Source organism: Rattus rattus, chromosome 4, assembly GCF_011064425.1.
Source record: "Rattus rattus isolate New Zealand chromosome 4, Rrattus_CSIRO_v1, whole genome shotgun sequence".
NCBI classification, from domain to species: Eukaryota; Metazoa; Chordata; class Mammalia; order Rodentia; family Muridae; genus Rattus; species Rattus rattus.
In genome coordinates this window covers 70,387,460-70,531,638 of record NC_046157.1, presented here as the reverse complement: position 1 = coordinate 70,531,638, position 144,179 = coordinate 70,387,460, and positions in this window count along the sequence as shown.

Genomic DNA, 144,179 nt, shown 5'->3' with positions numbered 1-144,179 from the left:
AGTGAGTACCACATTTGTCTTTCTGGGTCTGGGTTACCTCACTTCAATTGATTCTTTTTCCTAGTTCCATCCACTTGTCTGCAAATTTCATGATGCATTTTTTAAAATTTAGTTTCGATTTTGGATTTTATTTCTATATTTCTGTTTCTGCTTTTTTTTTTTTAAACAAGGTATCATCTTGCAGCTCAGGTTGGTGTCAAACACATTTGGATCCCAATTCAGCTCCCAGATGTGAATCACCAAGATATACTGTAGCTTTTCTTTATTACCTATCTCAAGTCTAAATCTCTAAAGTGACTATCTCACAATGTAACAGTCATTTAAGATTGTCAATAATATGAAAATATTCAATGATTGTTATTTACTAGGAAATTTAAATCTCTCTTAATAGATTCTAATTTTACAGTAATTTACTCATAGGGTTTTTTGTTTGTTTGTTTGCACTAATGCTTAGCTTTGAGCTGTAGATAGACATAGGAAGCACCAACATGAAAGAAGTGTAATGTGTTATAATATTGATACTGAAGGAGTGTCCATTAGAGTGTTCAGCAAGATTTGCATAATGACTTTCACTTTACTGTTCAAGCCAGGAAAATTTCATTTCTGCTCTGACTGAATTTATTTTCTTCCTTTTATTAGATGAGAAGAAACGTTTTAACTTATTTCTTCTCCATTTCTATTTCAACTCATAAGAAGTCTTAATGATATCTACCATTTCAAGTTATGTTCCTAGATTTCATCTCTAACTCTATAATATTATTGTCAGATAACAAGATTCAAAGCAATAAGCTAATTATATTACATGTAAGAGAATGCATTCCAAATTCTTTATTAATTCGGGACATGCTTATAAGCTTGGGTGAAAAGACTTCAAGTAAATTTATTACTGTGATCTGGAGCAGTTTGGAAAAAAATTAGAAGTTTCTCCATTTTAAAGCTGAAAGAGATAAATGGTGGTTGGGAATACAAAGCCGATGTGTATGAGAATCTAAAGGGCATGTTTAGAAGACAGCGAGAAAAGTTTCATCCTGATAATTGGAAAACTTAAGAAACATGCAGGATACATACATACATACATACACACACACACACACACACACACACACACACACACACACACACACATATTCCACATTCCATTCCTCCTTCGCACATCCTTGCACTCATTCCCACTGGTCTCAACAAGAATGTTCCCACCCCACCACCTACCCCACCAGACCTCTAAGCTTCCTGGGACCTCCAATCTCTTGAGGGTTAGGTACATCTTCTCTGACTGAACCCAGACTAGGGAGTCCTCTCCTGTACATGTTTTGGAGGCCTCATCTGAACTAGAGTATGCTGCCCAGTTGGTTTTCCAGTGTCTAAGAGCTCTCAGGAGTCCATGTTAATTGGGACTGCTGGTTCTCCTCCTTAGCTTCCTCCAGCTTTTCCCCAATTCAGTCAGAGGGCTCAGCAGCTTCTGTTCATTGGTTGGGTGCACTTATCTGAATCTGACCCTTTCTGCTGCTTTTTGGGTCTTTTGGAGAGCAGTCATAGTAGTTCTCCTTTAGTGAATGCCCCATGCCTTCAGTAATGGTGTCAGGTCTTGGGTACACCCCTTGAGTTGAATCCCACTTTGGGTCTGTCACTGGATGTTTCTTTCCTCAGGCTCTTCTCCATTTCCATCCCTGCAATTTTTTTTTCAGACAGGAAGAATTATAAGTCAGAGCTTTGGCTGTGGGATAGCAATCCCATCCCTCTCTTGATGCCCTGTCTTTCTGTTGGAGGTGAATTCAATAAGTTCTATCTACCCACTGTAGGGTTTTTCATTTAGGGCCCCCTCTTTTGAGTCCTGAGAGTCTCTCACTTCCCAGGTTTCTGGTACATTCTAGAAGGTCCTCCCAAACCTCTTTCCTCCCGAGGTTGACTGTTTCCATTCTTTCTGCTAGCCCTCTGGGCTTCAGTCCTTTCCCCCCACCAAATACCAGATCATGTTCCCCTCTCCCCCCACACACCATCCCATTTCCTTCCCCTGTTGCTCCCTCCTCCCACCGTTGTGGTTGCTTTCTTCTTCTTTCCAAATGGAACTGTGGCTTCCTCACTTGGGCCCTACACCTTGTTGAACTTCTTGAGTTCTGTAGACTGTATCTTGGGTATTCTGTACATTTTTTTTTTTGCTAATATCTACTTATTTGTGAGAGCATACCACAAATGTCCTTTTGGGTCTGAGTTACCTCACTTAAGATTACATTTTCTAGTTCTATCCATTTGCCTACAAAACTCAGGATGTCCTTGTTCTTAATGGTTCTTTCTTAATAGCTGTGTCCACTGTGCCACATTTTCTGTATCCATTCTTCTGTTGTGGGACATCTAGGTTGTGTTTAGCTTCTGGCTGTCACAAATAAGGCCTCTATGAACATAGTAGAATATGTGCCTCTATGGCATGGTGGGGCATCTTTTGGGTATATTACCAAGAATGGTATTTCTGGGTCTTTAGGTAGGTCTATTTCCAATTTTCTGAGAAACCTCCAATTTGATTTCCAGAGTGGTTGTACCAGTAAGCAATACGACTAGCAATGGAGGAGTGTTCCTCTTTCTCCACATCCTCACCAGCATCTGTTGTCACCTGAGGTTTTGATCTTAGCCATTCTGACTGGTGTGAGGTAGAAACCCAGGGTTGTTGTGATTTTCATTTCTCGGATCACTAAGGACTTTGAACATTTCCTTAGGTGATCCCTCAACCATTTGAGATTCCTCTATTGTGAATTCTCAGTTTAGTTCTGTGCCCCATTTTTGATTGGGTTGTTTGGTTTTTTGGTGGTAAGCTTCTTGGCTTCTTTATATATTTTGGATATTAGCTGCCTATCAGATGTGGGATTAGTGAAAATTTTTTCCGAATCTGTAGGATGCCGATTTGTCCTAAGACATTTTATCACTATTGCTCTGCAGTAGAGTTTGAGGTCAAGGATGGTGATTCCACCAGCCCTTCTTTTATTGTTAAGAATTGTTTTCGCTATTCTTTTTTTTCCTTTTCAGATTGAATTTGAATTTTGAAGAATTGTGCTGATATTATGATGGGGATTGCATTGAATCCCCATTTGTAGATTGCCTTTGGTAGGATGCCCATTTTTACTATGTTAATTCTGCCAATCCATGAGCATGGGAGATCTCTCCATTTTCTGAGATATTCTTCATTTTCTTTCTTGAGAGACTTGAAGTTCTAATCATAAAGATCTTTCACTTGTTTGGTCAGAGTTACCCCAACATATTTTATATTATCTGTGGCTTATTGTGAAAGAAATTGTTTCCCTAACTTTTCTCAGCCAGTTTATCATTTGTATAAAGGAAGGCTACTGATTTATTTGAGTTAATTTTATATCCAGCCACTTTGCTGAAGTTGTTCATTAGCTGTAGGAGTTCCTCTGGTGGAATTTTTGGGGTCAATTAAGTATATTATGATATCATCTGCAAATAGTGATACCTTTAATTCTTTGCCAATTTCCATCAACTTGATCTCATTTTGCTCTCTTATTGTTCTAGCTAGCACTTAGAGAACTATTTTGAGTAGATATGGGGATAGTGGGCATCCTTCTCTTGTCCCAGATTTTAGTGGAAGTGCTTCAAGTATCTCCATTTAATTTGATATTGGCTGTTGGTTTTCAGTGGACTGCTTTTATTATGTTTAGCTATGGGCCTTGAGTTCCTGATCTCTCCAATACTTTTAAAATGAAGGGGTGTTGTATTTTGTCAAATGCTTTTCCTGCATCTAAGGAGATGATCATGTGATTTTTTTCTGTTGAGATTGTTTATATAGTGGATTATGCTAATTATCTTACACTGAACCAACCTTGCATCCCTGAGATGAAGCCTATTTGATCATGGTGAATGATGGTTTTGATGTGCTCTTGGATTAGGTTTGCAAGAATTTTATTCAGTATCCCTGAACTCAAGCAGTATTACAAAGCAAAGATGATAAAAACTGAATGGTATTGTTACAGAGACAGTCAGATTGACCAAAGAAATAGAATTGAAGACACAGAAATGAACCCACACACCTATTGTCACTTGATTTTTGACAAAGGAGCCCAAACCATCCAATGGAAAAAAGATAGCATTTTCAGCAAATGGTGCTGGTTCAACTGGAGGTCAACATGTAGAAGAATGCAGATCGATCCATGCTTATCACTCTGTACAAAGCTTAAGTCCAAGTGGATAAAGGACCTCCACATCAAACCAGACACACTCAAACTAATAGAAAAAACTAGGAAGCATCTGGAACACATGGGCACTGGAAAAAATTTCCTGAACAAAACACCAATGGCTTATGCTCTAAGATCAAGAATCGACAAATGGGATCTCATAAAACTGCAAAGCTTCTGTAAGGCAAAGGACACTGTGGTTAGGACAAAACGGCAACCAACAGATTGGGAAAAGATCTTTACCAATCCTACAACAGATAGAGGCCTTATATCCAAAATATACAAAGAACTCAAAAAGACCGCAGGGAGACAAATAACCCTATTAAAAATGGGGTTCAGAGCTAAACAAAAGAATTCACAGCTGAGGAATGCCGAATGGCTGAGAAACACCTAAAGAAATGTTCAACATCTTTAGTCATAAGGGAAATGTAAATCAAAACAACCTGAGATTTCACCTCACACCAGTGAGAATGGCTAAGATCAAAAACTCAGGTGACAGCAAATGCTGGCGAGGATGCAGAGAAAGAGGAACACTCCTCCATTGTTGGTGGGGTTGCAGACTGGTACAAGCATTCTGGAAATCAGTCTGGAGGTTCCTCAGAAATTGGACATTGAACTGCCTGAGGATCCAGCTATACCTCTCTTGGGCATATACCCAAAAGATGCCCCAACATATAAAAAAGACACGTTCTCCACTATGTTCATCGCAGCCTTATTTATAATAGCCAGAAGCTGGAAAGAACCCAGATGCCCTTCAACAGAGGAATGGATACAGAAAATGTGGTACATCTACACAATGGAATATTACTCAGCTATCAAAACAACGAGTTTATGAAATTGTGTAGGCAAATGGTTGGAACTGGAAAATATCATCCTGAGGAGCTAACCCAATCACAGAAAGACATACATGGTATGCACTCACTGATAAGTGGCTATTAGCCCAAATGCTTGAATTACCCTAGATGCCTAGAACAAATGAAACTCAAGACGGATGATCAAAATGTGAAGGCTTCACTCCTTCTTTAAAAGGGGAACAAGAATACCCTTGGCAGGGAAGAGAGAGGCAAAGATTAAAACAGAGACTGAAGGAACACCCATTCAGAGCCTGCCCCACATGTGGCCCATACATATACAGCCACCCAATTAGACAAGATGGATGAAGCAAAGAAGTGCAGACCGACAAGGAGCCGGATGTAGATCGATCCTGAGAGACACAGCCAGAATACAGCAAATACAGAGGCGAATGCCAGCAGCAAACCACTGAACTGAGAACGGGACCCCCGTTGAAGGAATCAGAGAAAGAACTGAAAGAGCTTGAAGGGGCTTGAGACCCCATATGTACAACAATGCCAAGCAACCAGAGCTTCCAGGGACTAAGCCACTACCTAAAGACTATACATGGACTGACCCTGGACTCTGACCTCATAGGTAGCAATGAATATCCTAGTAAGAGCACCAGTGGAAGGGGAAGCCCTGGGTCCTGCTAAGACTGAACCCCCAGTGAACTAGACTGTTCGGGGAGGGCGGCAATGGGGGAGGGTGGGGAGGGGAACACCCATAAGGAAGGGGGGAGGGAAGGGGATGTTTGCCTGAAACCGGGAAAGGAATAACACTTGAAATGTACATAAGAAATACTCAAGTTAATAATAATAAAAAAAAGAATTTTATTCAGTGTTTTTACACCAATTTTCATAAGGGATATTGGTCTGAAGTTCTCTTGTTTGGTAGGGTCCTTGTGAGCTTTAGTTAGCAGAGTAGTTGTGACTTCACAGAATGAATTACTTGCTTTCCTCTTGCTTTCTTCCAGAGGAATTATGGGGAATGACCAGGTGTTACCATTGTGTATATAAGTCAAGTATCCCCACGGGAAGTAGAAGAATAAGAAATGTATTTAGAAAGCAAGAAAGACAGTTTTTTAAAATTGCATGGTAGATTCAGTGGAATGACACTCTCCAAAAACACATTCATAAGTACAAACAATGAAATCATGTAACTCTTTTAAGCAGCCAAGACAAAAGCCATACATTATCTTTATCTAGACATCATAAGTTTTAGACTAAATTATGGATCCAAGTAACAGTAGTAGATCAGAAGTCAGATGTGGTCTTGCCTTTGCTATTTCTCTATAGAAATGACCTTAATGTTATTCCTGCTTTTAAATGAGACAATGATATTATGTAAACACTCTGAGAAACATACCACAATTAACCGGTACAATTCTTTAATTGCATTTTTCCTATCAAAAAGAAAGTTACAAATGTATTGTGTTATATCCGTCATTAAAGCAAAAACAAACCAAAGAAGCAGACAGTAATGAGAGAGAAAGTTATTGGCTTCCTAACATCTGGGCAAAGAAAATTCCCAACATCCATAGGTTCTTGTTGCTTCCTCCAGGCACGTGCTTTAATACTATGTCCATGCTTTATTCATTTTGTGTCCCCAGTGCTACCAGACTTCAGGACACATGAGTGCGAATGTCAGCTTAGGTCTATGTGAATGCTAAATAGTTTACCCAAAGTCATGAAGCTGAGAGACAGACAGACAGAGAGAGAGAGAGAGAGAGAGAGAGAGAGAGAGAGAGAGAGAGAGAGAGAGATCTGCATGCTCCCTCTTCCAGAGTAATATGCTTCTTTAGAGGTCCATAATGTATCTCTATATGCTCTTCCAGCTGCACTGGAACCAGTCAATGCCCGGTTTTGCGAGCACTGAGAGAAGCTCTAGAATATGCAGAGACAACCTGGAATGATATTCTGTCCCAGTGTGGCCTATGGCAATTCAGTTAATTTCTCCTGTCTACTTTTTGCCTCATGTAACTCAGACATCAGTTATATCCCAGTGCATACAAAGTTTAAGTAACATTTGCAGTTATAGTTATGAAGGCTTTGTGGGTACTCATATGTGTGTTCTTTCAGTTGTTTGCCCTGTGCAGCTGGTATTTTCTCATGATATCATGGAGCCCCCCTCCCCCGTTTTTAACTGTACTTCTCTCAGTATCATTCAATGAATATGGTTGGCTTATTTCCCTAAAAGGCATTCTGTTTCTGCCTCAGAAATGGAATATCTATTTTTAAGCATATATAAGTATATCATCTATAAGTATATAAGATTATACATATGTTTCTGTGACAATTAAAGCTATAAATAAAAGTTTTGTTTAGTTATTTTTGATTTTTTCGTTGTCATTGTTGGTTTTTTTGTTTTTGTTTTTGTTTTGTTGGGTTTTTTTGTTGTTTTTTTTTTTACAAAGGAACTCATTCTGAAAAAGCCCCAAACAATATAATTTCATTTATCCTAATTGTGTAGTGCTTCATCAAATCTAAGTGAGTAGTCGATGACATTCCTTAGCCCATCAATAAATGGTAACTTGCCTCTCTGTAGAATGCTTCCTTTTTCTCTGAGTTCTAAGCCCTGCACATGGTTTTGGATCTGTTTTTGTTTGAGGTTGCTAATTAACACCTGCTGAGATCTCTGAACTGATAATTCAAATAGAAATTAATGGTGCCTGCAAGTGTGACTCATCCAGGGATAATTGCATTTAGAAGTAAACACTACATTTTAATAGACAAAGTTAAGGGAATAGGTCTCTAAATAAGTAGGCTGTAAAATTAACAAGAGAGAATCTTTCCCAACACTTTTGCTTCCACCATTGTAACAGGAAGGAAAAATAATATGCACCCTCTAGCTTATACAAACTTTTAGAAAATAGCTAAAGTCGTCATCTAGGAATGCAGTCTGAAAACTGTCACAAGATTATAATAATGAATCTTTTATTATTTTATTATTATAACAGTAATTATTTAATTATTAGCTGATATTTTATGTTGGCTCAACCAAAAGTCTTAACACTTCAGAGGATAGCAATTTTTTTTATTTAAGATATGGACATGTTTAATCAATGCTTTCATGTGTGAAATCTTGGGGATGATATAAATTTCTTGCATTTTCATGGAGAGCATGATGTTTTAAACCGATACTATATATCTTTATTTAACATGAAGATCTTGATTACTGGTCATAAAGTTCCAAACAAATAAATATAAGATTCATTAGTTGTCTCTCATATTCTATTGAGAATTCTTTCAACAAAATTATTTTTCTTTACAGTAATGTTTCATTTATTATTCCTTTTGGATTAAGTTCTCCAAAGCATGGCACCATTTAGTTATAATTCATATTTTCTAGTCACATCTATTTTATGTAAGCCACCCTGAAATCTTTCCATGTTCATTTTCAATGTACACTTTCAAACATTTTCATTTTTTCTTCAATGTTTAAATCTAAGTCCATGTCAGAAATGAACATTGATGAAGTGAGTCTTATCTAGTGAAGAGGTTAATGATGTAATCCAAGACTGCGCAATGGGTTACTAATCCCCATGTTCTTGAAGACTTAATACGTCATTCTGCATGCAATGACCGAAATTTTAACGAATGAGTCTTTCACAGCAGAGTCAACATACTTTATCACTTAGCCTTTTGTTGTTGAGAACATTCATTTTACACCTCTATCACTTACTACATTAATTGAATGCTTTTATTAAATATTAGCGATTGAGTTCTCAATTGTGCATGTATTTTAAAATGTAGTTCCAAAGGTTTAGGTGGTGAGTCAACAGTTAGCAGTATTTGCTGATATTGTGAAAGACATAGTTTCAGTTCCCAACACTACCGGAGAGTTCACAATCATCTGTAACTACAGTACCAAGGGATATGAGAAGTTCTTTTTCTTTTTTTCAGAATTAAGCACGTGCATAGTGCACAGAAAACACATAGGTCTAATAGCCATATATAGTAGAAAAAAAAAGTTAAAAATCAGTGTAATTATCCTTGTATTTGTTGTGAGATTAACTCACTGATAATTAATAAACATTAGCTATAATTTAGTTGTTTGAAGAAAATGTTCTTTCTGAAATTTTAAGAATCATAGAATTAAAAGAAATAATTCAAGATTGATATGAATTTATACACTTTTAACATTTACTTTAGAAAGTAGTATTAATGATAGTTGCTTAAAAATCCTAAAATATGAATTTGATTTTTTTTAAATCTTAAAGGATAGTGAGTTTTTGGCCAAAGTCTAACTTTATTAATCTTTGTACCTGACTTTTACATTGAGGTATGAATAGTCTAAGATTATGCAGATATATTTCTCCCTTAGGACTTTAATTTGATATTTGTGTGATGAATTGTTTTAGGAGTTAATCAGCATGTTTAAAGATATCTTCCTTCTATGTTTAATTAGCACAGTTGCAGCAACTTATAATAATTTGATATTTCTTGTGACCTTTGTGAATGTAAAACATATGGTCACCGTATTTTAAAAAGCTTAATGCACTCAAAAATGGCACCAAATAGCTCCTTAATTTATTTTTTATAATATAAATGTACAACTGAGATTATTTACAGTTTTTACTTCTTTAAATTTTATTTAATTGTTTTTAAACTCCAGATTTTGTCACCCTCCTGTCTATCCTCTGATTGTTTCACATCCCATACCTCTCACTGCCCCAGCAGATGGCTCCAAGAGGGTGTCCCCATCCCCCAACCCACCAGACTGCCCCACTCCCTGGGGCCTCCAGTCTCTTCAGGGTTTGGTGCATTTTCTTTTTTCTGACTGAGTCCAGACCCAGCATGTAGGCCTGTGTATTGGAGGCTTTCCACGGAGATCTCTGGCTCGGCCAGGGGCAAGGTTTCAGTTCTTTATACATCCATTATCTGAAGCAATATTTCTGAAATATTTGATCACATGGGTTTATTTGAAAGATCTTGATTGTATAATTTATAATATGCAAATGTGAAATGTCAAATTCTTTTTAACAAGTAAAAATCATGAGTAAACTTAACTCACGGTGATAATTCACACACTCAAGAGCCTTGTTTTGAATAATTGCTTCCCAGATGTTATATGAAATTTGAGAAATTTCTGTATTGAAAATTTATGGAGTTGAGACGTGTATAGTGAAGAATAACAGTAGGGGAATAGCAAATGAAATGTGTCTTTCAGAAGTTACTCTACACATGCTCTATGACAGCTTTTATTTTATTTTCACAGTCTGGAATCTAAAAATGAACTTTTTTCCTGGAATTCCACTGATATAATTATCCCTAAACAGCAGAACAATTAAAATATGGTATATAATTTCCTTATTTAAGAATTAAATCAGCAGCTCTTTTTCCATTAGAACAATGTCTGATTTTTCATCAGAACATGTGAGTAATAATAAAGAATAAAATTTTATTGTCATTAAATTTCTTTATCTTTCACACATACTCATTTAAATTACATTGCTGTTATTTCAAGAATATCGATATTTATAGATATTATTTCTTATCTAAATAAATGTTGAAATCAATGCTCAGTAAATTAGAAAGGTTGAGATGTTGGCAGTGTATGAGTTTCATTTAACTCAGAAAAGCATAATTCTAAAAATGATTAAATTATGAATAATGTCACATATCAGCTCAGTTTTTAAAGTCTAGTCTCCCAGATCTGAAGCTTTTGATTTGATCTTCAGCATTACATAAATGGACATGGTGCCACATACCTGTAATCCTAGTACAAAGGGGTTAAGAGGGACAGAAATTAAAGGTTATTTTTAGTTTTGGGGACCAGCTCACACCATGTCTAGGACAAAAAAGCAACAACAACAATAACGACCTGACTGATGCCCATTCTTGCAATATGCATAAGATAGGACATGATTGACAATTTAAGGAAGATACTCTCTAGCTCAAACTAGAAAAGGCCAGATAATCCACTGTTCATTATGACCCAAAATAAGAATATATCTTTCTATCCAATAATAGCTTAAAACTAATAATGTCATTAGGTACAGAAGGTATATCAAACCATAGGGTGATGGATATTTGGCCTGACCCATAAGAATTTATAGATGTCTGAACACTGTGTTTCTAAAGAGGTTTTTCTAGACCATGACCAAGAAAATTTCAAAGGAGTCAATTGAGGAGCAGAAACTGTTTTGGAGTTTGTATATAGTATGAGACCTAAGATAATTTTTAAATTCTAAGTGTTTTTAAGAGAGAGAGAGAGAGAGAGAGAGAGAGAGAGAGAGAGAGAGAGAGAGAGAGAGAGAGAGAGAGAGAGAGAGAGAGAGAAGAGAAGAAAGGAGAGAGGGATGACAAATATGAAGACAAGATGTGCTCCATGTTCTAAGATGTTTAGTGTGCGGCCATTTGAAGATGCCTTTCTGGCCGGTGCTGTCCACAGCAATACCTATTTTTTCTTTTTTTTTCCATTTTTTTAAGTTGGGTATTTCTTATTTACATTTCTTTTTTTTATATATAATGTATTTACTGAAGTTCCAATTGAAATATAAAGAGATTTTTTTATTCCCCTCCCCATCCTTCCCCCAACAATCACATTCTCTGGGGGTTCAGTCTTGGCAGGACCAAGGGCTTCCCCTTGCACTGGTGCTCTTACTAGGATATTCATTGCTACCTGTAAGGTTAGAGACCAGGGTCAGTCCATGTATAGCCTTTGGGTAGTGGCTTAGTCCCTGGGAGCTCCGGTTGCTTGGCATTGTTGCTCATATGGGGTCTCGAGCCCCTTCAAGCTCTTTCAGTCCTTTCTCTGATTCCTTCGACGGGGGTCCCGTTCTCAGTTCAGTGGTTTGCTGCTGGCATTCGCCTATGTATTTGCTGTATTCTGGCTGTGTCTCTCAGGAGAGATCCCATTTGTCGATTCTTGATCTTAGAGCATAAGCCATTGGTGTTTTGTTCAGGAAATTTTCTCCAGTGCCCAATTGTTCGAGATGCTTCCCTAGTTTTTCTTCTATTAGTTAGAATGTATCTGGTTTGATTTGGAGGTCCTTGATCCACTTGGACTTAAGGTTTGTACAGGGTGATAAGCATGGATCGATCTGCATTCTTCTACATGCTGACCTCCAGTTGAAACAGCACCATTTGCTGAAAATGCTATCTTTTTTCCATTGGATGGTTTTGGCTCTTTTGTCAAAACTTAAGTGACCATAGGTATGTGGGTTCATTTCTGGGTCTTCAATTCTATTTCTGTAATACTGCTTGAGTTCAGGGATAGTGATTCCTCCAGAAGTCCTTTTATCGTTTAGGATAGTTTTAGCTATCCTGGGTTTTTTGTTATTCCAGATGAATTTGCAAATTGTTCTGTCTAACACTTTGAAGAATTGGATTGGTATTTTGATGGGGATTGCATTGAATCTGTAGATCGCTTTTGGTAAAATGGACATTTTTGCTATATTAATCCTTCCAATCCATGAGCATGGGAGATCTTTCCATCTTCTGAGGTCTTCAATTTCTTTCTTCAGAGTCTTGAAGTTCTTATTGTACAGATCTTTGACTTGCTTGGTTAAAGTCACACCGAGGTACTTTATATTATTTGGGTCTATTATGAAGGGTGTCGTTTCCCTAATTTCTTTCTCGGCTTGTTTCTCTTTGGTGTAGAGGAAGGCTACTGATTTATTTGAGTTAATTTTATACCCAGCCACTTTGCTGAAGTTGTTTATCAGCTTTAGTAGTTCTCTGGTGGAACTTTTGGTATCACTTAAATATACTATCATATCATCTGCAAATAGTGATATTTGACTTCTTCTTTTCCAATCTGTATCCCCTTTATCTCTTTTTGTTGTCTGCTCTGGCTAGAACTTCAAGAACTATATTGAATAAGTAGGGAGAGAGTGGGCGGCCTTGTCTAGTCCCTGATTTTAGTGGGATTGCTTCAATTTTCTCTCCATTTAGTTTAATGTTAGCGACTCATTTGCTGTATATGGCTTTTACTATATAGGTATGGGACTTGAATTCCTATTCTTGGCAGAACTTTTATAATGAACGGGTGTTGAATTTTGTCAAATGCTTTCTCAGCATCTAATGAAATGATCATGTGGTTTTGTTCTTTCAGTTTGTTTATATAATGGATCACGTTGATGGTTTTCCGTATATTAAACCATCCCTGCATGCCTGCGATGAAGCCTACTTGATCATGGTGGATGATTGTTTTGATGTGTTCTTGGATTTGGTTTGCCAGAATTTTATTGAGTATTTTTGCGTCAATATTCTTAAGGGAAATTGGTCTGACATTCTCTTTCTTTGTTGGGTCTTTGTGTGGTTTAGGTATAAGTGTAATTGTGGCTTCATAGAAGGAATTCGGTAGTGCTCCATCTGTTTCAATTTTGTAGAATAGTTTGGATAGTATTGGTATGAAGTCTTCTATGAAGGTCTGATAAAATTCTGCACTAAACCTGTCTGGACCTGGGCTCTTTTTGGTTGGGAGACCTTTAATGAGTGCTTCTATTTCGTTAGGAGTTATGGGGTTGTTTAACTGGTTTATCTGTTCCTGATTTAACTTGGTACCTGGTATCTGTCTAGGAAATTGTCCATTTCCTGCAGATTTTCAAGTTTTATTTGAATATAGGCTTTTGTAGTAGGATCTGATGTTTTTGAATTTCCTCTGATTCTGTAGTTATGTCTCCCTTTTCATTTCTGATTTTATTAATTTGTACACACTCTCTGTGTCCTCACGTTAGTCTGGCTAACTGTTTATCTATCTTGTTGATTTTCTCAAAGAACCAACTTTGGTTCTGTTGATTCTTTCTATGGTCTTTTTGTTTCTACTTCGTTGATTTTAGCTCTGAGTTTGATTATTTCCTGCCTTCTACTCCTCCTGGGTGTATTTTCTTCTTTTTCTTTTAGAGCTTTTAGGTGTGCTGTCAAGCTGGTGACATATGCTCTCTCTTGTTTCTTTCTGCAGACACGCAGAACTATGAGTTTTCCTCTTAGCACAGCTTTCGTTGTGTCCCATAAGTTTGGGTATGTGGTGGTCTGATAGGACGCATGGGATTATTTCTATCTTTCTGTATCTGTTGAGGCCTGTTTTATGACCAATTATATGGTCAATTTTGGAGAAAGTATCATGAGGTGGTGAGAATAATGTATATCCTTTCGTTTGAGGATAGAATGTTCTATAAATATTTGTTAAGTCCATTTGGTTCATGACGTCTCTTAGTCTGTCTATGTCTCTGTTTAATTTCTGTTTCCATGATCTGTCCATTGATGAGAGTGGAGTGTTGAAATTTCCTCCTATTTTTGTGTGAGGTGCAATCTGTACTTTGAGCTTTAGTAAGGTTTCTTTTATGTATGTAGGTGCCCTTGTATTTGGAGCAAAGATATTTGGGATTGAGAGTTCATCTTGGTGGATTTTTCCTTTGATGAATATGAAGTGTCCTTCCTTATCTTTTTTGATGATTTTTAGTTGAAAATCGATTTTATTCGATATTAGAATGGCTACTTCAGCTTGCTTCTTCTGACCATTTGCTTGGAAAGTTGTTTTCCAGCCTTTCACTCTGAGGTAGTGTCTGTCTTTGCCTCTGAGGTGTGTTTCCTGTAGGCAGCAGAATACAGGGTCCTCATTGCGTATCCAGTTTGTTAATCTATGTCTTTTTATTGGGGAGTTGAGTCCGTTGATGTTGAGAGATATTAAGTAATAGTGAGTATTGCTTCCTGTTATATTTATATTTGGATGTGAGATTATGTTTGTGTGCTTTTCTTCTCTTTGTTTTGTTGCCAAGACGATTAGTTTCTTCCTTTATCTAGGGTGTAGCTTGCTTCCTTATGTTGGGCTTTACCATTTATTATCCTCTGTAGTGCTGGATTTGTAGAAAGATATTGTGTAAATTTCGTTTTTCCATGAAATATCTTGATTTCTCCATCTATGTTAATTGAGAGTTTTGCACGATACAGTAACCTGGGATGACATTTGTGTTCTCTTAGGGTCTGTATGACATCTGTCCAGGATCTTCTGGCTTTCATAGTCTCTGGCGAGGAGTCTGGTTTGATTATGATATATCTGCCTTTATATGTTACTTGACCTTTTTCCCTTACTACTTTTAATACTCTTTCTTTATTTTGTGCATTTGCTGTTTTGACTATTATGTGATGGGAGGAGTTTCTTTTCTGGTCCAATCTATTTGGAGTTCTGTAGGCTTCTTGTATGTTTATGGGCATCTCTTTCTTTAGGTTAGGGAAGTTTTCTTCTATGATTTTGTTGAAGATATTTACTGGTCGTTTGAGCTTGGAATCTTTACTCTCTTTTATACCCATTATCCTGAGGTTTGATCTACTCATTGAGTCCTGGATTTCTTGTATGTTTTGGACCCGTAGCTTTTTCCATTTTACATTATCTTTGACAGTTGTGTCGATGATTTCTGTGGGATCTTCTGCTCCTGAGATTCTCTCTTCTATCTCTTGTATTCTGTTATTGATGCTTGTATCTAAGGCTCCTTGTCTCTTCCTTTGGTTTTCTGTATCCAGGGTTGTTTCCCTGTGTCCTTTCTTGATTGCTTCTATTTCCATTTTTAATTCTTTCAACTGTTTGTGTTTTCCAGGGATTTTTGTGATTACTCTCTATAGGCTTCCATTTGTTTACTTATGTTTTCCTGTGTTTCTCTAAGGGAGCTCACGATCAAATATGATTTTAAATCTAGATCTTGCTTTTCTGGTGTGTTTGGATATACCGTGTTTGCTTTGGTGGGAGAATTGGGCTCTGATGATGCCATGTAGTCTTGATTTCTGTTGCTTGGGTTCCTGTGCTTGCCTCTCGCCATCAGGTTTTCTCTGGTGTTACCTTGTTCTGCTATTTCTGACAGTGGCTAGACAATCCTATAGGCCTGTGTGTCAGGAGTGCTGCAGACCTGTTTTTCTGTTTTCTTTCAGCCATTTATGGGAACAGAATGTTCTGTTTTCAGGCATGTAGTATTTCCTGTCTACTGGTCTTCAGTTCCTGTGGGACTGTCTCCTGAGTCCACCAGGCAGGTCGGTTGCTGCAGAAAAGTTGGTCTTATCTGTTGTCCAGCAGCTCATGTTGCTTGTGGGGGGCTGCTTTTGAGTTCTCTGTGAGGGAGGCAACCATGAGGGCCTGTGTTGCCTTTTCCGGGAGCCCCTGTGCACCGGGGTCACAGATGGCGTTAGGTGTTTTCCTCTGGATTCAGAAATGTGGACAGAGTGTAGTCTCTTCTGGCTTCCCAGGCGTGTCTGCCCCTCTGAAGGTTTAGCTCTCCCTCCCACGGGATTCTGGTGCAGAGAACTGTTGATCCAGTCCCTTTATGTCCTGGTGGTGTCTGGAGCACAGGGGACCTGCAGCTTAAGTGCCCCCATCTTCAGGTTCCCAGAGTCCGTATACAGTTTCCTCTTGGGCCAGGGATGTGGGCTGGGGTGGTACAGTATTGGTGGTCTCTCCTGCTCTGCAGTCTCAGGAGTGCCCACCTATCCAGTTGGTGAGCTCTCTCTCCCAAGGGGTTTGGGAGCAGTGAGCTGAGGGCAGGGATCAGCCTCTTATTTACATTGCAAATGTTATTCCCTTTCCTGGTTTCCAGGCCAACATCCCCTTAACCCCTTCCCCTCTCCTTCTATATGGGTGTTCCCCTCCCCATCCTACCCCCATTACCACCCTCCCCCCACGAATTCCATTCACTGGGGATCCTAAATGCTTAAATGTCATAGAAATTGAAGCCAAGAGAGTTTCAACTGAAGAAATATGGTTTCAGCAAAAATTCAAAATAAAAACTTTGTTTACACTCAATAAGTCATGAGAAATTTCATTCAAGAGCATGTGTAGCTCCTCACAATATAAACTTCAGTGTTCGTGATCCCCTCATCTTATCAATTCCTGTACGTTTCCACGTAATGTGAGGGAAGCATTTTCTGAGAATGCATCAAGGTCAGTTACTCTTAGGGTCATGATTAAAATTATAAATTTTCTAAAACTTTATGGTTATAATGTGATGATTCATGGCATCTCCAAGACTTGTCAAACACCAATTGAATGTTGTATATTTTTTGAGAAAAAGATGGTATTACTTCTTTGAAGCAGTTATTTTTAATCTAACTTAGGTTGTTATGTCCTGTTTAAGTATAAAATTATGCTTATGTATTTATGACTTGAAAACTAAACAATGTACATTTGTAAAAGATTGATTTTAAAATGTATTATACTAAAATGGAATTAACAGAAGAATATATTCCTTAATTATTTTGTTAGGCATGCTTTGCACACAGTAAACAACAACAAAAATGAATCCTTGCTCATTCATTTACATAGTCATAATTATGAATATCCTCTCAGATTCTGGCCTGCAGAATTTAGCTGCTTCCATTTCTTGGGGAGGAAATTTTAACTATAATTAAATTCTATCCCAAGCATAACTGTTATGGCATGTAATAAGTAGAATTTTTCAGACAATTGAGTTAATACAGATAGTTATTTCTTTTTTTGTGAGTTAAATCTATTTATTTAATTATTTTTACACTCCAGATTTTATTTCTCTCCTGATTCACCTCCTCCCTGCACCCCTACACTACCCCCTTTTCTCCACAAGTATGTCCCCACCCCACCCACCCTACCTGACCTCTCAATTTCCTGGGGCCTCCAGTCTCTCGAAAGTTAGGCACATCTTCTCTGACTGAACCCAGACCCTGGAGTCCTCTGCTGTGTATGTGTTGGAGGCCTCATCTCAGCTAGTATATGCTGCCACATTGGTGATCCACTGTCTGAGAGATCTCAGGATTCCGGGTTAATTGAGATTGCTGGTCATCCTACAGGGTTGCCTCCTCCTTAGATTTCCCCCCAGCTTTTCCCTAATTCAACCAGAGGGGTCAGCAACTTCTGTTCATTGATTGAGTGCATATATATCTGCATCTGGCTCATTTTATCTGCTTGTTGAGTCTTTTGGAGGGCAGTCATGATAGATTCATTTTTGTGAATGCACTATAACTTTAGTAGTATTCCCAATAGATATTTCTTTGATGCAACTAGCTTCATCTGTTAAGTACTTAAGAACAGCTAGACCAGCTCTGAAGAAGAAAGAAGAGAAGAGAAGAGAAGAGAAGAGAAGAGAAGAGAAGAGAAGAGAAGAGAAGAGAAGAGAAGAGAAGAGAGAACAGAACAGAGAAAGATGCAGGGTGTGGGGGTAGAGAGAAATAATGAATAGGAAAGGTCAAGTACCAGGGAACTATGGGTAGGATTTCTTTGCATAAGCAAGAGAATTGGAGCACTGCATCTGTAACTACAAGTAACTAAAAGAAAATGGGCTGGAATAAGCACAGTGGTAAAATATCCCCCAATCTCCAAAAGAGGATACTAAATGGCTATCAATTCAGTTGCTATTTTAAAGATCAAACTCTGATTCCTTACGCACAAGAACTAACAAGTGTGTGCTGTATAACCTTTATGAACATCAGAGAGCATATGCCCTGCATTTGGCTATTTTTGTTCTCAAGTTTCTCAACAAGAATGTGAACATGAGCAAGATGTATCAGGGCTGAATTCGCTGTGTTTCTGTTATTTGAGTGTCACTCTAAACTGTTAAAAAAAGAAACAAACCCAACTGCTACCATCAAATAAAGAAGTTGTTTTCATGCTCTTCTCCTAAGGAGAGCTGGTTGATCTGTGGTCATTTAAAAAACAAAATAATGATGTAAACACTTAAGCCAATTTCTTAGGACTTCCATTGCCATAGAAACCAGTTTCAGAGAACTACATCATTTTTAAGTGTGCAGTCCGTACACTGAACTTTCTTGAGGACTGCTGTGAGGCACATATTGGCACTGAGCTCACCATTACTAGGTGTCAATAATGTAAGACTGCACACTGATAGCTCCATGTATCTTAACCAGTAATGAGCAACATATCCCACTTCCCTCATATAATTGTTCTGGGGACAGGAGTTGTTTAATTTTCTAAAGTTGGGGTTTTTGTTATCTGGTTTATGTACATTTCCGTTGATGTTTACCCATGACGACAGCCTGCACAAGTACATCAGAATAGAGGGCAAGACTCACATAGGTAAACTACCAAGAAATAATGGAATTATGCAAATAATAGTGATTATATTTAGCTCTGAGCCTTTGGTTGTATATACATGTAGTTGGATACTTGTAGAAATTTATTGATGCACATTTTGGTGATGGATAGATAATGAATACGTTACAAATGAGTAATCATAGATTAGAATACATTTACATTATTTCCTTGTTTACTCAGTCACAGAAAGCACACTTGATACTTACTTCACTATCTAAATATGCATGTCTAAAAGGCACAACACAGCCTATATAGATGAATGACATTCTTCTGAGATATAATTAAAACAAGATAATTTTGGTGCTTCTTTTTCTTCAAGGAAATAGAAATAAAGGCAAATTAAATATGAGAGAGAAAGCAAACTTTCCAAGACACTTTGAGCCCCAACATTGTCAAAAATTAATATGTATTCAACAAAATTAATGAAATACTCTTAGAGTTTAAGCTAAAGTACAAATATAGCTCCATGGAGCCATTATAACATAATTCTAGTTGTCCCAAGAGAACTTGGTTTAGCTTCAGACAGTCAGCATGGACAGGAACCATCAACTTCTCCCAAATCTCAGTGGAATCTTCTGAGGATTTTTGGCTGTCTATAATGTTGCAAATGACCTCTACTTCCCTATGCTCATAGCCGACAGTAAGTATGTAAGTAGCAGAGACATATTCTGGACCATCCAGGGAATACTTCTAGCCAGTTATTGTAAGTCATTTACCATTTCTAATTCCATGTGTAGCTGACTATGGATCTCATCAAGACATGAAGCTAAAAGGAAGCAATTGAAAAGGACAGGTAAAGTTCTTGTACCATTGAAAAAATATAATTTGAGAATGGTGTTGACAAGTAGTATGTAGGCATGTAAAGAAATCACCAAGAGCAAGACAGATAAAAATACAAAGCAAAAACAATCAAACGTCATTGGCAGAGAGTTTATTTGACACAGGCAGTATATCTGCAGCAAGACATAAAATAAAGACAAACTGTCTCCCCAAAGACAAACTCCTTTAGAGAGATGCTTTACAGAGCAATCGTGAGGATGGCCAGGCAGTGTTATGATACAGAATGATTGTATCAGGTTCTTCTTGAATCTAGAAAATGCATAGTCTTGATGAAATGGTATTCCTTCCCTGAATCAGAAATGTTGTAGCATGGCTCCAAATTTTATACTTTTGACCACATTAGGTCTATGAGAAAACAATGAATTTAATCCCAAGCAAGGTCTGAAATAATGTGGGATCAAAAAATAAAATCTAACCCAGTGCTCACTGTACATAAGATGAAATATATAAACTATTTCATATTAGTTCCTCCCCACTTATACAATACAGACTACTTATGTTTCAGATGTAAATTGCCCCCACCAGGGTCATTTGAATATTTGGTCTGCATGATTGGCACTGTCCTGAAAGATTGTAGAACCTTTAGGAGTTCTTTGCAGCTGGAAGAATAGGTTATCTCAGAATGGGACCATGGCTCTCATAACTCAATTCTATCCTCAGACATGTTTCTTTCTGTTTGCTGATTTATACTGGTCTGATCAAACCTGTATATTTTTCTGTTAGCATCACTATCCTGATGCCTGCAGCAATGCTCTTCCAACCATGATGGAATCTGTCTCTTAAGACTCTGAGTCAGACAGGAAGCGGATGTAGATCTCTCCTGAGAGACACAGCCAGAATATGGCAAATACATAGACGAATGCCAGCAGCAAACCACTGAACTGAGAACAGGACCCCTGTTGAAGGACTGAAAGAGCTTGAAGGGGCTTAAGACCTCATATGAAAAACAATGCCAAACCAACCAGAGCCTCCAGGGACTAAGCCACTATCCAAAGACTATACATGGACTGACCCTGGGCTCCAACCTCATAGGTAGCAATGAATAGCCTAGTAAGGGCACCAGTGGAAGGGGAAGCCCTTGGTCTTGACAGAACTGAACCCCCAGTGAACAGGATTAATGGGGGAAGGATGGGGAGGGGAACACCCAGGTAGAAGGGGAGGGGGAGGAGTTAGGGGGATGTTGGCCTGAAAACCAGGAAAGGAAATAACAATTGAAATGTAAATAAGAAATACCCAATTTAATAAAGATGGAGAAAAAAGTAATAGACTATGAGTCAGAATAAATCCTTCCTTTAACAGATTGGCTCTTGCCATGTGATTGGTAACAGTGCCTAGAAAAGTAACTAATACTGTAATGAATGTGATATACAAATAAAACCCTAAGGCAACGATAGTAGTTTTGGAAGGCAAACTCTTTTTGATCATTTCTTCTGTCCCATAATGTTCTGGATCGGTTTCAACAAGGAAAGTTATGTGGAAGAAAGAATCTGTAATGTTAAGGAATCCAACATATCATTGGGCAAAGATTTCACCTTTTAGCAATACAAGGTATATCTATTGACTATATAGAATAGTCACCACTGCTCTAAAGCCAGTTTGTGTACATTTGTTTCATCATAGATTACTCTCTAATCTTCCCATTGTACACAGCCATTGAAAGAATACAAATGCTATTCCAAGTGTTATCCTATAAATTATGAATGCTAACAGAGCATAATACAGATAGAATGATTGCTAATTGAAAATAGGTAATGGCTGTTGCTTTGATAAAACACTTGGACTGAATGCTACTTTTGGGAAACAGAGTTTACTTGATTCATTCCAGGTCAAAGACCATAACTGATAAAAGTCAAAAAAGGAATTCACACAGGATTTGAGTAAAATCAATGGAGGTATGCCACTTGCTGGCCTATGTGTGCGCTCGTGCTTAACTATATATACATTTTTTTATGGCCATGACCAAATGAATAGTAATGGAGCCATTCATAGTAGGCTGTGCCTTTGTACACCAACTAAGAATCCCACTTAGACATGTCCACTGGCCATTCTTATCTAGCTAATTTATCAAGGCAAATTTCCTTCTCAGGTTATATGCTGTGTTGACAGTCAAGGTGTAAAAGTACAATAGTTTACAGTGGATAGAGAATTGTAATGTAACTGTCATTGTCAAAATAAAGGATTATGAGGCCAGAATTTAGGCTCTACAAATGGTGAGGGATAGCTACATGTAAAAATCCTACATAATGAGCTGTGACAAATTTAATGAACATTTTAACAATAAGTTAAATAATAAAATGTCTAACTTCAATCAATAAGTGAAAAGTCATTAAGAAAAAATTTCATAAGACAAAACTTACTTTTAAAATTCAGGTTACCAAAGACATTCATGTGATGTATAACTAACTTACTACTACTTTCTTAAATCTACTTATCACTTCTCTGTATGAAGTAAATCTGATTCTGTATCTTCTCTAGGCTACATCTATTTGTTCAAAGGAAATGGCCAGTAACAGCACCAATCACAAGTATTCAAGAAAAAGAAATCTCATAATCATATTATATAAAGTTTATGCACTCCAAGATAGAGAAATAACCCTTTTTAGTCAACAAATTAATGAATCTAGAATCTAAACTATCAGTAAATGTACAAGAAAGTAGACAAAATAATTAACAGAAGAATATGTAACATATATGTGTATATGTATAATATGCAGCAAAGGTATTTCTCATTCTCTAGATTTAAATGTGAAGTAAAATGGTAGATGGCTATGATCCTCTTTTGACATCTCTTCATATGAACAACAGATTTTCATAGACCAAATCATCCTCAAATAACTGAGAGAGGGTTGGTGAGCACAACATTTTAAAAGTAAAGAAAACAAGAAGAAAAACTTGTGCTTAGGTAATATATATAATACAGAGAGTAATTATAGTAAATTCTCTATAGAGAATTTTTTACATGCAAAAATCCCTAAGTCTTCAAATTTGAATCATTTTCTCCAAATGTCTTTCTTAAATAATCTTAACTAGCAATTCAAATTACATTCTTCATTTTATCTGATTTTTCAGTAACCAACTTATAAAGATCAAATATTGAATGCATTTTGTAAGAGAATGGACAAAAAGAAAAGGAGAAAAGGGATCATTTCATTGGAAATCTTTAAAATAAAATAATCATTTCATTAAAAATATTCAGGTAATCACAAGCATTGAAATATGGATAATGACTTATGCAAGCTATTGAAATGATCATCTGTCCCCAATTAATACTGATATATTGCAGTTGGGAGGTCTTTTAATGATCACATTACTGGGAAATTATTGCTACTCATATAATTTGTCCTTATAATCATGTATTTATCAAAGATACAAAAGACATGTCTCCCAGGAGGCTTATTAAATTCCTTATTCTCTTGATTTTTTAATTGGTGAAGACAGTGGTTTTTAAATTTTTTTTTCAGATACACCAACTGGGTTTTCATCAGCAGAAGTATCATTTAAAACTATGTCATTACCATATACATAAATCTCCATATTTAAAAGACAAAATAACAAGCAAAAGTGAAGAACTACTTCACAGCCTTCTACAAAGTCGTAATCAAATAATAATGTATTACTTATTAAACATCTTTAGATATGAGGCATTTTTAATCACGGAACTTAAATGGCAGTAGAACAATAAGTAATACAGCAGATAAAGTATGAGTATCTCCTCCATTTGACTGAATACCATTTAAATTTCTAAATAGCTTTCTGTATTTTTTTAGTTACAAGATTTTAGAAAACATTTTAATCCTTCACAGTGATACACACACACACACACACACACACACACATATATGTATACACACACATACATACATACTGTCCTCACTGCTGTTCATTCATTTTAAAGCCAACATCTTCTCTCCTTACTTCCTCTCTGCTTTGGTGATTTTTACTATGTCATAACCCCCAATTATTTGGAATACTTCATTAAGGAATTATTTAATCTTTATAATTCTTTATGCTACTTAATAATTTACAAACGAATGGACCCATAATATCTAGCTTAATCTTTTGCTTATACCATTTTAATATTGTTTGAATTATTTCTTCTTGGCTAATACTCAAGGCTCATTTAGTGAGCTCGTTCCTCTGTTACTGTGACTCACATCCCCTGGAAGAACAGTATGCACGGTCTCAACACTATGAGCTGTTGAGCTATCTCTGCAGCCCTGATAGCCCGTTTTTAAAAATTGAGTTATTTTCTTTTTTTAATTGAATATTTTTTATTTACATTTCAAATGTTATCCCCTTTTCTGGATTCCCATCCATAAAGCCCCTATCCCATCTCCCCTCCCTCTGCTTGTATGAGGGTGTTCCACCACCCACCCACCTACCCACCCATCCATTCCTACCTGTCTTCCCTCCCTGACATTCCCCTGCACTGGGTCATCGAGCCTTGGCAGGACTAAGGGTTTCTCCTCCCATTGATGCCCAACAAGGCCATTCTCTGCTACATATGCAGCTGTAGCCATGAGTCTGTCATGTATACTCAATGGATGGTGGTTTAGTCCCTCGGCGCTCTAGTTGATTGGCATTGTTGTTCTTATGGGGTTGCAAACCCCTTCCGCTCCTTTAATCCTTTCTCTAGCTCCTCCAATGGGGACCCCGTTTTCAGCCCATGCTTGGCTGCAAGCATCCTCCTCTGTACTTGTCACATTCTGGCAAAGCCTCTCAGAAGACAGCTGTATCAGGTCCTGTCAGCTTGTATTTCTTGGCATCAGCAATATTGTCTGGGTTTGGTGGCTGTATGTGTATGGGCTGGCACCCCAGGTGGGGCAGTCTCTGGATGACCTTTCCTTCAGCCTCTGCTCCAAACTTTGTCTCTATATTTCCTCCTGTCAATATTATTGTTCCCCCTTCTAAGAAGGACTGAAGCATATACACTTTGAGGAAAAGGAGTTGGAAGGAAGATGGAGCTGAAGAACGTGGCCTGGAGAAACCACAAGTTATAAGGAATCTCATTCCTGAGGAATAGCGTAGTGTAGTGGTAGATCTGTCCAATCTAGGCACCAGCTTGAATTCATATTAACTGAGTTGTGTTTTCTTTGCACGGGCTTATTTGGTTATCTAATTTACCAGAATAAATTAATGTCTAACTTTTGAGTTCTCTGAGTATATTGTAGACATGAATGCTTTGTCTCTCATTCTGTGGCCTCTCTACTTTTATGTGTATATATTGCTTTTCAGAAGCTTTTTACTTTATAAAGTTACTATTTGTTGACTGTAGGTCTTCTTCTAGCAGTTTTATTCTGAAAGTGCTTACCTGAGCCAATAAGTTGAATGATGCTCCCTATTTTTTCCACTAGGAATTTTAGGTTGTCAGTTCCCGTGCTGAGGTATTTGATACACTTGCTGTTGAGAGCTGTGAATCATAAAAGGTAAAGATATGGGTTTATGTTTCTGCCTCTGGAAATAACATAGACCAAAGAAAAAAATCTCTACACAAAAATATCTAAATTATTTGCTTTCTTATTTGGATTAGAAATATAATTACACCAGTTCTACCTTTCCCTTTCTTCTTTCAAACTCACTTTGCTCTTTTTAAAATTCATGGCCTTTTATTTCATTAATCAATGAGTGCATTATTATAACCTGCTCATTCTGTAAAATGCTAATTATGTGAATGTTTTTTAGGGCCGATTATTTGGCATTAGTGAGCAGTTGTTTTTTTTCTGATGTTGTTTCTTTCTTTTTTTTTTTTTAATTAACTTGAGTATTTCTTATATACATTTCGAGTGTTATTCCCTTTTCCGGTTTCTTGTTAGATAAGTTGTCTTGCTCTTTCTTGGAGATGTTTACAAATTTTAAGACACCAAAAAAAAAAAAAAAAAAAAAAAAAAAAAAAACTGGAGAAGATATCAAAGATCTCTAGACATCCTGTGCTAGTTGTAGTAATTGATATTATAAAAAGGAACACTGTAAAGATATCTATGGCGGCCTGCAGCAGCTCTCTGCTCCCAGAACCCGTGGGAGAGAGACCTCACCGCCTGGTCAGGTGGGCACGCCTGAGGCTGCAGAGCGGAAGAGACCACCAACACTGCCCACCCCTGCCCACATCCCTGGCCCAAGAGGAAACAGTATAAGGCCTCTGGGCTGCCCGTGGGAGAGGGCCCAGGAGCGGCAGGACCCCTGCCTGAGACACCGCCGGAACCTGAAGGAAACAGGCCGGATAAACAGTTCTCTGCACCCAAATCCCCTGGGAGGGAGAGCTAAACCTTCAGAGAGGCAGACACGCCTGGGAAACCAGAAGAGACTGCTCTCTGCACACACATCTCGGACGTCAGAGGAAAACACCGGAGGCCATCTGGAACCCTGGTGCACGGAGGCTCCCAGAAGGAACCTGACCTGCCTGGTGCACTCAAGACCAGGCCCACAGGAACAGCTGAAGACCTGTAGAGGGAAAAACTACACGCACGAAAAGCAGAACACTCTGTCCCCATAACTGGCTGAAAGAAAACAGTAAAACAGGTCTACAGCACTCCTGACACACAGGCTTATAGGACAGTCTAGCCACTGTCAGAAATAGCAGAACAAAGTAACACTAGAGATAATCTGATGGCGAGAGGCAAAGCGCAGGAACCCAAGCAACAGAAACCAAGACTACGACATGACATCGAGCCCAATTCTCCCACCAAAACAAACATGGAGCATCCAAACACACCAGAAAAGCAAGATCTAGTTTCAAAATCATATTTGATCATGATGCTGGAGGACTTCAAGAAAGACGTGAAGAACTCCCTTAGAGAAACACAGGAAAACATTAATAAACAAGAAGCCTACAGAGAGGAATAACAAAAATCCCTAAAAGAATTCCAGGAAAACACAATCAAACAGTTGAAGGAATTAAAAATGGAAATAGAAGCAATCAAGAAAGAACACATGGAAATAACCCTGGATATAGAAAACCAAAAGAAGAGACAAGGAGCTGTAGATACAAGCTTCACCAACAGAATACAAGAGATGGAAGAGAGAATCTCAGGAGCAGAAGATTCCATAGAAATCATTGACTCAACTGTCAAAGATAATGTAAAGCAGAAAAAGCTACTGGTCCAAAACATACAGGAAATCCAGGACTCAATGAGAAGATCAAACCTAAGGATAATAGGTATAGAAGAGAGTGAAGACTCCCAGCTCAAAGGACCAGTAAATATATTCAACAAAATCATAGAAGAAAACTTCCCTAACCTAAAAAAAAAGAGATACCCATAGGCATACAAGAAGCCTACAGAACTCCAAATAGATTGGACCAGAAAAGAAACACCTCCCGTCACATAATAGTCAAAACATCAAACACAAAATAAAAAGAAAGAATATTAAAAGCAGTAAGGAAAAAGGTCAAGTAACATATAAAGGCAGACCTATCAGAATCACACCAGACTTTTCTCCAGAAACTATGAAGGCCAGAAGATCCTGGACTGATGTCATACAGACCCTAAGAGAACACAAATGCCAGCCCAGGCTACTGTATCCTGCAAAACTCTCAATTAACATAGATGGAGAAACCAAGATATTCCATGACAAAACCAAATTTACACAATATCTTTCTACAAATCCAGCACTACAAAGGATAATAAATGGTAAAGCCCAACATAAGGAGGCAACCTATACCCTAGAAGAGGCAAGAAACTAATCATCTTGGCAACAAAACAAAGAGAAGAATAGCACACAAACATAACCTCACATCCAAATATGAATATAACAGGAAGCAATAATCACTATTCCTTAATATCTCTCAACATCAATGGCCTCAACTCCCAATAAAAGACATAGATTAACAAACTGGATATAGCGAGGACCCTGCATTCTGCTGCCTACAGGAAACACACCTCAGAGACAAAAAGACAGACACTACCTCAGAGTGAAAGGCTGGGAAACAACTTTCAAGCAAATGGTCAGAAGAAGCAAGCTGGAGTAGCCATTCTAATATCAAATAAAATCAATTTTCAACTAAAAGTCATCAAAAAAAAGATAAGGAAGGACACTTTATATTCATCAAAGGAAAAATCCACCAAGATGAACTCTCAATCCTAAATATCTATGCCCCCAAATACAAGGGCACCTACATACGTAAAAGAAACCTTACTAAAGCTCAAAACACACATTGCACCTCACACAATAATAGTAGGAGATTTCAACACCCCTCTCATCAATGGACAGATCATGGAAACAGAAATTAAACAGAGACGTAGACAGACTAAGAGAAGTCATGAGCCAAATGGACTTAACGGATATTTATAGAATGTTCTACCCTAAAGCAAAAGGATATACCTTCTTCTCAGCTCCTCATGGTACTTTCTCCAAAATTGACCATATAATTGGTCAAAAAAACAGGCCTCAACAGGTACAGAAAGATAGAAATAATCCCATGCGTGCTATCGGACCACCACGGCCTAAAGCTGGTCTTCAATAACAATAAGGAAGAATGCTTACATATACGTGGAAATTGAACAATGCTCTACTCAATGATAACCTGGTCAAGGAAGAAATAAAGAAAAAATTAAAAACTTTTTAGAATTTAATGAAAATGAAGGTACAACATACCCAAACTTATGGGACACAATGAAAGCTGTGCTAAGAGGAAAACTCATAGCGCTGAGTGCCTCACCAGAAAAGAAACAGGAAAGAGCATATGTCAGCAGCTTGACAGCACACCTAAAAGCTCTAGAACAAAAAGAAGCAAATACACCCAGGAGGGTAGAAGGCAGGAAATAATCAAACTCAGAGCTGAAATCAACCAAGTAGAAACAAAAGGACCATAGAAAGAATCAACAGAACCAAAAGTTGGTTCTTTGAGAAAATCAACAAGATAGATAAACCCTTAGCCAGACTAACGAGAGGACACAGAGAGTGTGTCCAAATTAACAAAATCAGAAATGAAAAGGAGACATAACTACAGATTCAGAGGAAATTCAAAAATCATCAGATCTTACTATAAAAGCCTATATTCAACAAAACTTGAAAATCTACAGGAAATGGACAATTTCCTAGACAGATACCAGAAAACCGAAGTTAAATCAGGAACAGATAAACCAGTTAAACAACCCCATAACTCCTAAGGAAATAGAAGCAGTCATTAAAGGTCTCCCAACCAAAAAGAGCCCAGGTCCAGACGGGTTTAGTGCAGAATTCTATCAGACCTTCATTATTATCCAAACTATTCCACAAAATTGAAACAGATGGAGCACTACCGAATTCCTTCTATGAAGCCACAATTACTCTTATACCTAAACCACACAAAGACCCAACAAAGAAAGAGAACTTCAGACCAATTTCCTTATGAACATCGACTAAAAAATACTCAACAAAATTCTGGCAAACCGAATCCAAGAGCACATCAAAACAATCATCCACCATGATCAAGTAGGCTTCATCCAGGCATGCAGGGATGGTTTAATATCTGGAAAACCATCAACGTGATCCATTATATAAACAAACTGAAAGAACAAAACCACATGATCATTTCATTAGATGCTGAGAAAGCATTTGACAAAATTCAACACCCCTTCATGATAAAAAGTCCTGGAAAGAATAGAATTCAAGGCCCATACCTAAACATAGTAAAAAGCCATATACAGCAAACCAGTGGCTAACATTAAACTAAATGGAGAGAAACTTGAAGCAATCCCACTAAAATCAGGGACTAGACAAGGCTGCCCACTCTCTCCCTACTTATTCAATATAGTTCTTGAAGTTCTAGCCAGAGCAATCAGACAACAAAAGGAGGTCAAGGGGATACTGATTGGAAAAGAAGAAGTCAAAATATCACTATTTGCAGATGATATGATAGTATATTTAAGTGATCCCAAAAGTTCCACCAGAGAACTACTAAAGCTGATAAACAACTTCAGCAAAGTGGCTGGGTATAAAATTAACTCAAATAAATCAGTAGCCTTCCTCTACACAAAAGAGAAACAAGCCGAGAAAGAAATTAGGGAAACGACACCCTTCATAATAGACCCAAATAACATAAAGTACCTTGGTGTGACTTTAACCAAGCAAGTAAAAGATCTGTACAATAAGAACTTCAAGACACTGAAAGAAATTGAAGAAGACCTCAGAAGATGGAAAGATCTCCCATGCTCATGGATTGGCAGGATTAATATAGTAAAATGGCCATTTTACCAAAAGCGATCTACAGATTCAATGCAATCCCCATCAAAATACCAATCCAATTCTTCAAAGAGTTAGACAGAACAATTTGCAAATTCATCTGGAATAACAAAAAACCCAGGATAGCTAAAACTATCCTCAACAATAAAAGGACTTCAGGGGGAATCACTATCCCTGAACTCAAGCAGTATTACAGAGCAATAGTGATAAAAACTGCATGGTATTGGTACAGAGACAGACAGATAGACCAATGGAACAGAATTGAAGACCCAGAAATGAACCCACACACCTATGGTCACTTGATTTTTGACAAAGGAGCCAAATCCATCCAATGGAAAAAGATAGCATTTTCAGCAAATGGTGCTGGTTCAACTGGAGGTCAACATGTAGAAGAATGCAGATCGATCCATGCTTATCACCCTGTACAAAGCTTAAGTCCAAGTGGATCAAAGGACCTCCACATCAAACCAGACACACTCAAACTAATAGAAGAAAAAACTAGGGAAGCATCTGGAACACATGGGCACTGGAAAAAATTTCTGAACAAAACACCAATGGCGTATGCTCTAAGATCAAGAATCGACAAATGGGATCTCATAAAACTGCAAAGCTTCTGTAAGGCAAAGGACACTGTGGTTGGGACAAACGGCAACCAACAGATTGGGAAAAGATCTTTACCAATCCTACAACAGATAGAGGCCTTATATCCAAAATATACAAAGAACTCAAAAAAGTTAGACCAAAGGAGACAAAATAACCCTATTAAAAATGGGGTTCAGAGCTAAACAAAGAATTCACAGCTGAGGAATGCCGAATGGCTGAGAAACACCTAAAGAAATGTTCAACATCTTTAGTCATCAGGAAATGCAAATCAAAACAACCCTGAGATTTCACCTCACACCAGTGAGAATGGCTAAGATCAAAAACTCAGGTGACAGCAAATGCTGGCGAGGATGCGGAGAAAGAGGAACATTCCTCCATTGTTGGTGGGGTTGCAGACTGGTACAACCATTCTGGAAATCAGTCTGGAGGTTCCTCAGAATATTGGACATTGAACTGCCTGAGGATCCAGCTATACCTCTCTTGGGCATATACCCAAAAGATGCCCCAACGTATAAAAAAGACACGTGCTCCACTATGTTCATCGCAGCCTTATTTATAATAGCCAGAAGCTGGAAAGAACCCAGATGCCCTTCAACAGAGGAATGGATACAGAAAATGTGGTACATCTACACAATGGAATATTACTCAGCTATCAAAAACAACGACTTTATGAAATTCAGAGGCAAATGGATGGAACTAGAAAATATCATCCTGAGTGAGCTAACCTAATCACAGAAAGACATACATGGTATGCACTCATTGATAAGTGGCTATTAGCCCAAATGCTTGAATTACCCTAGATGCCTAGAACAAATGAAACTCAAGACGGATGATCAAAATGTGAATGCTTCACTCCTTCTTAAAAAGGGGAACAAGAATACCCTTGGCAGGGAAGAGAGAGGCAAAGATTAAAACAGAGATGAAGGGACACCCATTCAGAGCCTGCCCCACATGTGGCCCATATACATACAGCCACCCAATTAGACAAGATGGATGAAGCAAAGAAGTGCAGACCGACAGGAGCCGGATGTAGATCGCTCCTGAGAGACACAGCCAGAATACAGCAAATACAGAGGCGAATGCCAGCAGCAAACCACCGAACTGAGAATAGGACCCCCGTTGAAGGAATCAGAGAAAGAACTGGAAGAGCTTGAAGGGGCTCGAGACCCCATATGTACAACAATGCCAAGCAACCAGAGCTTCCAGGGACTAAGCCACTACCTAAAGACTATACATGGACTGACCCTGGACTCTGACCTCATAGGTAGCAATGAATATCCTAGTAAGAGCACGAGTGGAAGGGGAAGCCCTGGGTCCTGCTAAGACTGAACCCCCAGTGAACTAGACTGTTGGGGTGAGGGCGGCAATGTGGGGAGGGTGAGGGGAACACCCATAAGGGAAGGGGAGGGAGGGGATGTTGCCCGGAAACCAGGAAAGGGAATAACACTCAAATGTATATAAAAATATTCAAGTTAATAAAAAAAAAAAAAAAAAAAAAAAAAAAAAGATATGGATTCAATTTTTTAAAATATCCCAATGCAAGGGCAAACATTCTTCACAGGCATAAAAAACAACTTTATGGAATCATATAATAGTAGGAGGGTCCAAAGCAATATTGAATCAAAACAATACTTTGATAAAAGTGTTGCAATTTCTGATTTTAAATTATACTATAGAACGACTCTAAATATAGTTTAATACTGGCATTAACTCAATCACAGAACAGATAGACACAATTGAGGATGAAAATTAGAATTCTACTAGTAGACTTATGGATTTGTGACAAAGGTTCTAGAAATACATCTTGAAAAAAATAATATGTTCTACAAATGGCACAGGGAAAACTGGATATTTAACCTATTGGAATCTTCACAAATATTTTGAGGAAGATAATATTTTTCAAATATTAAAATGTTACATATATTTTTGATATATGATCCTTAACTGACACAATTGATATTCCTCTGGGTATCAAATAACAATTTTTACAATTCTTTTAAGTCTTCCTACATCTTTCTTCTGAAAAACATAATTATTTATCTTTGAACTTGTAATTTTATCATTTTTTCATTTGTGTCCTCATTTTAATCAGCTTGTTTTAGATGTTTACTTAATTTATTTGAAAATAAATGTAACTTGTTTTGGCCAGTGGGAAGCCTTTATGTTGATGTCCAGGTTTCTCTCAGGATGTCCACATTTTGTAGAACAAGGTACATTGGACGCATATCTAAAACCACTTGATTTAGACTTGGTACTCACTGTTTGCTGTTTCAAGAAGAGATCCATTTCTGCTTTGGCACAGAATTATGTGCATATCTCAAACTTTAGTCAACAGCTATGTTCAAAACTTAGCAAAGGTCATTGTTTCTAAGCTGCCTCCGCAGGTGTCAAATTGTCCTCTATCCTGAAAAGAGATACATTTCTACACAAGCGGGCACACACACACACACACACACACACACGTATTTTTAATAAGTTTAAATCGACATGACTGTTCTGAATATATTCATTTATTAACCACCACTCTGTATAAGAACAATCTCAATTTTCTGGCATCACGTAATTCCTAAAATTTTCTAAGGAATAATGTGCATATGGATATTTTCATTGCCAGGTGTACTCCGCCATTAGTTTCTAGAAGATGAACCTTTGAAATGCAAAATAAATGCATATGCTGTTGAATTAGACAATCAAATTCTTCATAAATTTAGTACTAATTGGTATCAATTGGGATGCTTGAGAGCTTATTCTCAAACAGCAAGTGCATTGATCACTTCATAGAATTGTGAATTTTAAAAGTTTAACTCATTTATTCTGTCTGTTTAGCTATGCTTGTTATAGTTTGTATCAAGGTCACATACATGATAAGCAAGCAAACTACCATTGAGCTATAACCAAGAAAAGTATAAAATCTTAAAATTAGAAAAAATGTAAACATGTTTTCTTTTTAAAGAATACGCAATGCAACATATCTTGTTGTCTATAATAATATCAAATTGTACAAGATGTTTCTTGAAAAAACAAAGATTAAAATTATTAAAGAAAGAAAAAAAAGGTTGTAGTGTCCCCTAGATCTCCAGTACTTCTGTCTATGATACAATGTGACTTTCCTTTATCTCTCTGAATGAATGATTCTCTTGTTGATTTGGAAAACTGCAGGATACACGACATTGTGAAGGATCATAGATGGTTACAAAACTAGTCTCAGAAAGTTTCCAAAGTCAAGTGATAATAACCCTGGTTATATTTCCCTGATATATACTGTCCAAAAGAAATTTCTGCCTTAATCAAAGTGTTTTTAAGACACTTATACTCTGCTCAATAAAATAGCTACCCAGCACATGAGGCTAAGATATGCAAGAAATATGTAACTGGTGATTGGAAACATAAATTTTTCTAAGTATTGACATGTGCTGGTTACATTATTTGACTGTACAACTTTGTGTAAGAACTAGAATTATCCCTCTGTCAGAAGGAGTATGAAGACCTAATAATTTTTACAGATAGAATCACAAGTACCTTATGGCCTGTTTTTCTTCTCTTTGTGAAGATAACAAAAATAATAAAATGGTTAAGATTGGGTCATTCATACTTAATCTTTACTTTCAAATGTGTTGTATTTTAGAGAGATAAGATATGACATAGTGAGTTCAGAGTTCTAAAACTTAGTTCTGTCTCTGTTAGGTTGCTGTACACAGTAAAAGATTCCATATCTGGCATATTCAATAATACAGTAGTATCTGTAAGCTAATGACACTCTAGCTTCAGTTTTCGTAGCAGAGAGTGTGAAAGTAAAAAGAAAAAAATAACAGCTATAAACCACACCTAACCTCTTTACATATAACAATTCACCAAAGGAGTATTTTATTTAAAACTAATTTTCTTACATTCTCAAACTATATCGATTGAAAATATTTATATGATTTCAAAAACTGCCATTTTAAAAATAACTTCTAAAATATACTACAAAGAATAGAGAATAATACATTTCCTTTTTTGATAAATGAAATAAAGTATTAGCTCCCCTAGATTATGTGTACAGCTCTGTATTCCATAATTCTATTAACTCCAAAAAACATCCCATCAAAACCCAGTGTTCAATTTTTCCTCATAGATTTATAGGCTCACGTAGACATGATCTACAATCTGTGAACATAATTAGTGAATCCTGTTCTCTTTTTTAAAAAGTGCCTACGTGTCTGATTTTTCTCCCTGAGTGCCTCTGCAAACACATTATGGCCTGTCTCACACTATACATCACTATTAGTAAATGAAATATTGATGTTGTTTGGGGGAACTCATTACTATAGTCCACATTCCGGATTTATCCCATAATATGCATATAAGTCAGTTGGGTAAACATACTCACCTAATTTATTTAGCTACTTGGGAGCACATGCTCAAAAGAATTCAAAGCTTTACTGTTCCCCCATGAATGTGATTCAAATTTGACACTTAATTGTGTATATTATTTTAGGCTAATGTTTGAACATCTCTTGATAGAAGGTTTTCTGCAAATATGATTTGTATATTTGATTGTGAATATACTTCTGACAAAGTTATTAAGTTAAATGAAATCAGTGACTATAATTACTGTTTTCTGAGTTCAACTGACACTTTAATGGTGTATTATTATAACATATTAAAACAGAAATCCACAATACTTTAACCTAGATTAATCAAATACTTATTAAACTCAGAGACTAGTCATGGTGTAATAAAAGTTTCAGTTTCAATGTTTCTGATCTATGTTTATTTGGAAATCAAAAGAAATATGTTTCTAAAAGATGTGAAATCTACACATTTTGACATACTATCTGTACATTCAAAGCATGTCTGATGTAACTATTCCTTAATCTTTGTTATCCGTATTAAATAAATCCTTTCTCTTATAGGAATACTGTAGTATAAAAGAAGTTGAGAGGATCACTAGTTTAGAATTTTATCTTATTCTTCATCCAAAGGATATTTTTTAGTTTTTAATCACATAGTGTGCACATAGGTGAGTGGGTAAGTAGGGAGGATATGGGAATAGTTGAGGGAGGAGAAATCAAAATCATAGTGAATTTTATTTAAAATGTATTTTCTACATATTAATGTATACATATATTAGAGAATCCCAATAGTCTTGTTTCATTTATAGACTTAATAGAAATTATGCAATTCTTCATTAAGTAGCTCAAAATACACCATAATGCTATTATTTAATTAACCATTAGAAAAGTCTGCAAACATGAAGCAAAGTAGCATTCTAGTAAATACCACAAACCAAAAATAGAATTTAAAAGAAAGGACATGAAGGGGGAAATGCAGGAAAACGTGAGTGAAAGAAAAAGTGGAAAGAAGGTAGGAAAAGAAACAATTGTTTTAAACAAATTGAAGCCATGAATGCAAACCAATATATCCTATGTACGCAAACATATATAAATGTAGGGAAATTTAAACAGCAAGGCTGTATTTTTAAATTCTCTTTCATATAATTCCCTTATTCTTTAAATGACAGGAATGTTTCATTAAGAATTATGTCAATACATATCAGATGTTATATTTAAATCTCTTCTCCCTTCCCTACATTTCAATACATTCAATACTTACATGCCATTATTTAATTCCACAATTTCTTAGCATACTCATTAGAATTGATGGATAGAGTGACTGGTATTTCAGATTGTGAAAGCAAGCAAGTGATTGTCTTATGACTCTCAAATTCAGAAAGTTTATACTCAGACATAGGATTCATAAAACACTGTTTTAAATAAAATTCTTTTCAATTTCACTAAAACACAATATTTTAAAACAATACATTGTTTCACGATAAAGTTATAGCTTATATCAGAAGAAGAATGTCCACTGTGATTGTCATTAATTTAGACTTATTTAGTTTAAATAATTGAAAATGTCTTAAACATAAATTTTTAGTCTATTAACTAGCTTATTTTCAATTTTTTGTAGTGTCCAATCAGAAAGAAGTTATGAATAATTAGATTTATGAACACCATATTTTGTCAACATTTTATATTTTTGCTTCATGTTTAACATCAGAACTTCCAGCACCTATCTGTTAAGACTTAATGCTCAGATCTTCTGTTTTATGAGTTAATTTGTTGATAAATGTATTCATTAATGTGACCCAATTACCACAACCTGGCATATATAATATATCATGCAAATGTGTATTAAATATACTATCATTTCTCATTAAAATAAATATATATTTATTTGATATAAAATTATTTTAATCTTTATAACTTGAAATCAGTGTATATTATTATATCAACTAAATACTTTAACATTGATTTTCAAAGATTTTCCAATAAGAATTATGATGATTTTGTAAATACTTTCTAAATATAACATAAAAAATAGTACTTAAGTTGAAAACCCAACTTTTTTTGAAAAAGTTTTAATTTTACCCTCATGAATTTATCCCCCTCCGGGTCTACCCCTCTGATTGTTACCCATCCCACACCTCCTCACCCTGTTTCAATGAGGAGATCCCCACTCTCCCACACCTCACCATACACCCCACCAGACCTCTCCAACCCCTCGAACCTCCAGTCTCTTGAGGGTTAGGTGCATCTTTGACTGAACCCAGATCCAGCAGTCTTCTGCTGTATTGTGTAACCAACCATATTTTCTGTATCCATTCTTCTATCATGGGACATCTGTGTTTTTACCAGCTCCTGACTATCACAAACAAGGCTGCTATGAACATAGTGGAACATGTGCTCCTGTGGCATGGTGGGGCATCTTTTGGTTACATTCCCAAGAGTGGTATAGCTGGGTCTTCGGATAAATCTATTTCCAATTTTCTTACAAACATCCAGACTGATTTCCAGAGTGGTTGTATCAGCTTGCAATGCCACCAGCAATGGAGGAGTGTTCCTCTTTCTCCACATCCTCACCATCATGTGTTGTCCCCTGAGGTTTTGGTCTTAGACATTTTGACTGGTATTAGGCAGAATCTCAGAGTCGCTTTGATTTGTATTTCTCTGATCACTAAGGACTTTGAACATTTCTTTAGGTGCTTTCCAGCCATTCGAGATTCCTCTGTTGTGAATTCTCAGTTCTGTACCCCATTTTTAGATTTTGATTTTTTTGGTGGTAAAGCTTCTTGCTTTATGTATTTTGGATATTAGCTCTCTGTCAGATGTGGGGTTAGTGAAGATTTTTTCCCAATCTGGAGGATGCTGATGTCTTATTGACTATGTCCTTTGCCTTACAGAAGCTTTCCAGTTTCATAAGGTCACATTCATCAATTCATGACGTTAGATTGTGAGCCATTAAAGTTCTGTTTAGGAAATTTCTGCCTGTGTGAGTGAGTTGAAGGCTCTTCCCCACTTTCTCTTCTATTAGATTCAGTGTATCTGGTTTTATGTTGAGGTCCTTGATCCACTTGGACTTGAGCTTTGTTCATGGTGACAAATATGGTTCTATTTTCACTTTTTTACATACAGACAGCCAGTTAGACCAGCACCATTTATTAAAGATGCTTTCTTTTATCCAGTGTATATTTTTGGCTTCTTTGTCAAATATAAATTTTGTGTAAGTGTGTGGTTTTATTTCTGGGTCTTCAATTCTAGTCCACTGATCAACCTGTCTGTCTCTGTACCAATATCATACAGTTTTTATCACTATTGCTGTCTAGTATAGCTTGAGGTCAGGGATGATGATTTCCCCAGCCATTCTTTTATTATTAAGAATTGTTTTCACTATTCAGGGTTTTATGCCTTTTCAAGATCAATGTGAGAATTGCTCTTTCCATGTCTTTGAAGAATTGTGTTGGGATTTTTGATGGGGATTTTGTGAAAACCCAACTTTTATACACAAAATTTTTACCACTATTTGACAAATGTATCTGTGAACATCAGATTTTTAAGCATAATTTAAAATCATATAAATGGTTTGAGAAGTAAAATACATGTTTTTATAACATAGAACGTTTTGAAATATAATGATTTGTCAATACACTTTATCTCATAATCACTTTTTCTCCATCTACTGAGTAATTTCTTTTAATTTTAGCACAATATTCTTCTCAATGGTCTCAACACTTGAGCAAATTTGTATCTTTGGAAATTTTCAATTATTCCTCCACACATTCAGACTGAAATATCATATGAACTAAACATTAGTGGGGTTTTTTGCCCTTGTTCCTTAGTCATGAAAAGTATCAATAGCAGGGTTGACTTTTGTGTCATATTTTTAGGCCCTCTAAGAAAATTGTTTGCACATTTTTCTAATAAATATGATGAATATCTGAAAAATAATGTTTCCTTTTGGCTTTATTTTATGAGATTATTTTGTGTAGGAATTATTAGTTTTTGATATTTTGTCTTCATGGATCTGCTCAGAAAATTCTCTATTGTGATTAAAAGTACATAATTAAAATTGAAGATTATCATAACTCAAATAAAATGAAGTATATCTATTTTATTTCAAAAATAAATTCAGACAATTGGTAATGCATAAACATTCATTCAGCTATAATTTCTTAATGATAAGCATTTGGAAGTGATCTTATCCTAAAATTACTCAAGGAGGAAAATAAGAATACTACTATTAATCAAGTTCAAATATTATCTTTCATATTAATATAATGAGCATGCTCTTTGGAAGAATGCAAAAATTACCTTCATTAAATTCACACAGATATTGATAAAGAGGCAATAGTATATGAGAGCATGCTATTTAAATATTATTCAAACTGAAATTGGGAAGGTGAATCAATCATGAGGAATTGGGTTCAGAATCTCAGTACTTATATAAAAGTCATAGCATGGTAATGTATACACATGATCTAGACTGAGAAAGAGGGATACTTTGGACTTGCTAAAATCACTCAACAGTCAATGAGAGATATTGTCTCCATTAAGTGGAAAGATGTTGAAGAAGACACTTAAGTCAACTGCTAGCCTTCACATGCATGTGCATATATAATCATGAAGTGACAGTGTAGACAGAATTATATATAAACATCTACATATACAACCAAAATTATTTAAATTGTTAATTCATGATCTTATTTTAACTGTAAATTCATTAAAATGATTATTGGCTTCTAACATGTATATACTTTCATGCTGAATAACATTCCTAGATTTATAAATTCCATGTCTTTGTAATCTTTAAAAAGCAATATATTTTTGAAAAAAAATCAGTGTATGCAGCTTAGTGTATACCAACAATACCTAAAAGTCAAAATTATTGATTACTATTATCAGAGCACTTTCTGAGTACACTGTAATCCTAATTTACTTATGAACACATCTTTGTATTTGTATCTGAAATCATAATAATGCTGAGCCAAAAATAAAATTTGATTTCTCCCTTAAATTCATAATTATTACATGCTTTTTTCTTTTAATTTAAGAAAAAACATGAGAACTTTCTATAGGTGTATCCATGTCATTAGTACTGGTACGCTTGCACTGGAGAGCAGTAATGGTACATAAGCTACTTGAACACATTCAAGGGCAATGCTGCAGAGGTTGATATGAAACCAACATCAGCCACGTGAACAGCCGAGTATAACATGCAAACACTGGACAAATATTCATGCCTCACATCTAAAATTTGTCATCGTTGAGTCATAAATGAATATAATTAAAACAATAGATTACATATATAATATTAATTTTAATTTTTCAGATGCTACTTGAATGTAAGTAAATAAAAGAGCTATAAGATGCATAAATCCAGATATAGTCAAAATATCACACATATTGTGTCTGTGTATAATTTTTTCTAGTTACTTTTGTTCAACAAAATGATTAAAGCCATTAACTATGATTCATTACATTAAATTAAGGTGGTAAGTATAAATATAGAACCATTTTCACAATTTATTTTTATTTCAACTATAAAAATCAAGAAAGTGGAGAATTTGGAAGATCCTGTGAATGATTGAGAGGTCTTGAAACTTAATGTTAGGTGACAGAACCAGATATTTCTTCATCAAACTCCATATTGAAAGAAGTTTTAGAAATATGTTTGAGAAATTTTCAATGGGAATATTCTAGCATTTACCAATGAGTTTAAATGATTTTGGAATTTCCCCAAAGTATATATTACCATCTTCCAATAATGTTACATGATATGAAAAGGTATGTTAACACACTTCATTTCCACTTTTATGTGCCCTCAAGGGAGCCTGAAACACAGCTAAGTGGTTATTATAAATCAGATGTAGAGGAGTTTTAATGTAGCAACATAACTACTCAGGCAAGGAATCATAACCAAAAGCCTTCTATGTCAGTGTTATCTAGTTTTAATCCCTCTGGTTGGAATCCAGACATGCCATTAGTACACATCTTTAATCCCAAACAATAATGCCAAAATTTTTCTGTAGAAGGAAGCAGCAATGTTTGAAAACATCTAATTGAGGGGCAGACAAAGTGATGAATCAGAGAAAGATTTCACAGAAAGAGTCAGAGATAGGCTATGGACAACTCACTTGAGAGCAGCTGAAATGAACCAGCCATCCAGAGTTCAGAAAGAACTAGAAATGTGAGCTTACTAAGCAATAAGCCTCCAACACAGCAGTTACATCTGGTGAATTAAACTTACTTTTACAGCTCTCAGAATTTTGAGATTAGTTAAGACCAACGATAACTAGAAAAGGCATGGTTAGTGAAGACCAATGATAACTGGACAAGGGATGGTTATTTTGCTAATGTTAAGAAAACCAAAGCTCCTGCATTATAGCATCCACAAGTGGTAGAAATTAGTCTTATATAATGTAAATTTGGCAATAAAAAGCATTGCCAGAAATCTGGAGATGATGTAGACCATCAGCCTGAGCAGGAATTGTTGAAGAGCAAGTGGAAACCAATGGATAGATGATGTTTTCAAGCATAAAAACTGGATTTTTTTTACAACTACTTTATCTTTTGAAGATTTTACAATTTCTTTTGTTTTGTTCATAAGATGCATAAGAAAATAGCTTTTAACTGTGCTTTTCTTCTTTATCAAGACTTATTGTATATTATTTTTATTTTTTGAAGTAATTTAAAAATATAGTTGATGAACTAGTTAACACTCCAACTATTGGAACCATGCAAAAATATAGACAATTAAATGTTCAAGAATATCTGGATAAGGGAAGATTAAACAGAAGGAAGTGTTTATTATAAGCCGAATCCAGTCTGTATCATTTATTTCAAAAGTTTCACATATACTTAGATTTCCTTAGCCTTGGAGTCTTCAAATAAAAAATAAATCTGATATTATTACTTACTCCATAAGACAAATGTAAATATTTCATAAAATTATACATATAAAATATCATTACAATTTCTATGGGTTTATAAATCATTGAATACATTTTTCTTCTTATTTTTCTATCAAATTATTTTTTGAAGATTCATACTTTTATACAATATATTTTGGGAACATATAGTCCACACAACCCTTCTACTTTCAGCTGTACTTACTCTAGTTTCATAGTTTTATTTTTGTTTTTTTGTTGTTGTTGTTATTTTGTTTGTTTGGTTTTTGTTTTTTTAACACATTGAGCTTAAGAAGGTCTGTGCCCTTGAACATGGATGTGATTCTAGTTGGGGACAATGTTCAACTCATCAATGTCTCTAACACTGAAGATAATTCTTCCTCCCCACCAGGAAATTTTGGAAGACATTATCTCTTTTTGGATTGATTAGGCTTTGTAATCTCTTCCTTCATCTATGACTGAATGTTAGTTCCATAGACACCATGAAGGCAATGACAACTGCTGTCAACTCAAGAGTGCCAAACTGCATTTTTGTTGGTGGTGGAAACTACTGATATCCTGCTGTACTCATAGACTGCTCTATGACGTCTAAAGCAACTCTTATAATTTATTTGGCGTATTTAAGAAATACAAGTTGATAGCAGACACTAAAATTCATAGTCATGTTAGATAATAGACTATTTCATCATAAGGCATACTTCCTAGGTTGTACAGACACTAAGTAGCCAAAAAAAATTTTTTTTTGCCTATTCAAATATGCTTTGAATAGACAGATGGCCTTCAAAACCTCAGGGACTTTGAGATACAGTGTCTACTATAATGTTTTTATTAATTTAAGATCTTTTTCAACTGGGAGCACTTCAGCTCCTGACAGCACCTCATTTAACTTGGAAAAGCTATTAGGCACTGAAGGACCTCCACTTGGAAACGGCTTCTATTGTAGCAAGTTATCCATTGGGCAAAGAAAATACCCTATTTCCTTTGCCAACAGAATGCTGTCTAAAATGGACAAAATTTACGCACAGGCAAATTCCATTACCAAGATCTGCCAAAACAGGGTAAGCAAGTTCTTCAGAATTCCTGCTACACAACCATGTCTGTCAGATGGACTGAGCCAGAAAGCTAAAGATACATGCTCCAACATTGCAGAGACTTTAAGGAACTGACCAGGCAGTCCATTATCACCACCATTTCTATAGTTTTTGGAAGCTGCTTGACTATACTTTCTGCATACTAAGGTAATATTTATTCCTTCTTAAGTTTCTGATATGGTTGAAGACTAGATAGTTACAGTCTCACAATTAAGTTTAAATTGTTTAGGATTTAAGAAAATACTTTTAGGTATTTTAGATATTTTTTCAGATTAGTAATGCAAGTTATGGCAGAAAATGATTTATATATAAAATACTAAAATCACCAAGATAGGAGAGATGATAAAATACTTTATCCCAAGTTGCCAAATACAGATGGACTATACTTTCTGAATGAAACTCCTACATAATATTTTTTGAAATTGTTCCACTTCATGTTTCTACTGTTTTTTTGTTTTTTATTGCAAGAAAAAGAGCCTTTTTATTTAGAAAAGGAGGTAAAGTTGAGGTTGGTCTGATGCTGCTGTATTTAAATGCTAACTTCTCTACTCCTAGGTCTGGTTGCCCCAAGACAAGAGAATTCTCACTATGTCAGCTTTTTTTGGAAACCTTGTTCCCCAAGTTAATTGGTCAATAATAGACTAAAACCTGTAATTGGGCAGTAGACAGAAATAAACAGGACTTCCTGAGAGGTATAAAGGAAATCTAGGATGAAGAAACCAAAGATACTTTCACCAGAATAGTGAAGAGGAGGTAAACATTACTACAGGCCTGGAAGGTTTAGTCAGTCACATGACTAGGTGGAGATAGTCAGACAGATTACCTTAGATGAGCTAGCTGAAAGTCTGTCCAGCTAAGGCTTAAACTTTGAAATATTAAAAGGTTTGTGTGTGATTGTGGGTGGAACTAACAGGTTAAGGAATAACTGCGGCCATATTAATTTTCAACATTAATTATTATATGCAGAATATTAATAATCAGTTTTTATAATTTATGGAGCTTGAAGTGGCCACCTCCTTCAGCTAGCAAGGGCTTCCAATGAAGAGGCGGGGACACCAGCTCACCCGCAAAACCTTAAACAAAAAATTTGCCATGCCTACAAGATGTGCAGGAATAGAGATGGAACAGAGAGGTTCAGGGAATAACCAACTAATGTCTGGCCCAACTTGAGACTCATCCGATCAGAAAGCGCAAACCCCTGCCACTATCAATGAAACTCTGCTGCGCTCTCAGACAGGAGCCTAGCGTAACTGTCTTCTTAGAGCTTTATCCATCAGCTGATGGAAACAAAGGCAGAGACCCACAGCCATACAGTAGGCGTAGATCAGGGAGTCAGGTAGAAGAATCTGCAGGAAGATTGAAGGACCTGGAGGGAATAAGAACACCATAAGAAGACTGACAGATCCATCTAACTTGAGCCATGGGTTCTCATAGAAAATGAAACAAGAACCAAAGAGCAGGCATGGAGTGGACATAGACCTGCTACACAGGGAGAAAATGCGCATCTTGGTCTCCAGGTAGGTCCTTTAAGAATTGAAGCAGAGGCTGTCTCTGTTGGTATATTGTTTAAGCTCCACCCCCACAGCTACCTGGCAGGATCCTGGTATGCTCCGCTCCACAGTTGCCTAGCAACAGCCAGCAGTGCCTGACACTATAAAAGGGGCTGCTTGCCCCCTCCTCTCTCTTTTACCCCCCTCTGTCCTATTCCCTATTACCCTCTCTTCCCCATCTTGTTCTTTGTTCTTCTCTGTTCTTGCCCCATCTCCTCCCCCTCCCCACCTCCCCCTAGCCCACCCCCAACCCCCAACCCCCCGCTCCAGGTGCCCATGGCCAGCCATTTCTCTTCTCTTCTACTCTTCTTTCATTAAACCTTCCACGTGGAACCATGGTGTTTGGGTGTCTTCTGTTGGGGCACGAGCCGAGATAAACAATCCTAACAGTCTCTGACTTGAACTCTGTTGCTGGCCTTTGGATGCCTTTTCCCTAACTGTGCTGCTGTGTCTTTACTCAGTGAAAGAGGATGAGCTTAGTCCTGAAGTGACTTAATATGCCAGGGTGGGTTGGTATGGGGCTGACAAGGGCTCCCCTTCTCTGAGAAAGAGAAGGAAGAATGGAGGAGGACGTTAGGAGGGTGAGAGTGGGAGGTGAGGAAGGAGGTTGGTTACAATCAGAATGTAAAGTGAATAAAGAAATAAATAATTAAAAATGAAGAGGGCATTACGCAAAGTATTCTAGCTATTAACAGTAGATGATAGTTTATTACATAAAGCTTCCATTCATATACTAAATGCAAATAAAATAACGAACTAAGCTAGAAATAAGGTAGGATTTTGGTCTTATTTGTAAGGAATGATTTGCTAATGAGGCATGTTTGTCCTCATTTCTGTTTCTAATGCCTTGTGTAATCAGCTGGAGGCCTTCACTTCAGTCTCTCGGTTAGCTCACTTAGGTTTGATCAGGGTGCTCCTGTGTTTATCAAATGAAAAGCCTCAGAGGCGCATTTTGAACATTATGATAAGCTGACAGAAAAGTCCTTTGAAGAAGACTCTCCTTTTATTCTAAACCTTTCAAACTCTATTATTCTGGTGGATGCTTATTAAACTTAGAGTAATGATTATCCTAACTTAATACTCTTTGTATTCAAAAGTCGTGAATATTTAAAGGAGTCTTTAATAAGAATCATGGGTATAAACTTTACCCTCGTTTTTTTGAGCAGAAAACTAAAACTAAAACTTGAAAATATGTGACAGATGCACTGATGAAGGAAATAGATTTAGAGGGACATGAAAAAAAACTGGTCTGTGTAAATTCCACAAATCTATAAGGATTCAAACTTAGTTAATTTATTGATTTTGTTTTGTTCCTTTTTCTTTTTCTTTTCATAGAATACAGTAAAATTGAGAATAATGCCAAGTAATTGGTCCAGTAGTTGAAATTAAAGATTTGTTCATAGAAAGAGTTACCATTAAGATGTATGTTGAACTGAAGCAGAAGTCTGGAAGTAAGAGAAAAGGGGCATGTAGTCATCAGTCACGTATCAAATTAAGCCCCTGATCTCACTGGCTTTCATCTAGGGAAATGTAGAGGACACGTAATGAGAAATACTTTACTGAACCATGTTTTTAAAATGCTTAACCTACAAGGTTGGCCGACTGTAATTACAGACATTTCGGAATATTCTAGACTATGTAAATATTAAATCATCATTGCATTCTAGTACAAATAGAAAATTTTTAAAACGCTATCTATTTTTTTTGCTATTTTTATTTCTTCATCAAATGTCACACATTTCTTACTTGTAGGCAGTGTTTTAAATCCTAAGTATATTGTATAAAGCAGGTAAAATCAAGCATAATATATTTAACGAACTTAAGAAAGTCCTATGAAGTCTTCTTATTGATCTAGAAGAACGTAAATGCATTATTGTTTATGACACTTAAAACCTTAACTAAAGCATGATTGTCAGAGGACCTTTATTGTCCTCACCTTACTTATCAGCCTGTCCAGAAGCTGCATCCCATTGATTACTTATTAGCATCATGAATCTCACAATACACAGAAACCATTTCTAACTCAATTGATATTGGAAAACAGTATCACTCAATTCAAAACAATAAAACAATTATCAAGCATGGGTAATCTAAAATGATTCTGTGATAAAATGAGTTCAGCTAATATTGTTCTAACATTTGATATGTATGATTTATATGTGAAATCTAAAAGGCATGCTCACAATGATGCAGAACTAAAATTGAGGTTGTAAGAGGGTAGGGAACAGCCAGTTAGAGGATACCAGTGAGTGAATACAACTATTAAGTTACAAAGCCTATATATGAGACCAGCCTGATGAATTATCAGTGAGTACAGTGATGGAATTCTCACACACACACACACACACACACACACACACACAGAGAGAGAGAGAGAGAGAGAGAGAGAGAGAGAGACTGAGAGAGAAATGAGTTGAAACAAATGAGTTGACAGATATACTAATTACCTTTTCTGTGCTAATAATTCCCTGTACTACTTGTACAAATTATCAAATTATCAGACTATATCAACTGAACACATGTCAATCATGTCACAATAAATTCAGCTAGAAAATAATATACCAAACTAAAATCAACAGTAATATTTTTAAGAGTTATATTTGTTTATTTAAGAAGTTATTTATTTCCTGTGTTTTCATGCCAGGCATCTGTTTGAGTGTAAAAGAACGCCTTGTAGACCTCATTTCTTTCTTTCCAGCTAGGGCCCATGCTCATTAGACTAGGATATTGGACCACTAGAACTAGAGTTACATTTCATTGTAAACCCCATGGGGGAGTTCATATTTGAACTTAGGCCCTCCACAAGAGCGATTTGTATTTTTAATGGCAAAGTCATATCTCTAGGTCCAGAAATGAGATATTGAAAAATAATAATTTTCATTAATAGATTAGTTACATAATTGTGATATGACTAATGTTTGGAAATAAAGAACTCAAAAATGAGTCAAAATAATTTTTCTATGATTTATATTTCCTTTTACTTATATGTATGTATGTATATGTGTATGTATGTATGTATGTATGTATGTATGTATGTATGTATGTATATGTATATGCCCCATGTGGTCAGCTGTCCATAGAAGACAAGGAGGTGGGTGTGAGATCCTCCCAAGCTAGAGGATATAGAGGATTGTGAGCTGTCTAAATTGGGTGTTTGAGAAGTCAAGAATTGTCCTCTAATCCTGTTATCTTCCAACTCCAAGCCCAGGATCTTTAACAAGGGGTTAATCCCTACTAGACTTATAACCTTTCATAGTGTCGCTCTTGATGATTTTAGATGAAATTAAATGAAAAGATAGTTGCAAACCATACAAATAGATAAAAACTATATAAAATATTTCGATTCCCTTTTTTACTACTTTAAAGTAACCTGATCCTTTACTTTAGTACTACAATCAAATTGCACTTGAAACACTTATGTCAAATTTTGAAGATACAATGTTTAACCATTTTGTATAGGCATACTTGGGTTCAATATGAACTCTGTGTATCAAGTGATACACATTGATTATTATTTTTTATTCTCCCATATACTACATCCTCACTTTCCACTCCTCCTTGTCCCTCTCCCATCCTTACCCTCCCTCACATCCACTTTTCCATATCCCAGCAGGCCTTTTGGGGATATTAACTGAAGACAAAATTTTATTGTTACTTAAAGGGAAACATATGAACTCATTCATAAGATTAAATGTTTAATATACATTTTAAATAAAACACAGAAATTCAGCAGTTACTATGATCCTGTTAATATTTTCCAGTAAATAATACATAATTTTCTGATTTATTGAATATTTTAGAAGGTTATTAATACTTATAAGGCAAGTGGAAGGTATAGGAATATACAATATATATATATATACTTTATGAGCAGAGGCATATTATCTTTCTCAGAAGAAAAGTTAAAAAAAAAGGATGTGTGTTAGCCCTAGAAATGAATTTACTTTTAAAGAATGAAGTAATTTATATTTTCATCTTATTTAATGAACACCTGTTCTTGTTAAGATCATAATTTAAATGTCAGCATATGGTTTATAAAGTTTTTGAAATCCAAGAAATTGGCTATAATTCCTATTGCACATTAAATGTTGCACAGGTTTGTTTATAACTACTCCTGTTTCCAAGACAACATGAAATGCTCTCTTAAAACTGTGGAAACATTGCAACTTGTAATTGGCTGTTCAGCTTTGTGCTAGCCAAATTCTTTGTTCACAGTACAAATGTTCATGGAAAGAGGGTACTCTTCCCCCAAGTTTTAATTGATTATACATTCAAGGTTCAAAGTTCTTCCACATCTCTTACACAAAATTTTCATATCATACTTTTATTTATTTATTTATTTATTAAAATTAACATATCATACTTTTATTTATGGCATATGTATCTATGATTTCATTTTTATTGTCTAACTGTTACCAAGAATTTATTAGAATAAAGCACTATTCTTCCTCTGACCCTAATAAACTAGTGATTTTCTGTAAAGAAGGAATTTTGTAAATAGTTCCTCCCAAAAACTTATACCAAGGGCCTCCAACAGATTTTCATAATTCTTAATTTCCAGGGTGGTGGCTTAAAAATACATAATTTTTCTTTTCTGAGCTTTATGTAATACTGCTTAGAAATATACCATCAACATATAAGATACTTAAAATCGTCTAAATATTGACTGAGTATTGCATAATATTTACTTTGAGTGTACTCCTTCTTTTCCCTCAAATTATCTACAGATACATAAATTATGTACTAAGGTTTATGCATATATGCAAATATATATTTGGATAGTTGAGAATTCTAAAAAGATAAATTATAAATGTAATTACATATGTTTAGACAAAGTAATATATGGCAAGCAGGAAGGACACTACATGAACAACTGAGAACACTTACACATTACTTTTAAAATTACAATCTAATTGATAGAGTGATATTGCCAAATATTTTTAGACCTATCATTGGCCAAGTAATGACAGAGGGACATTATTTATAAAAGTTTAGGTACTATAGCAAAGCTAGCTCCCAGCTAATTCTAACTTAACCCTTTTATTCTAGTCCATTTCTGTCACAGGGCCTCTCTCTCACTGGGTATATCTGACTTCCTCCAATCCAAGTCATGCTGGTAAATGCCATGTTTCTCAATTCTTCCACAGGGTTCTTATCACTGACTGGAAGTACTGTCTTTTCTTTCCTGCCTCAACCATAGGCAGTCAGATATTTATTATATCAATCAGATGGTGATGGGGAAGAGTGATTCCAAAATACTAACGCAGGTGATGAGCCATAAAAATAACAATATCAAAGTCCACAGGGTACTCATCTCTCTGCCAGTACAGAAATAAACATTCTAATAATCCAAAGACAAACTACACAGTGCACAAAAAGTTTCCCCCAAAAGGTTAAGAATAACTGAAAGGCGAACACTTTTCTGTATTAAATATGTTCAAATTCATGCCAATGATATAGTGGTTTTCCCTTCTTTCACATTCAATCTTTTCATACCAGTAAGCAAAGCATATTATGAGTCTCACTGTGGGAAGAGGCTGATGAATTTATAGAAATAAGATTGAGGGAAGGGTGGATAACCAGTTCAAGCATTTATTCCTGTCAAGGCAATGGAACTTTCAATGAATGCTCATTTATCAGAATCACATTGTAACAGATATGCGATAGCTAGAATCTATCTTTCTCTCATCCCATTTCCAAGCATTCATTAGTTCCTGTGGTTGGAGAAATCTACTTTTCTTTTCTTCTGGTGGCCTTGGAAGGACATCTTCCAGAGACGGAATGAGATTTTTCCAGTTTGCAAAAATTCATGTTATCACAAAATTTTAACGTCTACTTAAAATGTCTAATCATTTTGGACTATATATAGTCTTTGAGGAAAAGCAGTTAAACTTCCATATTCATGATTTTTATATCTTCTTATAAAGTTACATGCCTTTTAAATGTGGACTGTCTCTTCAATATTGTTCATATATTGGGTATATGAACATAATGTCCTCAAACCTGATATTTGTCATTATCATTCGAAAGATATTGTTTGTAAATTAATGAAAGTAACAAAAATGAGATAAAAGGGACTTTCCTTTGTGTTTTTATGACTTTTTGTCAATGTCTTAACCACATCCAAGAAAATAGAGATAGTAATTTTTTTTCTTGGTAATGCTTTAAGAATTTCCAGGAACTGCTTTCTGAGAGATATTGGCCGAATACTCATTTTTGTGGCCAGGTATTGATTTTGACATTAAAACTACCATAATGTATTACAGGATGGTCATCTGAAATATATTAAATATATCTTCAGGCAGAACAGAAATGGATTAGAGAAGAAATTTTAAAAGGAATTCTGCAAGCAATGTTTATTGTTTCATGCTACTCATTTTGAATACATTTCATTATGTATATAATGAGCTTGTTCTAGGACAACACTGAAAATGTGGGTAATGTAGAATTTATATCAATACTTAATTATATAAGGCTTTATGGATTTCAAGGAAAGTAGATTATGCCATATATGCAACACACAGTGAGTATGCTAGAAATTTCAATAATTTAATATACTCTCCTTTCTTTGAGAATAATTCAGTTACAAAGCTTAATAAGTTAATGTTCAAATAGTATGTATATTAAAGTGATAAAAATTAAATTTTCATTTTATTCTTTTCTTTTTTCTTTTCTTTTTCTTTTTTTTTCGGAGCTGGGGACCGAACTCAGGGCCTTGCGCTTGCTAGGCAAGCGCTCTACCACTGAGCTAACTCCCCAACCCCCATTTTATTCTTTTCTTATCTGTAATATTCACTATATCATACTATATATAAATTTGCTTTTAAAGGGAAATTTTACAAAAGTATTATTTTTATAAAGAAAGGAGTACCATAGAAATTTCTACATAGTTCTGACAAATTACTCATCTGTTTACAAGATAATAAAGAGAAAATTCCCAGAATGAGAGTCTCACCTCATGATTAATTTTTGGGGCATAATGATGTAATTTTAATCTAGTATATTGAAAAATTCATCAAGCAAAATATGAATCATAATTGGGTAACAAATTTTGAAATTATATGTCACAAAATGTTTAGTACTTCATAATGAATCTTGGAATGAATCCATACCCTTACAGAAAAAGGCTTTCATGTCATTTGTTTTTCTCTTAGAATTTTAATGAAATTTGAAGGTCTTATGTTTAGTTCATAATCAAAAATCTCTGGCTAGATACTAGAGTTCCAAGAACAAAACCCACAACTACATTCATCATTACATGGACAACTGACTGATTAATGCCTTAATAATTGTGGTGAGTTAGAAAGTAACAGGTTGGAAAACAACTTTATCTTAAGTAGCCTAACCCTCTAAGGAGCAGTATAATGTCAATTTCTGTGTTTGGCCCAACATCTTTATTACTACTAGGCAATTATTTGGGAATGCGCAAATGTAGCCCTAACTTCCACTAACTCAAGAGCTAAGCATGCCATCAGAAAGTATCTGAGGTTTATAGGAGAGATTTCCTCACTTTGATTTAATTCTCTGATGTTTTCACCAATGGATTTTAAAATTATCCTAATTTTTATTGCATTTTTTAAAGACTATAAAATCTTCCTAAAGATACTAACATGTTAGAAACTGATATTTAGGCTAACCTATATCCACATTAGGAAATTAATTATGGGCAGAATCAGAGCAAAGATACGTTTTACCTGAGAGATTGAGTTGTCTTATATGTTACTCCTTCTTTCTTAATAAATAACACGACCAAAAGTATCTTATGTAAGGAAAGTGTTTCTGTTTCTGTTTTTAGACAACAGTCCTTGATTAAATAAATTTGGGGAAGAAATTCAATCAAGAAGTGATGTAGAAAATATGGAGAAATTCAGCTAACTATCTGTCTCTGACTTACTGTTAGTTAGCTTGCATAGTCCAGTACTACCAGACTATGGAAGATGAGGTCCATAGTGTGTTGGACCCTTCTGTGTCCCACATACATACCCACAAGCCTATCTTAATGAGGCAATTCTTCAGCTGAGATTCAGTCTTCCAAGATGACTCTAGATCCTTTCTACAGTAAAAAAAAATTCACAAGGCAAATGTGTAACTGAGATTGAAATATCTGAATATGGGGCATCATGGGAACGAAAAAGATGTGGTAATCCATTTTTTCAAAAGCATGTTATAGTGCCATTTATAAATGTAAAAACAGTAAGTGGTTTGTTTTAGCACTGGTTTTATAACCAAGTCTAGTACTAAAAGAGGTCAAGGCAGGAAGCATAGCAGGGCGGGAAGCTGGAGGCCGGACTTGATGGAAAGGCTCTAGAAAAAATAGTGCCTGTTATCTTGCTCCTCATGGTTTTCCAGTGTGGCTTTGAAAACAGTATCCAGGATTAACCTCCCTGGCATGTCATTGCTCATAATGAACCAGACCCTCTCACATTAATCCTCAGGAAAGTGCACCACAGGTTGTCTACACCTGGCAAACCTACAAAGACAGTTTCACAACTCAGATTTCTTCTTTCCAGATGACTCTAGCTGATATGAAGTTGATATAATACTGCCCAGTTCAAGAGTAATAAAAATATCTCATTTAGGCTTCAGTACGCAAAAGTCTCCCCCTTCCAGCACACTGTGGAATTGTGGTTCTCTGTGATAATTTCTACTTACAGACAGAAGGCGTTTCACTGATGAAGGTTTGGCAATTCACTAGCATACGCAAAGGTTGTTTGGTTACTGTGTTAATTTAGTAAAATAATAGTAGATTTTTGTCCTAAGATATGTTTAGTCTAACGTTCTTAGATAAAGGTCCCACTTCATGTAGTATAACTTAACTCTATTTAAAATGAAGCTGATTGCTCTGAAAATATGTGTGGCACTGTTTTCAACAATAAGAATATCTTGCAATCAGGTTGCTACTTTACCTCACATAATTAAAGTAGGGTGAGATTGATGGCTACTTTTCTCCTCTGGTAGCATGTGTAGAGCATTACAGGATTATGAAAGCTAGTCATGAGAGGTGATGCTTCTAGTTGAGCATAAGCTCGGTCTCTCCATGTGTGGTATCATAAATTTGTGGTGTCTTCCGGAATAGGATCCAAACATAGGGCTGTGGTGGGTAAATAATACCATTAGCAATAGCCTGTGATTTAAACTTTAGATATGCATGTTAGTGTCAAAATATGCAGAATTCAGGTAGCCAGTGAAGGGGTGAGGGTGAATTAGGAGACTTTGCAAGGAAGAGAAAATAGAATGGAGTTTAGTAAGGGGTAAAAGGAGAAATTAGGATAGGATTAATGAGGAAGACAATAAAAAGTCAGGGGAAGAAGAGGGAGTGTTGGAGAGATAACAAACAACTAAGGAGCAATTTAAAAAAGCTGTATGTAAATATAGTACTGTAGAAAACGAAAGGAATAACCACATTTAAAGGATTCCAAACAATAGTTTATTAAAAGTGAGACAATTCCCAATATAGGCATCACATGACTTTAGTACCAGTAATATGAAAAAATTTCAGTTTTTTCTACTCTAGTTCTATCTTCACCACGGAGCTAAAATAAACAGACTAATTTCCACATATGGTTCCTTTTTTCAATATTTACTAGTGAGTTTATTGAAAAATGTACTCCCTGGTGTTGAAGATAAGCAAAGCTGTTTTCCATTTTACTTTTCTAAAAAATACGAATTTTACTTTCCTAAAAATGTAAAAGCTGATTGTGAGAAGAGGATATTTTTAATAACATGCTATTATCATTTATTTATTTTATATTTACTCTGTGCCTTTTAAATAAAATGATACATTCAAAATTACAACCTTGCCTATACATCAATCAAATAGTAGTTATTGATTACTCACCTTTGATTCGAGCTTGAGCAATGAAATCACATTCTTTCCTATATATAATTTATCACCAAATCTAATTTTTCATGTCTACATGAGGCCAAAGCTCTCCATATTATTTGATATATTTCCAATTTAATATTCAAGGAGTTTTTAAAATTTTGTTATATTTGAAATATATTGTTCAGGGTAATTATTTTAATTTTTTGAAAATATTGATGAAACAGGCATAGAACTTAATTTTCTGTAAATGAAATCTCGCATCTACATCAAGGGTACTCACATTAGAGACCTGGAAACTTAGAATGTCTATCTTGTACTTACGTTGAATTAGAAATCTACACTTTTAAAACCCTTTTATTCTTTCTCAAATTCATGGCTTCATTTTTCTTAATTGTTACAAGTATATGTGCTGTGGTGTGTGGTGTGTGGTGTGTGTGTGTGTGTGTGTTTGTGTATGTGTGTGTGTGTGTGTGTGTGTGTGTGTGTGTGTGTGGTGTTTGTGTGTTTGTGTCTGTGTGTGTGTGTGGTGTGTGTGTGTGTATGTGTGTCTGTATGTGCGTGTGCTTTGTGTGTATGTGGTGTGTGTATTTGTGTTGTGTGTGTATGTGTGTGTTTGTGTGTGTGTGTGTGTATGTGTGTGTGTGTGTTTGTGTGTGTGGTTGTGTGTGTGTGTGTGTGTGTATGTGTGTGTGTGTGTGTGTGTGTGTGTGTTTTTGTGTGTGTGTGTCGTGTGTGTGTGTATGTGGTGTGTGTGTATGTGGTGTGTGTGTTTGTGTGTGTGTGTGTGTGTTTGTGTGTGTGTGTGTCATCTTGAATACATAAGCATAAACATCAGAACCTACTCAGTTTCTGTATTCTTACTTGTATGTGTGTGTTTTCAGGAATGGCAATTTGGCAATTGGGAAACAATTAATGAACGATGGAGCCAAGAGCTAAACTGAAGAATACACCCTTCTTTGCCTTTGTTGAGTATTTTGGTCATAATTAGAAAGCATAACTGTAAACTACACAAATGGTGACACACTAACACATAGAAGCTAAAAATAATTAGAACTAAAAACTGCTTCTAAAAGAAAGAGAAGTAAGACAACTGTTATGAAAAACATTGTTTTTGAGCAATGATGTCTTAGAACAAAACCTTGCAGTATTTATAAATAAAGAAATGGGTGGTAGAAATGTCCAGCAGTTTAGAACATCACCTATTCTGCGGAAGACTGACTTCAGTTGCCGGTGCCCACACGGAGGCTTAAAATCAACTATCGCCCTAGGACCCTGTAATTGGATACATTTTCTGGACTCTCCTGGCACTTGCGAGCACACACACAGACACACACACACACACACAAATACACACATATACACATATATACTCATATACACACACAACATGTGTACACAAGCATACATTCTCACACACAAATAGTAACCTTTAAAAAATGAAATATTGTACTTCATAGAAATGCAGTGTTTAGTACCAAAAGGAAGAATGTTTTAGTACTCACTATGTTTAATGTGCTATAAGCTTGAAATTATTCCTAAATCATGTATGTATTAACTCCCAGTTAAATAGAAGGGACAGAGTATTTCCCAATACATATACCCCTGACATGTAATAAACACACATATATTCTGGCAGTTTATATTAAGACCTTGGATCAAACGATTGTGGTTTCTCCATATATATATATATATAAAACAGATATAGTTCTGAAAAAGAGCGTCAAGTAATTTGAAAGTAGTCTACTATCAGAATTTTCCCTTGCTTAAGGCAATCTTCTTTGAAGTATTTAAATGATTAGAGGAAAATCTGCTTTGCTTACTTTCTAATAGTTAAAATCATAATATACTGAAAGTCAACAATCTATAACAATACATCTAGATTATTATTTAATTGAATATTTCAGTACCATATAAATACTCTTTATAACTTATATCTGTCAAATTACTTTAATCCAGAAAAGGAAAACAACTGTACACCTCGAAAACATGGTAGATGGTCCACAACACCCAGGGGAAGCCCGAATCCCAGGTGCTCTAAAATGCCCAGGATCACGGATGAGGCCACAACATCTGCCCAACACCCAGAGTAACTGGGTTGCCACGAGCCATGGACACAGGAAACCCTGCCCAGCCAGGGGCAAAGTTTCCTTGCAATATGAATAGTGCCCTACAAAGACCTTGGGTGCAGGCTCCTCACCCAGTCTCACAACAACCAGAGGAATCTCAAATTCCAGGTGCTCTAACACACCAAGGATCACATGTGAGGGGACCACAACAACTGTTCCAAAACCCGGAATAACTGGGTCCCCCAGGATCCAGGGTTCAGGAAACCCTGACCAGCCAGGGGCATGTGTCTCTTTTGTTCTGAACCAGTGCCCTTAGCAGATCTTGGTCACTGACTCTGCACCCATTCCTACAATATCCTGAGGAAGCCCGACTTCCAGGTGCTCTGAAATGCCCAGGATCACAGGAGAGACCATAACATTTGCACCAACACCCAGAGTAACTGGGTCTCCCAGGATACAGGGTCACAGAAACCCCAGCCCAGCCATTGGCATGGGTTCCTTACAGTCTGAACCTGGACACAGAGCAGACCTGAAGTGCTGGCTCTTCATCTACTCTTATAACACCCAGAGGTAACACAACTCCCAGGTGCTCTGAAACGCCCAGGATCATAGGATCACAGAGGAAGCTCAACTCCCAGGAGATCACAGACAACCAGGAGCACTGGAGGTCTGACACAAGCAAGATCACAGTTGAGGCCACAACATCTTTCCCAATACCCAGTGTAACTGGGATCCCCATAGGAACCCGGGAAACACAAACCCCTGCCCAGCCCAAGGCATGGGATCTTTCCAGCTTGCACCAGTGTCCAGACCAAACCCAGGGTCTGGCTCCCCATCCCTTCCTACAATACCCTGAGAAATCTTGACTCCCAGGAGCTCTGAAACAACAGGAACTCAGGAGCTTGGTCACACCAGGTTTTCAGATCCCACAGGCGGCTTCACTCCCAGGAGCACTGACATACCTAAGATTTCAGGATCATGGAATCTCAGAATCACAGGATCACAGAGACAACTCGACTCTGAGGAGTTGTGACACAACTAAGATCACAGAAAGGACAAGCTACAGCCAGAGAGAGCAAAGGCAGAAAGCACTAGAGATAACCAGATGTCAAGAGACAAGCTCAAGAATATAAGCAACAGAAACCTAGGCGACATGGCATTATTAGAACACAGTTGTTTCATTACAGCAAGTCCTGGATACCCCACCACACCAGAAAAGCCCGATTCAAATTTAAAATCACATTTAATGATGATGATAAAGGACTTTAGAAAGGACATAAATAACTCCCTTAAAGAAATACAGTAGAACACAGGTAAACAAGTAGAAGCCCTTAAAGAAGAAACACAAATATCCCTTGAAGAGATACAGGTAAGCACAAATAAACAGGTGAAGGAATTGAATAAAACCATCCAGGATCTAAAAATGGAAATAAAAACAATAAAGAAATCCCCAAGAGAGACAGCCCTGAAGATAGAAAACCTAGGAAAGTGATCAGGAGTAATAGATGCAAGCATCACCAACAAATACAAGAGATAGAAGAGAGAATCTCAGATTCAGAAGATACCATAGAAAACATTGACACAAAAGTCAAAGAAAATGTAAAACCAAAAGGCTCCTAACCTAAAACATCCAGGAAATTCAGGACACAATGAAAAGACCAAACCTCGGGATAATAAATTTAGAAGAGAGAGAAGATTCACAATTTAAAGGGTCAGTAAATATCTTCAACAAAATTATCAAAGAAAACTTCCTTAACCTAAAGAAAGAGATGCCCATGAACATATGAGAAGCCTACAGAAGTCCAAATATGATTGACCAGAAGAGAAACTCCTTCCTTCATATAATAGTAAAATACACAAAACAAAGAAAGAATATTAAAAGTAGTAATGGAGAAAGGTCAAGTAACATATAAAGGCAGACCAGTCAGAATTAAACCAGATTTCTCATCAGAAATTAGGAAAGCCAGAAGATCCTGGGCAGATATCATACAGACCCTAAGAGAATACAAATGCCAGCTGCTGCTACTATAACCAGCAGCAAAACACTCAATAAACATAGATGGAGAAACCAAAATATTCCATGACAAAAACAGATTTACACAATATCTTTCCACAAATTCAGTCCTACAAAGGATAGTAAATGGAAAACTCCAACACAAGGAGGGAAATTAAACTCTAGATAAATCATGAAATCATGAAAATAATCTTCTAAAAGAAGATAGTCACACAAACATAACTCCATGACAAACAACCAAAATAACAGTAAACAACAATCACTATTCTTTAATATTTCTTAAGATTAATAGACACAATTCCCCAATAAAAAGACATAGACTAACTGACTAGATACATAAATAGAACCCAGTAGTTTGCTGCATACAGGAAACACCCTTCAATGACAAAGACAAATATTATATCAGACGTAAAGACTAGAAAAAAAATTCCCAAGCAAATGGCCCCAAGAAATAAGCCATTCTTATACTGAATAAAATCAACATTTAGCCAAAAGTTATCAAAAAAGATAAGGAAAGACACTTCATACTCTACAAAGGAAAAAATCTGCCAAGATGGATTATCAATTCTGGACATCTATGCTCCAAATGCAAGGGCACCACATTCATAAAAATAACTTTACGAACATTCAAAGCACACATTACACCTCTCACATTAATAATGGGAGACTTCAACACCCCACATTCAGCAAAGAACTGATCATGTAAACAGAAACTAAACAGAGACTCAGGGAAACTGTATGAAACAAAGAATTTCATCCTAAATCAAAAGAATATATATTCTTCTCAGCATCTCATGGTACCATCTGCAAAACTGACCACATAAATGGTCACAAAACAGGCCTCAACTGATACAAAAAGATTGAAATAACCCCATGCATCCTTTCAGATCACCATGGACTAAGACTGAACTTCAATAACAACAAAAACAACAGAAAGCCCACATGTACATGAAAGTAGAACGATGCTCTACTCAGTGATAAGTTTGTCAAAGAAAAAACAAAGAAATTAAAATCTTTTTAGAATTTAATGAAATGAAGGCACAACATACCCAAATTTATGGGTCACAAAGAAAGCAGTGCTAAGAGGAAAACATATACATCTGAGTGTCACCATAAATTAACTGGAGAAAGCATACACTGGCATCTTGATAGCAAACTTGAACGCTCTAGAACAAAAAGAAGCAAAAACATCAAAGAGTAGAGAGAGAGATAATAATCAAACTCAGGGCTGAAATCAACCAAGTAGAAACAAAAAGAACAATACAAAGAATCAATAAACCAAGAAATGGTTGAGAAAATCAACAAGATAGATAAACCCTTAGACAAACTAATCAGAGAGCACAGAGACAATATCCTAATTAACAAAATCAGAAATGAAAAGGGCGACATAACTACAGAAACTGAGGAAATTCAAAAAATGATCAGATCCTACTACAAAAGCCTACATTCAACAAAATGAGAAAATCTGGATGAAATGGACAATTTTCTAGACATATTCCAAGTACCACAGTTAAAACAGGATCAGATAAACCATCTAAACATTCTCACGACCCCTAAAGAAATAGAAAGTCGTTAAAAGTCTCCTAAACAAAAAGAGCCCAGGAGTAGATGAGTTTAGTGGAGATTTCTATCAGACGTTCAAAGAAGACCAAATACCAATACTCTTCAAACTATTCTACAAATTAGCAATAAAGGAACAACACTCAGTTCATTCTATGAAACCACAATTAGTTTTATAGCTAAAACACAAAGATCCAATAAAGAAAGAGAACTTCAGACCAAGTTATCTTATGAATATCAATGCAAAAATACTCAATAAATTTCTTGAAAATTGAATCTAAGAATATATCAAAAAGTTTATCCATCATGATCAAGTAAGCTTCATCCCAGGAATGCAGAGATGGTTCAATATATGGAAATTCATCAATGTAATCCACCATATAAACAAACTGAAAGAAAAAAACACATTCTCATTAGATGCTGAGAAAGAATTTGATAAAAGTCAACACCCCTTCATGATAAAAGTATTGGAAAGATCAGGAATTCAAGCCAATACCTTAAGATAGTGAAATAAATATACAGAAAAGCAGTAGCCTAACATCAAATTAAATGAAGAGAAACTCGAAGCAATCTTACTAAAATCAGGAAATAGACAAGACTGCCCACTCACTCACTATTTATTCAATATGGTACTTGAATTCCTAGCCAGAGCAAATGAAAAAAAAAAAGGAGGTCAAGGGGATAGAAATTGAAAAGGAAGAGTTCAAAAATATCACTATTTGCAGATGATATGATAGTATAAGCAACCCCAAAAATTCCACCAGAGAATTACTAAGCCTGATAAACAACTTCAGCAAAGTGGCTAGATATAAAATTGACTCTAAAAAAGTCAGTAGCCTTCCTTTACCCAAGGATAAATAGTCTGAGAAAGAAGTTAGGGAAATGACACCCTTCACAATAGTCACAAATAAATATAAAATATCTTGGTGTGACTATAACCAATCGGTTGAAAGATCTGTATGACAAGACTTCAAGTTTCTGAAGAAAGAAAGTGAAGATGATCTCCGAAGATGGAAAGACTTCTCATGCTCATGGATTGGCAGGATTAATATGTTAAAAATGGCCATCTTAACAAAGGCAATCTAGAGATTCAATGCAATTCCCATCAAAATTCCAATACAATTCTTCATAGAGTTAGAATTAGAAATTTGTCAATTCATTTGCAATAACCAAAAAAACCACATAATAGTGCAAACTATTCTCAACAATAAACGAACATCTAGGGGAATCACCATTCCTGACCTCAAGCTATATGACAGAGCAACAGTGATAAAATATGTATGATATTGGTACAGAGAAAGGCAGGTACATCAATGGAATAGAATTGAAGACCTAGAAATGAACCCACACACCTATGGTCACTTGATTTTTGACAAAGGAGCTAAAAACATCCAGTGGCAAAAAGATAGAATTTTCAACAAATGGTACTGGATCAACTGGAGGTGAGAATGTAGAAGAATGCAAATCAATCCATTCTTATTGTTCTGTGCAAAGCTCAAGTACAAGTGGATCAAGGACCTCTACATAAAACTAGATACACTCAAACTAATAGAAGATAAAAGTGGGGAAGAGCCTTGAAAACATGGGCACAGGGGAAAATTTCATGAACACCAAAGGTTTATGTTCTAAGATTAAGAATTAACAAATGAGACCTTATAAAATTGCAAAGCTTCTGTAAGGCAAAGGAATCTGTCATTAGGACAAAATGGCAAACAACCAATAGGGAAAAGATCTCTAGCAATTCTACATTCAATAGAGGCCTAATATCTAATATATACAATGAACTCAAGAAATTAGACTCTAGACAATCAAATAACCCTACTAAAAATGTGGTATAGTGTTAAACTTCAAATCCTCAACTGAGAAATGGCCGTGAAGCACCTAAATAAATGTTCAACATCCTTAGTCATCAGGGAAAAGCAAACCAAAACAATTCTGAGATTCCACTTCATACCAGTCAAAATGGCTAAGATCAAAAACTCAGGTAACAGCAGATGTTGGCAAACATGGGAGAAAATGGAATACCCCTTCATTGCTGGTGGAATTGCAAGTGGTACAATCATTCTGCAAATCAGTCTGGAGGTTTCTCAGAAAATTGGACACAGTACTACCTGTGGACTCAGCTGTGTGGTAATTCCTAGGCATATACCCAAAAGATGCTGCAACATATAACAAGGACACATGCTTCACTATGTTGGTGGCAGCCTTAGTTATAATAGCCAGAAACTGGAAAGTACCCAGATGTCTCTCAACAGAGGAATGGATACAGAAAATTTTGTACATTTACATAATGTAGTTCCACTCAGCTATTAAAAACTATGACTTCATGAAATTCTTAGACAAATGGATGGAACTAGAAAATATCATCCTTAGTAAGGTAACCCAATCACAAAATAATACACATTGTATGCACTCAATTATAAGTGTATATTAGCCCAAAAGTTTAGAATACCTAGATACAATTTACAGACCACTTAAGTTCAAGAAGAAGGAAGACCAAAGTGTGGATGCTTCAGTCTTTCTTAGAATTGGAAACAAAATACTCACATGTGGAAAAGAGGAGACAAAGTGTCAGAGGCTGAAGAAAAGGCCAACCAGAGACTGCCTCACCTGGGGTCTATCTTACGTATAGTCATCAAACCCAGACACTATTGAGGACGCCAAGAAGTGCATGCTGACAGGGTAGTGCTATAGCTCACCTGAGAGACTGTTCCAGAGCCTGACAAATACAGAGGTGGATGCTCTGTGACAACCATTGGACTGAGCACAGGGTCACCAATGGAGGAGTTAGAGAAAGGACTGAAGGAGCAAAAGAGGTTTGCAACCCTATAGGAAGAACAACCATATACCCCGCCCCAGAGCTTCCATGGACTAAATTCCCATCAAAAAGGTACACATGAAGTGAGAGATGGCTCTAGCTGTAGCAGAGGATGCCTTGTTGGGCAGGAGTAGGAGGAGAGGCCCTTAGTTCTGTGAAGGCTTGATGACCCAGTGTAGGAGAATGCCAGGGCACGGAGGATGGAGAGGGTGGGTGGGGGAGCACCCTCATAAAAGCAGGGGGAGGGGGATTGGATATGGAGTTGCAGGTGGGTAAACTGGAGAAGGGGATAGCAATTAAAATGGAAATAAAGTAAATATCCAATAAAAAATATAAATCCTACCAACTTTTAAAAGAGAGAGTTTCAAACATTCTTTTAATAAGTTACTATTGTTTTTATCCTGCTGCAAAGAATATTGTTATTTCAAAGGGACCATCCAAAAAAGTATTTTTAAAACTGATTAGGGTTAAATAAGTAATACTCCAATCCAGTGTTGATAATCCTGCCTATTTTTACTCATATGGATTCTATTTAAATCATAAAATTTCATTAAGATTAATACTAACTGTGGCAGCCTAAATAGTGATCCTAAGGAACATCTTCATTTTGAATATAATCTTAACCACAAAACGAACTCTGAAGATACCATGGAGGTGAGGATTCTGATGAAGTCATTATTCCTTGGGTGATTTGTCTTTGTGTCACACATGTTCTCATCAGAGAGAAACATAGAGAGTGGTCAACAGTGGGAAGGGCCCCAGAACAATGGAATGGAAAGTAGGGTGTAATGGGGGACACTGGCCAGGGGAAATAGGAGAACCAATTCTACTTAATTCTTTGTTTAAGATCCTGGGATTCATTAATCATTTCTGACCTTTGAACTTGCAAGAGAATAAATTCTTGTATTTTGACCAATGTATATATTCAAAGAATTTCAAAGGAGACTATTTTTATTACATATGCAAAAGCCACAAATGGCCACTATCTCCATTCAAAATGTCTTGGTGTAATTTTCTTTTGAGAAACAAAAGTGAATTCAACAATTAGATACACCTTCACAATTACTAGAATATGTGAACTTAATAATTGAAATTGCTAGGAACCAAATTGCATTTGCACAGGACCAAAAACTTTGAGTGTTGGTGGTAAGGGTATAAAATAGTACAGTCAATGCAGTCAACATTTTTGAAGTTACTATAGATTTAAATATATAATATTTATATGATCAACCATTATACTACTAGACACAATATAATGTATTTACAAACAAAATAATGCTAAGGATTTAAAAAAAAACACTCCTAATAATTCAATTTGAAGGAATGTCTGTTTAAGGTCAGCCAGAGCTAAATCAGAAGGTCTTGTGTCAAAATAATGATGAATGTAACAATATAAATGAATGATATGATATTGTTATTATGTAAAGATCCATGTGCCAAAGAGTATGCCAGACTGTAGAATGATATAGAGTGTGATAATACCCAATATATTCAGACAACAAAATAATAAATAGCACTTACATACAAAATATTGGTTCTATTAAAGTTCTTAAATGTAGGCAATTTGAGCAATCCTTATTATCTTTTTAAAAATACTTGACTGGATTCATGGTTAGCTTCTAGGCTGGCCACACATGTACCATTGCATTTCAAGGTTTCGTGAAGATTTTCGTACCTCTCCTGGTAAGTGGGGTCCTGTGTTATGATCTGTGACTATGATAGCATATAACCCATAAAGACAGAAGTGATTTGTTTAACAGAGATGACTCCAAGGAAAGCTTCTTTTGTATACCTGATTTATGCTCCAAAGGCAAAGATGGATGGCATCAGTGACATTTTACTTCACTTATATTCATGTATGATCTCTTCTAAGGAAGCTATAAGAATTATGAAACTGGTGTACAGCACAAATAATTTCATGCTCTACTGATACAGAAGGTCAGGATCTTTTTTAGTGGGGCTGACACCATTTTTTCACTTTATATTTGCGTTATCATACTATAACAGTAAGTTTGACGTTTACCTGTAACTTAGACAATTTTCCAGATGAATTTCTATGAGCATTTCATAATTTTGAACTATATTTTGATATTGTTTGCATAGCATACTGATAGTTATATTAAGAAAACTTTCCTTTGTTCTTAGGTATGGTAAGTCTATTAATCCTTTGTCACGTTTGTGTTTTAAGCTTTTCCTCTTCAAATTACCTGTTATTTTTTCTCCCTCTCCACTGATGTCTTTGAGCCAATTCAACCCAGTCATTATAAATGTATCACAAGGCAGAATTGATTATTCATGTGTTGGTCCTTGTGTTATAATGTATACTTAACTTTACCAAGTTAGTTTAAACTGTTTGTGCTTTTAAATTTTATATTTATGTATTTGCTTCCTGTGTGAAGAGATCAGACAACTTACAACAGTCAGTTCTCTCCTTACATCTTGTAGAGTCTAGAGGCCACATTTAACTTTAGACCTGGAAGCAATTGACTTTTCCCACTAAGCCACCTTACTGGCCCCTTGTTTGGACTTTAAAATTCTTTTCTAACATCTATTTTCTCTTATTTCCTATTCATGAATGAATGGATTCCTTTTAATTGACTTAGATACTTACTATAGTTGTGTTTCCACTAATGTTTTTCTCAAAATTCCAATCTGTATAATAATATTCCTAAGAGTTTGTGATTATGAAATATGTTGTGTTAAATTTCTGTTGCCTGCGTGAATGGTAGCTTATTATAGTTGTATGATTATAGATATTTCTATGCTTTACAACATAGAAGTTATATATCATATCATCAATATTTGGGTATCTTGCTTTTGTTGCCTCATAATGGCTTCTTCTTTAAACTAAGTAAAATCCTACTTCTTCTTAATACCAATAAACACTGTACAGGCATTGCATCAAATTTATTTTGCTTTTCTTTTGAGATGAAAATGCACAAATATATACTTTTGATGTGTCAAAGTCTCTGTTTTCTCTCAACATTCTGCTCCCAAAACTAAACTCAATCACTCTTGTATCTCCAGATTACTTACTTTTTAATTTATATTTAATATGTCATGGTATCATTAATTATTTGATTCTATATTCCTTATTAATATATATTTGAGTTATTGCAGTATTTTACTATAAACTATTGAGAAAATTGTAGTGTTTTCTCTATGCATATATACACATATATGTATATATGTATAGTATATTATCAAATACATCTATGAGCATAATAAATTTAACTACTGTTTGAATCTCACTGAATGTTTCCAAGCAAATTTATAATTAATTATAACTCCTTTACTGCTCTGATGCTACACTAAGGTATTCCTGGATTGATTCTTTCATTAATAATGAATACTACCTTATAAAGACAAATACTACATTTCTGTAGTTATGATTTTTTTTAATTTTTAAAATTGTTTTATTTATTTACATTCTAAATGTTTCCCCCTCTATCGGTCCCCCATCAAGAGCTCTGGATGACATCCTCCCTCCCCCTTTCCTCTGAGAAGATATTCCCCTACCCATCCATACCCCTCACCCACCCTTGTCACCCACCAAACTACCCAAATGCCCCTGCATATCCCTCTTCTCTGGGCATTAAGTATCTACAGGATCAGGCACATCCTCTTCTACTAAGGCCAGACAAGGCAGTCCTCTGCTACACATGTGCCCTATGGCAAGGGCCAGCCCACATATGCTTTTTTGTTGGTGGCTTAGTCTCTGGGAACTTTCAGGGGTCCCGGTTATTTGACACTGTAGGTCTTCCTATGGGGTAGCCATCCCCTTCAGCTCCTTCAATCCTTCTTCTAACTCTTCCATAGGGGTTCCCAGCCTCAGTATAGTGCTTGGCTCTAAGTATCTGCTTCTATCTTTAGAGCCTCTCAGACGACAGCCACGCTAGGTTCCTGTTTGCAAGTACAACATGGCATCAGTAATAGTGTCAGAGTTTTTAGTTCAAACAACAGGATTTAGCAAAATATTTCAAAAATAAATTTTATTTGAGAAAAATATGTCATTCTAAAATAGCTTTAAAATGTCTACTGATTTAGGGAAAATGTCTGTCTTACTTAAAAATTAGAGTGAGATTGAAAGTAAAGATAAACTAAATATCACGTTTCAACACCTGAAAGTGAAAGTAACATGCAATGAATTTAACAATTTTTGTAGATGAAGATTAACTGAAACTTGAGTTTTCAGTATATTATATTCTAAAATGTAAAGAATAGATTTAATCATAATTTTAATGACGTTAATAAGGATAAAACCTATAAGGGATTTAAATTTCACAAGTAGAGCTGAATACATTAAAAACTCTTTTATGAAATTACTTAGAAAGCACATTGTTAATTAGATGATACTATCATAAGAAAATTTAAATTATGAAAGACTTCCACTTTGAAAATATTGGAGGTTTTTTTTTTATTTGAGATTCCCTATTGTTCATATGTCCTTAAAATATTATAAAGACTGAGTTCTTTGAAAGACACATTCCTGGAAATAAAAAAATACAAAATGCCATACTCTTCTATTGAAAAAGCTGTAATAATGTCAATTATGAGATTTTGAACAAATGAAACAGGATTTACTTTAAAATGAAAAAAAAAAAACCTAAATGTTAATTAGTACCAAAGATTGTACTTGGGGACTTTGAGAAGAAAACACCTAATTTTATCCAAATTATTTTTAAATAATGTTCTACATATTAGAAAGAATATCTTACACATAATTACATAGAAATAATAAATATCAGTTGGTAAATGCTGGATTTCCAGGAAACAATTTCTTCAAGATCCATGAGCAATACCAACTTAAAATTCTGTATCTTACTTCTGAGTCATCCATGTCAAAAATAAAAAAAAAATGCCACAAATTTAATTAACACATGGAATTAGACTTCATAGTGTCTCTATGAAAAAAAAAATCTCTAAATTGCTTATCAAAATTTCTGGGTTGGATATTCTTGTTGGTTTAAAGTGTTCATGAAAGTTGGAGTAGAGATAAAGATTAATAGAATCAAAAGGGCCACATCCAGAAAAACTCACATCCTTTGATGAGCTAGTAGGGTGGTTCTGGCTGAGGGATTGCGAGGACAGTTCTCAGAATACAAATCTTGCTGTGGTCTGCTTATTTCCATAGTTGTGTGAATTGGTTCACTTACAATACTGATCCATAGAAAGTAGGTTGGAATTGCAATAGTAAAACTGAGATTTAGAAGTCACACATCTTAATTTTTTTTAAATATGTAGGTTACCAGATTGACTCTGATAAAATAAAGAAGAGACTTTCATAAAATGTGCAGAAAAAAAATGAGCCAACTTTCCCTCCCAGGTCAGATCAGCAGCCTGATACCCATCCTAAAAGTAGAGACTTCATGCTTCCGAGGAGGTCTTCAGAAACCAGACACAGGTGATAATCTTTTCCAAATACCCACAGCAGCTGGGACATCCACTGGGCCTAGCTGATTTGAGACCCACCTCCTTAATCCCACCCCTCGAGCTCCACCCTCCTTCCTCCTTCCTGTCCAGTTCCCCACCCAGGCCAGATCAGCAACCTGATACCCACCCAAACAGTAATGCCAGCAAGCCTCCCAGGAGGGCCACAGTAAACAAGGGCACAGGAGATCCACAGTAACAAAAGACACAGGAGGCCCACCTAACAAGAAACAACACCGCCTGTCTTCAAGAAAAACAGCTTTAATTCAGGTCACAGAGCTCTTCCATTTCTAAGGGGAGCAAGTTAGTCAGAGACACCCAGGCCAGTTAACACTAGAGAGAAGCAGGTGGTCAGAAAGGCAAGTGCAAGCTCATAAGTGAAAGAACCGAATGCAATTTGGCACCATCGGAACCAAGTTCTTCCACCACAGCAAGGTCTGGATACCTTAACATGCCTGAAAAGAAAGATAATGACCTAAAAATCCCATCTCATGAAGATGATAGAGGCTATTAAGGAGGATATAAAGAACCCCCTTAAAAATACAGGAAAACACAGGCAACCAGGTAGAAACCCTTAAAGAAGAAACTAATAAATCCCTCAAAGAAATACAATACAATCAAGCAGGTAAAGAAACTCACCAAAACTGTCCAAGAACTAAAAAAGGAAATAGAAACAATAAAGAAATCACAAAGGGAGGCAACTCTGGTGATGGACAACTTAGGAAAGATATCAGGAGCTATACATGCAAACATCACTAATAGAATACAAGAAATAAGAAAAAGAATCTCAGGCATGGAAGATACCATAGATGGTATTGACAAATCTATCAAAGAAAATACAAAATATAAAAAGCTCCTAACTCAAAATATTGCAGAAATACCGAAGAAAATGCAAAGATCAGACCTAATAATAATAATGATAGAAGAGGGTGAAGAATTCCAGCTCATAGGGCCAGGAAACATCAACAAAATCATAGAAGAAAACTTCCCAGAGACGGACATAAATGTACAAGAAAGCCTACAAAACAACAAATAGTTTAAACCAGAAAAGTCACAGAATTATCAAAACACTAAGTGCATAGAATAAAGAAAGAATATTAAGTTCTGTAAGGGAAAAGGGCCAAGAAACTTAGGAAAGCAGACCTATCATAATTAAACAAGTCTTCTGATCAAAGTCTCTAAAACCCAGAAGATACTGAAGAGATGTCATCTGGATATTTAAGAGTACACAAATGCCAGCCCAGGATACTATACCTTGTAAAACTTGCAATCATCATAGACGGAGAAACCAAGATATTCCATGACAAAATCAAATTTAAACAATATGTTTCTAGTAATACAGTCCTACAGAGGATCCTGGAATGTAATCTTCAACACAAGGAACATAAGTACACGACACCACCACCACCACCCCCCAAAAAAAACACAAGAAACTAAACATTTCACAACAAACCCAAAAGAAGAAAATTATACACACATAATACCAACTCCAGGAACAAAAATAACAGAGACTACCAATAATTTCTCTTTAATATATCTCAACATAGATGGATTCAATTCCCCAATAAAACACACCTCAGTAAAATAGACAGACTCTACCTCAAAGTAAAAGGCTGGAGAATAGTTTTCAAAGCAAATGGTAGACAAAACATGCTGGAGTTGCCAATCTACTATCCAATATAAAAGACTTTCTACAAAATGTTATTAAACAAAGTAGGAAAAGATTTTTCATATTCATCAAAGGAAAAGTCTACCAAAAGGAAATCTAGACATCTATGCTCCAAATACAAAGGCGCCCACATTCCTTAAAGAATCTTTAATAGAACTCAAAACACACATTGAACCTCACACAATAATAGTGGGCGATTTCAACATCCCACTGTCACCAATGGACAAGTCATTGAAAGAGAAACTAAGCAGAGACATAGTGAAACTAACAGAAGATTTGAACCGAATGAATTTAACAGATACCTACAGAACTTTTCAACCCCAAGCAAGATAATACACCTTCTTTGTCCCCTACGACTTCTAAGAAGCTGCAGGGACATAGAAATTCTTGCTATGGTGACTTTATTCCTCTCTCTCATGTGGAAGCCCCTTGCCTACCGCCAGGCGCCCTTCTTTAACCCTCTGACACGTACCCACACCTGATTGGTTGCTTTACTCAAGACCTCATCAGGCACGCCCGGAATGGGCAAAGACCTGGCACAAGGCACTCTTGCACATGCGCACACAGTTGATCTCCGAAGAACATTCGCTGGCGAAGGGCCAGCGCCATCTTGTCTAGCTTTCGGCCTTCCACGGGGGGCACAGTGGGAAGCCAACGCCATCTAGTGGTGGCGAATGTTATTGAGCCCTCTACATCTCACCCTTTTAATTTATATAATTTTATAGCAGTCATGATCACCCTATCGCGTGCAATGAGGGGAAACCTCAGCGTGTGCAAGGGCTGATCATAGGAAATCACTGAGTCTCTCTCAATCCCAGTGCAAATGGACCCACTGGTCTATGGGGTGCAAAAGCAGAGAACTCAGAATACAAAGAATTCCTCTCCTCCCAGTGCAATGGACCCCAGAGGTCCCTGGGGTGCAGAGCAGGGAACTCAGATACAGAGTAAATCCTGAGCAAGATAACCAAATTCCAGGAGGCCCTTTGTACAATGGCCACAAGTGCTTAGTGAATAACGGCCTTGTCACGTACTGTTGAGATCTGAGTTTGCAAACCAACCATGGCATGAATACTGATCCACAGCATAGGGCTGCATCAAACAGAGCCCTCCCGATAAGTAGTGGGCACCTCATTTGGTCCTCCTCAGCTATTTGCCTTACCAAGGGCCATGGTCAAGCCACTCCTATAATGAAATTTAGAATTTCCAATTGTTAATAACTACTCCAGAAAGTTCACCCACTGTACTTGTCTAACAATAGATTGGGGAGGATAACTCCAACACTGCAGACACAATGTCCAGCAGTAATGGCTTCTACAATAGCATGAAAGTGTCAAGGTCTTTTCCAGGACAGTTCAGGATCAGTCATTTTTCTCTGGAACAACCAGCAAACAATGGAACCAAATTCTGAGATCTGTATGACCAGGACAGAGTTCTCCAGTCACTGTAGCTTTACACAGATGGCTTTCTGTGAAGCTACAGTCTGTAAAAATGGCAACACCAGTTACCAGTTAAGGCAGCAAGAGTCACCAGGAAATGAAGGGACAGGGTAACAGCTGGAATCAGCAAGCAGCAGTGTACAGAGTCTGGCGTAGGCCACAGTGGGGCCAGGGAACACATGGCAGTAACACTGACTGCAACAACGGACAAAATTTCTGTGATGACAAAAAGTGAAGGGGTCTTCCATCTTCTTTTTTCAGGGCAGAGGAATGACTCTAGGGACCCGAACAACAGAGCTGAATCTTCATGTAACCAGGATCAGCAAGTCTCAGCAACCACCCAGGCAGCTGGCACACTCTTGTAGCATCCTGTAGAAAAACACAAACATTCCCTCTTCCCCATATAAAATATCTGGACAGGAACATGTCACTAAGTGGATCTCTCTCTCTCACCTAGGCAGAAGTATGCCTAGTTTGAAAGGATGCCATAAACTTTGGCATCCAAATTTTTAAAATTGAAATAAAAGGAGCATATTTTTAGCATGGGGATAACTCCCCTTTTTATTTATAAAAGATATAGTAAAGATATTATTTATTAGAGTAAGTCCTCGAGGATTAAATTGAGGACACTGAGCACTTGTATTTATAAATTGACTTGTATACCAAATTATTATCTCCAACATTATTGTATTGGATATATAAAGAATGAGATTTTTCACTAATTTTTCTTCTTATGTAAGGCTAATCTGTCTGGTATCTGTCCTCCCTTGTTAAAGAGCTCAGGCAATCCAGTTTAAGTTCTTAAATGGTCTATTAAGGAACAGTATTTAGTGCTCTTAATCACTAAGCCATCTCTCCAGCACCTCACAAACTTTATTTACCTAAACCTAAGCATTAATTAGAAATGTCAAATCCTGTAAACAAGGTCCAGATTTAGCCTTATTTAGAAATCTGAGTTGGCAGGGTGAAGCTGGGCGTTGAAAGTAAGCAAATGAAGTCTTCCTCTTTTCATGAGGGTGTGTTATCAACCCCATTACCATTTTTAAAGAGCTGGGTCTATGGTTTTGTTTAGTTGTCTGAGCCAGAGCACTGAAAGGACAGTGAGTTGTCAGACAATTTACACTGGAATCACTCACTGATTTTAAGTAGAAAACCTGTCTCCAATAAAGCATTAAGTAATTGGAAATCAATTGCAAACCACAAACACACAATGACTATCAGTAAATGAAGTGAAAGCTTGATTTTTAACATTTTAAAAACAGCGGCTAAAGCATGGAATTTAATAATCTGTGCTGAAGCAGCAGAAACTCAAAAGAATAAGCAAGTGATCCAATCATATCTGTAGACTTTTCATTAGATGAACCACCTATAAATACAGTAAGCGCATTTCCTATGGGTAGTACTCACAAATATGTAGTAAGTACAAAAGCATGTAAAGAGTAAAATTATCAATTTTGCCTGAAAAATTTGTATAAGTAATAGGCCAAATATCAGTATTTTGTAATAACCAATTAACTGTTGTTTGGAAATAAGATATGTTTTACCAGGTTTCTTATTAAAATACTTCCATGACTTTATCTCCAATGTGCATAACAAAGACCTAAGTCCTCTGGTAAGGTGAGGTACTTAGCCAATTAACATATCCTTAGAGGCTTAAAATTAGTTTCAAATATTCTTTTCTGGAGTAGTGTAACAGCTACTCCCCAAATATAAAAAGCTCATTCTGAGCAAATGTTTTAGTAAAAATTTCCATATATACTGAAAGATTTAATGTTCTAACTTCTTACATTGAAGAAACAACAAAAATTATATAATATAAAGGCTATTATATTAGCCACTTTTAATAATATCACTCTATGGACTCTCTAAAATTATAAAGCAAGCTCACAAAATAAAAACTCACAATGCCAGGATGTAAACAAACTGCATAAAAAACAATCCTCTAAATCTATCTTGAAATGGCAGTTGGAGTAAGGAAACTGGCTGTAATGTTCTCATAAGTTCTAAAACCTCATCAATCCTTTGTAAATCCTGTAACAATCTCTACCTGTTTGATTTTTCCTCAATTATAAATAAATTTGAGTTAGTCAATGTAACACTGGCAATCCTTAATCAAATCCTTAAGTTCTCCTTGTAACACCAGACCACCACCACAAGGTCACCTGAGTTCTGAGTACGTGACTAGGCAGCTGTTCTCCGGGCAGTGGAAATTAGCATTAGAATACAGATAACTTCAGGGCAAGCCACACCTTTGGAAAGCAAAACTCAACCCCCAACAAACAATCTAGTCTCCAAGGCACCCCAAGTCTATCTATTATGTTGTAAAGTTTGACTGTCAATTCTACATTTGAACGCACAATGGTGCGGTCTCCAATACCTTTCGAGACAATGTCTTAAATTCTTTTAGAAGCCTGGTTTCTAGCATAAGAATTCCATAAAAATATTACCTCAATTTAGACCTGTCTCACTAGGGTGGCCCAATGTCACATGTTGTCTAGAATTACTTCATCAAATTACAGTTTTAAAGCCAACTTTTTGTTACCAATATTATACCTTTTAACCATATCCAATAACTTGAAAGCCAATAGTCCACAACCAAGGCAAGCAGAGCATATTTTTATACATTTAAAACCAATGAGAAACAAAATTGAAGTAATACACATATCTTAATATATACCAAACACCATTTTACCTTTTTAGCTATGATTTTAAGAAGCACCTTGTCACCTGTTGAGTCAATTAATCAGTCAGGATTTTTCTAAGAGAAACAGCTATAAACTCTTGTACCAAAAAAGACGAGAAGCTGTTAGCGCCTTTGAGATCAGCCTGTGTAGATGCTTAGCCCGCTTCTAAGCAGCTCCGCCAGCTAATCTAGACACCTGGCTTTAGGCACAAGGCTTCAAAGACCTTATTGAAAACTTTTTCTATTCATTTGTTCCTTTTGAAACGAGTTAAAACCAAGTCAAGGTGTGTAATGACCCGGCAGATAAAGGTTTTACCATTTTTCTTTGAACATGAAGCGTAAAACATTTAAACAACGAGAAACAAAATCACAGACATAAACTGACAGACAGGGGACATCCTGGTGCACCAGAGACAAACAATAGACAAAAGGAAAAAAACTAGATGGTGTCACGGTGACTATCCACTCGGGTGGAGTTGATATAGGCGATGGATTGTCTCAATTCCTGGACTAGTCACCAACATGTTGAAACCCAATTCCTGTAAGATACTAAGATATATTATCTAGCGGCACCGACATTTGCCAATGGTATGGAAGTGAAAACACAGCCCTGAATAATTTTATTCATAACCCAATTACATAAACTCCATCAGGCTGTGCATGGGCACTGAGATGTCCTTTTGTTTGATTCTCCTGAATAAATTTTCAGGCGGTCTGCCTCGATCAAATCTGATCAGCATGACTCTGCAAAGCTGTCGTGTCAGCGCACGGACGCCGCGGCGTCCCGAGAGCCAACGCCGGAGCTTAAGTACACCTTTTATAGGCACAAAGACAAAGTTTTTCTCCCAAAATACTGTGTTCCTTTTACCTCCTCCTTTGTTCTCTCCCGGGACATTCTTTCTCCAACTTCTCACCTCCAATTGAGGGACTGCTACTTGAGATCGATCAGTTTCCTTTTCTCGTTGCAACTTTTCACTACCCTCTGTTTCTGACGCACTGTCTTGCCCTTCCCCCAACGCTCTCTGCTTTGCTGTTAGACGCCGTTTGGCGGTAACTAGAAACTCAAAGGTCAATAGAAACCACCTGAGGGTTGCCAGAGCAACCATAGCGGCACCTGCCGCGTCCGGCAGGGGACTGAGTTGGAGCAGATCAAGGCTAGCCATGGTCTCTCAGAGTCTTACCCCTTTCCCCTAGCTTCTGAATTTCTTCGGTGGAAATGGAGGCTTCCCGTGGCGCCCATTGATGCAATGATGTGCCCTTTTTCCGAGTTTCAGCACCAAATGTCCCACGCGGCTTCCAAGAAGCACACGGGACAGAAATTTTGCTATGAGTGACTTTATTCCTCTCTCATGGTGGAAGCCCTGTGGCATGACCGCCAGGCGCTACTTCTTCCCTCACTTTTACGTACCCACACCTGATTGCTTACTCAAGACCTCATCAGGCACGCCCGGAATGGGCAAAGACCTGGCACGGCGGGGCAATTTTTTGCACATGCGCATACAGTTGATCTCCCGAAGGGGCAGTCGGCTGGGCGAAGGCCAGAACCATCTTGTCTAGCTCGGCCTTCCAATGCGGGGCACAGTGGGAAGCCAGCGCCATCTAGTGGTACGAATGTTATTACGTGCCCTCTACACTTCTTACAGAACCTTCTCTAAAATCGATCATATAATTGAACAAAAAACGAGACTCAACAGATACAAGAAGATTGGGATAATCCCATTCATTCTATCAGATAACCATGAACAAAGGCTAGACTTCAATAAAAACAAAAAGCCCACATATTCATGGAAACTGAACAACTCTGCTCAATGATAACTTGGTCAGGGAAGAAAAATAGGACAGTATCTGACTTTATAGAATTCAATGAAAATGAATATACATCATACCCAAACTTATGGAATACCATGAAAGCAGCGGTAAGAGGAAAATTCATAGTACTAATTGCCTTCATAAAGCATTTGGAGAGATGTCGTACAAGCAACTTAACAGCACACCTGAAAGCTCTAGAATAGACAAAAGCAAACACACCCAAAAAGGAGCAGAAGACAGAAGGTAGTCGAATGCAGGGATGAACTCAACCAGTTAGAAACAAAGAGAACTATACAAAGAATCAACAAAACAAAGAGCTGGTTCTTTCAGAAAATCAACAAGATCTATAAATCTTTATCCACATTAACTAAAACGCATGGAGACAATATCTAAATTAAGAAAATCAGAAAAAAAGAAACAATAAGAGAAATTGAGGAAATTTTTCTTTCTTTTTTTAACATTATTTAATTATTTGTTTATTTTTACACTCCAGATTTTATTCCCTTCCTGGTCCACCCCCTAGCTAACCCACATCTCATACCTCCCTCCTACATACCCCTTGTCTCCACAAGGATGTCCCCACCTCCCATCCCATCACACCTCTAAACTCCCTGGGGCCTCCAGTCTCTTGAGGGTTAGGTGCTACTTCTCTGACTGAACCTAGACCGGGGAGTCCTCTGCTGTATATGTGTTGGAGGCCTCATCTCAGCTGGTGTATGTTGCCTGATTGGTGATTCAGTGTCTGAGAGTTCTTAGGGGTCCAGGTTAATCAAGACTGCTGTTTCTCCTACAGTGTTCCCCTCCTCCTCGTCCTCCTCCTCATCTTCTTCCAGCTTTCCTTAATTCAATCACAGGGGTCAGCAGCAGTTTATTGGTTGGATATACATATCTGCATCTGACTCTTTCAGCTGCTTGTTGGGTCTTTTGGAGGGCAGTCATGATAGGACCCTTTTTGTGAATGGCCAATACCTAAGAAAATTTAAAAAATCATCAAAATCTACTATAGGAACCTATATTCTATACAACTGGAAAATCTAGATATATATATATATCCCAGGGCCAGATGGTTTTAATGAAGAATTCTACTAGACCTTCAAAGAAGAGCTAATACCAATTCTCCTCAAACTATTCAACAAAATAGAAACAAATGAATACTATCTAATTCATTCTATGAAGCCACAATTACTCTGACACCTAACACAAAAACTGAACAAACAAAAAGAACTTCAGAGCAATCATGCTTATGAAGATAGATGCAAAATATACAATAAAATTCTTGCAAAGTGATTCCAAGAACACATCAAAATCATTATTCAACATGAACATAGGCTTCATCACAGGGATGCAGGAATGGTTCAATATATGGAAAATCTATCAATGTAATATACTATATAAACAAACACAAGGGAAAAAACCCACATGATCATCCCATTAGATATTGCAAAAGCCTTCAACAAAATGTAACCACAGCCAACATCAAATTAAATGTACAGAAACTGAAGGCAAACCCACTAAAATCCTGAACACCACAAGGGTGACCACTCTCTTTAATGTAGTACTTGAAGTTCTAGCTAGGGCAATTAGGTGATAAAAGAAGATCAAGGGGATAGAAATAGGAAAGGAATAAGTCAACATATCACTATTTGTAGATTACAGGATAGTATACATAAGCAAACCCCCAAATTTCCATCACAGAATTACTAAATAATCAACCTCAGCAAAGTGTCAGGATATAAAATTCACTCAAACAAATCAGTAGCCATCCTTTATACACATGATAAACAGGCTGAGAAAGATATCAGAGAAACAACACCTTTTAAAATATTCACAAATAGTATAAAATAATCTTGGTGTAACTCTTAGCAAGCAAGTGAAAGATCTGTATGACAAGAACTTCAAATCCCTGAGAAAAGAAATCAAAGACCCCAGAAGATGAAAAGATCTCCCATCCTCATGGATTGGTAGGATTAACATAATGAAAATAGCCATCCTACCAAAAGCCATCTACAGACTCAATGTATTCCCTATCAACATTCGAACACAATTCTTTACAGACATGGAAAAAGCAATACTCAATTTCATACTTAAAACAAAAAACCTAGGATAGCCAAAACAATTCTCAACAACAAAACAGCTTCCAGGGGAATAACCATCACTGACCTCAAGCTATACTACAAAGCAATAGTGATAAAAATGGCATGGTATCAGTACAGAAACGGACAGGTTGATCAATGAAATAGAATGGAAGACCCAGAAGCAAACCCATATGCCTATGGACACTTGATCTTTGACAAAAAGCCAAAAAAGCACATATATGGAATAAAGCTAGCATCTTCAATAAATGCTGCTGATCTTACTGATGGTCTATATGTAGGAGAATGAAAATCAATCCATATTTATCACCATGGACAAAGCTCAAGTCCAAGTGGATCAAGGACCTCAGCATAAACCACATACACTGAATCTAATAAAAGAGAAAGGTAGAAAGAGCCTTGAACTCATTTGGAGGGGGAAATTTCCTGAACACAATACCAATGGCTCAGTCTCTAAAATCTCCAATGGTAAGTGGGAACTCATGAAACTGAAAAGCTTCTCTAAGACAAAAGTCACCATCAATAGGACCAATCAGCAACCTACAGATTGGGAAAAATTCTTCACTAACTCTACATCTTACAGAGGGCTAATATCCAAAGTAAATTTAAAAACGAACAAACAAACAACAACAACATCCTCAAGAAGTTAACCTCTGAAACACCAAATAAGTCAATTAAAAAATAAAGTACTGACTTAAACAGAGAATTTACAACAGAGTATCTTGAATGGCAGAGAAACAGTTAAAGAAATGTTCAATGCCCTTAGTCATCAAAGAAATGCAAATCAAAACTACCCTGAGATTCTACCAATTGGAATGGTTAAGATCAAAATCTCAAGTGATACCACATGCTGAAGAGGATGTGGAGAAGGAGAACAGTCCTCTATTGCTGGTGGGATTGCAAACTAGTATAGTGACTCACAAAGTCAATCTGGCAGTTCCTCAGAAAACTGGAAATAGATCTACCTGAAGACCCAGCTATACCACCCCTGAGCACATACCCAAAACATGCCCCACAATACCACAAGGACATGTGCCCAACATGTTCATAGCAGCTTTATTTTTAATAGTCAGAAGATGGAAACAACCCAGATGTCCCTCAACTGAAAAATGGATACAGAAAATATGGTTCATTTACACAGTGGAATACTATTCAGGTATTAAAAAGAGGCCATCATGAATTTTACAGGCAAATGGATGGAACTAGAACATATCATCCTGAGGGAAGTAACCCAGACACAAAAGAGTATGCCTGGTCTGTACTCACTGATAAGTAGATATTAGTCAAAAAGTACAGAATATCTAGCATACATCTGATATTCTGTAAGAATGTAACAAGCAGAAATACCCAAGTGAGGAGGCTTAAATCCCACGTAGAACAGGCAAAGAAAATAATTTTTCCAGACTTTTACTCTAAGTTAGTGTCTGCTTTGTCACTGAGGTGTTTCCTGTATGTAGCAAAATGCTGGGTTGTTAAAAAAGATCCACGTGTCCACTATGTTCATAGCAGCCTTATTTTAATAAGAAGCTGGAAAGAACCCAGATGCCCTTCAACAGAGGAATGGATACAAAAAATGTGGGTACATCTCAATGGAATATTACTCAGCTATCAAAAACAATGACTTTTATGAAATTGTTGATGATGGCAAATGGTTGAAACTGGAAAATATCATTGAGGCTGTCTTCTTTGCAATTTCACAGAAAAACACACATGGTATGCACTCATTGATAAGTGGCTAATAGCCCAAATGCTTGAATTGCCCTAGATGCACAGGGAACACATGAAACTCAAGACGGATGATCAAAATGTGAATGCTTCCCTCCTTCTTTAAAAGCGGATCAAGAATACCCTTGACAGGGGATAGGGAGGAAAAGATTAACACAGCCACAGAAGGAACACCCATTCAGAGTCTGCCCCACATGTGGCCCATACATATACAGCCATCCAATTAGACAAGATGAATGAAGCACAGAAGTGCAGGCCGACAGGAGCCGGATGTAGATCGCTCCTGAGAGACACAGTCAGAATAAAGCAAATACAAAGGCGAATGCCAGCAACAAACCACTGAACTGAGAATAGGACCCCTGTTGAAGTAATCAGAGAAAGAACTGGAAGAGCTTGAAGGGGCTCAAGACCCCATATGTACAACAATGCCAAGCAACCAGAGCTTCCAGGGACTAAGCCACTACCTAAAGACTATACATGGACTGACCCTGGACTCTGACCTCATAGGTAGCAATGAATATTCTAGTAACAGCACCAGTGGAAGGGGAAGCCCTGGATCCTGCTAAGACTGAACCCACAGTGAACTAGATTGTTGGGGGGAGGGTGGCAAGGGGGGAGGATGGGGAGGGGAACACCCATAAAGAAGGGGAGGGGGAGGGATTAGGGGGATGTTTGACCGGAAACCAGGAAAGGGAATAACACTCGAAATGTATATAAGAAATACTCAAGTTAATAAAAAAAAAAAAATGCTGGGTTGTGTTTACTTATCCAGTCTGCTAGTCTATGTCTTTTAATTGGGGAAATGGTTCCATTGATGTTAGGAGATATTAAGAACCAGTGATTGTTGCTTCCTGTTTTTGTTGTTATCGTTGTCGTTGATGATGATTGTTGTTGATTGTTGTTGTTGTGATGATGATGATGATATTTGATATTTGTGGAATTAAGTTTGTGTGGCTGTCTTCTTTTGCATTTGTTGAATGAAGATTAATTTCTTGCTTTTTCTTGGGAGTAGTTACCTTCAACCAACCAGGCCCCCTAGAGCTCCCAGGGACTAAACCATCAACCAAAGAAGACACATTCAGGGACCCATGGCTCCAGCTGCATATGTAGCAGAGAATGGCCTTGTCTGGGATTAAAGGGAGGGGAGGCCTTTAGTCCTGAGAAAGCTTGATGCCCCAGAGTAGGGCAGGAGTGCTTGGGTGAGTGGAAGAGCACTCTTGTAGAGGCAAGGAGAAGGAGGTACATTGAGGGGATTACAGAAAGGAAACTGAGAAGAGGGATAACATTTGAAATGTAAATTAAAAATAACCAATAAAATTTTAGAAAGGATCAAAAAAGGAAGGGAAAGAAATGATCTCTGCAGAGGCAAGGAGGGAGGACCTGGATCTAGGTAGAAGGGAATATGGAACAGGATAAAAAATGTGGTGAGGGAGGCATGGGGGCAGGTGGGACTAGAAGCCCAGAAGGGCAAAGAATGAATGAAATAAGCAGCCTTGGCGATTTGAGGAGAGTAATTAGAAATTACCCTTAATACTGGGATGGATGGATCAGACTCTTCAACTCATTGGAGAAATTTCAGCTAAAATTGCAACATTAAGGGGGAAACTCAAAGAGTCCACCTCCAGTAGATAACAAAGATTAAACAAGGAGGACAGGGTTACTTCACAGTGAAAATCTACCCAAAATTGATTCTGGAAAGAACTTTAGGACAAAATTGGAAAGAGACTGAAAAAAAGGTGGATTTTTAGGATCTAGCGCATTGGGCTGGGTATCAAGGCCTGACACTATTATTAATGCTATGATTTGCCTACAGATGGTATATTGTCATGTTTTTCCTCTGAGAGGCCCTATCAGCAGCTGACTAAGACAGATGCAGATACTTAGACCCAAACATTGGACTGAAGTAGGGTGCCCCTAAGGTTGAGTCTGGGAAGGATTGAAGAAGCCAATAGAAAGAGTGACCCAATAGCAAGACCATCAGACTCAACTAAAAAGACCCAGGGAGCTCCCAGAGATTTAGCCACCAACCAGGGCATACAGGGGGTGTGAGGCCCTGCCTGTTATGGCCTAGTGGGAGAAGATTAGCTTAGTCCTCCAAGACTTGAGATCCCAGGAATTTTTTTTTTTAGGCCTAGGGCTGGAGCATCCTCTGGAAGCAAGGTGGACGAGCAATAGGATGAGGGACTGTGAGAGGGGAGGCTGAGGGGGATAGACAACCACTAGTAGAGTATCAATTATTTCCTTCATTTTAGCAATGAGTATATTAAGGTCGTGAATTATATTGACCAGACTTACTCAATGCTTCAGAGGACAAAATTGAGAACATTTTTTTTAACCGAAGCTTCTCTGTTTACAACCTGAAATGTTGCCTAACGAGCCAAGTTACTTTTACTATAACTCTGTCATGCAAAGCAGCGTGTCCTAGATCTCCATCTGTAGTGACAGAATGGGAGAGAGTAATTATTAGCTACTGTCATTATTTTGGATGGATCAGTCTTCTTCATCTATTGAAAATTTCAACTAAAAATCAAAGGATGCCATTGTGTTAATTGCGAATCAAGGGAGGTCCTTAGCGTGCGTAGATAACAAAAGATTAAACAAGGAGACAAGCAGTTCGGTTCTTGTGAATTTTTATCTAGCTATTATTGTAATCCTGACTGAAGCCCAGACATGTGCAGTGCACATGCTTGCACTGAGGTAAAGGGTGTTTTATGCTTGCATTGAGGTAAAGGGTGTTTTATGTCCCGTTAAACAGCATATTCTAATTTACTGTGACATATTTCTAGGTACCATATTTCTCTTCCCAGTTTCAAAGTTATATCTTTAGTTAGTATTTTCATAATACATAGATTTGTGATTTTTTTATTTTTTAAAGTAGGGAGAAAGTGTTGTGCAATTCATGCTCACTTTATTCTCAATTAGTTAGAGTGATACATAAAAATATGGATGGCATTTTGCACATCACTTCTAGCTGACAGAATATACAATTAGGTTTGATTCATAGCGTTTATTAAGGTTCCTATTTAATTTCTAATTAGTCTGTATAGATTTGTAAATGTAGGATCTGGCACTTGCATAATTTTTTTTTCTTAATGCTTAGCCGAAAGCATTGAGATATCTGTAAGGTAGAGTCACAGCAATTCCTCATTATGCTCTGAGGAACCCAGCAAAATAATTATAGATTCACTAGCCCTTTTATTTTCTTAACGTATTCCTGTCAATCTCCTATTAACCATTCCCCAGTTTTGACATGTGTTAAATTATAGAATGTTAGAGATAGAAATATTAATTCTTAACATTTATTTAGGAAGAATTGAAACAATATAATTCCTCCATCTTTCTTTTCCTTCTTTCCTATTCAAATTTCAAATTATTTTAGATCAAATTCTACATCATACCCCTCCAAATTAACATATTTTATTCTTCTTTTTACATTTCTTGTTTTTTTTTTATTTAAAGTATTTACACGATAAAATTTGATTGTGGTTTTCTTTCCCCAGACTCCTCCCAGACCATGCCCAGCTTCCTACCCAATTCCTTTTTCCTGTGCCATTTCTGTGTTTACAGAGAAATCTTCAGTATCTTAGAACTGATCAGCCTAGATACAGCTACAAACTATTTTGCATGAATGATGTGTACTCTTCAATATAAAGAATAAAACGTACTTAGACCATTTACAATTTTATCAGAATAAAGAATAAACTCATATGGTAGAATATGAGTTGTTACGGTAAAAAAGGAATCCATCCTGTTTCCCGCGAGTTCTCACTCCACACGGATCCAGATGCTCTTACTGTTTCTCTGTGGTTTCACACACTGTCCCCTTGGTGGTTGCTACCACGCCTGAGACTCACATCCTGTTCTGTGGGCCTTGCTAGCCTGGGCCCACGGTACGCCAGCCCCAAGCATTCTATAGCCTATAGCTTCCTGTCACAGACTGTTCACAGTCCCAACAACCAGTTAAGTCAAGACTCGGGAAATTGGAACCCAACAACCAGATTTAAATGTTAAATGCTCAATGTACAATCCGTCCACACAATTAACTTACAACCAACTGATAAGGATATACTGTCCACCTAGACACGTTTTCTCATCTAGACACACAAAGTCCTGTACACATCCATCCCTTAAAAATAGTCGTAACAACCTGTATCTATGTAAGGATGCACGGAGAGGATCCTTTATGCTTGCTTCCGTGTTGCTTCTCCTGCTGCTCTCCTCTTGCTCCTGTCTCCTCTCTAAAACTTTTCTCCCGCCCATCCTTCCTTCTTGTCCAATGGCAGGCCCCGTTCTATCCTGAACCTGCCTCACCTGCATAATGACATCAACCTACATGTACATAATATATTTAAAAACAACTGGTAAATATTAAGATCAAAATTCATATGTAAATGCAATGAACTATGGTTTGTTAATAATAATTATAGTTAGTACTGACCACTCTCTTCTATAAGTTACTTTTTGCTGTTTAGAAAAATCTGTATCCTATAATATTGAATACATTTAACAATTATTCTTGAATGTATATGGACGTTTTCTTGTCTGTGAAGGGTTACAGTGTAAATCCCTCAAAGTTTGATAACTGCATCATTTCTTCAGTGAATGATCATTCACTAAGCAAACTATTTAAACTCTCCCACCAGAAAAATCTTAATTTGATTTTTCACGTTTTCACCAAATTGTATCATGTTCAGTCTTTTATAGTATCCATTATCTGTGTGTTTGTTTATAATTTTGATTAGAGCTGTTATTTATTAGTAGTCCGTTACGTTACAGGAAGTTGCGTCACTTCCTGTGAATTTTGCTTCTAGAGTAAAATGTCAGTTCAGGTGATACTATTTGGCCATTTGAATAGATGTTATCAATTTTTAAATATTTTCCAAATTAAACAAATTTTGAATATACAGTGTAAAGACTACACATAGCTCAATTATAGTTGTCCTTATTTTAGCATTAGAAGATAAATGTCAAACTCTTAGGTTAATTTTAATACTTCATCAATTAAAGTCCATGTTTTATTCATAAGCCTACATTTTTATCTAATGCCTTCTTTTCTCTTACAAATTATATTAGAAACTCATCTTTATAACGGTCTGTTACCTGCAACAATTTTACACCTCTGTGATTTTGGCACATTTGAAACACATTTACCAGGTACCATTTCAAAGACCCGTCATGAGTACATTTCAGTATTTTGAATGATATTCCCATCACTTGAGGTGCCCTTTCGACATCACCATGACTGGTTGATATTAGGCTACTTCACCTCCCTTGTGTAATAGTGCTTAGGGCTCTCCACTAGTGATTTACTTTTTTCCCCTTTCTTATTGTAATCACAGGACAAATGCCCAGTGAAATCGATGCGCAAAGAATGGGAGGGACTCCTTATAATTATTTAGGACAAAGTAGTTACATAAATTATTTGGGATCAAACTGCACAGAAGAGGTCTCTTTTTCACTATTTATTTAAGAATTTCCTGCCATCAAAATTGGCACTGAAACATTTCTTTCATATTGTGGGATATTAATTAGTACCGTTTTGTTTCACCATTTACAGGTCAGTGTCCAGGTAGAGTTTGTATTGTCATTTATTTTAGTCTCTACTCACTTAAAAAATCACATAGATAAACATCTTATTTTTATAAGGTCATTTCAGGAATATTTACCATAGTCCAAACTATCACAATATGATATGTTGTAGGTTTCTGTTTCTATTTCTGCTCCCTCAAGAGGGGTGCCCATACTCAGGTGAGGTCGGGTGAAGCCTTAGTTGGTCAGATGAGGTTAGAGCATGTGATTGGGCAGTGGAAAGAGAAGTTAGAGGTGAAAGTTTTAGAGAGGAAAAAGAGGAGAAGGAAGAGAGATGGGGAGAGAGACAGAGAGATGGAGGATGGAGAGAAGATGGAGGAAAAAGAAAATGAAACAGAACCACATAGCTTAAAAGAGCCACAGGTACCTAGGAGCTTCATAAATGGGCAATAGCGTGATGTAGGATACATTCGCCCAATCATGGTGTGCAGGTTGTATTTATATCAATTAAATCGTGTGTTCTTTGCGCAGGCATTTTGGGGTTGGAGAGATACTGATATAAATCTGGTTGGTATACTACATGTCTCTTGGGTTAGCATTTTATGGGGCTGAGGGGGTCTGAGTGAGCTGTAGCTGGCTTTCTACAGGTCAGCCACAGGGGCCCTGGGAAGCAGCAACTGCCTGGCTGCAGAACCATGGGGGCCAGCAGGACCACTGACGCCCGCGATTAGCTGGATTAGCTTGGATAGATTTTTTAAAACTACACGCTGCAATGATAGTTCGATTTTTAAACTTATTGATTTTGAAATTTTTACGTGATTAAGATTTACTTGATGTTTAAAGTCTATGATAATTATTTTGATCACTTATGACATCAGTTCATGTATACAATTACAATATATTTCAGCATACTTTACTCCTCCTGACAAACTATCACCTATTATTAATCTTTCTATAAATTTCCCTGTGTGATTCTTGACCACTGGATACTCAGTGTCTTGAGCTTGCATTTTTATATTTGCTTCTTGATCTTTTGGAAGAAAAGATCATGAAATTTTTGCATAAGGACATGGAGAAAGTCCGGAGAAGGAGAAATAATACGATCAATATACATTATATATTTTTTCAAAAACAAAAGAAAATATTTCTTGATAAATTAGAAAAATAAAATTTCCACTCTGTGATTCTTTTTCTTATGCATGTAGTAACAGATTCCAGCACAACCATGCAGACGGGCTGAGTTGGATGATGGAAAATTCATTTGATGACTACGATACAGATGGCCTTAGTCATTTCTACACTAACCAGTTTACTAGGATTCTAGCACGCTTTGTTCAAAAGGATACATATACATATTTTATTGCAAATACTATACTTAATAATTTATATACAATGCTTTTGAACTTTAGGAAAAATGCAAATTTAATTACCTAATACATACATTATCATATATATGTATATATATATATATATCCATTTTGCTCCTATTAAATAAGTGGAAAAATGTAATAAGTGGTCCTTATTAGTAAATTTAGACACAAAATCACATGCACTTTATTCCACGATTATACCAGGGGAAAGATTTTGTTTCACAGCAAAGGAGAAATAACATCACCTATTTCACAGGGTTTTTATAAAAAAAGTAAGAAAGATGATAATACACCTATTATAGTTTATATTTCTTATAATATCCAGTTCCTTCTTATTAACCCTGATTTGGAGATATAAAATACAGATGTGAGGCTAAACATAGTTAAGGGAAGGCTTTTGAAAAGTGATAAAACAATATGTATTTGTATACATTTATGTGAAAAAAATCAGTAACAAAAACTGACCTGTAGGTATATCATTATTCCCTTCAAGAGAATAAAATAAACAGAAAACAAGTAATTTAAATAGGGAAACAAATTATTTGGATTTTTCTCAGGGAATATAAAAACCACTCCCTCAGGAATATGAGAAGAAATACATGGCATTCTGTTGAAGTAATTAAAGAATTTAATTAAAGAATTAATTTAAAATTAATTAAAGAATTAATTAAAGAAAATTAAGTAAACTTGCTACAAGACAAGCTTTGATAAAACTAGAGAAATTTTACTAATAAAGTTAGGATATCTGCAAAAATGAAGTAGTAATTAGTCAAGATGTCAAGATTACAAAAATAAAAACAAATGAACAAACAAAAAATTAACTATTTTTAAAAGAGTAAATACCTGAAGAGCTGGTGAGTGGGACACATGTTGGTGAGTATGAATGTAAATAGACTTCAGACTTTGTACTACATATAATTAATTCACTAAGCCTCTCCCTTTTTTCTGCTCTCTAGAAATATGTTATAATAAAATACACAAGCAAGACAAATGAGATGTGTTAGTGTGTAAAATTTCCTGCTGCCAAGTTTAAGGACCTGAGATTGATTCTCAGAACCCACATAATAAAAGAACTAAACTTTCACATTGTATTCTTACTCAAAGGTAGAATGTATTAAAAAACAAAATTTGAAAGGAGCTATCCTTCATGCCTAGCAGTAGATTTCACTGAAAGATGTGAGTTTTTAAACAAAAATTCCCCAGCCCTGTGTAGGTTGTGAATCTCTTACATGTTTTATAAATTTTAATAAAGTACTATCTACTTTTCTCCTTTACTTCTCATCCTCCTGCATCTTACATGGATTTACTCTTTAATACATTCCATGCTTCCCTCTCATCAATAACCTCCGATATATGTATACACACACAGACACACACACACACACACACACACACACACACACATTTTGGTTTCAGGGCTGATTCTTCTGAGTAATCAATTATGTAGTTTAATCAGCTATGCAGATCATCTGTGGGATGCACTGATTTTTTTCTCTATAATGAATTGCCTGTAGTTCTTTACGTATGGGTTAGTGTTAATATGAATACTGATTTTATTCATGTTCAGGTCGTATTTAGCTATTTCTCTGAAACTGTATTTTACAGCAGTCTTCTTGGCATTATACTTCTTACCATTTTCTACTCCGTTGTCCATAAGGTTTCTTGAGCTCTACATGAAGGAGTTGTAAATTGCAACCATTGTTTCTAGGATCCCTACTCTCCTTTGTTCTCTGTTCTATGTACTATCCTGTTACTCTGTGTTAGTCTCTATTCCCAAGGGAAGACTTTTTGTCTTGGGAAAATAGTAAAACTTAAAGTGGGTATAAGGATAAGATTTAGAATGTGGTAAGCAATTGTCCTGGCCTAGTAAATAAGGAATAGTGGATTATCTTCTACTGTCCAGGACAACATTAGTGACAGGAAATTGACTAGGTATGTAATACCAGGGACAAGTCCTCTCTTGCTGAGTGGACCTTTAGTTCAATTAGACACTGTTGATTACTAACATGTGAGAACCACTATCCATACCTTTATAGACATTTCTTTATGAATTGCTTGATCAAACAGGCCCCAGGAACCTCCAAAACCACACAAGTCATCAAATTCTTTAAAAAAGAGAAAAACAAACAAAAATAAAAAAACAAAAAATAAAATACAAACAAAGCCTTCTGGCTGCAAAGGAAGCTGATGGGGCAGTGGTTCAGTACTAAAAAGCAAACAAACAAAATCAACAAAAAAGATTTGTACCATGGGAACAAATTTTGGAAGAGGGAAGAGAAGGAATATTTCCTCCCCAAAGGGGGGGTTATGTGACAATAGTCAGCACAAAGTTTTCAATCATGAGCTTTCAACAAGCAGAAATCTTGGCTTTCAGTTGTACATACACAGCCAAGTCCAATGGACTGAAATGTATCACTCTACTCCAGTGGTCTCACTAAAAGCTCTGATTAAACTGAGTAATGTAACTGCGGTGGTTTGAGTAGGTTTGACCCTCAGAGGCTCATGAGTTTGAGTGCTTGGCCCACAGGGAATGGTACCATTAGGAGATGTGAACTTGGAGAAGGTCTGGCCTTGTTGGAGGAAGTGTGTCACTATGGGAGTTGACAGTGGGTTTTGAGAACATTTATGTTCAAGTTCTGAACACTGTGGAAAAGCAACCTCCTCCTGGCTGCCTCCTTCTGGTTTCCTTTGAATCAAGATATAGAACTCTCAGCCCCTTTGCTAGCACTGTGTCTGCTATGCTTATGATGATAATGGATTGAAGCTCCCGACCTGCAAGCCAGCCCCAGTTAAATGTATATTTTACAAGAGTTTGGCCATGGTGACTCTTCAGATCAGTGAAACATTAAAGGCATGAACCTGGGAAAGGGAAAGGTTCAGTTGAAACACTGTTAGGGGTGGTAGGAAAATAAAACTGGCAGGAAAGTGTACCCAGAATGCTCTTTATTTATTCATGAAAATTTGAAAGAACTAAGTTAATAATATTTAAACATTAAAATTTTTAAAATTTTCTGATATTTTTAGCTTTAAATATTATGAGATTTGTTCTTTGAAATAAATACTAGGGATGGAATAAAGATTTACTAATGGAAAGTAACAATAAAAGCCATTAGCCATTGGACTGTACTCCTAGAAGAAAGTAAAAAGAAAATCATAAGAAGTATTTGATTCTGTAGGTTTTTAACAGTGTCCTTGACTCCTGTGGATCCTACAATCCCTCCTCCCTCTCTTTTGAAGGAATCTCCAAGCTCTGCTTAATGTTTGTCTGTTGGTCTCTGGATCTCTTCCCATCAGCTGCCTTGCTGACAACTGAACTAGGCACCAATCTATAAATATAGCCAAATATCATTAGAAATCATTTCATTAATTTTTTTGTTTTTTGTTTTTGCTTTTTAATTTTTTTAAACGGTTTATTTATTACATAAAATATACTGTAGCTGTCTACAGACACAACAGATGAGGGCATCAGATGGCATTACAGAAGGTTGTGAGCCACCATGTGGTTGCTGGAATTTGAACTCAGCACCTCTGGAAGAGCAGTCAGTCCTCTTAACCACTGAGCCAACTCTTTCTTTTGCTTGCTTTTTGTCAGTTATGGGGTTTTGTTTGTTTGTTTGTTTGTTTGTTTGTTTTTCTATTCTCTCCTTGGTCGGGCTCCTGTTACTCCCGGAAGTGTCAGCAGAGGACTCCTTCTCATAGCACGGCATGCAAACAGGATCCGTCCCTGAGCTCTTCGGGCTCACAGACACTAAACTGACAATCAGGGAACCTGCATGGGACTGACCCAGGGCCTTTGCACATCTGTTACACTTGTGATGCTCAGTCTTCTTGTGGGACTCCTAACAGTGGGGCTGTCTCCAACTTTGCTGCCTCCTTTTGGGTCCCTTTCCACCCACAGGATTGCCTTGCATAGCATTAATAATGGAGAAGGTGCCTAGTCTTACTGCAACTTGATATGACATGGTTGGTTGGCATCCGTGGGAAACCTATCCTTTTCTGAAAAGAAATGGAGGGAGAGTGAATTGAACCTGGGTGGAGAGGGACTGGGAAGAGAGGAGGAAGAGTAAATTTTGGTCAGATGTAAAACAAATAGGTAGATACGTAGGTAGGTAGATAGATAGATAGATAGATAGATAGATAGATAGATAGATAGATAGATAGACAGACAGACAGACAGACAGACAGACATAAAGAAAGTATTTGGGTAGGTCTCATTTGTGGTTCATAAACTGTCTATCCGAAAGCCTGTTTTAAAGACTCTGATGGCACATCTATTGAGCCTCTCTTATATCTCCTCATTATACATTAATATTTTAGTCAAATTAATGAATTAGAAATGCGACAAAAATACTTTATATACTTCTACATTTAAAACATGGTTAGGAGAACAAACAAAATAATATGATTTCAGCTGTATGATATCCCTGTTAACAATGACTTTCACTGATCCTGTGTTACTCTATATGAATATATTTAAATGTCATATTTACGGTGATGAATTCTTGTTTTATCATCAATTAAAATTACTCATTTTAAATAAGTCCCATCTTAGAGTGGAATACTGATGGGCTGTCTGTGTTAGAAAGATGCACCACAAGAAAACATTCACAGCATTTGAAAATCAAAAGTACATTTCTCCTGAAAATAACAACGGATGAATAGTCTGTCTTAAATAAAATTTGAGCACTTGTTTTAAGTGTGTTGCTAATGGAATTTATGGAACTGGACAAGAATACATACACATACATATTTATATCTAGATCTATATTTATATCTATATTTATACCTATACCTCTATCTATACCTCTATCTATCTATCTATCTATCTATCTGTCTATCTATCTATCTATCATCTATATATCTATATCTACACACACACACACACACACACACACACACACACACATTATTGGCAGTAAAGACTGGGGTTAAAGGACAATGACAAAATGGCTTCATAAAGAATCTAGTTTCACCACAGCTCAGTAAACATGATTGCTGCTGTCTGAGCCAAAGATTCATCTTGTTTTCATTCTGGCTTTCTTTGCCAATGGGAAAACATCAGGGTTGCCACTGTCTTTCCAGTCATCCTTATCATAAATGATCATTCTGTGTGGCCTTTGTTAATTATTCCAGCCCTGCCTTCCTATATTAGATTAATAGTTGCCAATTATGTATTCTCTCCCCTGCACTGCAATTGTGTACACATTTTCTAATTCTCTTCATTACACCAGTGAGGATCTATAATTATAGTTGCAAGTTATTCATTTATCTTTTCAAGGACAGCGAGCAATGTGATGTTGGAAAGGTCCGAGCTGTGTGCATTTGTATGTAAAAAAGAAAAAATGAGAAAGCAAGGTGGAGAGGTACTGAGAGTCAGGAAAAAATGTTATTAATATATTCAAAGTGTGATTTGAAAGTTAGGGATACAGTTTCATATATACAAGCATATCATTCTTATTGAGAAAATGAAACCGGGCATGAATACAGATAACCCAATACAATTCCAAGGTGTTGAACTAACCACTGAAGTAAATTTATACTACTATTTTTGCATCCTTCCTAATATGCTTCTGGGTCCAAATTCTTTATTCTACTTGACTATTTTAACAGTGAATAGTATTCTAAACTCAACAAGATGATCAAACCACAAATCTATGAAAATGCCGAAAGAAATTTTCAGCACAGTCCAAAACAATATTGCTTACTAGGATGATGGATGGTGAATAAACCATGAGGACATGTGTAGTTTTGGGCAAAGAGATCAGCTACCCTCAAGAGGGACCATGAATAGAGGTCACGAGTTTGGAAGAGTCTTGGCTGCCAAATGGTTTGCTGTTCAGCTTTTCCAGGATTAATGCAATTATTGGGACACAAACTAACATTCTTGTGGCAGAAGATGCTTTTCTTACTGTTTGCATTCCTTCCATTAAGCAATTAAAATATTTGCAAAGTAAACTGTATGGACACTCGGCACAGACTAAGCTTGTACATGAGGATGGCACTTTTATCTTTTGTTTGTTTGTTTGTTTAAAAGGAAGGCAATGGGACACCAGATCCAATTCTAACAGGCTGAATGGGGAAGCTTTTTTATTGTATTGAGCAGGGAATTATGAATGTTTCCTAACACAGTATCTTTTTAGTCTGTAAGTTCCTCCTTTTCATTCCAACCTTAGGAAGCTTTATAATGTTCTATGAGTGGAATTTACAGAAATTCCTGTGTCAGCATTTGTATATCTCGTAGCATCCTTTGTAAGTGATTGTTTATGTATATCTTGTTCTAAATTTAGACACTGTGAGAGGCTAGAGTTATATTACAATAATTTACATCCTTGTTTTCTAGTGTAAGGAATAATCATAGTGATTGTTTAACATGTCTTTTTGGAATATAGGCATAACACATATTTTGAGGAAGTCAGTCAGAGTGTATTTTTAAGCATCTATTAACACCTAATACACATGTATACATAATCACAATACCTACAACTTCCTTATATATTAACATAGATATGTGTGTATAAATATGCTTATTAATACCTGAAATTGCATTTTGTAATGAAGTCAGCCTGTGAAGCTATATCTGTTCTTGATGATAATAAAAGCTTATTCCATTTTAAAGAGAAATGTAATGAAATTTTATTTTTAATTAAACAATATCAATAACATATTACATTTCTAAACACACATTTAAAATTTATGAGCTATTCTTCTTGATATTATCTAAATAACACTACAGCTTCTTCATAAGCCTTTATTTGCCAGGGAAATCCTTTGTACAAAGAGTCCTAGTAAATTTGTGTTTGAAAACCATACCTCAGAGTCACTACAGTCTATTACCTGTATCTTATTCTAGTATTTGAATATCCATGTCTCGCTTTTGCATGCAAAGGGTTAGTATTGCAAAAAAGTATGGACATCAGAAGTTGATACATAAAAATTACCTTAGATCATTTGATAACAGGTTATATGGGTATTCTAGTTTCATTTCAGTTGTTGTGATGTGAAAATACCCTTCTAGAAAGCAACAGGGGAGTGAAACAGATTTACTGGGCTCCTAATTCATTATAATATATAATTCTTTATTGTAAGGAAATCAAGGTGAAACGGAACATAAAGCTAATGTTTTAAAGAAGTAGGGTTCTAATTCAAGCTCTGTGGTTTTTGAAAAACGTGTTTGTGTACTTATATTTATATATGTGTAGGTGTGCATGTGCCTACCTGTATGTATGTGTATCTACATGTGAAGGTTCTAGAAAAAGCCCAGAATGATTAAATGTGCTTTTGAGCTGCCAGGTGTGGGTGCTAGGAAACAAGCAAATCATTCTTCAAGAAAGAACAATGAGTACTCTTAACTGCTGAACTATTGCTACAGCCCCAGGAAATATTTTTAAAATTCTACCTATATATTTCTTTATTGTAAAATTTCAGAAGTAGTTCAGAAGTGTACCAACTGACTGTTTTAACTGCTTTGTGGCTATTGAACACATGACTACCTTTAATAAAACATGGCAATCATGTTTTGGATTTGAGAAAATCTAGAGATCGGTTTCCTTATAACATCGAGATCTATATATGGCTAGGACACAACAGAATGATACTTATAGGAATATCTACCTTGCAAAGGAAAATCTAAACACTATAATGATATCAGCTAGTGTCTCAGTGGAAGTAATAGATTGTGACACAAAAGACATAATGTACTTGTTTTGGAGGATGTTGAGCTCCTAGCTTAAGTTAAACTTCAAATTTATGGCTCTCTCTAGTCTTAGGTGTTGACAAGATAATCTTAGAGACTATTTGCTCTTTGGCTACTCCAGATGTAAATTATAGCTTGAATGGAAATTATCCAGCTATACATACCTAAGGAAAATCACTACTGAACTGACCATAGATCTTCAAGAGCTTTTGAGCCTCAATTGGCTTTTCTTTACATAAATTTAGGTGAATCCAATATCTTAGAGAAAGGAAAACAGGCAGCAAAATGACAAATGTGAATGTATAAATGAAGCTGGTAGTGGCTGATCACAAATGAGTTAACACTAATGAAACATGGATATTAAACGCATAAATATTATCTGATTACATGCTGCAATTTTAAAGGCAACAGTAAAATAAAACCAGGGGCATTATTCAAGAAGTCTAAACCATAGTTCTAAATATGGTGTTTATTCTTAATCAGTTTAAAGAAAATTGATTAATTTTTCTCTGCATCATGATTCTTAGATGTTGAAAAATAAAATTGTTACAGAATTATGTTCCTCATGCACAAGTATCTACTTACCATATAGAGAGTATGTTAACAGACTACTGAAACAATTCTATTCAAGGCATGTTTGAGGAACCAATGATTTTTTTTTAGAATACATAGGAGAGGATTCAAAAACAGATGCATCAAGACAGAGCCCGATGATACAATGTGACAATACACAATGATGACAATATCCTGTACATTTTAAGAGACTGGATGTCCCGTTGGTCCTCACATCTAGAGTTAATACCGGAACTTGAGGACACTTAAGACTTGTGGCTACTGTCATATTATGTACTCTGGCTGCTTGGTTAACTTGTCTTTAAGAGCACAGTCTAACAACCACATTTACATTTCTCATGTAATTGACTTTTACACACTAAGCCAATGGATTTCTCACTTTAAACCATGTACTTTTTCATGTACCTCAGGGAGAAACATGCATGTTTGTATGTGGGTTATGGTAATCATTGGCTTAAGACAGAAACTACAGGCTGAAAGTAGCCTCATAAAATGAATAACCAATATAAATATCAAATGCAGCAAGTGGATATTGCTTGATAAACATAAAAAATTCTGATACTGTTTGTTATATGGTTCAGTTAAGAGTCAGGAACATTTTTCCTTTTCTGATATATAACTGGTAGGATATAGGACACTGTAGGATATAAGTTATCCTCCATTGCTTCCCCATGGGATACATTTTGTGGTGTTCAATAAACAGAGAATGAAACCTTCAATTAGAGACAGATTACCCAGATACAACAGTCAGACACACTCAGACAGACAACTTTAAAACCAGCCTTCAGGAGGGTACATACTCAGACTTACTCAACTGACAGGTAGGTATTGACATAAAACACAAGGAGAGGGAAGTAGAGAATTCAACCCAGGATGGTTCTTGGTCAAATGACTCCAAGGAGAGTCCTTCAATTTGTTTCCTCAATGTGACAGTGGCTTGCTGTTAGTGACTTTGAGTTTACTATTAATGCCCTCAAGCTAATAGAACCCAAAATATTGCATCCCTTGTGTCCTTTAAAAGCTTGCAGCCTGCCCATCCAGAAGAAGAGTGTCTTTGCTCCAGCAACTGTTTATTCCTTTTATAAACTTCAGAAGGGCATCTTGTGAACTTTGTACCTTTCTGCAGTTCCTATGTCTAGTAATTTGATTTAGATTGTTAATCTCATAAGCCTACCTCATTCCCAAAGGGAATATTTTAATTTGAAGAAAATTTCTGCACAATAATAACATGGATTTCTTAACATGTTCACTTCTCAGATATTGCTTTATGAATAAAAATATGTAACAAATACAGAAAATGTTGTCTATAATACTCAAAATAATTATCAATAGCAGGTTTTTTCTCAAATGCTTTAGTCATTCTTCTATCAAATTGAAGACAGAATATGCATTTTAAAATTAAATTTATTGTGTGGATATAGGTATATTTATGGATTTTCATTTGAAGAGATCATTCATGAAAATGTATATGTAATAGAGTCTAAATTCTTCCACTGTGAACAAAATATTAAACATCTTTAAATGACTTTTACATCACAGAATAATTTGAAAAGAAAATCCAGGTCATATTGCTGGAGGTACTGTGAGTCATTCTTTAAATGGCCTCTTCCTCATTTACCTTAATGGGGAAGATTATGACTCTCTTCTTTCCAGGTGTGATTTCATGCCTTCAGACATCCTTTCTCCATTCACATCCCAATTAAGTTAAATTAAATTGTTCCTTTGGATGCAATTAACTCATTTGGTTTATAGAAAGGAACTGATTATTATAGAGATGGGCTTCAAACTCAGGATCTTTTCCCTCAAGCCTTTCTCCTTCCTAAAATTTTAACCCCAGTGAGCATAAAGAGTACAAAATTATTCAGCAAGGCTATGGATGGAACCCTGATAGCTTGAAACAGAGCATGAAGAATGGGTTGTTAAAATTTTGGACCGTACTTTTCTTTGCAAGCTGTAGAGAGGTCGAAAATAATACAACATGAGAAAGCAAAGGGTCAGAGACTGGGACAACCTCTTCTTCAAGACAGAGACTGGTGAAAACATATCTCAGGTCACAGGACAAGTCAATAAGGAACAAACAGTGGCCATAGGGAGCTACATCCTCGTCTGTGGCCTGTCACAACTTCTCAGCGTTGCACATGCATTTTCTCATATGCTTCTCTGGGACAAAACTCTGACAGAAGAGAAAAACTAATTTTGTTCTACTCATTCCCGAAGAGTAAACATTGACTTTGTTGCTGTGGCCACCTGGAAATCATGATACACCGGCCCATAGTCATTGAAGTAGAATGCAAGCGCTGTTCAGAAGGATAAATTTTTGTTTCATTAAAATGTTGAATAGATAAGAAATAATTCAATGCATTCTAGAATCTCTCATCCAGTATGAGAAGTTAAATAAAGGAAATGTTAAATTATTGAAATATTTTACTATAAATCTCAGATAGGTGAATAACAAGATTCACTAGTTTGGTTACAAGAAATATTTCTATACCTTATAACCGTCTGCTGTTAAAATGAAATCATACACTCTACTCTGCAGGAAATGTGTTAGCTCTTCATCTATTTCCATAGCATATTTGATAAGTAAGACATGATAACATTGTTTAAAAATGCTCCATATTTTTCCTAATTTTATTTTTAATTCCATGTAAACGTGTATATCTGTATGTGGTATAGAGACATGGGTGCCGGTGATTACACAAGAAAAATGAGAGTAAGGTGGTTGTGAAACAGCTGACTGTGTTGGGAATGGAACTCATGTCCTCAGCAGAAGCAGTATATGCTTTTTACTTCTGAGCCGTCTCTACAGCCATGAGCCATAATTTCTGAATAAGATATCCTGATTTAGGTTACGTCCTTTGAAGCATTCTAGTGCTTAAGAAACTCAGCAACAGGCAAATTGTCTGAAAAAGAAGTTTACTTGAGAAAAACCATTATCCTTGGAAAACATACACAGATAGCAAACTGTGCACCCTCACTTGTTTTGAAAGAATGTAGCTATGAGAAATGCATCATACTCTAGCCAGTAATCACTCAGAGATATGGCTCCAGATTTGCGATGATATAGGTTGGGTTAGTGATGGATATTGGGAATTGGATTGAGCTGTGGCCAGGTTGTATAAGAACAAAGAAAATATTGTCCCACATTTTTAGGAAAGAGTCTATGCAGTGGAAGCCTTAGGAGGTATTAAATTACGAATGCAAAATTAACAGTAGAAAGTCAACCAACTTCCTGTTGCCATGAAGTTCTAGCTATGATTAAAATATAATTATATAATTTTCCTCTTTCCCTTTCCTCCCTCCAAGTCTTTGCATGTACTCATCTCTCTGCTCAAATTCACGGCTTATGTTTACTTTCTAATACTTTTTTGTACCTTCTATTTGTGTATCTGAATAAACCTTCATTGTCCAAAATCAAGTTCAAAATTATTATCAAAAGGCTAGTGTTTGCTAACTTTTGAGACTTCTAGAATAATCTTATGTATTTATCTCAAGTCTTCATCTCAGTTTTAAAAACAGATAGCTTCATTAGAAGCTGGTCTTAATAGTTTTCTAGTTTCTTTTTATTTAGGTTTAATAATCATTGTAACTGCATGCCACATACTAAGCAAGGAATAGGTCCATTGGTGTCTGTAGTTCAACTATCACTAGACATTAATCAGTTCTATGCTGGAATAGGAAGGGAAGATGGATCAAGGAAAAAGGGACTGTTCACGCTTTCTTTATTCCTCTCTGCCTTGCCTTCCTTCCTTCCTTCCTTCCTTCCTTCCTCCCTTCCTTCCTTCCTTTTTTAATGTTTCTTGTTAAAAGAAAAATCAGGAAGTTAAATTCAAAATGCAAATGGCTTTTTCATAGAAAGGGAAAAAAAAATCTATTACCTGCTTCTAGTTCCTGTTGCAGACTGTCCCAAGTTGGGTCTCTAACTATTATTCAGGCCCAAGATGGAGGCCATTATGAACTGAACGTTTCTACAGATTCTACTGAACCACTCTTCCTCATAACCTCAGTCTCTTGGCCTAAAACCTCAGAAGCTACTTAATGTTGGATGGTTTAATGCACAGGAGTTCAGAGTATATATGGAGAAAAAGGAGACTTCATGCTTCTGTGTCCTAGCATTTTTCTCTAAGTCATGAGTGTTAGAGAGAGACTGAGAGGGAGAAAGAGTATTTATTAAAAGACCTACAAAAAAGAATAATAGCTACAAAATTATGTCTTACTCAAAACTGTACCTATGGATAATAAAATCAGCAGCTACAAGAGCATTTATAAACTTACCTTGAGGACAATAAACCTTTTTTGTCTTCAAATGATGCCATCACAAGAATGAGTTTCTAAAGAAAACTCATCACTGCAATAAGATATGGTGCCCACAAAATGCGGTAAGCACAATCCAAAGATTGACCTTTCCTGTGTTAAAATACATGCGAATAAATTAGAATCCTCAACTCCTGCTAGTGAGGGTATTAATTGCTATAGAGACTGGAAAACAGTTCATACATTTCATTGTTATTAATTTGTACAATATTATTTTTTACTTCTTATATCCTAGCAATATTTCAATGCTTATTTTATTACAGCATAATATATTTCCTATATTAATGTGCTTTCAAATTTATTACTCTTATTTCCTTTGTTATGGCAATAAAAAGTGAACTATTATATCACTAAAACAGTGAGATCCAGGCATGGTGGTACATATGTGTAATTTTAGTACCCTAAAAGCTAATACAGAATTACCATGAGTTTATAACAAGTGTGGGTTTCATAATGAGTTCCAGGACCCAGATGAACATAAAGAGAGAGACACAGTCCTGAGTATTTTACAATGGTTATGACAAAATAACAAGAAAGAAAGGTTATTTACTGGATACAACTAGAAAGAATGTCTTTTATCCTTACCAGGAAAGCATGACCTCATGAAGCATGCTGTTCAAATAACTTCCATAATCTGGGAATAGAATGTGTAAATAGTTAGTGAGAATGGCTTATAAAAGTCTCATAGCTTATCCCCAGTGAGTCACTTATTCCAGTGAGTCTCACACTCAAGCTACAACAATATCCAAATACTGGAATCCAACAACAACTTACCCGAATAAAAGTTTATGGGAAATATTGCAATGTTATCCATCAAGACAGGAAAATAGTTTCAGTGTGATAAGTAGTAGTTTATTAGAGAACCCAATATATCATTGCAATATTAGACATAGAGTATGAATAAAAAAGAGTCAATCTTTGTTACAATATAGTGTACTATATGGCATGCTACTGAAAATATATTTCAAAACCAAGATGCTACATACAAGTAATCAGGATATTATCAATATTCAGTTTATTCCTATTATTTTTATTGGAAATATTTTTATGAAAAAATAATATAATTGGATTATGAGTTTTAGTCCCCGAATTCTTCCTAGTTTATCCCCATTTTCCTACCCAGATATAATACTGGAATTGTCATAATTATTCATAAAAGCTATCTAACCTCACTGAAAATTACTCACTTATATCATAAACTTTATGACTTGGGGGATTTATCAGTGCTGTAGCACATTTATACATGCTGTAGAGCCCGTTGCAATGGTGACGATACAAGTCTCTAACGGATAGTTTCAATTCAGTGAATACACAAATACAGAAAATCAGAGAAAGAGACTGGAATGGGTAAGGGAGAGTTGATAGGAAAGACATTCAGAGGAAGGAAAGAATAATCAATCATGAAGAGAATATGAGAATTATCACTTATGAGTTGACTTTTATGTATCTTTACTATGTGTGCTGTACAGATAGAAAAGCATTTTGTGCCATCTTGCTTAGTACCTATATAAAATTAGATCAGTCTTAGTAATATTAAGCTGTTGGATCTGGTGTTGCAGACCTGTATTTCCAGCCATTTCCACAACTGAGTCACTGAAGTACTGAAGGAAATGAGGAGTGTTACAACCCCATAGGAACGACAACAGTGTGACCTCTGAAAATTTGATGCTCCATGGAAGAGGGATCCTGGTAGAACTGAGGTGGGGCGGGTGGGCTAATGGGAGAGCACCCACTCTGAAGCAGGAGGTGCTGGCGGAGGGATGGAATGATGTACTCAAGGAGGGAGGACCAGGAAGAATGGCAGCTTGTAGAATGTAAATAAATAAAATAAAAAAGAAATGTATTCAATACATTTTATTTATTATAGAACATGTATGTTGAAACAGTAAGGAAATAGTCATTACTAATTGCTGGCACTGTTTTTGTTCCTTGCTTGTTTGTTTTCATTACATTGCTACATAGTCAGGTTTGAACCTGAACTCAGTACTTCCTCAAACTCTTCCATTGGGGTTCTTTACCTCAGTCTAATGGTTGACTGTAAGTATCTGCATTTTTCCCAGTCAGCTGCTGGGAAAACCTCTCAGAGGATTTTCCTCTGAATAAATTTCTTAGGAATGTGGCAAAGGATGATTATATTCCTTTTTTATATTTTATTTACCCAATCAATCAATCAATCAATTAACATACCAAATGCTGCCTTCTCCCAGCCCTCTTTCCACAGAGTCTCTCCCCCTCCCCTTCTTCCCTCAGTGTGTTAGGCACCACCTGGTTCCCCTACCCTAGCTCATTATTACTCTGCTGGGTGAGGCACATACTCTCCCACTGTGGCCAGACAAGGCAGCCTTGGAGACTGAGTTGCACATCTGCTACATACAGTGCCAGGGGGCTCGGTCCAACCGCTGTGTACTCTTTGACTGGTGGCTCAATCTCTCAGAGCTCCCAGAGGTCCAGATTACTTGATTCTTCTGGTCTTCCTGTGGAGTTCCTATTTTCTTCGTGGCCCTCAATTATTCCCCAAAATCTTCCAGTAGGATTCACAATCTCTGTTCAATATTTGGCTGTTGGTATCTGCATGTATTCCAGTCAGCTGCTAGGTAGAGCCTATCAGAGGGCAAGAATGCTAGGCTCCTGTCTACAAGTATAACAGACTATTCATTAATGGTTTCAGGTATTTGTGCTTGCCTGTGGGGTGGGTCTCAAGTTGGGCCCGTTATTGGTTGGCCATTCCTTCAATCTCTGCTTCGTCTTTATCCCTGGGTTTCCTTTACGCAGGACAAATTTTGGATCAAAACTTTCGTGGGTCACTTGATGTCCTTTTCATCCACTAGTTAATCCCCGATTCCAAACATTGATCCTTAGGTTACCATGCTTTCTTGTAAAGTCAATTGCTCTAATTCTTCTAAAGTCGAATTAGTCTAAAATCTAATTCGTCATGGAACTCGCTAGTATAGTTCCCAACCCCCCTTCCTGATGTGCATATGAGAAGTCATGCTTGTTTACTTTGTTTATTCCAATTAAAGGAAAATATACCGATGAATCATGGCTAGTAACCTCGTTACAAATTGGCACTCTCTCTAAACTGGGATAATCCAGATAGTCAATGCTTGCTCATATCTTCTATCTTTCCAAACTATTTGTTTTCCAAGGCCTACAGTAAGATAAAAAGGAAAGAGAATATGTGTATATATACATACATAATCTCATATATATGTATATATGTTCTCATACATATATGATGTGTGTATGATTAATCCTATATCAAACTAAATATGAGTACATGCACTTTCAGTGTGTATTTAGTAAGTTGTTTGAATAAGTTGTTTGAAATACTATGCTTTGGCTCCACAATTCCTTCAGGAAAGCTTTCACTTGTACATTGTGAAGGCCATCCACATCTGTTGATGACTGTCCCAACCATTTATGAACCACAAATTCATCTTTTCAGTTTTCTGACCAGACTGATTTTTCTCATTTATATAATTTTTGAAATCATGGAGTGATGGCTATTTGGTAATCCAACTTGCAAAATTTCATCAAAAACTGTTTGGCCATTTGATAATTTTATAATACTGACACTTAATTGTTTCTGTTACTTAAACACAAATGAAAAGAAATAGGTAACTTTTATCTGTAGTTACATTTAGTTTCTCAGGGATGATATTTACCTCTGTATATAGATTTGGATTTGTGTTCAGTAATGTTCAAACTTTCTCTTTTATGCACAATCATATTAAATAGTCCAGTAAGGACTAAACATGTCCACTAACAATCTATTTTGAAATACGTGTTGTAAATCCATGAAATCTGTGACTCTGGGGTAAAACAGAGTAGCCAGTGTTCATAGAATTATTATATCAATATAACATGTCTTGAAATGAATCTGGTTTTCTGCAACTCACTTGCACCTACTGATATATGTCCTATAAGTAGCTGTAGACTGGTAATATATTCCATTACAATTGTCCGTGGAAAATAAATGCATGAGCATGGGGTTCCCTAAGTACTTACCTAATACTGATGCAGTTATCTGTAGAGCCGCCATCATTTGCTAGGACAACATTGGAAAGTCTCAAAACAAAACATGCACTACTATGTTCCTTCACCTAATGCATGTCTTTGCAGATGCTCTGCGAGATCAAGAGGTCACTACTACCAATTTCTTCTTTAAGGTGTGAGCGAGGCTAGCGGTCAGTTGATCTATGATCAGCCACATAAGTGACTTTAAAAAGAATCCAAAGGAGAGAGAAGAGACTACCCTTGAAGATAACACCCTCCATTTATATTTTCCAACACATTAAAAGTTTAGGAGGAAACAGTTTTCCAAGGACATCGTTTTGGCTCAGACATGACCCTGGGGAAATTAGTGCAAGCCAGGCAAGAGCCTCAATTTATTTTGTGTGTGATGTAACTACAACTTCTACTAACTTATTGATGATAAGAATTCAGTGATGTCTTCTTGATGTTACTGACATATACAGATAGCATGTGGCAATCTACACATAGGCAAGTGTGTATTCTTCATTAGCAGTATTAAGGTTAATTATAGCTTCATTCCTCTTTTGTATTCTAACCTTTATTTCTAAACCTATCTATCTATAGATAGATAGATAGATAGATAGATAGATAGATAGATATAGATATAGATATTTCCCCATATTTATATTTTCCCAGGCAGTTTGTTATTTTCTGTGACACTGATGGGGTAAACCTTTACTCTTCTCATAGCTGTCTCCAGAATATCTGTGTGGGTATAACGATTGCAATGCTGGTCACTGACCAGGTCATTCTCACAGTTTTCCTCCTCGTACAGTTCTGAAGGTTCCGTTTTCTCACTGATGCCTCCCATTGTTCTCTTTTGGGAGATGTCTTGAGCCCTGTAATGTGGCCTGTACAAGGTAAAGAAATGGGAGGAGACGCCCTACTCACCATGTGAAGTTGGGCGCTGTGGAATAAACCTATATCTCTCCATGCCTGATAAAGAGTAGCTATCCAACGAGAACCGCAAAGCCTGTAATCAATCTGTACCAATGAGACTTTCAGGTTTACTGCTGCTCTGTATCAAAGGTACCTTTCAACCCTATCAAGACTCTTCTCCAATCATTTGATGTAAGTCAGTTCTTTGAAATCTTTGATTGAAATAGCCTCAGAGTAGCACTTAGAAAATTAACTTGTATCAGTTTGAGATTAATCAATATGATAACCTAAAATATGATTTTAAAAATCCTACATATGCTTGCAAATTAGAAGGGGAAATGGAGATGCTATTTTTGTCACTAGAAAGACAATCCCTGCAATTGCGTGAAGTGAAACTCTCAACTTCCATCCTTGAAATAGCTCTCGTGTTTGCACACCACACTCAGGATCCTTTCTCATCTGATGCACACTGGCTACTCAATAATATCTCCAGTAGCTGTACTGGACTGCACAAACTCGGGCTATTTCAACTTGTTTTCTCTGCTCCCAGTGCTTTTCTTGGCTCTCGTCTTCCTCATTCATACTTGCTGGACTCTTATAAGCAATCAGAATTTTCTTGACCCCTTTTCTATGTGATATCAAAATGGCATGGTAATGACTACTTACTAGATATGCAACAAAGTATTACCATATGAAAACTCTTCAGGAAATGTCAAACAAAGTTTTTCATTCCCTCCCAAGTAGTGTTTACTTTGCTTGACAAAGAGTAGTCCCTGAATAGTTAGTATTTGTGTACCCAGTGGTCATCCCCTAGAAAATTCCTAGATGCTCTGATGTTTAAAAAACATCACTTCCCAGGACAAAAAGGTTTACAAAGCCTTTATTCAGTCAGCTTTTTTCCCCTCTGTGTATTCCAGGATACACGGTCTCCCTGATGTAATGAATATCTTTCTTATCGTTGCATTATGTAGATGTGACCTATTCATAGTGAAATCATTTTCATCTACGTATGGGAAGGTGCCAATTTATGAAAAGTAACACATTTCAGTTTTTAAACAAAATTATCCTGACATTTTCTTATTTAGCTTCAGTCTTTGTGCTTCGCACAGGGGAATGCAACCTCCCTTTCATGATTCTGCCTAATTAGAACTAAGCATACCAATTAAAAAGAAAATTGATCACTTTGAAATATATGATAGACTGTCATAGGTATGATAAAGGACAGGAAGAGAGAGAAGGGAAATCTATACACAAAGCACTGCATAGCATTTCACAAATGAAAATTCAGTGTAATTTTCTATAAATAAAGCCATTACCACTATAAAAATTGATCCAAAAGTCCCTATATATTAAAGGTTTTATTAAGTTGGAAACCCTCTGGCTGCTTTAAAAAATTTGAAAATACCTTCTTGAGTCTAAAAATTATTTGTGTGAGATGTTCATATCGGTACTATTTTTTATTGGCACACAAGGAATCCAATTTCCAGGTTCATTACCCAAAACAACATAGAATTTTGAGACAAGAAAATATCTTAGCACTGGAACTATAGATCAAACTATAACTCACACATCCCATTCCCACATGGATTATTATGATAAGAAGAAAAAAAGAAGAGAAAAGGCAATTTTTCTGCCCACTTGATCGATGTTCCATTTGACCTCTGCGACGGCCTCTTGCCATAACCTTTTAAATACCATCTGCTCTTTTTGTGAAGAGTGTGATGGGGGGGAGTCACTCTCAGACAGCAATTGATTATAAGAACATTAATCAAGAGCATGGATTATCTGTAGCATGACACTATGTGCTGTACTTAAGCAATCTGGCCTTCAATACAATTGGAAAGAGTAATCCTTCTGTGGAAGCCTGAAACAGACACACCAGCACATGTTTAAGAGGAGCACAGCAAATAATGCGTGAACGCTTATTGGAAACTATGATGAATTTCAGCAATTTTAGGCCTAATTTGTTTACCCAGCCTAATGGGATTGGATTGATTATAATATGTGCGCATAAAACATTGTACATTTTGCATTGCGTATTTTACTCAGAGCACAGCAAAGGTGGTGGAGTTTATGCTTAGGACATCAACAAGGCGTGGTATTTCCTAATTCAGTGTTCTTTGAATACCGAGCCTAAATCTTCAATCTATTTTTTCTAGTAATATGCATATTTTATAATAAAGTTTAGCTCAAAGGAAACATAATATGTAAATACAACAATCTTAAGTGAGGAAACATCTTAATTTATAAATGTTAGGAAGCTTTAAATGCTTACATTCTTTTCTAGTGGTTTAAATATTTCTATGAATTGTTAATTTAATGCTTCTTTAAATATGCATTTAATAACAATGAAATTAGATTGCAGCAAATGACAAATGTGTTTGTGTATGGGAAGATCTATGCAGAAAGAGGAAGGAAGGAAACAAAAGGAATGCAGAGAAAAATAAAGGAGAAATAGAGAAAGAAAAATGTATTCAGTGAATCTAAGTTGTCTACATTTGTGTAGCACTTAGTTGTGTCTCTCCAGAACTTGGGAATTTGTTTCTTATATAGAGACCTTTTAGGAAAATGATCAATGTAGAGAGAAAACTTGGGGACAACATATCTCAGAAGATGGGCCAAGGAAAATTTGGAAAAATGTTGCTTGCAGCAATAAAAAGAAAGAAAAAGAAGAAACAAAAAATAAAATACACCCCACAAAATCATGAAAAACATTTTATCTAAGTTATCTAAAAATGTAAGTTATTTTTTAATCATCATAATATTTTGACACTTATACCAGTCAGTCCCCAGTTCAAAGACTGACAAAATCAAGGCAGAACATGCCACTGCCTAATAAATTCCCTTCCAAGTCGATTGAAGATAAATTGTTTCCTATTGAAAATAAACTCTATAAATAAATACTATAAATAAACATCTCACCTCCTTAACTTTTTAATCTACAATTAATATATAATGCTAAAGATCAAATTGTACTGAAACAGTATTAAGTTCTAGCACCTATTAACGTCAGTTGTAAGGAAGAAAACCCAAATCTACTTAAAAGCAAAATAAAAATTATATGGAATGTTCTAGGAAAAAAAATCATTTGTTTGTTTCTAAGCTGGTGAGGTAGGTGAGAGTAAACAAGAAATCAAGAGAAAAGGAATGGACAACAGTGTTCAGAGCAAATAAGCATGACACCAATGGCTAGGACATTAAACCTATCTATTGTTGCTGGCATCCGAGCTAATGCTTTTAATGGAAGCTCATTTCATGATGGGATTCTAAAGCCCAGTCTACACTCTGCTTCAGTATAGCCAGGAGCATATTACAAGTCAGCAAAGGGGATATTGGCTCCCCTATCCCAGTTTTCAAGCCTCCCTAACTCTTAGTCTCTGCATTCCTCTTACTAATGGGAATTTTGGGGAGTGAAGTTATGAGAGTTTTCTCTAAGTCAGATTTTACTGTTACTTTTGGAGATGGCATTTTGTTATGAATTCTGTGTCTCCCCACACTTTAACTTGAGGAGTTGAGGCTCTTCCTGATGTGGTGGTGTTTTTCATCTCATTGTCTTTTGGTAGGCTAGAGAATCCTCAACATGCCGGGATGTGCACGTTTACTTGCAAGATGAGCTCTTCACTTGACATTTTCCCTGTGCCTTGGTAGTTAGATCAAGGACGCTCCACTGAGTAACTTTCTATTGAATAAAAAGATAGAATTTCAATTCACTGTTGTTCTTGACACTCTCAGTGCTCCAAACAAAGGACTTTGCTGTTGTAACTCTCTAGAGGTATTTTTAAGATGCCCCACTGCTCTTTATAGGTGTATAGTTAGCACGCTTGACAGAGCTTATACAATATGTTGTTTGCACTGTCCCACGTCACTGTCATCTCATGTCTTTCCCTACAAATTCTTGATTTCTCAAGAATTGTAGCGTTAGGCTTTTGCCACATTTCTACAACATTTTGGAGTTCTTTGAGGTTTTTTCTTAGGGCTAATCCACCAAAACCACTGTTCATCACTTCACTCATTTCTAAGAGCAACACATATCCTTGAGGTAATTTGTTGCAAAGGCAAAAGAAAACCAGTAGAGGAACAAAATTGGCAATGGGAAAATGAAAATGCCAGGAGAAGCCATCTCTCTTGAGCAGATAAATTCCATCAATGGTAGCCTTCTGTGAACTTGCTGTCTTACAGAGAAATAGCAAGAGATTTAAAAAATTATCTGTGATCTCCCACTTTATCATTTTATCTTCAAATCATACAAAAACCCTAAATAGCAGAGGATGTAATCTATAAAGGAATATAAGTGGTAGAGAAGTGGAGTATAGAGATGGGCAGAAAAATTAATATATGTGTCTGTGTGTTTACTGCATTTGATTTCTTTATCAGAAATCTACTAGGGTCCCTTAGAGCAGACAGATGAACACTTGCAATATTTATGCTTTCAGGATTACCAATTGTTCTGATTTTCTAAAAGTTAATAGTTAAATGTATTACTTAAAATAGATTCTTATAACAATGCAATTGATGTTTACTGATCACTAATATTTTCCATATTGCATCTCTAAGTAATTTGTATTTATTGATTCATCTAATATTCAATAAAATTAAGGACTTGCTGCTTTCACTGTTCACTTTTATAATTTGGTTTGGATTATTTTTAAAGAAATAACTCAAAGAAAGCATATACATTGTCTGCTTTTGAAATTGTAAATTCATGACTTAAATACTTGTTGTAGAGTGGAGCGTGGTACCAGGGTGCTTCACACCAGTAAAGTGTAAACTATTCTATTAAACAGGGAATATGCCTGGATAGGATTCCATGTGATATGATTAAAAATTTTAAGATATTTTACAAATAAAACACATGCACCCACCCACATGCACCCACACATGCAAGCACAGTTTTTTAACCTTTCTAGGCCTTAACTGAGGCTTTTTTTCTCCTTGTCTATTAGCATTTTCTTTGTGTGGGTGTGTTTGTAATTACTGAAAGGTAATTATTTTACCTAAAGCACTTCAGCTCAGAGTCAGCTAGGAATGCTTATTGGCTTCCCCAGGGTGAAGCACTGTTCTAGAAACAGGGAGATTAGTGAGTTAAGGACAGTCCTCACTGAGGAGTGAAAAAGAAATTCAAATCAGGGCCATAACCAGAATGAGAGCAGCCAGAGAGAGAAGAGGGAACGATGCTTTAGCTCTGGGCAATGTGGGTTGTGTCCAGAGACGATCACAGAGGAGGGGCTAGTCAGAACCGGGAATGAACTTCTGTAGGCAAGTGCATGCTAATGAACCAGGAACAAAGATTACTTTATGCATATGGAGACATACATTACGAATACTTCCTAAGCCTTTGTGGTAGTGCTTGCCTTTAATTCCAGCACTTGGGAGGCAGACAGTGGTGGATCTCTGTTTTAGGCCAGAGAGTTCTACAGAGTACCAAGCTAGCCAAGGCTGTTACAGAAAGAAACCCTGTCTCCAATATATATATATCGGTGTGTGTGTGTGTGTGTGTGTGTGTGCATTGTTTTAAAAATACTTTTTTTGGGGTTCCAGATTAAGATGCTTGCAGATAACCATCAGGCTGAGCGCAGGGACTCCAATGGAGGAGTTAGAGAACAGACTGAAGGAGCTGAAGCCAGAGAGTTCTACAGAGCACCTAGCCAGCCAGTGCTGTCACAGAGAAACCCTGTTGAAGGAGCTGAAGGGGATGCAACCCCATAGGAAGAACAACAGTATCAACCAACCAGACCACCAGGTGCTCCCAGGGACTAAACCACCAACCAAAGAGTACACACGGAGGACCTATGGCTCCAGCCACACATTTAGCAGAGGATGGCATTGTCTGACAGTAAGAGGAGGAGCCTTTGGTCCTGTGAAGGCTCTCTCTGTTTCCCCAGTGGAGGGGGATGCCAGGGTGTTGAGGTGTGACTGGGAGGGTAGGAGTGAGAGCATCCTCATAGAAGCACGAGGATGGGAGAGGGGGAACCAGAAAAGGGGACAACATTTGAAATGTAAATACATAAACTATCTGATAAAAAAGTGAAAAAAGTTATACTCAACCAAATGGAAGATATAAAAAAGAAGGATGAATTCTAGAAATACTTGTCACACTAAAATTAAATCAAGATGAAGTAAATAATTTATACAGAGCCATAATATATAATGAGATAGAAGCAGTAATTAAAATTTTACTAACCTAAAAAATACTTTTTTTTTAAGTGGACACACATTAAAGGGCATGTGTGTCTTGGTACTTAGGGCTTTTTATAAATATTCAAATTAAGTTCCAACACAAATTTAACCCAAATTATGAAAGTTTTATGCCAAGCTTTCTAGAAAAGAGTCTATTAGCTTATGTTGTCTCTTTATATTATATTGTCTCTTTCTTTATATTTATTGGTTTCTTCTCTTTAACATAACTTAGCACTGCACAATCTATCAAACAGAAACAGGTACAAGTAAAGTCTAATGATGATCTACCTTTTCGAAACAACTTCTATTCATTTAGCATTGTGGTAGATTAACTATACAAATATTACTCATCTCTCCCATTTGAATCCTCTTTGTCCCCAGTGAAAATTGTTGTTGACCTAGTGAGTGCTGCTGTAGTGACAGTGTCCATAGCCTATAAACTCATGGATGACGCAGCACCAGGGTACATTTACTCATCCACTCACGCTATCTCACAGATTTACTTCTCAATTATTTGCTTGAGTTTGCAGGTATTACAGTGGCTGATATTGTCCTTAAGACTTTGTTTGTATTTTCTTAGTACCCATGGGTCTTCCACAGTGAAGAAAATGTTGTTACCATGCTGTTTTCTTACAGGAAACTTGGTCTGAGCAGTCCTTTCTAACGGTTCTGCTCCCAACTGTTATCACACCTTGTAGAGACTCTTGCTAGAGAAATATAGATGTCACTGTTGCTCATCTTAGTGAATCTTAGAAAACAGTTCTTTTCAACACATTTATTTTGAGAATAATAGTTTAACTACATGATTTCTCACCAGCATTTTTTCCCTTCAAGCTCTCCTATATCTCTCTCCATAAATGGGAGACTTCTTAAAACACACGGTCTGTTTTTTTCACTGTTATTGCATACATATTTGTATGTGTGTATATGTACATATTCTAAATATAACCTTCTCAGTCTGTGAAGTGTTATTCGTATGTATGTTTGCAGGATGTACTATTAGGCAGTGAACAGTCAATTGATCTGTTCTTCTCTAGGGAAGACCAAGTCTTCTGCCCTGAGCTTCCTTGGTTGCCTATATTTGAATCAATGAGGCCTCTTGACCTTTTCATGATCCAATTTTACCTGTTTATTTATGTTGTTCTTGTTCAGTTTATCTTTAGGAAGTCATCATGTTGGTGAGACTTCATAGGTGTAACTTCAGGCATACAAAAATCGCACTGCAAACTCCCTATTCCTATGCGCTTACAATCTCTCTGGCCCCTCTTCCTCAATATACCCTTCACTTTAGGTACAAGAGTGCTTTATGAATTTTCCAACTTTGAAAAGGGTTTCTCAACTCCACATTTTGATTGATAGCTCTTTTCTGAAATTTATCTGATACAAATGAGCAGGGTCCTTGAGGAAAGGTGAAGACTATACTGGTCTGTGCATATCAAGACACATATCTGTGTTTATAGGCTGTTGCCAGGTTTTGTATGGTCTTGCTTAATGTTGAGATGCATAGCCATTGCACCACTAAGAACAATGTTCCTGACAATGGTCAGGTGTCATGGACCAGGAGGCTTGGCAAAATTGGAGTGACGAGGAGGAGGAAATGAAGAATAGACCAATAGAAACACTGGGATCCAGTGACTTAGGACGCTCTGAGGGAATGAAATCTACTATGCAAAACAACCAGGAACCTAAGTCTTTCTATATTCAGAGTACGGGTGTGGGCAGCGAGTCTCAAAGCCTGTCTCTCAGAGGAACAGACTGAGGCTGTAAACATGTGAAAAGACGGAGTTGCAGATTTTGCACCGAGGTCTGTGCTTCCTTAAAGACTAATATTTGTGCACATTGTTAGCAGTCACACTTAGCTCAGAGGACAGCTTTTCCATTCCCGCTGAATCTCGCTGACAAAATGGCTGGGAGGAGGGGTTTTACTAAATTCCAGTGGTCCTGAGACATGGTCCCTAACATGGCTCTACCCAAATTAAAAATACACATTTACTTAGGGCTTTTCCAGTTTCCTATATACAGATATTGTCATTGGAATATTCTAAGTTCTAATGCCAAGCAAGGATCTTCAATATAGGAAAACTCTATAAATGAAAAAAAAAATACGATGAACGTTGAAAGTAATTTGATTATCTCATATATTAGAAGAAGCCAGTCTATAAGCATCCCATCTGATAGTTCTCTAGATAAGGTTTCTCAGATGAAGTATTGCCCACATTTTTACTGATATTTTGTTTGGTTTGGTTTGGGTTTATAGGTACCTTGGAATTTAATGCAACAAGCCAGACATCAAGTTATTGTATTATTCCCCATGAACCATTTCTGCCTTGTTTGTTGCTCTTTTGAAACAGAAACTCTCACTATGATCTGAGGTTCAACATTGTGGTTAGGCTGTCTGGCAAGCAAACACTAAAGATTTACCTGTGTTTATCTCCCCACCCCTGATATAAGAATTTACTTGCTGTGATCAGCTTTTCAATTGGGTGCTTGTACAAGAATACCAGTTCTCATATTTTCCTTGTAAACAATCAACTGACTAAGTTGTCCTCCTAGTCTTTTTTCTTTTTTCTTTTTTTCCTTTGGTTTAAACATACACTTGACACATATTTTTAGGAGTTACAGGAAGGACTTTATTCAAGGTACTGCAATACAGGTCAAGTTCGTTTATTTTCTATCAGGGAGAAGAAACTGAACTGAACTGCAAGCATTCCAAAGACAGCTCAGGATTTACAGCCAAGGACCACCTTGAGGATGTGAATGGATGAAAAATTACTAAGAGGAACTTGATTAGACATAGAAAGAAGCATAATTTTTGTCAAAGTGATTTAGTAGTACTCTTCTTAGAAACCAACCAAAATATATTATGAAAAGGAGCAAATGATAACCTTGAGCGGATATCAGGAATAGGAGTGGGAGTAAGTGCATCGGGAAGAGAGTGGCACTTACTAAACCCACTTAAAAGGATTCGTTGTTAAAACTTAGCTAGTAGCAAATGGTGACATGGAATGTCAACTTCAGGGCACACTTTAGGTAAGAGCTCAGAGGAAGCTCTATGCAATTTTCTGGAAAAAAAAAGAATATTAAATAATTTTCCCAAGTCAAATCTCAACAATAAAAACATTTGTAATCATAAAACGTCTGTGGTAGAGACAAATCAGCTGGAAAGCAACTCTTACCAACCTTGAAACCCAGACTATAAGATCATGTTGGGTGCTGTGAGCTCTGTAACTTCACTGCCTTACACTTACATATTATGTATTTGCTTAGGCTTATCTTGATGGTAGGCATTCAGAGCAAGGTTGAGACATGTGGCAACTGGATGCCAGCTCTTGTGCACGCCCCTCCCTTATGAGCTTTTAGGGGTGCTCAGCTTTGCGTTGCTGCTCTAGGTATTTTTCTAATCACAGTGACATGAGCAAATATTTTCATATTTAGTATGTTGCTTCCATAGTAACAAAAATTAAAGCAATTTTTCCAGGAGAAAGGAGAGTATATATCATTTATAATTAATAAGAGTGAACATGATTCTCCTACACAAAAACATTCGACTTCTCTAGAATACCCAAAGTATTTCAGGAGGTATAAATGAGTGAAAGACATTTGTTTTTCTTACAGGGGAGATGGCTTAGTGCTAAGAGTACTTGCTACGCCAGCATGAGCACAGAAAATGAGATTTCTATCAGTTAGATAAAATGCCAGCATATTTAAGGGGTGAGGCATAGGGTCAGAGAAGTACCTGGGTCTTCCCGGGGACCAACCTTGCAAAAGCCAGAAAGGTCTAACTTAAATAAAAGACCATCTCAAGGCAATAGGCTAATGAGGACACGTGATATCCTCCTCTGAGCTTCAAGTTTGCATGGAAGTACACACACACACACACACACACACACACACACGCATACACATCCACTGCACGCATCTGTGCACACACGCACACACACAAAATGACACACATTTAATTGAAAATTACATTTTTAAGTTGCAAATATTTCTAAAATATTTACTTTAGCAATACCTATATATGATCATATTTAAATGTATTAAACATTTTGTCTACTCAGAGAATATTAGGATTTATCAGTTCTAAAACAATATATATGATTTACTAGAATGAATCTCTATAGTTACTAGTAATAGAAATAAATATTTTAGCATAGCTTAAAATAGACTCCTATTTACCATCCCTATAATTAGATATTGAATTTACTGAAAAACACATATATCATACAAATAGATGTTTAAACAAGATAATTAGAGAGTTAATTTAAAAACAGAAGCATTCTGTAGTTATAAAGAACTAGAAATTCATTATTCTATCCTGTCTCAGTTTAATGCCTTTCATTCAATAAAATTTGTTGAATCTTTCTTTCTTTGGTCTAAATAGCTACTTTGCTTTTGATAATGTCACCAGTGTAAAATAAAGATAGATTAACTTGAAAGGCCTCGTTTACTTTGTTTTATCCCATAAATTGCAATGTGCTCTCTGACAGGCACCACACTGAATACATGTTCAATCCTGTTAATAATCATGTATTTAAAAGGAGGATGTAAAATCATTAAAGATAGTAAACAAAAGGTAAGTTATGATAAAAAGCAACAGGAACGCAACTCATGGTTTTTAAATCATTGATATCCTACAAGTCTGTTTTACTATAACCAAAAAAGATTGTCAGGACATATGTCATTCGTAAATTTACTCCCTAGAACTGAGAATGGTCAATTTGAAGGCATTTGGTCCAAGTTTTTCCTTCTGATTTAACTGTGTTCTACCTTCATATGTTCGTTTTCTACTTATCTATTCAAAATATAGTCGGCTTTGGTGCCAGTGAAGTGTTAGGAGCACTAAAGCCAAGGGCCAAAGCAGAATGACTATAATTGCTAGTGGACACAGGACATGCAGCTGTCTCCCACTTCTGCTAGACAACTTCCAGGTAAGATAACTGCAACATTCACAAATTCTTTGGATGTTTTCTTGATACCACAGTTTCTTTGACATACATGTGTTTTATGACTACCACTTTGAGCAAGAAAATTACTTTTAATATTTGAAAGGTAGAGTTGGGCCATTTGAAGATCAAGATCAACCTGGGCTATTGAGTACAATATCCGTAACATAGACTCAGTTAGGCTAGTTGGCATTAGGCCATCTCTCTTTTAGAAATAAGCTTGCCACATGAGTCAAATATAGAAAATTTGAAATCATTATTTTCTGTATAAATTCATACCCCATCTTCATTCTACCTTGATTAAATTGATAAACAATTATAGATTTCTCCTAAAACCAAAATCAAAACCATTCAGGCCTTTTGTGATCATTTTCTAAAGAAATAATTATATATAATTAATTCATTCTCTTAATCAGGGCTCTTCACGGAAAAGGAAGCATTAGAGTATATATAGGTTTCATAAGCATATTAATTGATATAGCAGCTCCATGGTCTGTCATCTGAATACAAGGGCAGCACGACTGGTAGCCTGTGAGTCATTGGAGCTCATTCCTAATTTCCAAGATTAAAGAAACAGAATTTGTCAGCAAAGATGACTCTCATTCTTTTGGCAGATGACCACATGCTGTAAGGTCTACTGACTAAAGACTAAAGAGACAAGACTTTCAATAGAGATGAGCAAAGAAAGCAAGGTCCCAAATGCAGAAGAGAAAGGCTTTGTATTTTCTTAGCTTTCATTATTCGTTTTGTATTACTCAATGTATACCGCACATAGTAGTGGGAGGATATCAGTTATGCTTCTGATTGAAATATTAATGTCTTATGTAATTTATATCTCAAATATATCCAGAGAAGATCTGTTTCAGCTACCTGATCGTGTTTGAATTCTGCTAGGCCATCCCACTTCCTTCACCTTCTGTTAGATTCTTGAGCTCCATGATCAGAACAATACGATCTGTTATTCTTTCCCAATGGAAATGAGAGTATTGCCTTTAGTAGACAAGGCCATTGAACTGTATTGAACATATCATTTCTGAAATTTCTGTGGTTATGTTTTTCAGTGTGTGACATTCTAAAATAATTTATATAGAAAATGTAAAGCAAAGAAGTTAGTTTCTAAGTATGTTTTCTCAGTGCGTATAATTTTGTGTACAAATATAGGACAGCATCAGAACTACTTGTTTTTTGCTCTTTTCCATGGATGAAAAACTTTATTGTTTGTATTAAATTATGTATACACGCACACACACACACACACACACACACACACGTGTGTGTGTGTGTGTGTTTGTGTTATTTTTGTCTTATCAAGGCAAAGATGTTGGTGCTGAACGTTCATTATGTTTAAAATAAAAACTATTTCTTTTTTTATGTAGCTTCATATTCAAGGAACCTAAATGCTTAGAATATATTTAAAATATGTTGGATCTGAGGTGTTACGTTTTGCTATTCTCTTCAACTGAGAGCAATTTTTAGATCATATTTTTAGATGATTCATTAGTGCAGTGATTATAATTTGATATAGTGGAAATCCAGTCTCATGTAGCTTTTTCCTCACTTAAAGTTAGATTATTTTGAAAAGTTGCATTAGCCATTTCAGACAATTAGAGACCATTTAGAAAACTCACTTCTCTGCAATAACAGCTAAGTATAAATGAAATTAGTTCATTATGTTTGCGCACTGCCTGATGGAACTGTGATGAGGCAGGAGCATGCACGTTCAGAATGTGAGGCAACCTTGAGACACCAGAGCCTGAAAACACTGAGTTAGATCACGTTATGCGTAGTTACCTTTTTTATGATAAGTGATTTATTTCTTTTTAAAAAATTCTACTCTTTACCGGAAGTCAAAAAGCCTAACTTTAAAAAGAAGAACATCTAAAAAGTACTCAGTGAAAGCACTGATAAGCGTTTAACTATCAATAATGCTATTAGTGCATTAAAACAGCTGCTGGTATACACACACACACACTCACTCAGAGAAAGTAATCCGCAAAGTAATGGGGAAGGGTAGCATTTTATGACACAAGATCTTTCAGGAGGTATAATTTAGACTTTGTCACAGCATACGGAATAATTTGAGCTACTTGAGATTTATGTGGGATTGTAAACTTTTAAATATTTGAAACATTCATACGTAAATTTGAATGCTTTGCCAATGAACAGATTACTTTTAAAAAGTATCAAGGAGCCATTGATTGATTACATCCCTTTTAATGTGTGTATGTACATGTGCATGTGAAAGTGCAGGGACACATGTAAAATCACACACATTTGGAAGTCAGAGGAAGACATTCCATGTCAGACTTTGCCTTCTACTTTGAAAGAGTATTTCTCTATTATCTGCTTATCCCTATATTTTGTTATATGCATAGGATGTTATCTGCATGTATGTCTGCATATCATGTGTGTGCCTCGTCCATGCAAAAGTGCAGATATCAGAAGTTTGCATCTGATCCCCTGGCATTGGAGACAAGGACAGTTATGAACGACCATGTAGGGGTTGAGAATCAAACCTGAATCCCCTGAAGGAGAATCCGCTTCATTTAAGTGCTGAACCATTTCTCCAGGACTGAACTATTGTTTGTATATTACATAGTTTAAGCTAAGTGGCTTGTGACATTTTGGAAAGTTTCCTGGTTCCAACACTTATCTCGCCATAGATATATTGGAATCACAGATATAAATTAAAATGCGTGCCTACTAACCCATTTCCCCAGCCCAGTTATAAGTTTTAGTTATATATTAGACAATACAGATAACAAGGTTTGGTTCAGTTTGAAGGGAAAAAAGCCTTGCAGAACTCAAGTGAGTAAAGCAGTTGATTGCCCTATTCTGCACAATTTCTATAAAAACAGGACATTATCCTCATGTATTCTTCTCAGAGAAATTAGCTTAGACTTCTGATACTAACCTAAACATTTAAAAACACTACCTGTAATATCTTGATCATATTCTCTTATGCCAACATTACACTTCATTTTTCTTGGCCTTTGAAACACATTGTGATTTAAAAACACATAGGTGATTTATAAACACATGAATAATTTCGAATAGTACATAAATTAATGAAAAGCAGGAGATTACATGAACATCGAAGAATGTTCAGTTGAAGACTGACATGGAATATTTGACAATGGGTATTTTCTCTCCTAACTTTCATGTGCTCCTGTGCAGTGCCTTCCTTGAAGGACGATGGTGATAATTGGATATTTAGCAGTTACTATATTCCAATGATTCAAACTATTTCCATTTCTCAAACAATTCATTCATCAGACAACATTTTCATCTATTTTATTGATTTTATTTGCATCTACTTTTATTTCAATTTTAATTTGTAATATTAAAGCATATTTGACAGAAGATTGGTAATAATTCACTCTATGATTTTGAATGCTAATAAGATTGGATCCTGGTACATTGAAGTCACACTTTCCATAATGCAGGGACAAAAGGCACCCAGCATAGAATAGACTGTAGTTATCTCTCAAATTTCTTAAGCCTTGAACTAAAATATTAGCTGAAATTGAAAAACACCTCCTTACAATGGCTTTTCTCTTTTCAGGAGACATCAAATTTTATTCAAACAATTATGTGCTATTAAGTGAAGAATAAATTAGCAGGAAGATTGCACCATTAGTGGAATCTAAATTCTTAACTTCACACAATAAACACTGGCGAGCTTTGACTAAAGCACTGTAATTTAACACATCTTAAAGGTTTCTTTTATAGCGAGAATGACTATTTATCCTTGTCTTATTCAGTTTCTAAAGCTTGTATCTTAGAGATGATTTTATAAATGTAAAACTACTCAGACAAGTAGGAAAATAAAATATTAGGGTAAAATTTTAATATTATTTGTTATCAATGATTAATGCACGGAGCAAGTTAACTTTGCAGAGTGGAAAACATGCAAACAAAACAGAGTATGTTTTAAGTGTAATATCGTTTCACTTTTATGTAGACGTGTATGTGCTATTTAACTAATTTTTGTGGGGCTTCAATGTGTTTTTTTTCATTAAACATAACATTTAACTAAGGTCATGTGATCTGTTTATATACAAGACAAAGAGTTCAGGGCATTTTTATATTAAAGGTGATAAAAAAGAGAAGTCATAACAAGCCCTGAAATGAAATGAAAATACTTCTTTAAAACCAGGCTCAAAGATAAACCCTTAGCCATTTTCAATAAGCAAATGTTATTGAAGCTCAGAGGATCTTTATTCTTGGTGTTGACAACAGTTTGTATGGCTTACTTGATATAGATAGCCACAGGCCCTACAACCACATCAGTTGCAGTCATCATCCAGAATCAAAACTCCCATTTGTTTACTTCTGCTAATTGCACAATTTAATTATATTTTTAACTATGAAATTGCATTGCATGTATGAAACACAGTTTCATTGTCTATCCATGCCTTGATATAGCAGAGCAAGGTCCATGAGTGGACAGGTATCTCTGGAATATAATACATTTCATTTTGTATATACACAGGAGTCGTACAGGAAAATCACATGATGCATCTATCTTTAAGTTTCTAAGAAGTTTCCACAAAGTTTTTTAATAACAGCTACAAGGATAGGTTTACACTCATCAATAGTAAGTTCTTCCTTTTCACATCATGACACCATTTGAGATTTTGATTAATTTGACCTTAGTCATTCTGATAGGGAGAAATGAAATATCAAAGTAGTTTCAATTTGCATTCTCTTTCTTTTCCTTTTTTTATTATTTCATTTGTTTACATTTCCAATGGTATCCCGTTCCCTGTTACTCCTCCACAATCTCCCCACCCCATCCCCCATCTCCCCACCCCCCTTTGCCTCTCTGAGGGTGCTCCTCCACCCTCTCACTCACTCCTGCCTCAACTCAATCTGTGCTATCAACGATCTGATGGCTAAAGATGCTGAACACTTTTTAAAGTTGCTTATTAGTCATTTCTATCTCCTTGCTTGTAGAACTCTATTCATGTCTACAGCTTTGGGGGCAGCGATTGCTGATTGTCTTGATATTTTAAGTATTTTTAGGTTTTTAGCATATTCTAGACATTAATCTTCTGTAAGATGTATAGCTGGCAATTCTGGTTTCCCATTCTGTAGGTGTCTTCTTCATTGCCCGAGTTCTCCCAGTGCAGAGCACTTCCATTTTCCTGAATCCTCCAATCCACATCCTGCCTCCTGTATTTGTGTTACTGCAACTTTCCCTTTACAGAACTAAACTCATACATGTCCTCATAGGTCGTTCATGTATGTACCCCAGCGTACCTCCACGGTCCCCTGAGCAGTCACTGAGGGATGGTTTCCTTTAGATTCGACAACTGCTATGCTTTCCTCAGAGCCTATCAGCATTCTAAATCGCCTTAATTAAATCTTTGATTTCGTGTTTATATTACAAATTCCCTTTACAGGATAACTTAAGTTTCTCACAAACTTTTCATAATTACCACTTCATGCCTGGCACTCCGATAAGTACCTGGCAGGTGATAAAGAAGCTGAATTTAACCAAACAGTAGTAGTTGACGGATTATTTTAAGCTGATCATACATAATTATTTTTCATGAATGTGCCACCATCGTCACCATGTAATTATCGCGTCTTCAACTCGGTAGCTATTGCTATTCAAATACTTTTAGTTTTCTGTCGGAAAATAATTCAAGTGATTATTGATATGCCAAGTAGTTTCATTAAAATATACAATTTCATAAATCAATAAAAATACTTATTCTTATTTGCTACAATCTTTGAAGATAAGTACAAAGAAATTATACTGAATAATAGTTTTATTAGTTTCAGGGCATGGTGCTGCACTCATTTAGATCCAGCACTTAGGAGGCAGAGGAAGAGGGATCTCTGTGAGGGCCAGGTTTACCTACATAATTCCAGTCCAACAAGGTTAACATCGTTTCAAAACACATTTATAAAAATAAGCCTTCATTTTGCAAATGACACATTTAAGCCAAGGGAGTGACAGATAATTGTTTATTTGTCTTATAAAGCTATTTAATTTCTAAAATCTTTTCTGAGTGTGCATCGGTTGCCATATACATTTCGTTGCAACACCACGGATGCCAAAAGAGGGCATCACACTTCCTAGGACTGACGTCACAGGGTATTGTGAGTTACCATGTGACTGCTGGGAAGTGAATCCGGGTCTTCTGGAAGCCAGTGCTACCACTGAGCTATCTCCCCACCCACGGTTAAAAGCTGTTCTTGAATTAATTTTTATTCTCTTTATTCTCTGTGTAGGCTAGGGAGGAGAAGGTGTTGGGGGATGCAAATTAGGGTGTTTCACATTCTAAGACAAGGATTCTACCACTGAGCTACGTCTTAAGGACTTTTTGTTTAGACCGGTTTTTACTCAGTTGCTCTGGCTGGCCCTGACCTTGTGATCCCCTTTCCATGCTCTCCCAAGTAGGATTGATCCTATTTGGACCACATATGAATTCTTGTTTATCACGCTTGGCATTTTTTCCGGCACTAAAGACACAGTGTCCAGTCAATACTTCCTATTTGAATGTGGGATGGTTATGGCTAAAATCATATAAAATTATTTTATTCTATACGTTTATTTGTATTTGGTTCTCTTCTGCGTTGTAACAGCATGAGTCATGCCATCTATCTTTGGATCTCTGGGGAAAATAGTAACACATATTATCATACCCACAAAACTGAAAACAACCTCCTGTTAGATGACAGTCAAATAATTTTAGGAGCAGCAGGCTGACACTCCGCTTGTTTCTTTCACATTCTGTATCTCTGGTGAAAATGTTTTTTCCTTGGGTAATAAAGCTTAATGACTAAGAATATATTTTCATAAATTATTTAACACAAACACTTTGCAAATGATTTGACCTAATTGGACACATAGTATATCACCCATGGAGCACATGATGCTGAAAACATTATCTGTGGGTGGTAATGTAAGAAAATCGGTTATTGTTCTCATGTTCATTATTTAATAATGAATTTCCAGAATAAGCTCTGGGTGACATGAACTCAGTGGGAATCTTCCATTCAGATCCAGATGTCAAGAAGAGAGTGGGAAGTGCCTCTACGAGTGAGCGTGGTAGAAAGCACAGGGACAGTCCCAGCCAGATGATCTCGCCACGTATTTTCATTATCTCCTTTCCTTCTTGTGTTTGTATGCGTTTTCTCTGTGTGTATGTTTTTCCATGAGTGTGGACATATATGTAAGCAGATGCAAGTGAATATGGAAAGTAGAGGTTGGGTTCTGGTGTCTTCCTACATCATTTTCCACTTTGGTTAATGAGTCAGGGTCTCATTCGAAATTAAACTCCTTGGCTTGGCTCTTCTAGTTGGTTTGTTTGCCTTCACTTCTGGCGGCGGATTGCTGGGAATACAGGGAGACTACAATAACTGCTAAGAATTTATGTGGCATCTGCTTGGGCATCAAAGGCTTCATCCACTGAATCATTTTCCCCATTGTCTTGTATTTAAGGAGTGTATACTCAATAAAAACAAAAGAAGAAAACTAGAGACTGAAAATAGGAAAACTGGACAGGGTCATTTAAAAGTTGATAAAAATGATGATTTCTAAGAAAATATTTAATGTTTTCTAAGAAAATATTTATGAATACTACTAGCCTTGGAACACCACTAACAAACACTCCCTATAGCTGTTTGTATACAGCTAAAAGGTAGAGGGTTCTTGTGTCAGAAGCAAATTTTACAGTTATAAGCAAAGTTCTGATTATGCAATGCCCAAGTGAAATGTGGCAAATTTCCAATTAACGTACAATTATTCCTAAAGGAAAAACGAATTCCATTTCAAAAAATGAAACAGTGGGAACACTAGTTGATGTCAAATGCTTTTGCCATGCTTCCTAACAGTGAGAAAAACAAATCTCTCAGTTAACGACCATGCTGCTTTAAAATCAGTGCTACTTTTAAAATTGAAACCTCCCACTTGCTTAGAGAAAAGATAAAGAAAAAAAAAACATTTCCCCAAGTTCTCGATGCATGACAAGAAGAGAAGATGCTATGTGGAAGGGGAGGATTTAAAATTGTAAACAGAAAGCATAGGGGATTGTGACACTAGATATGGACTTCAATGATGTTGGACTATTGTTGCATGTTCAACTGAGGGATAGTCATATCCATGTGCATTTGGATTTGCTATGCATGTGCATACTGTGAAGGCACAAAACAGGATAAAAACACAAAACAGGATAAAAATATCTTTGTCACCTCAAACTTATAGCTCATCTTTGTTCTAAACAGATATTACATTCCTGTAATTTTAAATATACTATTTATGGACATTACTTATAATCCTCTTACAGTACAACTCAGCATATGATCCCCTGAGCTGTAAGTTTTTCTTCATTAGTCTATGCCTTATTCTTTCCTGCCCTCTTCTATCTCTTTACTTTCCACAACCAAATCCAAGCTTCTATGACCCAACATTCTATTTCCCACCCCTATGAATTAGGCTTCATTTCAGCATTTAAGTTAGAAAGAACAATGTTTGTGTCTTTGTAAATTTAAGGAGACATAGCTTTTGCAAGATAAAAAGCACACCAATTTATTCATGGATATGTAGCTATAAAGCATCAGTGCATTTAGATGCACCCCTGACTATGATTGCAAACTTTGTAATAATTACAAAATATAATGAAAAATAATTTGTACTGTGCACTGAACAAGTAAAACCAACTATTCCAGTTGCTTTTAATTTGTCTCATTTTTTTACCTATACAATATTTAACCTTGATTTTAATTTAGTTAGACTTACATTTAATATTCTCCTGGCACCTACTGAGAGTATTTAATAACTTGCTGAAGAGAAATATAATTTAATTTACAGTAGATCTGAAACATTGGAAGCCTACCTACAGCTGAAGTCTTAAAACTGGAAAATTAATAAAAACTATACTATATATTTGCTTTGTTATATTTATCAGTAACCAACCCGATTACAGAAAGCAGAAAACATCCCGTCGTTTAGCATATGCCAATTCTCACAAACAAGAGCCAAACTCTATGTGTGCGTCAAGCTCTGCTGTGTGCATCAAGCTCTGCTGTTTTCCTGTAGAAACAGATGTAGTCCAAAGTCATTATTGATGGGGTTCACTTTTCAAATCTGAAAGGCATGGCTCTGCTTCTCTTTTAATACCTTGAAAAGGTTGCAAAACAAAAGATTCGAAACAATGCCAGCCTCTGTGTTGATGATTAGCACTGTTCTCCTCTGAGAGTAGAAAACAGGCTGCGGTCACACTGCAGGGCCCAGAGCTTAGCTGATACCATGCATCCCAGACCACCTGTTTCCACACATTCAGATGCACTTTAGTCTGTCATTCAAGGATGCCCTGTGCACAAATTTGTGTTTGCCTGCCCATTGCTTTGGCAGTTTTCCAATGATGTGGAAGTACACTGAGCTTTGCCATTCCTACATGCAGCGCTTTCCACATGCCCTTAAGTTCCTCTCCATCTCTATAAATGTTACAGAGTCATTATCAGTGTGGTAATTACTTAAGGCAACATAATTTCCTACACTGCTGATTATTCCAAGGATTACAAGTGGGCTTACATGGAATTTCTATAAATATTTCACATAATTATATCCATATACCTATACAATTTAAGTGTCTTGGTGATGCGATGTTCAGTTTTCTTTAATTTTTGGAAACATAAACAGAATATAGAATAAATTATTTCAACATGATTTCAGGTTTTGGTGACATCTGTTAATAGTGAATAAGTAGCAAACTTTAAATAGGTTGTTTTATTTCTACAGCCATTATCAAATATATCCAGAGGTCATTAATGAAAGGTGGCATTTATTTGTAAGAGTGTACATTTTAAAATACATGCTATGTTTAAGCCAAGAAAATCTCATATCCTATTCAATTTATAAAGTCCATTCTAAACTAGAATGAATGTTGTGACTTAATTTACTTTGGAGGGAAATCTTGCTTCCTGTGATCTAATGACACTTGAATAAAGTATTAGCAGTAGCAAGAAATAAAGCAAGAAGGACTGCATTTAAAGTATGTAATTGGATACAGGAAGAGTTAAATAAGTAACAAATAGTGAAATCGTTTGGGAAATCCCCACAGCATTCAGTGCTTTCTTTCCCTAGTTCCATTAGGGAGTGAACCATTGAAAGAACATTGCACATGCTCATAATTTCAAATTAAAGCACACAAGGCATGGAATGGGCAACCATAGTACTCAAAGGCAAACAAGAAGGGTATATTATCCTCCAAACTTAAATAGTCACATTCCAGTTATGAAATGTGAAGGACTCTGTCTCACCCAAACGTACCTACTCACCCCTACACAGACACTGGATTATGAAAAAAATTAACTTACTATCGTGTTTATAAGAATAAGAGGAATACAATACATATTGGAGGAAGTTAGTGCTTTTATTTAGTAACACCTTGGAGGGCATTTACCAATATAGAAAAAGTGCTTCTATTTCTTTACACAATAACGGATTGCCAGTCTATTATAGTTCAGAAGATGGATGTGTTTCCCAAACAACCCTGATGCTTGAATAGCACTTTAGCTCTATTTCGCTTTTCCTATGATTGCTGTAGTATGCATGACTTTCAGCATAATCTCATAGGAGAAAGTATTTTCTAGTTGGAAGATAGGATGGGGATGGGGCATCAGAAGCTTAGCTCTCATTCCCTCTTTTATGTTTTAACATGGGTGCTCAATGAATGCTAGGCAGGTACCTAACCACTGATCTACTTTGCCAGTCCTTTTGCTTATTCCTCTTGATTGCGCTACTCAATCTCACAAGGTTACCCAGGCTGGCCTTGATTTTACATTCTGTAACCTAGGCAGCCCCTGTACTTGTGATCCTCCTGCTGCAATGTCATTGACATGAATAATTATAAACATGTACCAGAAGGCTAACCTTAGATGCTTAGCTTCCCATCAGCATTTTGAACTCACAAAGAAACAATCAAGCAGAAGAGCTTGGCAAAATTTAAGACAGAATTTATTCCTTTGCAATAAACGTTAGCCTGCTTTATTGTTTGTTTGTTGTTGCTGCGTTTCTACGGCTGTTGCTCTCTGGTTGGTTGATTTGGTTTGGTTTTGTTTATATTTTCCTTGAAATGTTTCATGTATCCAAAATGTTAGAGAAGTGGCCTTAAAAGCAATCACCATAACACTAATGTCTTACAGATTTTAGGACAGGAAAGAAAAAAACACTGAGTATATGTAAAGGGAGTGATGAAGACAGCAGCTAGCATGTTCTTGGCAGGAAAACGCTACAGTAGATATGACATGTAAATAAATCCACCACAGATGTAGGCAGAAGACAGTTCCTGCGAACACTAGGAGGAGTAACTCTAAAATGAGTGATGCTATATGCTGTTGTCAGAGTTAAGTGAAGCATTTTACAATGTATCTGGGCAACATTTTAAAAAGTTCTAGAGCAGACACATGGTTCCTAACTTTCTTATAATGGGGCCTTAATTATTTGAATGGGAGGATAATTAACATCTTGGCTGTTAATATATTTTATGGTGATTATTGTAAAAGAAGTAAATTTATAAGACATGGAAGGGCAGGACGTAACTTGTCTATTGGAGAGCAGATTTTATATGTAGAATAAGATTCATTGGGGTTGGATAGATTAGATGGCTCAGCAGTTCAGAGACCCAGGACCCTGGTGATATTATAGAGATCAGAGTTTGAATCCTGCACCTACATAAAGAGGTTTAAAATTGCCTATCATTCCAGCTCCAGGGAAGCCAATACTCCATTCTAGACTTTGTAGATAACTGTAGTCAACTGCATAGTGCCTCTCTCTCTCTCTCTCTCTCTCTCTCTCTCTCTCTCTCTCTCTCTGTGTGTGTGTGTATGAGAGAGAGAGAGAGAGAGAGTTAATTCCTTTTATAAATCTTCTAAATGAATTACATATAACAAATGTATATACACAACCTGGCCTATGATAGGCACATGATAATGTCTGATTCATTTTTCTATTATCTATTCTGCTCTTCATTGAGTAGTCCTTAGAGATATAACCATTGTTTCTAATGAGATTCAGATAAGTAGAAAAGATTGTGTATAAATGTGATCTTAAAACACATTTAAATATATTTTCAAACATAATTTTGATGGAAAAACATAATTGCATGATAATTTAGTACTTTATAAATTGCTGAAATGTAAGATCTGCACATAAAGAAGCAATAAAGACATACATCTAGAGAAAAAGTTTAAAATTTATGATATGCAAGATTTTTACTTTCATGAGATTTTCTTATAAATGCTATATCTTTGTCATTAGAGGAAAAGGAAGGAGAAGACAGATGGGTTCTTTAAAGAAAGGCAATATGAGTAGGATTTCATTCAGTTACTGTCTTTAAAGATGGAAGAAGGAAACTCTAGTTCACAGAATGCCTGTGGGCTGTAAGAGTTGGAAATAATCTCATTTTACAGAAAGAAAGAAAGGGGGCCTCATACCTTTGGAAGCAAGGATTGAATATTGCCCTGTAGCTTTTAGAAGTGAATGCAGTATAGTGATGCATTAAAGTCACTCTTAGACCATCACAAGGCTTCTGGATGCACAAAAACAAAGGACTACTGTGCCACTTAACTTGCAGAATAGGCTAGCAACAGTAATCTAAATTCTTCTCTCTATGTGAGAATGGTGGTGCGTGTGGAACCAATGTGGACTGATCAAGAACTGAACATGAGTTGTTTTATAATGCCAGAAAAGATAAAAAGTCATGTGTGGCATTTGCAATTTTTCCCCATTTCCACAAATATTTATTGAAAACTACTCAGGTAATATTCTACAAAGATAGGTTCTGGTTAAGTGGTTTCATCATGGTTATAATATCATATTCATTAAGTGGTATACAAATAAAAACAACAAAATATCAAGAGATCCATAAAATATAAATCAAAAAATTTAAAAAGATAAAACTGCAAAGGAATGGAATGCAAAGTTGCTATTTTATTATGAAAATCTTCTGCAAATGACATGGTTATATTACTTCCTCCTCTCCCCCTTTCTCCTCCTCCTCTTCTTTGTTCTTCATCTTGTTTTGTATGAATTATTTTTTTCTGTCCAAACATAAAGGGGGAAATTTTTCTTCCTTTATTGTTTGATGCCTCAGTATTGAAATCATAAAAACAATCTTTTACTATTGTGGCACGTCAGTTCTGAGAACTGTACAGATACATACAACAGGCTGAAAATTCATATTTAATGCCCTACTTAGTATAGAAAAGCAGTTGGAGAGCTCCATTGTCTCTGGGCTTGCTCCTCCATCTGTGAGCCTTGTGAGCATCCTGCCTCCCTGGGAAAACATTCAGGGTTCCAAAATTTAACATAAGCAGCAGAATGCAACTCTGAGAATCCACCTTATACTCATTCAGAATGGCTAAGATTAAAAACTCAAAGGACTCTTGGCCTCCACAAGCCAGTTATCCCTATGGTAACTGATACCTCCTGCTTAAAACCCAAAAGGTCAGAAGGAACATGAGGCCCCGTTTTCACAGGTCTGTATTCATACTGAAAATCAAGATCAAGCATGCTTTCGCCCTTCTGCTCCACTGGAGGCTTCTGTTTGCCCTGAGTAGCCTTAGGACACCTGCATTACCCTTTGACAGGTGTTACCGCTCCAACCCTCCAACCCCCACTTCAGTGAACAAAACACCAATCGCTTATGCTCTAAGATCAAGAATCTACAAAGGGGACCGCAAAACTTCAAAGATTCTGTAATGCAAAGGACACTGTCATTGCGGAAAAAAACAGTAACCAACAGATTGGGAAATATCTTTACCAATCCTACAACTGAAAGAGGGTTAATATCCAAAATATACAAAGAACTCAAAAAGTTCCAGAGAAACAAATAAACCCATTAAAATGGGGTACGGAGCTAAACAAAGAATTCTCAACTGAGGAATATTGAATGGTGGAAAAGTACCTGAAGAAATGTTCAACATCCTTAATGATCAGGAAAATGCAAATCAAAACAACCCTGAGATTCCACCTCCCACCAGTCAGAATGGCTAAGATCAAAAACTCAGGAGACAGCAGATGCTGGTGAGAATGTGGAGAAAGAGGAACACTCTTCCATTGTTGGTGGGATTGCAGACTGGTACAACCATTCTGGAAATCAGTCTGGAGGTTCCTCAGAAAATTGGACATTGTACTACCTGAAGACCCAGCTATACATCTCTTGAACGTATACCCAAAAGATACCCCAACATATAACAAGGACACATGCTCCACTATGTTCATAGCAGCCTTATTTATAATAGCCAGAAGCTGGAAAAAATCCAGATGCCCTTCAACAGAGGAATCGATTCAGAAAATGTGGTACATCTACACAATGGAGTACTGCTCAGCTATCAAAAAAAATGACTTTATGAAATTCAAAGGCAAATGGATGGAACTAGAAAATATCATCCTGAGTGAGGTAATCGAATTACAGAAAAACACACATAGTATACACTCACTGATAAGTGAATATTAGCCCAAAAGCTGGAACTACCTAAGATGCAATCCACAAACTACATGAAGCTCAAGATGAAGGATGACCAAAGTGTAGATGCTTCACTCCTTAAAAGAGGGAACAAAAATATCCATAGGAGGGGATATGGAGGCAAAGTTTAGAGCAGAGACTGAAGAAACTGCCATTCAGAGCCCGCCCCACACATGGTCCATATATATATACAGCCACCAACACTAGATAAGATTGATGAAGCTAAGAAGTGCATGCTGACAGGAACCAGATATAGATGTCTCCTGAGAGACACATCCAGAGCATGTCAAATACAGAGGTGAATGCTACCAGCAACCCACTGAACTGAGAATGGGACCCCTCCCCCCACTGGATGAATTAGAGAAAGGATTGAAAGAGCTGAAAGGGCTTGCAACCCCATAAGAACAACAATGCCAACCCACCTGAGTTCCCAGGGACTAAACCACTACCCAAAGACTATACAAAATCTGACCCATGGCTCCAACTACATATGTAGAAGAGGATGGCCTTGTTGGGCACCAGTGGAAGGAGACTCCCCTGGTCCTGACAAGGTTGGACCCCCAGTACAGGAGAATGTCAGGGGTGGGGTGAGGATAAAGGGGGTGGATAGGGGAACACCCTTATGGAAGAGGGGGAGAGGGAGGGGCTAAAGGGCTTATAGACAGGAAACTGGGAAAGGGAATAACATTTGAAATGTAAATAAAGAAATATAAAAAAAAAAAAAAAAAAACGAAAAAAAAAGAAAAAAGAAAAAACCCTCAAAGGACAGTACTTGTTGGTCAGATTGTGGAGCAAGGGGAACACTCCTCCACTGCTGGTGGGAGTACAATTTTGTAAAATCACTCTGGAAATCACTTTGGTATTTTCTCAGAGGATTGGGAATAGTTCTACCTCAAGACCAAACTATCCCACTCCCGAGAATATACTCAAAAGATTCTTCACCATTCCCCAAGAACACCTGATAAATTATATTTATAGCAACTTCATTCATGATAGCCAGAGACTGGAAACAACCTCCATGTCTCTTAACTGAAGAATGGGTACAGAAAATGTTATCTATCTACCAAATGAAATACTAAACAACCAATAAAAACAAGACCATCAGTAATTTCACAGGCAAATGGATTGAACTTGAAATTTTCATCCCGAGAGGGGTAACCCTGACACAAAAAAGATGCATGGTATGTATTTATATTTAAGTGTTAACTAGTCACAATGGACAGGAAATAATAGTTATAATCAATAGACCCAAAGAAGTCAAATAACAAGGAAGAAAGGACGGTTGAATCTCAGAGGGAAAAGAAAATAGATATCAGAGGTTAATGGAAGAAGAGAACTAGGTAGAAGAGGAAATGAGGAGAATGGGGGGAGGGTATCATACTAGGGAGAGCAGGAAAGTGAGAGGGGAGGATCAGCTGGGGGCAGGGAAATCTCTAGGACTTGCAGGAGTCCTGGGATGGGGAGAGACCCCAAAGGGTGTATGGGGGTGACTCTACTTGAGATTTCAGCAGGGATATAGATCCTGAAGTGACTACCTCTTATAACCAGGGAGGACTCCCAGTTATAAGGGTAAGGATAAGGATAGCAATCCACCTACCAAGTCTGAGGGAATAGCTGACAATGAGTGCCCCAAATTGAGCCATACCTGTGGGCAAGTACCAAACCATGATACTGTTAACGATACTCGATTATGCTTGCAGACAGGAACCTAGCATAACTGTCCTCTGAGAGGTTCCGCCCAGGAGCCAAAGGAAAGAGATGCAAAGATACATATACACAAAATTAGATCAAGCTTGGGGAATCTTACAGAAGAGTTGGAAAATAGATTGAGGAACTGGGAGAGGACAGGAACTCCACAGGAAGACCAACAGAGACAACTAATCTGGATCCTTGAGGGACCTCAGAAAGTGACCAACCAATGGGCTGGGTGTATTCCCCCTAGACACATGTAGCAGGTGAGCACCTTGTTCCTCAGGAAGGTCCCCCAACACCTGGAGCAGGTTTTGCTATCACTGAGTCTGCTGCCTGCCTGTGGATCCTATGCCCCTCACTGGGCAGTCTTGTCAGGCCTCAGTGAGAGAAAATGTGCCTAGTCCTGCAGTAATTTGTCAGATCCCTAACATCCACATAAAAACTTTGTGTAGTGCTGCATGTCTGTCACCGCAAACACATGAAACAAAGGCTTGTGTATCTAAGGGCTTTTAGGTAGACATCCTAGCTACAACAGGGATCTCTAGGTTCAGTAATAGACCCTTTTTAAAAAGATTAGAGAGAGGAACTGTCAGAGGGCAAACAAGGAGGGGGATAAAATCTGAACTGTAAAAACACAGTTTTAAAAAATTAAAATAATGTAAAATATTAAAGATAATTATAAAGAAGCCTGCATTCAGAAATAATGGACACTGCATAAAATTATGATGTAAAAGCTGTAAGATTTATAATCAGAAGTACAAACATCAGTTGCAGTTGATGAACTGAATATCTGTTGCCAAATCATTTAACCTCTTTATCCTTTGAGTTGAGAAAATATGAAGTTGACGTGTATCTCAATGTTGGAGTGCTTGCCCAGTATATGTAAAGGCAGGGTTCAAGTTACTAAATAAACAACAGATAGACAGGCAGGCAGGCAGGCAGGCAGGCAGGCAGGCAGGCTGCAGGCAGGCAGACAGACAGACACACAGTCAGTGTCTGTGCCTAAGAACAAAAAGCCAAGCATGATGATGTATGCTGTTGTGCAAGCCCTGTGGACACTGAAGCAGGAGGATCAAGAGCAAAAACCCAGGCTAAGATCAGTAATAAAGACTTGACTCAAAAATAGAAAATGGAAACAGAAAAATATGAAGGGGAAAAGAGAAGGAATAAATGGAGAGAAGGAAAAAGAATGAGCAAATAACAAACACTCAGGTTATTTGAAAAATTTAAAAGATGAGTTTTACTCAATAAACACAAAGTTTATAAATACACACACATACTCACACACACACACACACGCACAAACATACACACAAATTTCATAATTATAAAGATAGGCATCCAGCATCACCTCTGTCCTCTACATGCTTACTTTCCATGTATGTATGTGTGTATATATAAAATGCACATAATTATAAAGCAAATAATTACAATCTGAACTACAGAAAGTCACATTAGTGCTACAATTTATTTTTTACTGGATTTTTTAAAATTTATTTACACTTCAAATTCCTTTCCCGGTCAGTTTATCATCCATAAACACCCTATCCCGTCCCCCATCCCCCATCTTCTATGAGGGTATTACCCCTCCCATCCACCCACCCCCTTCCACCCATTCCCAAAATTTCCCTATACTAGGGGGTCCAGCCTTAGCAAGATTAAGGGCTTCTCCTCTCATTGGTAGCCTACATATGCAGCTGGAGCCATGGGTCTGTCCATGTGTACTCTTTGAGTGGCGGTTTAGTCCCGAGAGCTCTGGTTGTTGGTAGTGTTGTTCTTATGGGGTTGCAATCCCCTTCAGCTCCTTTAATCCTTTCTCTAACTCCTCCAATGGGCACCCTGTTCTCAGTTCAGTGGTTGGCTGTGAGCATTTGCCCCTATATTTGTCATGCTTTGGCAAAGCCTTTCAGCAGACAGCTATATCAGGCTCCTGCCAGCATGCACTTCTTGGCATCAGCAATATTGTCTGGGTTTGATGGCTGTATGTATATGGGCTGGTCCCCAGGTGGGGCAGTCTCTGAATGGCCATGCCTTCAGTTTCTGCTTGAAAATTTGTCTCCATATCTCCTCCTATGAATACTTTTGTTCTCCAAGTTCTAAGAAGTACTTTGGTCTTTCTTCTACTTGAGCTTCATATGGTCTGTGGATTGTATCTTGGGTAATCCAAGCCTTTGGGCTAATATCCACTTATAAGTGCATGCATACCATGTGTGGTTTTATTTTATTTTATTTTTTGTTATTGGGTTATTTCACTTAGGATGGTATTTTCTAGTTCATCCATTTGCCTATGTATTTCATGAAGTCATTGTTTTTAATAGTTGAGTAGTATTCCATTGTGTAAATATACCACATTTCTGTATCCATTCCTTTGTTGAAGGACATCTGGGTTCTTTCCAGCATCTGGCTATTATAAATAAGGCTGCTGTGAACATAGTGGAACATGTGTCCTTTTTACATGTTGAAGCATCTTTGGAGTATATGCCCAGGAGTGGTATAACTGGGTCCCCAAGTAGCACTCTGTCCAATTTTCTGAGGAACCTCCAGACTGAGTTCCAGAGAGGTTGTACCAGTCTGCAATCCCACCAACAATGGAGGAGTGTTCCACATACTCGCCAGCATCTGTTGTCGCCTGAGTTTTTGATCTTAGCCATTCTGACTGGGGTGTGGTGGAATCTCAGGGTTGTTTTGATTTGCATTTCCCTGATGATTAAGGATGTGGAACATTTCTTTAGGTGCTTCTCAGCCATTCAATATTCCTCAGTTGAGAATTCTTTGATTAGCTCTGTACTCCATTTTTAATAAGGTTATTTGATTCTCTAGAGTTTAACTTCTGAGGTACAATTTTTATGCTATCAGTATAAGTCAATTTGTGACACTAAACAATATAAGATGTTCCATTTATTAGAGAGTGAAAGACAGGCTAAGGAAAAATATTCATCAATTTTCTCTGATGTGCACCCCTTCAAATTAATCAGAATATTTCTTCTTTGTTGTTTTTTAGAGTAATGGGCAATGAACAATAATTAGAAAGCCCCATGCCTCCAGAAACATTAACAAACCCTGAAAGATCCTAATGTCTGAGAGATCACAGACATTACAATAATAAATAAGTTTGGAGGAAGACAGGGTGTACCTATAAAATTGACCAAATAATTCTATCGTTATCTACTCTTCCTAATTGCTCAGGAGATACCTTGCTAGTCTGATATCTCAATTATTCAATCGGGGACCCAGTTATTCAGGGTCCCAAAGAGGCTTTCTACCTGTGGGCCAAAATGGGGGTGAAGAGAAGAAGGAGACCAAGCAAAAGTTCTGTTGTCAAGGTCTCATTTATTGGGATGAACGTTACAGCTTTTAAGGCTTTCAGGTAGGGGGAGTGACCTTTGTGAAACATGAAGGAGGGGGAGATGAGGGTATAGGCAGTGATAGCTGGAGGCAAAGAGGTCAGGCGATGAGGTCAGGTGGTGGAGACACTGGGTGTTGACTGAGGAGATAACAGGTATCTGCTAAGGGAGCTGAGGCATCCCTTGAATGTTATCTTCCTGTGCCGTAATTCATGGGAGAGGCTTTGTCCAACAATCTTAAGACTTATGGCAGTCATCTTAGGGGTGAGTCTCTGTAGCCAAACAGCCCAGAGTCACCTAGTCACTGTGAGCCATGCAGTCAAAAAGTGGCTAGGCCCAAATCCAATATGGCTCCGTGCACAATCTATTGTACCTTTACATTTAGTAATGAAGCTTGACTGAAGGAGGATAATGTAGGGAAGGTTGCTGTTCTCCTCTCCTCTTACTCTGCTTCATGCTCTGTCTTTTTCTCCCAAACTATAATTCTGTGAATCCATTATTTTCCTCCCTTGTTAACAAAATTTTCCCTATTTCATATTTCATTGCCAAAGAGCTGAGCTCCGTATTTGACTTTCCCGAGGCCAGAGTCTTGGCTTAATGTCCTTTGCTTAAAAATTCTGAATATTGGCTCTTAAGACAAGTAATTAAATAAAACAATTAGCCAATGAGTTAACATAATTAATTAAGGTTCTGGTCTCATTTTTTTGCCAGAGGCTGACATTAGATGTGTTCTTTTTTGGAGCCTTCTAAAATGCCTGTAATGCTACATTTGGCTAAGATAAAGACACAATTTAATGCGATTCTGTGATCTCTCATGTAGGAAAATAACAAAAGAAATGAAACCGCTGTAAAATTATCATTGTTTTTACTAAGTTGAGTTTTAGAAATTTAGAAATTTAGAACTGATCTTATTCTAATAATTCAAGTAATTCCTCTCTGTCTTTATCTCTCTGGAACTGTCTCTTCCTAGGGATGTCTACCACAGGGATAAACAAATGATGTACCACAGCAATGCAGAATAGATGTTTTTTATGATTGAGACTAAGAGCTTCTTTATCTGTCAGGGGATGTCTCACATCACTATGCAACACCCTTATTTGCTGCATTAATGAGATGGCGCCTCAGGAATGTATTATTGTTGTGTTAAATGATGTAGTGTTTATTAAATCCAGTACAATGTCAACCTGAAAACATGCTTTATTTTCTATCCATCCATCTATCTATCTATCTATCTATCTATCTATCTATCTATCTATCTATCTATCTGTCTGTCTGTCTATCATCTCTCCTTCAGTCATGTTTTATCAATTATTCATTATCTGTCTTCTATCTATCAAAATGTCCACTTTTCTTTAAAGTTTATTATATTTATGGTATAGGGTGTGCACTGTATTTTTTCCTGTAATGCATTATCAACTAATGCACTTAAAATTTAAATTATAGGTGAAACATGATTTATTAATATATTTGCATGGTGAAACTATGATGAGAAAATTTCCATTTTTCGCTACCAATACTTTCTTCATCTCAGCAAGCTTCTTACCTACAAGTTGATCATCGCTTCCTATCTATATTTCATTTGGCTGTCAGATCAAGTCTTGTGCAGTGTGGAGACAGTTTAAAAATCTGTCTATAATGCCCCAACATATAACAAGGACACATGCTCCACTATGTTCATAGCTGCCTTATTTATAATAGCCAGAAGCTGGAAAGAACCCAGATGCCCTTCAACAGAGGAATGGATACAGAAAATGTGGTACATCTATACAATGGAATATTACTCAGCTATCAAAAACAATGACTTCATGAAATTCATAGGCAAATGGATGCAACTGAAAAAAATCATCCTGAGTGAGGTAACCCAATCACAGAAAAACACACATGGTATGCACTCATTGATAAGTGGCTATTAGCCCAAATGCTTGAATTACCCTAGATGCACAGAACACATGAAACTCAAGAAGGATGACCAAAATGTGAATGCTTCACTCCTTCTTTAAAAGGGGAACAAGAATACCCTTGGCAGGGAATAGAGAGGCAAAGTTTAGAACAAAGGCAGAAGGAACACCCATTCAGAGCCTGTCCCACATGTGGCCCAACATATACAGCCACCAAACTAGATAAGATGGATGAAGCAAAGAAGTGCAGGCTGACAGGAACCGGATATAGATCTCTCATGAGAGACACAGCCAGAATACAGCAAATACAGAGGCGAATGCCAGCAGCAAACCACTGAACTGAGAACGGGACCCCCGTTGAAGGAATCAGAGAAAGGACTGAAAGAGCTTGAAGGGGCTTGAGACCCCAAATGAACAACAATGCCAAGCAACCAGAGCTTCCAGGAACTAAGCCACTACCTAAAGACTATACATGGACTGACCCTGGACTCTGACCTCATAGGTAGCAATGAATATCGTAGTAAGATCACCAGGGGAAGGGGAAGCCCTTAGTCCTGCCAAGACTGAACCCCCAGTGAACGGGATTGTTGGGGGGAGGGTGGTAATGGGGGGAGGATGGGGAGGGAAACACCCATTTAGAAGGGGAGGGGAAGGGGTTAGGGGGATGTTTGCTTAGAAACCGGGAAAGGTAATAACAATTGAAATGTATATATAATATAACCAATTTAATAAAGATGGAGAAAAGAAAAAATCTCTCTATAAATATTATTTGCTTCTTTGTCACGTGAAACAACTATATTTTCTTTAATGGTACCTATAGTGATTTGAGTAGGTATGGCCCTCATCAACTCCTAAGTGTGAAGGCTTGGCCAATAAAGAGTGGCACTATTAGAAGGTGTGGCCTTCATGGAGAGGGTGTAACCTTGTTGGAGGAAGTATTTCACTGTGGGGGCATGGCTTGAGGTCTCCTATGCTCGTTATGCCTGGTATGGTGCAGTCTCCTTCGGTTGACTGTGGAGGAGATGGAGAACTCTTAGCTTCTTCTCCAGGTCCGTGTCTACCTGCATGATGCCATGGTTGCCACAGTAACAATAATGGATTAAACATCTGGAACTATAATCAGAAGAGTTATGGCATTCATGGTGTCTCTTCACACCAATGAAACCCTAAGACAGAAGTGTGCCTTATTTGTCCAGTAGGTGATGAGAGTCAGATTCCAGCTGTTTATACCTGGAGAGCACCTGTCTTCTGTGCTGGAGACTGCATCTCTGAAGAGTCCTCATTTAATCCCCACCATGCTCTGTATGTGTTAAGCAAACTTCTATTTCATTGAAGCTCAAAAATATTCTCCTTGGTCCATGCCTCTAGTTACAGTATTTTTTTTAAAATGACATCTTTAAAGGAATTGAAATTGTTGCATTTCTCTGCAACTTTATGTGAATGTGTCTCAGTACTTTAAACATGAATTTAGCAAATATGAGGTTGTTAAAGGTCCATTGTGGAGTTTTGGACTAAGATTTAGCTTGTGTGATATTTTAGACTTCCTTTAGCTTGTATGGGAAATCCCTAACCAGCAATATGTTTAGCACTAGAGATAATCTTAATAGCAACTTCATATGAGGGCATTAGGTCAAACTCAAAACCAGTATGACTAATGTTCTTATTAAGGGATATTAAGAAAGTTTTAAGGAGAACAAAGGGTAGAGACAGCCATCATCAGTAGAAATCCCTGTCATACACTTCCTGTACATCCTTACCTGTGCCTTGATACTCAGCATCAAGTTTCTAAAAAAATGGATTTTTGGTGATTAAGCTACCTAGTTTGTGATATTTAGTGATGGCCATTATAATGTACAAAATGAATGTATTGACATATGTCCTCTAAATCCATAATATTTAGAACTTTCTAGAACTCCATGCTTTGCTAATCTTTAATGTGATTAACTATTTTCAATGAAAGACCTTTGTGAATATGGCCCTATTAAATGTATAGGGATTCCTCTTATAACTAACAGAATAAGAACTTTTGGTTCTTGTTGCAGAGCAATTATGAGAATTTCTGTTTGAGGAGCATTTTATGGGTTGTGTAATGGATGTTCAGTTACACAGTTTGGTTAGTAGTATTAAGGCTTCTTTATCTCTATTGAGTTCATTTCTCATATTCCATTTATTAGTTGGTATGAGAATTAAAATCTCCATGTAAAAGTGTCATTTTTTCCTGCTCTATTTCTCTGTCTCTCTCTAGTGCACGCATGCGTGCGTGAATGCTTGCATGCATGCATGGGTGAGTAAATGTCTGTGTGCGTGTGTGTGATATGTTTGGTCATATTTGCAGAGGAAAGGTCAATATTAGTATGTTAGTTGTCTTTTTCTTATGGTAAAGTCTCCATCTTATGATGTTGGTGATGATGATAATGATGATATATTGTTGCTATTGTTTCCCTTGTTGTTGTTGTTGTTGTTGTTGTTGTTGTTATTGTTTGACAGTGTGACAGTGTCTATCATTCATGCTAACTGAACTGGCTTTTTTTTTTAATTGGGAAATGGCATGAGTCCAGTTCTGAGCTCCTGTTGTGGTTTGCTTAGAGCTTGGGCTGTAGCTGGGACCTGCAGCGCAGCGTTTATACCACTTTTAGCCTTCAGCCATCAAGGTCTGGGTGGTTAGGGAAGAAAGTAGGACTTAACTGCCTGGTTTTCCATCTATACGTGGGAACACAGAAAAGAAGCATAGGCAGGCAAGGACCAGATAAGATAGCTGTGCCTGTTGGAAATCCAGCTGCTACATTTAGGGCTGTGCACCAGCACACAGCTGCACCTTGCACTGGGAAGTAGTCTCAGGTAATTTGGCTCTTTACCCAATGTTAGGTGGACCAAAAGGTAGTGCAACCAGTTTAAGCTTATCCCTGATCAGTTTACAAATAAATGAGACTCAGACAATGGTTATTTTATTTGACTTTGACAAGTATTGGAGGGGGTAACCCAATCTACTCTTCTAAGTGCTGGCTTGGCTCTCTACCTAGTAGAGTACCCCAGACACTTGCTGTTTCTCCTGGCCATGTGCTTATCATCCATGTCCCAACATGACGGTTTCCTCTCTCTTCTCCTTCCCTTTCTTCCCTCTCTTCTCTCTCCCTCAACCAGGCTACTCTAAAATGACCTCCCTCTAGTAATTGCCTGTAGACTACATGAGAGACTTAGAATTAAAATTAATTATGGGTCTCCACTGTGTTTGCAGATTTTTCCTGTATATTTGGTAACTAAATATTTTCTTCAGTTTTTAGTCTTTGTTTTACATTTCCTATCCATAATTTTATTTACTTTATATCATTTTTAATTTTCTTGGGTACATTTTGTAACATTCTTTCACTGTTTCTATTTTATTAAAATATGTAACCAATGCATAGGAGTGGGTATGACATATAATATTCCTATATATTTGTAACAAATGGTATTCCTCAAAGAGACATGCTTTAAAGAATGATAGCTCAGTCTACTATCATGAAAATAGAAATGACAGAGGAAGATATATTGGACTTGTGGGGAAAGGGGACAGTGACTAATCCAGCTTCCAGAGGGAAATTACCTGAATCAGTGATTGTAACTCTCTCCCAAAAGCTTGCTCTGAGTTTCTAGTTCCCATATGAGATTTTTAAAAGAAGAAAACATACTTCTTTCTCTTCTGATTTCCAGAATAAAAAACTGTGCAAAGCAATGGCTGTAACAGCTATTAAACAGCTTTAGTAGGTGCAGGTTAATTAGAAAAATTGTTGAAAAGGGGAATTTCACAAGCATACGTCATGCTGTGTAAGGTAATTTCCATAAACAAATCAATTCAGTCTCCAAAGCAAACTATACTTTCTCTATTGATAAGTTTCTTTTTTTTCAATTTTTTATTAGATATAATTCTTTACTTACATTCCAAATGTCATCCCCCTTCCCAGTTTCCTGTCCATAAGCCCAAATTCCCTCTGGAGAAATTGCTCAGTTGAAGACACTGATAGCGCAAGCCTGTTGACCTGTACTCCATCTGAGGATCTGACATCAGTGTTGAAGGACAGAACAAGAGAAACCAAATATCCTCTGACCTCCACATGTAGACTGTCACGGGCACCACGTGCACACATGTGTATACACAGACACACACACACACACACACACACACACACACACTAATTAAAAGACAATAAGCTCACATCAAATTGCTGCAAAGCTGTGTATTTTGGAATCAAGCTTCAGGAAGGAGATTTACTATGACCAAATTCAAATATGTTTGAAACATAAAGCTAGGATTCTTCATTTAATATTTAGAGAAAGACACAGTGAGAGAGTAGATTAGAATTTCACAAAAACACTATTCAAACATCAAAAGAGTAATATTTTACAGAGAAAGACATTATCATTTTTATTTCTAGGTTTGGTCTTTTGATTTTGTCCCAAATTTTCTGGATGATTTAGGTTAGAAACTTTTTACACTGGCATTTTTAAGTTACTGATATATTAAATTTCTTCTATGGTATCTTCTATGCCTGAGCTTCTCTTCCATCTCCTGTATTCTGTTGATGATTCTTGTGTCTTTCCTAGGTTTTCCCTCTCCAGGGTTGCCTTGATTTGTGTTTTCCTTTTTGTCTCTATTTCCTTTTTTAGGTCTTGGACCGTTTTATTCACTTTCCTCACCTGTTTGATTATATTTTTCTGAATTTCGTTGAGAAACCTATTCATTTCCTTTTAAGTGCTTCTACTTATTTCCTGTATTTCTACAACAGAATTATTTATACACTCTAAGAGGCCTCTTTATTTTCATGAGATGGAATTTAAGGTCACAGTCTTGCTCTTCACTTGTGTTAGGATCTCCAGGGCTGGCTGTACTGGCAGAGCTGGGTTCTGATGGTGCAATATTATATTGGCTTCTGTTGATTATGTTTGTGATCTGGCTTTGTGTCATGTAGTTGTCTCTGATATTAATTGATGTGAGTGTCCTGCCCTGGAGTAGATTTCCTAGGAGATAAGTAGAGCCATTGGGTGGAGCACCGTGTGATTATCTTTCACTGGTCTGTGTATCAGGCCAGAGATGGCATTTTGGGAAACAGACAGAGCCATGGGATGCAGCATAGTTGTCTGCTCCACTACCACCCTGGTGCAGGTGCAGACCTGATGAATATGGAGCTCCTAATGGGCGATGCATAGCACATGGTTTCTAGGCTTCCTGGGGTCCCCGCAGGCAGGAATATTTTGGGTGCAGAGCTGGAGGTGTCTCGTGTATATGTGGTGCATGTGTTGGGTTGGGTTAGATCCTGTCTCTTGGGAGGCTGGTACAGCTGTGGCTTCAAGTGCTGGCTGGAAAAAAAATCAGCAAAATCATAGAAGAGAACTTTCTTAACCTAAAGAAAAGGATGGCTCTAACTCTACAAGAAGCTTACAGAACACCAAAGAGATTGGATTAGAAAAGAAAATCCACTGCCACATAATAATAAAGACACTAATAGGAGCGAGCGAAGAAAAAAAATGGAAAAAGTTACAGGGGGAAATGGCCTAGTAAAATACAAAGGCAGACCTATCAGAATTACACCTAACTTTTCAACAAAGTCCCTAAAAGCCAGAAAAACCTGTATAGATGTCTTGCAAAGACTAAATGACCACAGATATCAGCCCAAACTATTATAGCCAGAAAAACTCTAAGTCATCATAAATGAAGAAAGCAAGATATTCCATGAACAAACCAAATTTATTCAATATCTTTCTACTCACCTAGCCCTACAGAGGTAATTAGAAGAAAAACTCAAACATAAAAAGGGTAAATACACCAAAAAAAATCACAAGAAATTAATCACCTCACAGCAAAATCAAAAGAATAGGATCATAATACACACATAGATAGTAACACCTTCCACATCAAAATAACAGGAACTAACAATCATTGATCATTAATATCTCTCAACATAAACGAACTCAATACACTAATAGAAACAGGCTAACAAAATGGATACATAAATGGGATCCATCATTCTGCTGCATACATGAAACACACTTCAGCAACAAAGTAGATACTACCTCAGATTAAAGGGTTAGAAAAAGTTTTTCCAAGCAAACCGACCCAAGAAGCAAGCTGGAGTAACCATTCTAATATCTAAGAAAAAGGACTTTAAAGAGACAGGGAAGGAGATTGTATACTCATCAATGGAAATATACTAAGCTAAATATCACACAGCAAATCCCACACTCAGTAATTGGAGATCTAACACCCCATTCAAACCAATGGATAAGTCTTCAAGACAGAAACTAAACTAAGAAATAACAAAACTGAAACTAACCGAGGTTATGATTCAAATAGATCTAACATAAATTTATAGAGCTTTTCACCCAAACATGAAAGAATATTTCTTCTGCTTAACACCTCATGAACCTTCTCCAAAATTGAACAAATAATGAGTCACAAATAGAACAACAACAGAAACAAGATTGAAATATCCCTATGCATCTTATTACCATGAATTAAAAAGCTAGACTTCAGCAACAACCAAAACAATAGAAAGCCAACATATTCATGGAAACTGAACAACTCTGGACTCAGTTATAACTTGGACAGGGAAAAAATAAAAAAGGAAAATAAAGAATTTCTAGAATTTAATAAAAATGAGGGCAAAATATTCGCAAAATAGTGGGACTCAATGAAAGTAGTGTTAAGATGAAAATTCATAGCACAAAGTACCTTACTAAAAAATGGGAGAGAAAGCATACAAACAAGTTAACAGAAACATGAAAGCTCTAGGGAAATAAAAATAATTGAACACACCAAAGAGGAGTAGAATACAGGAAATAATCAAACTCAGGGCTGAAAACAATCAAACAGAAACAAACAGAACAATACAAAGAATCAATAAAACCAACTGTTCTTTGAGAAAATCAAGCTTAACAAGCCATTAGCTAAACTAATAAAAAGGCACAGAAACAATATCTAAATTAATGAAACCTGAGCTCCCAAGGACTAAACCACCAACCAAAGAGCACACATGGAGCTACCCATAGCACAAGCCATATATGTAGCAGAGGATAGCCCTGTCAGGCATCAATGGGAGGAGAGGCCCTTGACCCTGTGAAGGCTTGATGCCCCAGTATAGAGGAATACTAGGTTATTGAGGCAGAAGTGGGTGAGTGGGTGGGGGATCATCCTCAGAGAAGCACGGTAAGGGGGGTGCAATAGAGGGGTTACAGAGGGGAAACTGGGAAGAGTGATAACATTTGAAATATAAATAAATAAAATGTCCAATAAAAAAAGAAAATGGAGACATAACAACAGAAACTGAAAATATCCCAAAAATTATTAGGTCTCACTTCAAGAGTCTGTACTCCACAAAACATAAAAGTCTAAATAAAATGGATGGATTTCTAGAGAGGTAACAGAAACCAAGAGCAGGCAAACTAAATAGTCTCATAACACCTAAGGAAATAAAAGAGAAGCTGTCCTCAAAAGTCTCCCAAACAAAGGAAACCCAGGACCAGATGGTCTGGGTGAAGAATTCTACCAGACTTTTGAAGAAGAGCTAATAGCGATACTCCTTAAATTATTCCACAAAAGAGAAACAGAACTAATTGTGCCAAATGAATTTTATGAAGCAACAG